Source organism: Meriones unguiculatus, chromosome 2, assembly GCF_030254825.1.
Source record: "Meriones unguiculatus strain TT.TT164.6M chromosome 2, Bangor_MerUng_6.1, whole genome shotgun sequence".
NCBI classification, from domain to species: Eukaryota; Metazoa; Chordata; class Mammalia; order Rodentia; family Muridae; genus Meriones; species Meriones unguiculatus.
This window is the reverse complement of record NC_083350.1, coordinates 42,489,553-42,633,731: the sequence shown is the minus strand read 5'-3', so window position 1 is coordinate 42,633,731 and position 144,179 is coordinate 42,489,553.

Sequence of the window (144,179 nt, the reverse complement as noted above, 5' to 3'; positions counted from 1 at the left end):
GCAACAGAACCAGAAACCAGAAACCTTCAACACAGGGAACTTCCCAGAGACTCATACTCCAACCAAGGACTATTCATGAAGATAACCTAGAACCCCTGCACAGAAGTAACACATGGCAGTTCCATGCCCAAGTGGGTTCCATAGTAATGGGGAGAGGGAGTGCCTCTAACATAATCTGATTGGCCTGCTCTTTGATCACCTCCCCCTGAGGAAGGAGCAGCCTTACCAGGCCACAGAAGATGACAATGCAGCCAATCCTGATGTGATCTGACAGACTAAGATCAGAAGGAAGGAGAAGAGGACCTCCCCTATCAGTGGACTTGGTGAGGGGCATGCGTGAAGAAGGGAGAGGGAGGGTGGGGCCGGGAGGGAAGGAGGGAGGGGCTTATGGGGGGATAAATATTGAATAAAGTGTAATTAATAACAAAAATAATTAAAAAAAGAAAACTAAATCTTCCTTTTGAGACCCTGAAGAGAAAGAATAACTAAGAGTTTCTTGAGAAGGTATCATAAAGGAACATCATTAAGGAAGTCTTTTTTAATGTTCTTATTTATACATTCATTTTTCATTTACAAGTTCATTTTTCTCTCTGTTCTTCAGCCCCTACCTTGAACTTACTTTTTTCTCTACTTTAACCCTTCTTACATAATTGGCTCTATTCTAAACTTTCATTATTTTCATAATTGTAGCCTCTTATTAACAAATAGACACCAAGTTTTTCTGTTGCATTTTTTTTCTCATGTAAAGTAGAGGAGGTCTTAGCTAAAAAGAAGCTGAGAGTGGAGGCAGAAAGTATCAATGGATGAGAAGAGAAGAAAGGGTGTATTTCCCACCAAGGAATGTCCTAGTCCTCTAAATAGATGTGACTAGCTCTAGTGAACTAAGTGTACTCTAGCACTTTCCTTACTGCTGAAACCAAATACCTACCAGAACAATATATTTTTTTCTTACAAGTATCTTTATTTATTTATATTTTTTTATTTATTATAATTTATTCACTTTATATACCAGCTGTAGCCCCACCTTTGTCCCCTCCCAATCCCACCCTTCCTGCCTCCCTCATTTTCTCCCCTGCCCCTTCCCCAGTCCACTGATAGTCCAGGACCAGCTCCCCTTTCATCTGATCCTAGCCTATCAGGTCTCATCAGGACTGTCTTACATAGTCTTCCTCTATGGCCTGGAAGGCTGCTTCCCCCCTCAGGGGGAGGTGATCAAAGAGGCAGCCACTGAGTTCAGACATGTCAGAGACAGCCCCTGCTCCCCTTGTTAGGGAGCCCATTTGGAGACTGAGCTGCCACAGGCTACCTCTGTTCATGGTGTCTAGATTATCTCTCTGAATGTTCCTTGGTTGGAGTATGAGTCTCAGAAAAGACCCCCAGGCCCAGATTATTTGGTTCTGTTGTTATCCTTGTGGAGCACCAGACCCTTCCAGGTCTTTCTATCTCCCCCTTCTTTTATAAGATTATCTGAACACTGCCCAAAATATGGCTATGAATCTCAGCCTCTGGTTTAATCGCTGGGTAGAGTCTTTCAGAGGCCCTCTGTGGTAGGCTCCTGTCTTTTTTCCTCATTTTTTCCCTCTTCCGATGTCTATCCCATTTGCCTTTCTGAATGAGGATTGATCATTTTACCCAGGGTCTTCCTTCTTGTTTAGATTCTTTAGGTGTACAGATTTTAGTATATTTATCCTATATTATATGTCTAATATCCACTTAAAAGTGAGTATATACCATGTGTGTGTTTGTACTTCTGGGATACCTTACTCAGGATGATCTTTTCTAGTTCCCACCATTTGCCTGCAAATTTAATGATTTCCTTGTTTTTAATTGCTGAGTAGTATTCCATTGTGTAAATGTACCACAATTTCTGTGTCCATATCTCAATTGAGGGACATCTGGGTTGTTTCCAGATTCTGGCTATTATGAATTAAGCTGCTGCGAATACGGTTGAGCAAATGTCCTTATTGTGTACTTGAGCCTCTTTTGGATATATGCCTAGGAGAATATTCAAAACAATGAGAGAACCCCATTTACAAATACAACATAATAAACACAAATATATTCTACTTTTATCTCCAACAGTATAAACTTTGTCTCAATGTTCTCTGAGATTAAACTAATATTGTTCATTTGAATGATACTAATTTTATAGTTTTTAAAATTAACTTTGTAATTAGTTTTACAGTGACTAAAATAGTATATATAGAGTTGATTTCTAGCTTTATGTTTGTGCACATTTAAGTAATAATATCCTAAAAAAAAAATCTAAATCTATCCTTGGAGTTTGGAGCTTTTCCTTTAGAGGGGTTCTTTGCATAACTCAAGATGAGAAACATTACCTTAGTGAGACTCAATAAGCAGGCCTGGTAGGGTTTAGGGCAATGAAGTCAGATTAAGTTTGCAGTTCTGGCTTCAATGCTTTCTGTACAATTCTCTATCTTTAGCTTTGTGAGTCTGTGTTTTCATCTGCCAAGAAAATTTAATTATAGTATTTCCCTCATACCATAGTGGTGAAATGAGATAAGACATGCACACTTAAAAATAATGCTTAGTTAATGGTAATTGTTTCAAAGATCATAGCAATTAAAATTAAGTAGTTCATGTCTAACAGCTTAAAATTAACAGACACTAAAGCAAAGCCCAGGGTAGCAGGGTATGGCAACAGTCTCGGGACTTGGAAGCTAAGGGAAAAGGATTATAAGTTTGAGGCCAGCCAGGGCTCCTTTACAAGATCTTCTCTCAACAAAACAAGACCACAAAGAAAATACAGAGATGGGTTGGGTTTGCTGGAAGGCCTTTGGTGCATGAGAAATCACTCAGGTGAATTAACATTGTCTGGGAGCCACAGCAGCTCTGTGTCAGCCTAGAGGTGACATGAAAGATAATGTGAACTAGGTATGATGGTACATGCTATCATCTCACCACTCCAGAGGCTGAGGAAGAAGGATTACAATTTTAAGAGCTCAAGGCAACCTAGCTATATAGTAAGGCCCCATTTAAAAAAGAAAAAGAAGAACACGCAAACAGCTGAAAGCAAAAGAGAATTGTCTAATAGTATCTGTGCAACATAAAAAATCTTTAGATGCTGAGACTCATAGCCAAACTTTGGGTAGAGTGCAGGGAATCTTATGAATGAAGGGGGAGATAAAAAGACCTGGAGAGGACAGGAGCTCCACAAGGAGAGCTACAGAACCAAAATATCTGGGCTCAGGGGTCTTTTCTGCAACTGACACTCTAACCAAGGACCATGCAAGGAGATAGCCTAGAACCCCTGCACAGATGTAGCCCATGGCATCTCAGTGTCCCAAAGGGTTTCCTAGTAGTAGGAACAGGGGCTGTCTCTGACATGAACTCAGGGGCTGGCTCTTTGATCACTTCCCCCTGAGGAAGGGGGCAGCCTTACCAGGCCACAGAGGAAGACAATGCAGCCACTCCTGATAGACTAGGGTCAGATGGAAGGAGAGGAGTTCCTCACCTATCAGTGGACTGGGGTAGGTGCATAGGAGAAGAAGAGAGAGGGAGGGTGGGATTGGGAGGAAACGAGGGATGGGGCTACAGCTGGGATACAAAGTGAATAAACTGTAAGTAATAAAAAATTAATTAAATTTTTTTAAAATCTTTAGATCAAAGTGGAATGACTTGATCAACTTCAAGGCTAGCCAAATCATTACATAGGCTTTAAGTACCAATTTCACAAAACATTCCCTTTCTCAAATGTTCTAAAGCCATATAGAATCCTTACTTCCCATCTGCTTTCGCAGTCTTTTCCATAGCTTTGTGGACTACCTTTACCTGGCCATTGATTTAGCACTGTGCTAGCTGAATGATGCTTACTACATTTTTTTTTTTATTTCATACATGTATATAATGGCTACTAGTCCTATCTACCCCTAACTCCTTTCTGATCACCTCCAACGCCTGACACATTTTCCCCAATCTAATATCCTCCTAAAAAGAATAGAACACAATTCAATTTACACTGCCCACGTGCATATGTACTTGTATGGAGTCACAACTGGGGCATAGGAAACCTACCAATGGCCCTTTCTCCACAGAAAAATAACCCCCTTTTCCAACATCCATCAACTGCAAACAGCTCCTCAGCTAGGAGTAAGATATCAGGAGCCCCTTCTTCTCTTCCTGTGCAGATCTTGTGCAAATAACTTCATCCACTTCAAGTTCATATGTTGAATAGCAGCATCATGTCTGGACAGTTCTACCTCCATTCTCCAGGTCTTACACTATTTCTGCCTGCTCTTCCATACTGTTTCCTGAGCCTTGTTCCAATGGGGTCGGGGGATAATATAGAGGTTCTGTCTACAGCTGAGCACTCACAGTCACTTATTCTCAGCACTGTGAGGAGCTGAGTCTCAGTATTAACAACGACCAACTGCAATAAGAAGCTTCTCTGACCAGGGGTGTAATCAGCACAAATCTATGAATACAGGCCTAAATGCTGAGAATGCAATTTGACAACATGACTATAAACATGTCAAATAAATCTTTAGGTCAAAATGAATGAGAAAGTGAAATTACTTGATCTTGCAACCAAAGTAAAACAGTATGTGATAAAAAGAGATAGTAGGACACATGTGATATGAAAGAGGGGTGAGAAGGGGAAACTAAGAACCAGAGGGATGGAGGCAAGAAAAATAAAGTATAAGGGGTGAGTTAGACCAAAATTGTTCTGTGAAGGCTTACAAAACCCCACTAGCTTGTAACTTAAAGTAAAGGCATTTGAATAGATGTATATACCACATGAGTGAACAATGCTGCTGTTTTTAGAAGATATGGTTATTAAATGAAAACATCAATGTCAGTAATGGATCAAAACTCGATGAATTTTTGGTCAAGGATACCCCAAAAGCATCCAAAACAATATAAGCTACTGCTGTTGGCTCTTGGTGGCTCACCTAACCCTAATATTAGACCCTATTTCTAAAGACACTTTAGGCACAGGACACAGAAGTCAATCTGGGATTGAGCAGGAAGCTCTCTCAATGCTGGCAGGTTTTCACAGTGCTGGAAGGTGTGTGGCAGGCTACTGGGGAGGAAAGGCAATGGTCCTGCCTAGTGCTGTACCACGCATGCCTTAATACTGACTTGACAGGAAAATTGTGCTCACTGGAACAACAGTTGTGGGGTTGCTTCTGGAGGCAATCAATCACTTTCTTGATTGGACTTTAGGCATATTTGGAAGGAGAGAATCCATTCCTAGTACTGTAAATGCAAGCCAAACCCATGGTTAGGGAAATGCATACTGTCTTTCAAATGAAAGTAAACAATGTCTCTTAGATCAGTAATTCCCAAAGGGTAATATATTAAACTTTTGATAGGCTTTTGATTTGTCTGAAAATGCAAGCCTCATTTTGTATTTTATGTGAGAGATAAAAACAGGCATGACAGGTGGGGAATCTGAATTATCCAAAGGACTAATGTTTAAAAAAAAAAAAAAAGAAGCCCTCATAGAATAACTGCTTTGATGCTAACAGGGACATAAAAGGGAAAATCTCTCTAGTCAGGGTCCTTTAGCAGTGTGGGTATTCCATGCTGAGGATCACCATACGGATATGCAATCTTTGGAAGCAAATTACTGTCACAACAGTATCTTCAACTTAAGAAATTTTAAAAAAACCTGCAGAGTTTTATAGAGATCCCTAAGGAGCTATATCATACAATGAATTTCCTGAATAAACAGCAGTGCTCCGGCAATGCAGCTAGACTAAGATTGGAAGCTTGAGTCTGCCAATGCCTACTTCACTGTGATTCAACCGTACAGGATGAGTCCAACAACATTATGTAAATCTCACAATAGAAGAAACACTTACAAAGTAAGAATGTTTTGGAAGTATAAGTCATTTACTCACTTGGTTTTTAAAATGAGGTTGAATAATGAAAAGTGAGAGGCATATGAAAAAAAAAATACCTGAGCATCCTAAAACATGAATATTCAATTTTAAGATGCAAATTAGCATCAATATATTATGTTTTTCTTGCATGTATACTGTATACTACTTATAATCACAGACTAATACTTTTGATAAGAACACTGAATGAGTCTTCATTGTAAACTATATTCCATTGTATGTATGATAGAGATACATCGAATTGTTTAAATATGAGTGTCTCCAGCTACCTTTCGGATCACACTTTTTCTCTGACTTTGGGCTTCTCTGAGATGCCTAACCTAACACTTTTCCCAATTACAAGCTTCTACACTACCAATCAGTAAGTGCACCCATAAAAAACAATGTCTATAGTGTGTGTGTGTGTGTGTGTGTGTGTGTACACACATGCATATTAGAAGCCAGAGGACAACCTTGGGTGTCATTCCTCTGGAGTTGTTCATCTTGTTTTGGGGACATGGTCTTTTCATTATCCCAGATTTCACATCAAGTAGGGCAGGCTGGATGGATTGCTGGAGAGCCCCAGGGATCCAATTGTTTCTACTTTCCCACTTCTGTTATACATTGTACTCTACACAATGGCCTTCATTATAGTCACAATTTTTTCCACCTTCAATGAAACAGCATTACACAGGCCGTAATATAACAAGAGGTAGGGACACCAGATGCCATCTTGGAACACCTCCCTACACTGGCTTTTACACCTCCATTCTTGAGCCTTGAAAGTTTTGATCTTGGGTTTCCTGACGGTTCTGAACCAGCAAACATATAATGAACAACACTCCTATGTTTTGTAGAATGTACTACCCATCCCATTTTTAAAGGGCAAAGAAAAGCATGATATAAAGAAAAACAACTATCAGTTACATTTGCATGTATGAGAAATCTTGGTTTTCTTAGGTGAAAAGTCATAATAAATTCATAAGAACATAAAGAGCTTTTAGCTACCACTTAACCTATATTAATATACTCCTGAAGGAGTTATCTATAAATATCAAATAATTATTTAAATGAGTGGATATTAAACAGCAAAATATATGTAACTCATATAAAATATTTTACAATTCAAAATTATAACAAAATCAAACAATGAGTTCAATAACCGAGATGCACGTTTTCATGCCACTCACAATAGCTTTTTTCAAAAGCCCATTTTTAGGAAGCCCAAAATAACAAGTGTACTGAACATCTGGTTCTTTCAGGCCATTGTGTGTGATAATTTATGGCAAATAATTCATATCCAACTTAGAAGTATGTACTCCACTTTGCTCCAAGAATGCTTCTGCACCAAAAATATACAAAAATAAATTGGTTTTGGAATCTACAACAACTTCGTGATTTGGGGTTTTGTTTCCAACAACTTATGAACAACAAGATGCCAGAATTTAGTTTTATTGCCTCAAAGGAAGACAAAATTTTATAATTAAGAGGAATGGTTCAACAAAAATGAGACAACTTTAAATGCCCGTAAGAACTAGAATAATTTTGGAATGAACAGACAGTTAGAAGTTAACCTGCCCATTTGTTGACTAAGGAACACATTTGCCAGAAAAAAATAGGAGAAAGGGAAGAGTGACGCTAACCATGCGAGACTTTATCTGCAGTACTGTGGACGTGGAGACATGACATGAGTCTTCTCTCTGGATCTGGAGGGTTTTCAGCATATCTCTACCTGGATATCATTCCTTTCTACGTTCGTTTGCTCTTGTTTCTTTTTAGTTTCGTTAGATAACTCTCCTCTGTCTCTGAAATGTTTCCAACCCAGTTTCTTCACTAGTTCCTTCAGGCTTGGCAGCAAGTGCCTGTACTCACTAAGCCATCTCGTTAGCCCAAGCAGGGAAGCCACTGTTTCCAAGCAGAACTTTTTAATCATCCTACACAGGATCCATCAGGAAACAGGTTGGTTAATTATCAAAACATCTTTAAAAATCAAAAATCAGCCAAATAAAAATAATTAAGGAACATCGTGTATTACAAAGAATCAATGTAATTTTTTTTCAATTTATTTAAATGTTTTCTATGAGAATAGTTAAGGTCTTTAACCAGAATGTACTCAAACAGAAACAACAAAATATAACTTACGTATATTGAGTGGAGCCGTCTAGCATTGTAGAATACTTACATAGTGAAAATTATTCTAAAGCAAATCATTATATTATGTTGGGTTTTGGGAACAGGAGGTTTCCATATGTGTAATAACTGAGTTACAGTCCTAGCCTGAAATTCTTGGTCATTTCCAAAGCTGACTTCCCACTTATATACATCAAGCATTGCTCTGGTATGTTTTTCATTGCTTTTGTTCTATTTGCCTTAAGAGGATTTCAGTATGTATCTCAAAATAACCTTAAACACATGGTCCTCTGATTTGACCTCACAAATAGATGATATTGCAAGTGCCAGGCAGCAAATGACTTAGGAAATTCTTGACAGTATAATTGGGTACCTTTTATGGTTATAAAACAAAGATGGCCATTACTCAACTAACATGAATTTTCTAAAATTCCTTGTAAGACAGGATCTTTTTAAATTTAAATGGTGTGTAATTGATATATTATACAGTTCAAAATTTTTCCAATATAATATTTTTGTTAATATTCAAACTAACCAACAGTGAATATTTTAGAATAAAACTTTGATAAGAGAAAGAAATTCCATGACTATTTTTATTATCCTGTGTTTTGGCCTTAGAGCCTTACACAAAAGAATTCTTCCTGTGTCTGTTATTTTGCATTTTCAATATGACATATAATGGAATCATTTAGCATACCTTCTTTTGCATATGGTGTCTTTCACTTAGCAAATTGTACTGAAAATCCATTCAGATTATAACATATTATTGAACTCATTCCTATTCATGCAACATAATATTCTGCTGAATGGATAAGCCACATTATGCAATTCACTACATAGTATATATCTCAATTTTTTCCAGAGTTTGACTCTTATGAATATTGCTATGATTAACCTCTACACTAGTGTGTAGATGTATGACACTATTTTGTCCTTCTATATAAATCTAGAACTTGAATTTCTAGGCCAGGTAACATCTATCTATTAAGATCAGGAGCTACATAGATAATGTGGAATAATAAAAATTTGGTAGAGTAGATAATTTCTCACAAAAATCCTAGAATCTTGTCAGTATAGCACACTTAGTGTGAAACTTGATTCTACTTTTTATAAAGCAGAGGCATTTTGTGCTAATATTATAGTATAAATAAAGAAACACAATGCTTAAAATGTTAATAAAATATAAATGGTGGAAAAATAACCTATTAGAAAATGAAAAGTCTACCCATTATAGGAAGAAAACATTAACATGAGGATTTCTATAAGGAAAGAAGAGAGAAACAAAGTAAAACAGAAAGCACAACTAAAAATGCGGGGAGATGAAAGACTTAAGATACTTCAGGAATAATCTATCCAAATGACTGATGGATTACAATAGAGTGCCTACAGAACCAAGCACAGCAAAAGCACAGCCCACTTGAAACTCTCAAATGTTGGGGAATATACAACAAGTCTAATCATTTTGGAAATCTGTTTGGCAGTGAGTTAAGTAGGTAAATATTCACAGACCCTATGACCTGTCAACTCAATTCCAAGCTGTGAATTAAGAATTATAAAGACACAGACAAGCAAGGATATTCTCTGGCAGTACTACCAGGGATGAAGTGAGAGAGGCACTGGAAAGGCTATTTAGGGAGGTGCCTTTTAGTAAGGAATGCCTTCAGACCCTCTGACAGAAAAGGCCAGCTTAAGTTACACCTCATCCATCAACCTTGACTCACTCTAGTTCCAAATTTGCTGCAGGAAGTAATGTTCTTTTAAATTATTATTAAATTTATTTATTCACTTTACTTTCCAGTCATAGGTCCCTTCCTCTTCTTCTCATAGTCCTCCCTCCCTCCCCTCCCCATATTTCTCAGAAAGGGAGAAATCCCCTACCCACCCACACCAGCTCACCAAGTCACATGAGGACTGAGAAAATCCTCTTCCCCTGTGGCCTGGTAAGGCAGTCCCATCAGTGGAAAGTGATCAAAAAGTTTGGCTGTGGGTCTCAGCATCTGTTTCAAACCATTGCTGCATAGAACCCCCTAGAGGACAACCGTAGAGGCTCCTGTCTGCAAGCATATCAAAGTATCTATAATAGCGTCAGAGGTTGGCTCTCTTCCATGGGATGGGTCTTGGGTTGAGCCAGGCATTGGTTGGACACTCCCTCAATCTCTGCTCTGTATGTTCTATCTTTTTCCTTGCAGGTCTTGTAGGCAGGCTAAGTTTTGTATTGAAATTTTTGTGGGTGGGTTGGTGTTCTCCCTCTGCTAGGAGTCTTGTCTTGTTAGAGGGTCCTCTTCAGTCTCCATGAACCCTGCTACTATGAATTTCAGCTAGAGTCCTCCTCAAATCCTCCCAGAGGCCTATTCTGACTTAGGTCTCTGGTTTATCACAGATATGTCCCTACCCAGTTTCTCTTTTCTCTGCACACCTTCTGTCCTCCTGCCCTCTATATCCCCAGATCTGATCTTCACTCTTATTTCTTTCTATGATCTCTCTCCTGCCTTGTTTCCTCTCCTCAACCACTGTCTCTGTCTATTCTATTTCCCCTTCTAACTAAGATTTAAGAATCCTTCTTTGGGTCTGTGGGTTGCAGTATGTTTATCCTGCGCTATATGGCTAAAATCTACCTATAAGTGGGTACATACCATGTGTCTTTCTGGGTTTCTGTTACCTCACTCAGGATGAACTCTTTTAGTTTCATCCATTTGCCTGCAAATTTCACGGTTTCTTTGTTTTTAGTGGTTCAGTAGTATTCCATTGTGTAAATGTACCACATTTTTTTCACACATTCTTTGGTTGAGGGACATCTAGGTTGTTTCAAGATTCTGGCTATTACAAATAAAGCTGCTATGAACATAGCTGAGCAAACAATCTTGTTGTATGGTGGATCATCTTTTGGGTATATACCCAGGAGTGTTATGGCTGGGTCTTGAGGTAAAGCTAGTCTCAGTTTTTTGAGAAAGCACCAGATTGACTTCCAAAGTGGTTGTACAAATTTACACTCCCACCAGCAATGGAGGAATGCTCCCCTTTCTCTACATCCTCACCAGCATGTGCTGACATTTGAGTTTTTGATCTTTGCCATTCTGACAGGTGTGAGACGGAATCTCAGCATCATTTTTATTTCATTTCATTGATGACTAAGGATGCTGAGAATTTCTTTAAGTGCTTCTAGTCCATTTGAAATTCCTCTGTTGAGTTTTCTCTGTTTAGCTCTATACCCCATTTTTAATTGGGTTATTTTGTTTGTTAATTATTTTGTTTAATTTTTTGAGTTCTTTATATATTTTTATATTAACACTTTGTCAGATGTAGGATCTGTGAACATCTTTTCCCAATCTGTAGACTGCTGTTTCATTCTATTGATAGTGTCCTTTTTTTTTTTTTTTTTTTTTTTGGCAGAAGCTTTTCAGGTTCTTGAGGTCCCATTTATTATATAAAATAGTTTGTGATTCTTTTATAAAAGTAAAAAGTAGAGAGAAATAACCAATTATAAGAGAGATGAACAGAGCCAGAGTTTCACAAAAGGTAATAATCACAAACATCTTCCTAGGAGGCTCTAGATGGCTGGAAAAATATTTATCTTGACTACAATGGCAGTTATAGGGGTATGTACACTTTTAAAATATCCACTATTACACACATGATAGCTTGATAATGACAATGAGGAAGTTAGATAGATCATAGATAGATGACAGAAGCAATAGACAGATAAATACAGAGAGCGATAATATGATAAATAGGATAGATGATAGATTGATATGATATAATAATATATGATAGATTGATAATAGATAAATGATAGATCCTTATGACTCAATTCTTACTGTGATTTATCTAAAAAGTTAATCATTGGAAAATGAACATAAATTACATTGATTTGTTAAACAAAAGGAAAGTGGGCCCCATGTAGCTAAGAATAACTGGTGTCTTCCTCTATATCTGTAATGCTTCATTCACTTTAAAAGTGAAACAAGTACAGAGAATTTGAAAAGAATTGGGGACTGTGTTACAGTACAGCTCTTCGTCTTTCTCTGTCCTTTCCTGTTCTGAATGTTTCACCATTTTAGAGACTACACATGAACAGTAAGGAGTTGGTGATAACTGAGTAAGAGGCAGTGTGGACCTATGTAATTACCAGCACTCTCTGAAAAATTCATAAAGTACTGCATTCAATAGTAGACATTTCATCCTGCTCCCTGCGCATGCAAAAACAAGAAAACCACACCAAATAAGAAATCTTGATTTTAGCAATCATTTAATATCACAAAATTCAAAACTGAAGATTCATAAAGAACACGCAGGCCTTCTGTATGTCCATCAAAAATTGATGTCCCCTGAAAACTGAACAAGTGGTTCCACTCACCTCTCACTGGTCTCAAATCATAGAGAATGAATAAGATTAATGTTACATTTGTGGGAATGCCTGGGTGACAGGCTGTCTGCTGGGGATATAAACCTAGAAAGGTTTATTTGTACCCTTTTCTTCTGTATGTTTTACTTTTTGAGGAATGACCAGAAATGCTGGCATATTTCACTATGCTCCAATGCTTTGCTCGTTTCCATTTCAGAAGTGGTTTCCTGCCACCTATTAGAGATTGACTCACTGAAAATTGCCCTCCAGCACTGTGCCATCACAGAATGGCAGCCCCCCCTCACGTCACTGTCAGGTCATAACAGAGGTAACTGAGGCACATCCAAATGAGCCCATGCATCTGCCTGTAGCCTGCGACAGGCTTCCTTAACCTCTACCTGACCCCTGACTCTAGCTCACTACCTGTCCTGGCGTTGGTTTAAAGGGAAAATTATCAGTGATGGACCCAAAGGGACATGTTAGCAGAACAACTTCTCAGAAAGGAAAAGATGTGCTGCAAATCTGTCTAAACAATTGTCGAGCTATATTTTAGGTAATTGGACTGGAGAATTCGATACTATGATGGAGCAGCTGAGAGTGGCCATTGTCACAGTAAATTCTACCAGAGTGGACTCAGGACTAGCCACAGGATTATCATCATGGATTGCTGCAACCATGAATCATCTGAAGGAATGGGCGGGCATGGGAGTGTTAGCAGGCCTTCTGATGTTGGTCTCCTTGGTTTGCCTGTGGTATATATGCAAGATTAGAGTCTCACAACAGCGTAATGCAGCCATGATCATTCAGGTCTTTACAGCCATTGAAGCAGGACAGTCTCCCCAAGCATGGTTGGCTACCATAAAAAGCTAAAATGTTATGCTCAGGATGCGAGGCTAAGCACTGCACTCAGGGTCAGCCGCTCTGGACCCAGAGAAGAGCATGTCTGGTTGCATGAGGGTTGATGCCCCAGGTCCCGCCTCTGAGAAAAAGGTATCAGACGGGTCTGATGCTCTTTGGGTGGATGACACCTAAATGAACATCGGTACAAAGTCCCAATTTATTTCTAATATCAGAGATCAGACCTCTACTCTTGCCTGATGCGTCTAAAACAAAAAGGGGGAACTGTAGAGAGCTGCGGAATGCTATGCCTTAAAGATGGAGCTGGTTTCCGCCTTCCACCTTCCCGATGGTGAGTGCTCTCTGTCACGAACAATTCCACATTTGGCTAAGGCCGAGGATCTGGCTTGCTTCCATGTATGTGGACCTATCTGCATTGCCCACGTGGCATGCCTGGGTTGGCTACCCAGAGGCTATTTAAGCTGTGGGCTGGCTTTCCCCAGGGTCCGAGGATTGTTCAAGGTTCCTGAATAAACTGCATTGAAAAAAAAAAAAAAGATGATACAAAAAAGCAGTGGGCTTGGTTCAGAAAATATTCTTTAGAATTTGGACTTGAGTGGGAGGACTATAAAAATTATTTTCACTTCTCTGAGTCAGCTTTTTGAAAAGTAAGGTACTGCTACCCTCTTTCCATATTTTTGTCTGTTTTCCATGCTGTGAAATATTGAGAATATCCTATGGCTAAAGGACATTAGATGAAAATATGTCTGCTACTGGCATTTCAAAGCATGAATTACTTTTCAAATCATCTTTGTCAGATTTCATTCTATTCTCTTTGTATTCATTATACTGGGTTAAATCTGCCACTTCTTTCCACAATTTGTTAACAAGTTGTTATCCTCATTAGTGCACATGATATTTGAGCTTTTGCATGTCCTATTTACTCTTTCTTCATGTATGCAAGGTGCTGCTCTTTGTTTGAAATGAATACTGTGCCATTTGCAAGTAGACCATTAGATGGCCTATAATAACAATAATAATAATAAAAAAGCACAGCCAATTTTTCTGAGTTACAATAAGGATGAAGTCCGTCCAAATGTGATCAGGAAAGGATGAGAGTTCAGATATAAGTGATTATGTACCACGAGTAAGGAACTTTTTCCTACCCCTAAGACCCACAGGTCTGCCCAGATCACACACCTTAGAACTTCACCACAGTAAAACTGAAAGGGACATTTCCATGTCCCTTTCCAGAAGAACACAGCACTGGCTGTGTTCCACCTAGTTTGGACAGGTAGAGCTGTAAAGGCACTTACTGGGTAAGCCTGACAACCTAGGTTTGATCCCTGGAACTCATGTAATGGTAGAAGTAGAGAACTGACTCCACCAATTGTTCTCTGTTACCCACCATGACACATGCCATGATACATACCCTATTTCATGCCATGCAAAGAACAAAACAATGAAAAAATTATAAATAACAAATAATAATAACAATGAAAAATAATAAAATAACAAAAAGTAATAATGAAAAGAATAAAGTAAATCATGTTGCAAAAGAAATATTTATTCTCTTTGCCTTATATTTCTGCTAGCTTTCAATTTGAGCTCCTTCTCCATTCCTTTTATTCTTTTTTTCCTCTTTTACTCAATTTTTACCAAGGGACATAAATCAATGATCCTGTTCTTCAGAGCGTCACAATATCCTGAGGCCGTGGCCACTGCTACGAATGTTCTTCTTCTTCTTCTTCTTCTTCTTCTTCTTCTTCTTCTTCTTCTTCTTCTTCTTCTTCTTCTTCTTCTTCTTCTTCTCCTCTTCCTCTTCTTTATAATGCAGAGCCATAGTTCTGACTAATGAAGCCAGATGAGCGACTAATTTTATACCCACAGTGTGGGCCTGACTGTGTTCAGTCCTCAGAGGAAGAAATACTGATGTAATTTAGCACCTTGTCTCCAAACCAGTTTTAGGAGACATCCTTGTCTTTGAGTGACTAGGTGTAAATGTATCTTTTACTTGCCTGTCAAATTTTTATCTCAAGGGCTTACTGCCTCCATCTGCTAACCTAGGCTTAGTCTTGGAAATGTCTAACCTCCATACAGTCTAAGCTAGGCCTAAAATGTTTTCAGCCTTTGAGACTTACTGGTGAATTACCTTTTTCAGTTCTTTCTGAACTTTGGCTGGCTGGTTCAAATCAGCTGTCTGGCTCAAAGTCCTCTCCAAACTGACCAATTCGGTCTGGCTTCTCTTAATTTTCTTACTGAATTGCTCTGCTTGGTTGCATATTATCTTTGGCAATATGTTCTAATCTTCCGGCTCACTCTGTCTTCACCTGTGTCTAGCTTGTTCTTTCTTCAACCTCTCTCTGTAAAACTCTCCTGGTAAAAACTGCCTCTGAGTGGAAATGGCTAAAGAGAGGAAACAAGACAGGAGCCTATCATAGCTGTCCTCTGAGAGGCTCTGCTTCCAGAAGGAGTCTTGTGAAAAAGTATGTGGGTGCGGGAGGATAGAAGGACCCGGAGGGGACAGGAGCTCCACAAGAAGACAAACAGAATTAACTAGCCAGGAACCAGGGGAGATTGCATAGACTGAAGCACCAACCAAAGTCCATGCATGGACTGGACCTAGGCCCCCTACCCACATGTAGCCAATGGCCAGCTTGGACTTCATGTGGGTTCTCTAGTAAGGGGAACAGGGGCTGTCTCTGTCATGGAATCTGTTGCCTGCTTTCTGATCACTACCCCCCTGGTGGGGCTGCCTTGACAGGCCACAGGAGAGGACATGTTCAGTCCTGATTCAACTTAAGGAGCTGGGGTGGGTGGGTGGGGCATGGGTCTCTCCTTATCTGAGGAATAGGGAAGGGAGAGGGGGAATGAGGGAGAGAAGGTGGGACCAGGAGAAGAGGAGGGAAGAGGCTATTATAGGGATGTAAAATTAATTAATTAAAAAAGGCGGAAGCAACACTGAAAAAAAAATTTAAAAAAAAAAAAAAAACCTGTCTCTGTATTCTACAAACTGAACTGCCACAAACCCAGCTCCACTGCAACTAACTCTCCAAACTGACTCTTTCATTCCGGCTTCTCTCAGTTTTCTTACTGAATTGCTCTGCTTGACCCAACCAAATTGACTGACAGAACTCAGAGATCTACATGTCTCTGTCTCCTAGGTGCTGGTATTAAAGGCATATACCATCACGCCTGGACCTAAGCTTTTCTTTACCTGAAGCTTGTCCTATATCAGGCTAGCCTTGAACATCTGTTTGCCTTTGTAAAAGCGTATCCATATTTCAACCAGATCATACAGTCCTAGAAGGTCTCTGACTATGATCTTTTGCCAGAACAGCCATGTTCTGAATTAAAAGTCCCTTACAACTGGACTTTTGTCGTCCACTTTTCTAGAAAATGTGTATATTTATCAAAAATACCATTGAAAGCAAAGAGGCTGTGTGGTGGGATTCTGCCTCCCTGAATCCCTAACAAACTTAACACTTTATAGCTAGAATTTAGCATCATAAACTTTAAGCTATGCCCTATACTTTTTAAAATTATTTTTATTAATTACAGTTTATTCACTTTGTATCCCCCCTGTAGCTCCCTCCTCCCCTCCTAATCCCACCTTCCCTCTTCCTCACCCCTGTCCCTCTCCAGACCACTGAAAAGGGAGGTCTTCCTCCCCTTCCCTCTGACCCTATCAGATCACATCAGGAGTGGCTGCATTGTCATCGTCTGTGGCCTGGTAAGGCTGCCCCCCCTCAGGGAGAGGTGATCAAAGAGCAGGCCAATCAGTTCATGTCAGAGACAGTCCCTGTCCCCATTACTATGGAGGCCACTTGGACACTGAACTGCCATAGGCTACCTCCATGCAGGGGTTCCAGGCCATCTCCATGAGTGGTCCTTGGCTGGAGTATCAGTGCTCAGACTTTTTGCATCTGTTGCTGTCCTTGTGGAGCTCCTGTCCTCTCCAGGTCTTACTTTTTTCATAAGATTCCCTGCATTCTGCCCAAAGTTTGGTTATGAGTCTCAGCATCTGCCTTGATACCCTGTAGGGTAGAGCCTTTCAGAGGCCCACTGTGGTAGGCTCCTGTCCTGTTCCCTGTTTTCTCACTCCTCCAATGTCCATCCTCTTTGCCTTTCTGAATGGGGATTGAGCATCTTATCCAGGGTCCTCCTTCTTGCTTAGCTTCTTTAGGTATACAGATTTTAGTATGTTTATCCTATATTATATGTCTAATATCCACTTATGAGTGAGTATATACCCTGTGTGTCTTTCTGCTTCTGGGATACCTCACTCAGGATGATCTTTTCCAGTTCCCACCATTTACCTGCAAATTTTATGATTTCCTTGCCCTATACTTCTTAAATAAAGAAGTCTCCTGTGCTGCCAGACCAACCCCACCTTGTCCTAAGGTCCTTTAATGCCAGAATGTGACTTCACCAAATTTAGCTGTCCTTGGGAAGAATACCCTGGCTTTCAGAAACATGAGGAAACACTCCTAATCTATGTGGCATGGGGCTAAATCATAAGCCTTCCTAGAAGCCGACAACATACTCTCCTGAGATACTGAAGCATAATGAGATTGCTACTAGTTTGGATCAGAGCCCAGACTTAACACACAGTACAATTTAGCATTAGTTTATAGTTGAGGGTCAAGAATCAGGCAAGAGTCTAGATCAACTCACTGGGGAGTAACATCTGCCTCCCTTACCTAATGGACATCTGTTCTAAATTCCCCATTCCCATATTCATTTCTGAGGCTGAAGATAGTATCCCAACATTATATATATATTTTTTCTTTTTCCTATATATACATACCTAATGATGAAGTTTACTTCACGAATTATACATACCAAGAGATTTTAAAATAATAATATAAAATAAAACTTACAAACTATTCTCTTCTAGAATTTTCCATTTCATGTTTTTGTACTATAGTTGACCATGATCTAAAAATGAAACTATGGAAAGTGAAATCACAGGAGACAAGCAGTTGCTGTACTCATATGACATATATGTACCTGTTAGTGAGAGGAGATATATCTTCTTTTACAAACAAGATTTATGAAATTCTGCAATACAAGAGGATGTCCAGTGGTTGGACTTAAAAAGAAGCAGTGAATGAATATAAACCAAGATCTGAGCAAATTTAGGCTATATATTCCCTTTCTTCCTTCTCTTTTCCTGCAGTTACTTGATGACTACAACCTGCAAGCTTTGTGTGAGCAAGTAACTGGTATCATTTCTGTTCCCTTGGGTATATGCTCTATTGAGTGAATCTAGCACCAATAAAATAGTCACACAAATGTGCTGAAGAATGGAGATTAACATGATCACTCATGACTATCAGTCACATCACATCCTGACACAGAGAGCACCAGACAAACATGACTTATGGCATACAGTTCGGTTCCCATTAGGCAAGAATTTATTAGGCCAGCCATAAAATTCCTGTAGACTCATTTTTTTCCAGGTATAAAATTGCTGATTACTTTTGATACCAATATATACTCTGAGGCAGCAGGCAGTGGGTTAGCTTAGAGACCAGGACCCTGCTGAGCTGGAGCTATACATACATTGCTTTTCCAACAAAACCCTTAGTAACCTGGAACACCCCCCACCATCAACACCAACCCGTATGCACTGCCTTCTTTAAACAAAGCAAATAGATCATTCTAATCTGTAGTTCCTTATATGTCCCCAGTAGCTCCCTTTTGTGAGCAAACTCATCCTGAAACGTATCCTGGAACAAAAGACAGTGGGTCAATCCAGTTTGGACTGGCTTTGGGTATATGTTAAGTGAGAAAACTATCCTGGGGTGAATGTTTAAGAAAAAATCCCCACAACAATAAAAAAAGAAACTTAGAATATACCACTTCTGTTTTATGCCTCTGCATAATTGGGTATGCATTTGATTAAAGTCGAATACATCATGGGAAAACACAAAATGCAAATTCTTGTTCTTGTTCCTTGTAAAAACCTGAGGACATAATGATGAATAGGAAGCAGCCTTTGCCCCCAGAGGACCGTGGCTGGAGATGAAAGCAGAGCATGTAACATGATCGGGGCATCCGAATAGCAATGCCTAAGTGCGTGGGGCCATAGAAGAGGCTACTTGCTTTGTGTTATTTGCAGAACTAAGTTTTACATTCTGAAGGAAGATGACTAGAGATGAAATTTCGACTTTCAGTCTTTCTTGATAGAAATACTTGGTGTTTTGTTGTTGTTGTTGTTGTTTTGAACACAGTACCCAAAGATCAAAACTCTGACTTGTTGTTGAGTCTATATTGCCTATGGTATTTCTTGTCTAAATCTGAGTATGGATTACAACATTAATAGTAAGAAAATGTAATTCTGATTAGCTTAATGAGTCGGGAAAATTCTCTACATATAGACATGGGTCACCGTGACCCTCTCTTTCTGTACCATACCTTGTGCACATTGCCTCCATTCCCAAAATCCTACGCAGCTGAAACATACTCATCCATTGCTCAGTGTAACTGGTGCTTCAGAGAAATGAAGAGTGGAGTAAGAACACCACTTGCCCCTGAATTTTCCTAGACACGATTTAGCAACCAGAGCCAAGCAAACAGTACTCAATCTGCTATCTTTGCTTTGAAATGAGAAAGCCATGCTGCCTCCCAAAGCTAGAGGAACCTGCTTTGTTTACTTGTTCAGGACTGATTGCCAGTTGGAAGCAGCATGAAGTCTAAAGCAAGGCCTCATCTGGCTGTAAAGGAAAAGTGATGTGCTAAAAGGTTCACTGAGGCAGAAACAGTAAAAATTCCAATGTGTAAGCTTCTTCCAAAAACAAACAGCAATCAAGGAGAAAGAAAGAAAGAAAGAAAGAAAGAAAGAAAGAAAGAAAGAAAGAAAGAAAGAAAGAAAGAAAGAAAGAAAAGATACTACTAATTTCCTAAGGACTGGGCTCATTTCCTCACTTTTCCAGCCTTTATCTCCTTGTCTTAGTACCTGAAAACTCTAGTTTGAAGAAATAAACTCAGGTTCTACCCAGAGAAATCTACATAGGGTAGCAGCAAACATCATTTAGACAAAGCACAGTGAATTCCTCATAGTTAAAGCAGCTTGGCTGTTTCTGTTCAATTTACTCAGCTCTTAGGAAAACAGTTATGTGTGGGAGCTAGACGATATTAGTTCTCCTCTGGAAAAGCCAGTACAACAAATTATGCCAAAGGAATTTATGTTTTTATACTCAATATTCATGAAGATTATGATAGTATAGTTAAATCATAATTATCAAAAATTATCAAATATACTCCATAAGATTCTCAACAGGGCCCATCCTTCCCTTCTGGGACCATAACCATAAGGTGCCCACTTCAAATATAAAATAGGACCCCAGAACAATTTTGCCTGTCTGCCTGCCTATCAGCCACACTCCCCACTCTACCACTAGGTACCATTGGGTGCCTAACCTTGAACTTCAGGTAGGCATGCTCCAAACCAGTCTACTACCCCACTTACCATGAGTTCCTGGGACCACATAGTATCCTATTCCTCTGGCTAAAGATAAGAAATCGCATCTAGAACCTACACCACCCACCTGCATCTGAGGACAATGAGGCATTCTACCTCCCACCTACACATAGCACTATCCTTGCCCGCTGTGACACCAGTTTCTACTATCCATGTTCTACATGTAGAACAGTGGCTGTCTACACACCTCTCAAGATCATCAGAGAACTTTTAAACCACAGAAAGTTTACTCCTGAGCTCAGAGGTCACACCTCTCCTTAGCAGAGCACTCTGATACTCATTCCCATACCAACACAGGGAGGCCCCAACACTGAACACCAAGCATCATTCAACTGTTCCATAGCTTGGCTAATTGGAGTAATAACAAACAGGAATCCAAACACCCATTCAAAAAAGGTGATACCATAAATCTACACCAGGGAACACTAACAGTGACCAACTCCAGATCTTTAGATCTCATCACAAAAATGCAAGCAACACAAATAACCAGGACACTACCTCTCCTGAAGAAATTAACACACACAACCCTTCACTGTTCTGTGACAAAAGCAACTAAGCTAACAAAAGATGAGGATTTCAAAACAACTATTATAAGTATGCATAAGAAAAGAATAAAAAGGTGAGTTGGTGGAGAGGATAGGAACTCCATAAGGAGAGCAACAGAACCAAAAAAATCTGAGCACAGGGGTCTTTCCTGAGACTGCTATTCCAACCAAGGACTATGCATGGAGATAACCTAAGACCCCTGCACAAATGTAGCCCATGGCAGTTCAGTATCCAAGTGGGTTCCACTGTAATAGGAACAGGGCCTGTCTCTGACATGAACTGATTGGCCTGTTCTTTAATTTCCTCCCCCTGAGGGGGAAGCAGGATTACCAGGCCACAGAAGAAGACAGTGCAGCCACTCCTGATGAGACCTAATTGATTAGGATCAGAGGGAAGGAAAAGAAGTCCTCCCCTATCAGTGGACTTGGGGAGGGGCACGCAGGCAGAGGATGGAGGAAGGGAGAGATTGGGATGGGAGGGAGGGAGGGAAAACCACAGGGGGGATACAAAGTGAGTAAAGTGTAATTAATAAAGAAAAATAAAAATAAAAAAATAAAGAATACTCACTGTTCTTTCTTTCCTTTTTTAGACACTTTTTTGTTTTTATTTTTTCTCTTCACAGTTTATTCATTATATATCCCATTTGAAACCTAATCCCTCAACTCCCTCATTCCCACTGCTCCTCCCTCTTCTCATCCCCTTCCCCTAGTCCACTCAAAGGGGAGTTCTCCATTATTTCCATCTTCCCACAGCTTGTTAAGTCTCATCAGGACTGCTTGGATCCTCTTCCTCTGTGGACTGACAAGGCTGCATCCTCAGGGGCAAGTGATCAGAGAGCAGTCCACTGAGTTCATGATGGAGGCAGTCCCTGCTCCCCTCACTCAGAGATCCACATGGAGAATGAGCTGCCAATAGGCCACATCTGAGCAGGAGGTCTAGGTCCTTGCCATGCATGGTCCTTGTTTGGTGCATCACTCTCTGCAAGATCCCCTGGGCTCAGATCTTTTAGTTATGTTGGTCTCCTTGTGGGGCTCCTGTCCCCTCCAAGTCCCTCAAATACCACCCCTCTCCTCCTCCATAAGACTCTCTTCGCTCTGCCCAAAGTCTGAAATTACATCTTACATTTATCAAAATGGATAAGACCAAAAACTCAAGTGACAACACATGCTGGAGAGGATGTGGAGAAAGGGGAACCCTCCTCCATTGATGGTGGGAGTGCAAACTTGTACAATACTTTGGAAACCAATCTGGCACTTTTTCAGAAAATTGGGAATAGCACTACCTCAAGATCCAACTATACCACTCCTAGACATATATCCAAAAGATGCTCCACCATTCAATAAGGACATTTGCTCAATTATGTTCATAGCAGCTTTATTTGTAATAGCCAGAACCTGGAAACAATCTAAATGTCCCTCAATGGAGGAATGGATACAGAAATAATGGTATATTTACACAATGGAATACTACTCAGCAATTAAATCAAGGAAACCATGAAATTTGTAGGCAAATGGATAGAGCCAGAAGAGATCATCCTGAGTGAGGTATCCCAGAAACAGAAAGACAGACATGGTATACACTCACTAATAAGCAGATATTAGCCATATGATATAGGACAGCCATCTACAGTCCTAAAGAGGCTAAACACTAAAAAGGATCCTAGGGAGGATGCTTAAATCTCATTCAGAATGGCAACTAGGATAGACAATGGAAGGAAGAGAGGACACAGGATGGGAGTCTACTATAGAGGGTCTCTGAAAGGATTCACCCAACAGGGATCAATGCTGAGACTCACCGCTCTTTCAGAGGACAGAGGTTCAGTTACCAGTACTCACATGGCAGCTTACAAGCATCTGTAACACCAGTTTCAAGGAACCCAGCATGTTTTATAAAAATCAATTTGCCCCAAATCCTTGGGCAGAGTTATCTGTGTTCAACTAACGCATTGTGTAAGACTGTTCTCTTCACACAATGAATAAGTAATTTTGGCTGTCTGATAGTTTTAGCATTGTACCAGATATTAAAATACTATAGCACATGGGAGAATAAGACACCCAAATCTGGACCTCATGGCCTCTAGATGGGGGACAGAAATGTCAGTTACATAATTAACACTTAAGGGAATATAGGACTGTGGATGCAGTTCAGAGATTGAAGGCTGGCTTAGCATTGCAAGACCCTCAGTTCAATCTCCATCCTTGCTCTAAATAATAAAATTACTACAATCAGGACACACATGAGCTATAATGATAAACAATAGATGCGATGAGTTTAGGATATAATGGAAGACTGGTTGCAATCTGATGGAAAATGAAGTAAGGGGGACAGGAGTCATTCAAACATAGGTCTTCCTACCCATTATAATTTTAGAAGTATCTATATTTCTAATTGTTATATTGTAGAAGTCTGACAGTGACAATATGAGCATTACAAAGCAAAAGTTTTAGAGCAATTTGAAAGATAAATTTTATAGATCCCAAATCTTATATAAGGCAAGACTATATTTTATGTCTCTTTTATTTCTTTTATGTTTGTAGTATTTCATTTTTTATTATACTAATAAAAATATCAGTCTGTGGTTGATCAGAAATTTAATAAACAACTGGCCTTTCTTCGCAGGTAGTCTGAGGAGATCTGTCCTAGTCAGAAGAATACTTTAAAAGGGCAAATGCTGGGAGAAAATAAACAGTCACCCAAATCAAGACAAAAGCAGAAATTATGTGAAGCATGTATCAGGGGTCTGAAGGCATCAACAGATAATTTACAATGACTAAGGTATGATTGGTGTTAGTCGTTGCCAGGAGAAATGAGGAATGGAACCAGGGGAAAAGACAGTTTAGGATCCTTGTCTGTAGGGGCTCCAGGTGATGGCTGACTGGAAACGATGAACCCACAAAAGAAATAATGAAACAGAACTAGAGAGTTTAGGTGTTGAGAGGAACAGTTAATTCCAAGAAGCCAGGCTGCCAAGTTTCAACGAGTGTTGGATGCAACTGCAAGAACAAGTTGACTAGAAAATGTCACTTAATAGGCTGGAATGTAGCTCAGCTGACAGAATACTTGCCTAGAATGCAGAAAGCCTAGGTTTCATCTCCAATACTGCATAAATCAGGTATGGTTGTACACCTCTGTAACCTCAGTGTTTGGTAGATAAAGGCAGATGTTCAAAACCATTCTCAGGACATACAGTTTAAGGCTATTCTGGGTTATAAAGAATCTCATCTCAAAAATATATCTGGATATAATGATACAGAGAACATCATTAGCTCTAGTATAAGCAGTATTACAGGGAAGTGAGAACAACCTGAAAACATTAAGAAGTGAAGAAGTTGAAGTAAGAAGACAGTAACAGTGAGAAAGAAAGGAAGCAGGAGCTAGGAGCTGTGGACAGATATGGCACAAATGTTTTGTAGTTGTAGCCAGCACAGTTTTGTTTTCATGAAAGTTGACTCCTGCTGACTATAGAATAAGGAGAATGTAATTGTTTCCTTTTCTTTTCCAAGAAAGTGGGTGAGTTTGACATAAGAAAAGGTCAGCTTAACCTCCAAGAGATGGTATTGTTGAAAGAGCCTGTAGACTCTAAGCTTCATCCTCAGACACATTAAAATAGAAAGTTCGATGAGAAGAAAGTAGATATGTCAGTGAACTGAGGTGACTGTGGAAAGTGGTTTCTATGGAAAAGGATACGGTGGTGAGCCAAGGAAAAGAGTACCATAAGTCTCAATATCTGCCTGGATACCCTGCAGGGTAGAGCCTTTCAGAGGCCCTCTGTGGTAGGCTCCTGTCCTGTTCCCTGTTTTCTCCCTCCTCCGATGTCCATCCTTTTTGCCTTTCTGAATGGGGATTGAGCATCTTAGCCAGAGTCCTCCTTCCTGATTTGCTTCCTTAGGAATACAGATTTTAGTATGTTTATCCTATATGTCTAATATCCACTTATGAGTGAGTATATACCCTGTGTGTCTTTCTGCTTCTGGGATACCTCACTCAGGATGATCTTTTCCAGTTCCCACCATTTACCTGCAAATTTCATGATTTCCTTGTTTTTATTGCTGAGTAATATTCCATTGTGTAGATGTACCACAATTTCTGTATCCATTCCTTACCTGAGGTATATCTGAGCAGGGTATCGAGGCAGATGTTGAGACTCATAGCCAAACTTTGGGCAGAGTGCAGGGAATCTTATGAAAGAAGTGGGAGATAGTAAGACCTGGAGAGGACAGGAGCTCTACAAGGACAGTAACAGATCCTAAAAGTCTGGGCACAGGGTCTTTTCTGAAACTGATACTCCAGCCAAGGACCACTCATGGAGATGGCCTGGAACCCCTGCACAAAGGTAGCCTGTGGCAGTTCAGTATCCAAGTAGCCTCCATAGTAATGGGAACAGGGACTGTCTCTGACATAAACTGATTGGCCTGCTCTTTGATCACCTCCCCCTGAGGGGGAAGCAGCATTACCAGACCACAGAGGAAGACAATGCAGCCACTCTTAATGAGAACTGATAGACTAGGATCAGAGGGAAGGGGAGGAAGACCTCCCTTTTCAGTGGACTGGGAAAGGGACACAGGTGGGGAAGAGGGAAGGTGAAGTTGGGAAGGGAGGAAGGAGGGAGCTACAGGGGGGATACAAAGTGAATAAACTGTAATTAATAAAAATAATTTTAAAAAGAGTACCATGGCCACAAGGGCGCTGTGGACATCATTTTTTAAAGAAAATATGCAATTCCCATATCTTTCCTGATATCTATCTGTTTTTTGCTAATTTTTTCGAGCTTTGCTTTGAGGAATATTTGTTACCTTGCCTTTCTTTGAGAAGCCTTCAAATTTTGGGTGCTTTCCCCCTGTAAGAGATGCACATCCTCTCCTTTGCTTTTATTCTTCTACTTCCGGGAGCCACACCACACCCTGTTGAACTGTTTGTTCCTGTTTGCTGTGCCTATGCAGATGCCATGCTGCTTCTCCTTACACCATTATCTCTACAGCAGCTTGCACAAACCAGCTTCGCTCAAGAACAGGTTTGGGAAGGAGAAGGAGCCAAAGCAGGCTCAGGTTCGTGTTGAGTTTGATTCCAACACTCACCTAAATTAGATGTACCATGAGCTATATTTCCAGCTCCTGGCCCCCAGCCTGCAATGCTGATTTTGCAGGTGTTGGGAGACTCCCAGTGGAGCTCTTGAAGTTCCAGAAACTCAACTAATGACGCTTGCTGTCTCCTGCCCTGCTCACTTCATGTGATCTCCTTCCCCACAAGTCTCATCATAAGCAGAACTGCTTCCCATGATGTATAGATGCATACCCAAGCCCTCTTGTTACACTGTGGAATTCACATCTGTAGGGACCCTTCTGTTCCCCTCCCACATATCATCAAGCCAAAGAATCATTAGATAGGCCTTTAAAGATTATGACACTTGCTTTTTGAGCTAGAATCATAGACTGGCAGCCCACAGATGGAATCCAGCTGGCAGATATAATCTTATTTGGCCCACACAATTTTTGAAAGATAAGAACACTTGACTTAAAATATTTCTTGCTTCCTTTTATAAAAAGTCAGATATCTGACAATTTTCAGTGGTAATTTTCTGCATAATGAAAACTAACTTGATTTGCTTTGTGGCTGTCCTCCTTAAATAGACTTGACCTTCCCTATTCCAACCTATGATGGATTGAAGAGCCCCACCAGAGTTTGACTGTTCCTAACTTTAGAATAACTGTGTGGTATTGAATTAATAATCTTTTACATCTCCTATTTATCACATCATTTTTAGGGGTTGTAGATACATCTTTTCCTATCTCCTCAAGGTAGCTCCTCTTCCATCTGTTTTTTTTTTAAATTTCAATTTTTTGAGTCACCTTTTCCATTTCAGGCATTTTTATTAATATGTTTAAAGGATGAAGGATACCATAGAAACATTTTATTTCATCATAAAAACTTGAAGCCTTCCTTACCTGACTTTTTTATACTTTCAAAGATGGGAAGTTATGAAAATAGCTTGTAAAATGATTGGATATCAGAAATAATGAAATCATTGGTACAATGTATTAAGCCTTAAAACATTGATACTATATTATCTCACGTAAAAAAAATAGCAGTGGGCAATACATTAGCAGAAGAAATCAAACTACACATGAGAAGGTTTTTAACAAGCTCATTTTTTTTTTCTGTGCTTCATTTTTAAAAAAGAAATATTCATGGCAGATACAGATATACAAAGAAAATGTAAATAGCTTTCTTTTTGAAAACATTTAAATACAGTTTCCCAGATGAAGAAATTACAGAGACTACTTATAACTGGGGGGGGGGGGAAGTAATCCACTAGAGGACTACAAGGTGTATTAGGATCTCCCCAGAATTTATATGGCTAGACATGTTAATTTGAGAAGCAAATTTAGTTGCTGTCTATTATATGTTCTTCTGACACTTGGCATCACTGGGAGACTTTTTTTACTCATCTACAATCATGGTACTTAAGGGATGGTCTGTCTAACACTCTAGCATTCTCTTTGCTAATCTAGGCCATAATTTCTTCAATGTTACATTCTCAAATGACCGGTAGAATGACTGAATTTATAGATGAAAAAAATAAGACTGAAGACAGTGGTCAAGGCAAATTCCCACAACTACTAAAATCAAGTTAGAATCTTCTTAATAACTATTTAGTTTACTAACATGAAAATCCTATAAAATAGTTAGAATGTAATTATAAAAGAAAGATGGGTAGCAAGAGCCAATTTTATTATGTCAATCTGTTAAGTTTATTTTATATGAATGCTTCTTTTATACACACACACACACTGCAAGGAATAGAGAGTTTTTTCATCACAAATGTAGTCTGATAGATTCCAAAGGCTGTCCACTGACTTAATTAAGTTTCATTAAATTTAATGGAAATTATCTAATCAACATAAGCCATTTAATTTTAGTATATTTATCATTACAACTGCATACAATTATTGTTAGCTATATTTATACCTAAAGGAAAAGCATATATATATATATATTACTCAGCATTCCACATGGTTCTTTTGACTCCTTGAATAAATTTCATAAAATAGCATTAAAAATGCCACCAAATTTAAATGTACATAATTTCTTCATTCTCCCAAGAAGTCAAATTGCTAGTGAGTTAAATTTTCCTTCTCAGATTCCAACAAATAGCCAATTAACTCCCAGGGTTGCTAACTGAGTAAATTACTCCTGAATGACTCCAGGGCCAAATGACTCTCTGTTAATCTTGATGTTATGACTCTTCCCTTTCACAAAAACTTACTATTGCATTCAAAACTGAAAGTTATTACTTAGTAGCTTATTCTTGGATCCTGAGGTGGAGGATACCAATGAAATTATTTTTAATAAGTTATCTCAGCAAAGTAAAAATCGGTCTCCTATCACAGCACCTACAGAGGATTCAGCTACTGAGAAAATCATTCATCCTCTGGGGTTATCAAACTCAGAAACAAGTGAAGACTGCATCCAGCTTGGGACAATATTCATCCCCATATGACACAGATTAAAGATTCAATGGTCTTTTACTTCATTTCTGAAGTAGCCATCTCATAACTAGGCAGGATTTCCGGTGGAGATAGGGAGATACCAACTCACAAAATCTTTGAGCCAAAATTCATTTTATGTACAAGAAATGCAGGTATAAAGGTGGAGCAGAGATTGAGGGAATGGCCAACCAATGACTGCCCCAACCTGAGACTCACTAAATAAGAGAGAGCCAGTCCCTGACACTACTAATGATACTCTGCTATGCTTGCAGACAGGAGCCTAGCACAGCTGTTCTCTGAGAGGTTCCACCCAGGAGTGGACTGAAACAAATACAGAGACCCACAGCCAATTAGGCAGAGCTCAGGGAGTCCTGTGGAAGAGTGGGGAAAGGATAGAAGGATCTGGAGGCGACAAGAACTCCACAAGAAGACCAACAGACTCAACTAACCTAGGCCCGTGGGTGCTTACAGAGACTTAAGCACCAACCAAAGAGCATACATGGGGTAGACGTAGGCCCCCAACACATCCGTAACTGATGGGCAACTTGGTCTTCATGTGGGTCCCCTAGCAAATAGAGGAGGGCTGCCTCTGACATGGACTCTGTTGCCTGCTTTTGGGTCAGTTTCCTCCTGGAGGGGCTGCATTGTCTGACCTCAGTGGAAGAGAATGAGATTAGTCCTGATGCAAATGTATGAACCATGAACCGGGGTGGGTAAGGGGTGGCTGCCACATTTTCTGAGGAGAATGGAAAGGGGGGAGGATGGGACCAAGTGGAGAGGAGAGAGGAGTGCATTCAGGATGTAAAGTGAATAAATAAATAACCCAACCAAGGAACATACATGGAGAAGGCCTAAACCCCAGCTCAGATGTAGCCCATAGACTCAGTCTCCAAGTGGGTTTCCTAATAAGGGGAGCAGGGGCTTTCTCTGGCATGAACTCAGTGACAGGCTCTCTGATTGCCTCCCTCTGGGGGGGGGGGGGTGCAGCCTTGCAAGGCCACAGAGGAAGACATTGCAGCCAGTCCTGATGAGACCTGATAGGCTAGGGTCAAATAGAAGGGGAGGAAGACCCCTTCTATCAGTGTATCAATGGACTAAGGGAGGGGCATAGGGGGAGAAGAGGAGGGAGGCTGGGATTGGGAGGAGACTCCACAGGAGAGCAACAGAACCAAAAAATTCTGAGCACAGGGGTCTTTTCTTTCTTTCTTTCTTTCTTTCTTTCTTTCTTTCTTTCTTTCTTTCTTTCTTTCTTATGTCTCAGAACCTCAGAGTCTCAATTCTCTTTCTTCTTTTCTGGCTAGTTTCAAAATGCATCATTTGAAAACAATCAAGAATAACAAAAAGAAATCTAAAACAATCACCTGCTAGCTTTCCTACCTGTTTCTTCAGCCCATCCAGTGTGGACGGGGCTGAAAGAATTTTCTTCCTTCTTCACATAGCCTTTTCAGCGCTGCAGGCTTGAGTCCCTGTGGCTTGTACCTGTGGCTGCTCAATCACTTTCCCTGCAGCCATAGAGAGAGGGGAAGGGAACGAGAAGGGGATACCTGATCAGATCATTTTCCTCTGGCTTGTAAAGTATCTGCCCTGGGAAGACAGAGGTTCAAGATCACATCACTTGAGGCAACAAGGAAGAAGAGAGGGTGTCTTGTATAGAAAAGAGATAATGGACTCAAAGGACAGAGAGTCAGTCTGCAGGTCCCCTGCAGGGATGTGCCTTAATGCGTGAAAACACTTAAACCAGTAGTGTGAATCCCATTTTGACCTGCTTGTCCCAGCACACCTCCTTAAACTAATACCCACAATTTCTCAATGTCACGGTTAATCTTTTGTTTGATATATATTACGTCTAGGAATTCTATATTAAAATCAGCCCAAATGTTAACTGGGACTTCACTCATTCTTAAACCTACGTTTGGATTAGCAGTGAGGCATCTCAAAGGAAGGTAGCATCTTTCTAAAGTCTTCAGGTAATTCTCAAAGAATCGATATCATTCTGGCCTTACCTGTCTTGTGTTCTGGTGGTTTGAATGTGAATGGCTGCCCTAGGCTCAAATATTTGAATGTTTGGTTCCCTATTGGTCATGAGGTTCCCTAGGGGTTATGAGGTGTGTGACCTTGTTGGAAAAGATGTCACTGATAGTGGGTGTTGGACCCAGTCTTACTTTATCTGACTCTTTTTTTTTAATTTTATTTTTTTCTTATCAGTTACATTTTATTAACTCTGTATCCCAGCCGTGTCCCGATCCCTCATTCCCTCCCAATCCCACCCTCCCTCCCTCATTTCCACCATGCCCCTTTCCAAGTCCACTGATGCGGGGGGACCTCCTCCCCATTCATCCAATCCTGTTTTATCAGATATCTTCAGGACTGGCTGCAAAGCCCTCCTCTGTGGCCTAACAGGACTGCTCCTCCCTTGGGGGGGTGGGGAGGTCAAAGAGCCAGTCATTGAGTTCCTGTTAGAAATAGTCCTTGTTCCCCTTACTATGGGAAACCAATTGGTTACTGAGCTACCACAGGCAACATATGAGCAGAGGTTCTAGGTTATATCCATACATGGTCCTTGGTTAAATGTCAGTCTCAGAAAAGACCCTGTGCCCAGATATATTTGGTCCTTGTGGAGCTCCTATCCTTTCCCCATCAGACTAACTCCCCTTCTTTCTTATGATTCCCTGTACTCTGCCAAAGGTTTGGTCATGAGTCTTTGCTTTGAAAACACTGCTAGGTAGAGTCTTTTAGATGTGCTCAGTACACTCCTGTCATACGTTCAATGCACCTCCCATCTGTCTTTCTAAACGAGGATTGATCATCTTACCCCATGTCCACTCTCTTGATTATCTTTTTTAGGTGTATAGATTTCATTATGTTTATCATATCTTATAGGTCTATATAAGTGAGTATATACCGTGTTTGTCTTTCTCCTTCTAGGATATTTCACTCAGAATGATCTTTTCTAGATCCCACCATTTGCCTGCAAATTTCATGATTTCCTCCTTTTTGATTGCTGAGTAGTATTCCATTGTGTAAAAATACCACAATTTCTATGCCCATTCCTCCAATGATTGACATCTGGGTTGTTTCCAGGTTCTGGCTATTACAAATAAAGCTGCTATAAACATGGTTGAGCAAGTATCCCTTTTGTGTACTTGAGCAAAGTTTGGGTATATACCTAGCAGTGGTATAGCTGGGTCTTGAGGAAGCACTATTCCTAATTGTCTGGAACAGCCTAGAACTCATTGGCACAGGAGACAACTTCCTGAACAGAACACCAACAGCACAGGCTCTAAGAGCAACAATCAATAAATGGGACCTCATGAAACTGAAAAGTTTCTGTAAAGCAAAAGACACTGTCATCAAAACAAAACGACAGCCTACAGATTGGGAAAGAATCTTCACCGACCCTTTATCTGACAAAGGACTAATATCCAGTATATACAAAGAACTAAAGAAGCTGAAAAGCAGCAAACCAAGTAATCCAATTAAAAAATGGGGAACAGAGCTAAACAGAATTCTCGACAGAGGAATATCAAATGGCAGAGAAACACTTAAAGAAATGCTCAACCTCATTAGCCATCAGGGACATGCAAATCAAAATGACCCTGATATTTCACCTTACACCCATCAGAATGGCCAAGATCAAAAACTCAAGTGACAACACATGCTGGAGAGGTTGTGGAGAAAGGGGAACCCTCCTCCACTGCTGGTGGGAATGTAAACTGGTACAACCACTCTGGAAAGCTATCTGGTGCTTTAGCTGACTCTTATTCATGGACCAAATGTTAGCACTCCTCCGCTACTGCACCAGTATCTTGCCTGCTTGCCTGCTTGCCTGCTTGCCTCCAGCCACACTCCACTATACATAAACCTTTGTTCAGTCTGGGCGTTCACCCTCTGAAACTATAAACAAGCCCCAATCAAATGAATTGTTTCGTAAGTTGCCTTCTTCATAGTGTCTCTTCACAGCAACAGACTAGTAACTGAGACACATACCCAATGTGATTCTCAGTTTCAATGGTTCATTTGAGAGTCCATTGATAATACATTCACCAACCACTCTGGGAGCAGTCAACTCTCACTTGAAGGTTTGAGTGGTCTTTTAGGAAGAGAATCTTCTAGCCCCTTTCTTTTTCTTCCCCTAAACCCCTCACTTTTGCTTTTAACATCAGTATAATTGCAGTCTATCTCTATTTTTCTTTCCCTCCTCCAAAAAGTGGTTCCCATTTGCTCAGCTGTGGTTTCTTTCTGAGTGTTCTGCATTGGCTGAGCACATGCTTATACACAGAGGTTTGTTTGTTTGTTTGTTTGTTTGTTTTGTATGAGTTTGTACTTTATTTTTCTCATTTATTTTTTTATTATACACAGAATTTTTGTCCAAGCATTATATCAATATATTTCATCCAAAGTCAAGGATTTTTCTAGAAAGAATTCAAGAATTCCATTTTGATAGCCAAATGTGAGAAATTAAACTACTGGGCTTGACGGGCTACTAATGGAAATTAAAATTACCAATGGGAAGGTCAAAGGAGTAGGAAGATGAGCTTCTATGGAAAGAGAGAGTCAACATACTGTGACCACCCAGACCAGGAAAGCTACAGCAGAGTCCTGAAAGAACTCTAGAGTCAGCTACAACAAAATCCCACCTACATCTGAGTTTTTCCATTAAATAGACACAGATGGCAACTTGGAATTTTCTTCAATAACATTTTGTCATTTTTGCATCCTTGCATTGTAGAAAATAAAACTACTACCCAGTATAAAACCAATATACCTAAAGATATCCTTTAGGTGTGTATGATTTTCCAAATTGCATCTCTTTAGTAAAGTCATAACACCACTTTCAACCTAGCCATTGCTTACCGAGACATCTGCAGGCGCCCATGACCCACAGCTATACTGAAGCTAATGTGTGCCCCAAATACATTCTGTCGCATGTCTCCCTGTCTTCTCTGGGATGACACTATCTGAACAACATTTTCCACCTACCCAGACTCTGAAACTGGTCTTTTCCTTTAGAAGGCTTCCTGGTACAATGTCCTCTGTGGTGCATTTGGCTCCTCTGACTGCCTAGACATAGTTCTCTAGCTTTGTAATTGCAGCATTGAAAACGTCTCCCTCCTCTGTAAGTGGATGAGGCTACTGAAAACATGGCTATCATTCATCTCCACTTGACCAACACCCATCACAGCTTCATCCACAGGAAGCACCTAATGAGGCATAGTGGCCCTAATAAACATATACCACATATCAAAGATAGCTTAGTTCACGGTCGTTACTTTAGTATGCAGCTTTATAGCCATTCCATAATCCATACCAGAAGTTTGCCTAATTAGCATAATCAATCTCAAAAAAATATACCCACTTATCTCTACTCTGGAAAGGGGAGGAACACAAAGACTTATGTGTTGGATAACTATTTTGAAGAAATTCTTTTTGCAAAAGTTATAAAAATCTAATTGAATTAAGAACCTTTTGCCCATTGGAGTTCTAAAGTTTGATCCTAAAGTCATTCAGTGTCCAGTGGTCAAACAAGTTTCCTTAACATTTCCAAACACAGCTGACCACTATCTGTAGAACACTCTTTAGTGATGGCTTCACTTATGGTGCTGGTCAAATATATAGTGGGATTTATACCCGGAACATTGCCAAATATGCAGCACACTATATGGAATATTTTGTAAGTAATCAAATGTTTCTATGTGTAGCAATTGGTGACATTTACTTATTTTTATAATATTACAGTTGTGTTGTCAATAACTTAACCCACCTCAAGTTTTGGAGCAACTATCATTGTCTGAATATATATATATGTCATATATATATATATATAATTTGTTGTATATATATATAATTTAATATATAATGTATATATATAATATATATATAATTTGTTGTATAAATGTGTCAAACTTAACAAGCCAATCATTAAGATATGTACTCATACTCCTCATAAGGGTTTACACTCTTACATGCCATGATCTACTCTATGCTAACTTTTGTGTGTGCTCTGAGACAAGGGTCCAACTTTATTCCCTTGCATGAGATTGTGTCTGGCTTGAGTCTGGGCAGATCTTGCACATGCTGCCAACGAGTTCTTCTGTGCATTTGCCCTGCTGTGTCTGGGAAATCTTTGTAGTTATGCACCACCCCTGGGTCTTACACAATGATCTCTGAGCCTTGAGAGGAGAGAATGTGCTGCAGGTGCCCCATTTTTGGCTAATCATTCCACAGTCTCCTTTTCTCTGCACATTGACCTATGGTGGAGCTCTGTGTTAACTGCTATCTACTGAAAACCATGTTTCTCTGATGAAGAATGAGAGGCACGTTTATCTATGGATATAAAGATAAAGCTTTAGGATTTGGATTAATGCTGTGTCCATTCAGCAGAGTCAAAGTAGCTTGTTCTCCCCTGAGACCACAGGTTCTTAGTCCTGATCTTAACATTAAAACTTTCAAACCATGATAATCTGTCTTTTCATTTCTTTTGATACTCATTAATTTTTTCCATATTTTGTGAATGTCAAAATTCACTTTTGTTAAACTTCGGTGAATTTTACTCTTTTGATGGTATTATAAATTGAACTATTATGCTAATTTTATGCTAATTTTACTTTGCATAGGAAAAGTATTTGATATTCAACCATTTATCTTATACCTTCTCAACTACCTGGTATTTTTATTAGTTCTAATAATTTTTAGTGCATTCCTTAAGCTTTATTATGTACATTTGTGTCATCTGAAGATCAGTATTTCTGCTTTCTTCACAATCTAACTACCTTAAGTTTCATATCCCTACCAATCTTGGTTGGTATATTATACTTTTGACATTTTTAATCATGAATTAATAGTTAAGTCTATTTTAGTATATTTCTTTTTCAGTCCATAGTGACTATGGACCCTCACAACTCAGTATAAAAGCAAATAATCTAAGTTCTTTAAACAGGCGAGATTCTAGATAGACTTTCTTTTCTCAAAAAAAAACAAAAAAAACAAAAAACAAAAACAAAAACTACAACAAAAAACAAATACAGAAATGGCAAAAGAAAATGTTCACATTATGATCCAGCAGGGAAATGCAAGGCAATGAATGCCAGTTCACACCCAGGAGTGCAGTGGTGCTGAGAATATTTTTGTGTAAAAGGAGTTATGATGGATAGGTGTAACTCCTTTATTAAATTCAAAGCATTGGGGACTCTGGTAGTTCCTTGAAATACTCGATATTTAAAGTCTTTAAACATAAATTACTTTTCAGAGTTTCCAAAATATCACCAATTCAACAAGTATTACATTGTGTTATAAAGGATTTCATAATTGCACAAATGTTTATTGCCGATAGTGTAACTTATGATGTGTTAAGCAATCAGTTTGGGCCAATTTTTTTCCTCCCCCCACCAGTAGACGTCAATAGAGTTGCAACTGTCTCAATGTGTTACTTGCTGCCATTTAGTGGTTTTGTTTACGTAGCTAGTTCCTCTATAATTGGCTTGAAGCTAACATAAACTGACAGTAGGTAATCAACTAAAATTCAAAAAACGCCAGTTTTGAAAAGCTTGACTCAAACCTGATTTAAAGGGTAGAAACTCACGGTTCTTTTAAGATGGTAGTCCACTGTCAACCACCCAAACGCAATACCAGTTACACTCACACACTTTGAAACCAAAATCAAACTACATGTGCCTTTCCACTGAAATTAAGCCATGCTTTCCATCATTGTGTCATAGCATTTTTTTATTATTATTATAGTCTCCCCATGGCTCTGTGACAACCCAGACCTACAGCATGTTCTTTTGTAGATTTCTAAATTTTTTTGTCATTTTCAGTGACTTTCTTACAATTTTAATTAAGGCAAGTCAACATTTTCTGTATTAGAAATTCTTACTGTTTATTTTATCATTCTTATACCTACAATTTCTCTCACATGTTTGAAAAGCAAACCAAAAGCCAAGCCTCACCCACATTTATGTATGCTACATGCTTTCACAACTATTGCTCTCTTACTTACTGCACCTTTATAGCTTATTCCTTCTGACTAAATTATGAGGTAGCCATTTCATTGTGGTAATGATACTTGCTTTTTTGCCCAATGTTGGAATGCTAGTAAATTTAGGTATGCCCTGGTTACTCGCATGCCTCACTGCGTGCCTGTGCCCGTTGATGCCCCTCACACTATGACTCTCTTCAGACAGAAAAGGGATCTTGGAACTACAGCCACCATTGTTACTACCATCTCATTGGCGGCTGTTGGAGCTACCACCGGGGCATTAGCCATGAGTCATACTGGGCAGACTGCTCAGACCCTGAACAATCATTTAGCCAATGTAGCTCATGCCTTAGTTGTACATAAAGGAATTAATGCTCAACTAAAAGGAAGCTTGATGGTGTTCAATCAGAGGATTGACCTCGTGCAGGAGCAAATTGATACCCTATGGCAAATCGCTCAACTTGGCTGTCAATGAAAATATGCTGGACTTTGAGTCACTAGCATATAACATGAGAATTTTTCCTGTGCTGCAAATCTGTCTAAACAATTGTCGAGCTATATTTTAGGTAATTGGACTGGAGAATTCGATACTACGATGGAGCAGCTGAGAGTGGCCATTGTCACAGTAAATTCTACCAGAGTGGACTCAGGACTAGCCACAGGATTATCATCATGGATTGCTGCAGCCATGAATCATCTGAAGGAATGGGCGGGCATGGGAGCGTTAGCAGGCCTTCTGGTGTTGGTCTCCTTGGTTTGCCTGTGGTATATATGCAAGATTAGAGTCTCACAACAGCGTAATGCAGCCATGATCATTCAGGTCTTTACAGCCATTGAAGCAGGACAGTCTCCCCAAGCATGGTTGGCTACCATAAAAAGCTAAAATGTTATGCTCAGGATGCGAGGCTAAGCACTGCACTCAGGGTCAGCCGCTTTGGACGCAGAGAAGAGCATGTCTGGTTGCATGAGGGTTGATGCCCCAGGTCCCGCCTCTGAGAAAAAGGTATCAGACGGGTCTGATGCTCTTTGGGTGGATGACACCTAAATGAACATCGGTACAAAGTCCCAATTTATTTCTAATATCAGAGATCAGACCTCTACTCTTGCCTGATGCGTCTAAAACAAAAAGGGGGAACTGTAGAAAGCTGCAGAATGCTATGCCTTAAAGATGGAGCTGGTTTCTGCCTTCCACCTTCCTGATGGTGAGATGGTGAGTGCTCTCTGTCACGAACAATTCCACATTTGGCTAAGGCTGAGGATCTGGCTTGCTTCCATGTATGTGGACCTATCTGCATTGCCCACGTGGCATGCCTGGGTTGGCTACCCAGAGGCTATTTAAGCTGTGGGCTGGCTTTCCCCAGGGTCCGAGGATTGTTCAAGGTTCCTGAATAAACTGCATTGAAAAAAAAAAAAAGAATTTCATACATGCTTATAAGGTGTTTTGCTCAAATCCATCCCAGGCTCCCCAACTCCTCCACTACCTTTTCTTCCCAACTTTTTGGGCTTTCTTTTTAAACCCGCTGAGCCCACTTAGTGCTATTACATGGGCAAGAATATACAGTCCTCTACTGAAGCACACAACAGCCTTTCCAGGAACACACTCCTGAAGAACACAGACTTACTGCGCCAACCATCACAACTGCTAGTAATTCCTCAGCAAGGGGTTAGACTTTATGAGAAAAACACACACACACACACACATCCACACAATCACATACACTTCCATGCTGAGATTTGGGTAGATTTGATCATCCACAGATCTTGAATGTGGATTCACAGATACTGTGAACTCATGTGAGCAATGGCCCTAACATGCCCAGCAAATACTGTTTCACTGCAGATGTCTATCATCTCTAGCTCTTGCAATGACTCAGAGAGATCATGATGAATATCTTGGTTTCTATTCCTGTTGCTGTGATAAAATATTCCTGCAAAGGCAACTTAAGGGAAGAAGAGTTTATTCTGGCTCAAAGTTCAGGGTAAAGACCACATGGGAGCCATGCCAACAAGACCTTGAAGCAGCTAGTCATACTGCATCATACTCAGAAGGCAAAGATAATGAACCCACAGTCTTTCTCAGCTCCTTTCCCCACTTACACAGTCCCAGATCACAGCCAGGAAATGCACCATTCACAGTGGCTATATCTTCCCATCTCAATTAATTCAATCAATATAATCCCCAGGGATATGCCAAGAAGTCATTTTACCTGGTTCTTCTGAATTCTGGTCAAGTTAGCAATTAACTCTATGCCATGAGAACTAAAAAAAATAAAAATAAAAAAATAAATCCTGGGTCAGATGATCAGTCCTCACTCAGACAGACAAATAGGAAAAAAATTAGAAGAGAGAGAAAACAGGGAACAGGACAGGAGCCTACCACAGAGGGCATCTGAAGAGTCTTACCCATCAGTGTATCAAAGCAGATGCTGAGGCTCATAACCAAACTTTGGGCAGAGTGCAGAGAATCTTATGAATCTTATGAAAGAAGGGGGAGATAGACCTAGAGGGGACAGAGCTCCACAAGGAGAGCAACAGACACAAAAAATCTGGGCACAGGGGTCATTTCTGAGACTCATACTCAACCAAGGGCCATGCATAGATATAACCTAGAACTCCTGCATAGATGTAGCCCATGGTAGCTCTAAGTGGGTTACCTAGTAATGGGAACAGGGGTTGTCTCTGACATGAACTCAGTGGCTGGTTCTTCGATCACCTCCCCCTGAGGGGTGAGCATCCTTACCAGGCCACAGAGGAAGACAATGCAGCCAGTCCTGATGAGACCTGATAGACTAGGATCAGATGGAAGAGGAAAAGGATCTCCCCTATCAGTGGACTTGGAGAGGGGCATGGGAGGAGATGAGGGAGGGAGGGTGGAATTAGGAGGGAATGAGGGAGGGGGCTACAGCTGGGATACAAAGTGAATAAACTGTAATTAATACAAAAAAATAAAAATTAAAATAAAAAAGTCAAAAATTCTAAAACAGTCAAATTCTGTGTAAGTTTATGCAAATAGCACCATAAACAATGAAAAATCACTTAACAGAAATAAGTATTCTCCTTGGTACATGAGGAATTCTTATGAAAGGAAAGCTATTAAAAATCCAGTAAAAAGCTAGGATAAGGATGTAGCAAAAAGGATATATGGGATTAGCTAACATACACATAAAAAATTTCAAGCTTAGAATTCCAAGAAACACAAATCAATGTTTTATTCTCAGAAAAACAATGAAATAATATTATTGATATATTTTTTCCAATTCACATTTTTTTTCTCACAAATAACCCCCCAAATCTGCTCACTGGTTCTAGAGATCTAGAAGTCTGAAAAATATATGGGAGAACACGCTTGTTCCTGTTTTGCAGTAATATCTGGAGCCTCAGACTCAAAACTCATTGTTCCCCAATGGCAGGGACAAGAAGCATAGAGAGATGGTCTCACTCTCACAACCAGTGTTACATACTTGCTGTGGGCTGGGATACTGTCTGGGGTAAGAGGCCATAAACTCTGCCATGCAGGACCTTTGTTACCTAGTGGCCCCGTCTTAGAGAACAACCTGGTTCCCAAGAAGCAGGTGGGACACATAACACAGGGATCCCACAAGTCACATAGCATCCAGTCAGCTGAAGTAACTCACAGACCTGCCCAGGTTCCCACACATCCCACCCACCAAAGAGAGGGATGCTAAAGTCACATTTATGGAGACAACGTGGAGTGGGAAATGCTGTTTTAGCCACCCTCACAAGATCCAATCTGCCACTGAGGCAAAATGAATATGCTCATAGACTGCCAAGTGGAAATTAGAATCGTTCTAAAAAGTGAATTGGCAATGTAAGCGAAAAGCACTAAAATATGCCCCAACCTTTATTTGTGACATGATTTCTCCCCAAACCATATTATGATTGAGGCCTGGATAAAAGATTTCATAGCTCAAATATATCAATTTATAATATATTATACATAAAGTATTAGGGCTTTTTCTCCTGTAATGAATGAATGCAAGATAACACTTCCATAGTTTTTCAACAAATAAGTACCACCCAACCAGAGGCTGACCAACCTAATCAATGACCTTGTTACTATCAGTTTAAATCTACTGGACAGGTAGTTATCACAGAAATAATTACATAATTTGCTTTAGAAATACTAAGAGACAAAAGGGCTGAGAGAGAAATTAGGGAAACTATACCTTTCACAATAGCCACTAATAACATAAAGTACTTTGGCATGACTCTAATCAAGCAAGGGAAAGACGTGTTTGAAAAACAAACAAACAAACAAACAAAAAACCCTTCAAGTCTCTGAAGAAAGAAATTGAAAAAGATATCAGGAGATGGAAAGAGCTCCCATGCTCATAGATTAACACAGAAAAAATGGCCATCCTGCCAAAAGCAATCTACAGATTCAATGTAATTCCCATTAAAATGTTAACACAATTCTTTACAGAACTTGAAAGAACAATTCTTAATTTCATACAAAACAACACAGAATTGTTAAAACAATCCTGTACAATAACATATTCTGGACGTATCTCCATTCCTGATCTCAAGCTGTACTACAGAGAATTAATAATATAAACTGCATGGTACTGGCATAGAAACAGAATGCTAGATCAATGGAATCAAATAGGAAACCCAGAAATAAACACAAACACATAGATACTTGATTTGTTTTTTACAAAAAAAAAAAAAAAGCCAAATCCATAAAATGGAAAAAAGACAGCATCTTCAACAAATGGTGCTGGTCTAACTGGATGTCTACATGTAGAAAAATGCAAATAGATCCATATTTATCACCCTGCACAAAACTAAAGTCCAAGTGGATCAAAGACCTCAACATAAAACCAGACACACTAAACCTGTTAGAAGAAAAACTGGGAAAGAAACTTGAACTCACTGGCACAGAAGACAACTTCTTGAACAGAACACCAACACACAGGCTCAAAGATCAACAATAAATAAATGGGACCTCATGAAACTGAAAATCTTCTGTAAATCAAAGCACACTGTCATCAGAACAAAACAACAGCATGCAGACTGGGAAAGGATCTTCACCAACCCTATATCTGACAGAGGGCTAGTATCCAGTATATATAAAGAATGCAAGAAGTTAAAAAGCAACAAATCAAGTAATCGAATTTAAAAATGGGGTACAGGGCTAACAGAGAATTCCCTATAGAGAAATATCCAATGGTAGAGAAACATTCAAAGAAATGCTCAACATCCTTAGTAATCAGGGAAATGCAAATCAAAACGACCATGAGATTTCACCTTACACCCATTAGAATGGCTAAGATCAAAAACTCAAGTACCAATACATGCTGGAGAGGATGTGGAGAAAGGAGAACCCTCCTCCATTACTGGTGGGAATGTAAAATTGTACAACCACTTTGGGAATCAATCTGGTGCTTTCTCAGACAATGACGAATAGTGTTACCATAAGATCCAGCTATACCACTCCTAGGCATATATCCAAAAGATGTTCAAGTATACATCAAGGACATTTGCTCAAACATGCTTGTAGCAGCTTGATTTGTAAAACCCAGAATCTGGAAAAAACCCAAATGTCCCTCAATGAAAGAACGGATACAGGAATTGTGATACATTTACACAATGGAATACTCCTCAGCAACTAAAAACAAGGAAATCATGTAATTTGCAGGCAATTGGTGGGAACTAAAAAAAAAAAAAAAAAAAAAAAATCCAGAAGCAGAAAGACACACATGGTATATACTCACTTATAAGTGAATATTAGACATATAATATAGGATAAACATACTAAAATCTATACACCTAAAGAAGCTAAGCAAGAAGGAAGACCCTGGGTAAGATGATCAATCTACATTCAGAAAGGCAAATGGGATGGACATTGGAAGAAGGAGAAAACAGGGAACAGGACAGGAGCATACCACAGAAGGGCTCTGAAAGACTCTACCCAGCAGTGTATCAAAGCAGATGCTGAGACTCATAGCCAAACTTTAGGCAGAGTGCAGGGAGTCCTATGAAAGAAGGAGGAGACAGAAAGACCTGGAGGGAGAGCAACAAAATAAAAAAGTCTGGTCCCAGGGGTCTTTTCTAAGACTGATACTCTAAGCAAGGACCATTTGTGGAGATAACCTAGAACCTCTGCACAGATGTAGACCATGGCAACTCAGAGTCCAAGTGGGTTCCCTCGTAGTAGGAACAGGGACTGTCTCTGACATGAACTCAGTGGCTGGCTCTTCGATCACCTCCCACTGAGGGGGAAGCAGCCTTACCAGGCCACAGAGGAAGACAATGCAACCAGTCCTAATGAGACCTGAGAGGCTATGGTCAGATGTAAGGGAAGGAGGACTCCCCTATCAGTGGAGGTATGGGAGGGGCATGGGAGGAGAAGAGGAAGAGAGGGTGGAATTGGAAGGGCATGAGAGATGGGGCTACAGCTGGGATACAATGTGAATTAGCTGTAATAAAAAAAAATAAATAAATTTAAAATAAGAAATATTAAGAAATACATTTAAAAGAATAATAAAACTTTGAGAGATTTCAGATTAAATTAACTTATATGAGGACTCAAAAAGTTGATACTTAAATCAAGAACTAATAAACGATCAAATGGTGCTGAGCATGGTAGCTCATTCCTCTTTACTGGGCAGTTTTGGGAAGGAAATGCTGAGGGCAGAATGGTTGGGGCAGAAGGGTTGCCTGTGAGTTTTAGACAAGCCTGGGAAAAAGAGTGAGTCAATCTCTGCCTCTCTTATTATACACACACACACACACACACACACACACACACACACACACACACATAGAGGCAGTGGAAAAATTCACTGGAAGGCCCTGAGTGTGATCCAGGTTGACGTATTAAGCAAGGAGGTGGCAGTGCTTGCAAGGTACAATGGTACAGCAAGTGAGGGAAACAGAGGAAACACTACAGATGAAAATTAACCCATACAGTCCAGGGGTGTATATCCCTATTAAAGACTTTACACTCTCGTGTGAGCACATTCTCAGACGTTCTTAGAGCCAGGGTGCCAGAGCATAACACGGTCTCATTCACTCTGACTCTACATTCTGACTTTACATTTCCCTGTGAGCACATGCTAAGAGGTTCTTAGAGCCAGGGTGCCAGAGTACAGCATGATCTCATTCATTCCGACTCTGCTCTTATGGAAAAGATAGTGTGAGTAAAAAGAGGGTAACTATGCATTCATTGCAATGCTCTACATGAAGGATAACCATAGTGAGCTGAGTGTGTCAGCAGCAGAAATGACTGAAGAGTCATATTTGGTGAAGAAATTAACTTTATCCAGTTTTTAAGTTCAAAACAAAAACTGTTGATATGCCACTGAGAGTCATGTAGATGGGTACATTTCTTTTTTTTTTTAGAAGACTTGGAATTATGCTAATCTTTTAATGTTTTGTTCCCTTTAAGCGTCAATTCCACTTTTAGGCATTTAGGAAAAAACAGTAAATATGTACAAAAAAGTAGAGAGGACATAAATATATGAGCTGATCAGGATGACATCAACAGACACGCCAAGTGGACAGGCACAAGAGACCTCAATGCTTAACAAAGAACTACAAGCAACTAAGGAATGTTCAGAGTGGGAGAAGTATTCTTCTCCAGGAAAGAGCATGCCAATTAGTTATCCAATACCAAATGGACATCCCTAAAAACAGACATGTAAGTAATATTTTAGCACTTGAACAGATTGTATTTATGTGTTTTGGAATGAATGTGTGCATAACAATGATTAAATAAGAGGAGTCCATACACTTGAGAGAGAGCAAAGGGGTACAAGAAAAAGTTTGGAGAGATGCAGGTAAGGGGAAAATGATGTAAGTATATTATACTCCCCAAAACCAAAAAATTAATTTTAAAAAAAGAAGAAAAAAAGTTAGTCTGGCAATAATGTTATACTTAAAATCATACACTGTATAAATAGTTCCCAGATGAAAATATAAATAAGATTTTTCAACAAAATGATGAGAGATCTTTGGCCGATTCTGGGTCTCAAACAGGGAAAATCCAGGATGAACCTGGAGCAACAACTATTCAATTCAAAAAAAAAAAATAAAAGGGCCAATGTTGGGGCATTCTAGCACACAGAGTAATAACACAGTATAAAATAAATATATACAAGTCCACAGTGACATAGCAGTACACGGGAGAAGCAACACAGAGAAGAGATAATGCAGTAAGTGCAGCTACAACTACTCAGAAGGCCACAGTAACGGCTGAACCAATAAGGAAGGACCATGATAACCAGGGTAACAATACGGCGTGATATGAATATATGGCTGAGACAATGAAGAGGAGATAAAGGCAAATGCTTCCTAAAAGAGAATTTCAAATAATACATTCCCCATATACCGTTAAGGGATACTCATTTCTAACCTTCTTCCTCATCATCACCTTCTCATCTTCACTGAGAATGGATTAGACTTAGTGAATTTGGATTTAGGTAAGGAAGTTACCTTTGCAGTGGAGAACATTGTGTGTTCTATTACAGCTGAGTTATCAAGGTTAATACCCAGTGAGAATGGTGAATACTGCACATTCCCACCATTGTATGAGAAAAGCTCTTCACTTCCTTTCTTAACAAAATCTGTAATTATAGTCTAACCATGGAAGAAAACAATCTGGAAAATTCAAATGGAGAGAGAGCCTATGAAACATCTGACCAGTACTTTTCAAAACATAACAGGTGACAAAAATCAAGGTCTGAGAAGATGGCCAGACATAGTGTGGGCACCAGGATATTGAATATTGGGCTACACAAAGCAATACTAGCGCACTTCTATCACACTGTTGAGGCTGTATGATAGTACTGTACAAATGTAGACTTCTAAATTTTCACAAATGCATTATAGTTTTGTAAACTATTAATGAATGAGGAAGTTAAGTGATGAGTATTTAGGGACTCACTGGATTACCTTTGTGGATTTTCTGTAAGATTATCCCCAAATTATAACTTTTCTTAGAGAACACAAACCTACAGTGTTGTCTGAAGAGCTAAAATAATACCCCTAAAACAACTAAAGAGCTTTTAGGAGTCAGAGCGGCACTCCCCTGTTGGTGATTTATTACCCATCCTGTGTTTTCTTTCTGAATCCCTATGCTGCTTGCATATTTATGTTTGCCTGGTGATTATAATTTTCTTCTAAGACACTGGAAAAATTCAATAAGTCAAATACAAACCTCAGAAAAGCTTTATAAATAGAATGTTATTATTTATGGGACAAACTATTATAACTTGAAAACACGATAGGGGAATTTATATGTTCAGCTCAAATATCACCTCTTTAGAGGTTTCAATACCTGACCAATAGAAATAGTGTTTGCTATATCTATTACTCTCCCTCAGTGTACTCTGATCACTTTATTATATGACTTATTGGTTGCCATGGCTACTTCCAGTGTGTTCCTAATAGAGCATACGCGCCATGAGAGTAAGGACACTGACACACACCATGCTTGGTATAGATCCTTTTACTAAATCAAAATCTTATATGAAGCTTCCAGCTATTTTTTTCATTGCCATAACCAAGCACCTGACCATAAGGAAGGAAGGGTTAACTTTGGCTTACATTTCCAGGGAGATAATATTCCATCATGGTAGGGAAGAGATGGCTTCGGGACCAGAAGGCCAACCGTTTCTGTTACTATGGCACCTAGGAAACAGAGGGTGACAGGTAGTGGGGATGGGCTGTAAAACCTCAAGATCTGTCCCAAATGATTCACCTTGGCCAGCAAATCTCCACCTCCTAAAGGCTTCACAACTTTCCAACACAGCCATCAACTGGAGACCAAGTGCTCAAATGGAAGAGCCCCTGGGGAACATTTCATGTTCAAACCATATCATCTGCCTGGATTGTGGTTGGACAAATAATCATGGTATCCTCAACAGAGAGATTTTGGCTAATGGGTGAAGCTCAGAGAACATGTTGACAACATCTGTGTGACAAGTATAGAAAACACAGGGTCAAAAACTGAGCCTTGGATTCACCCATCAATAAGCACAATGCCTAAGCAACAGATAAGGTTAAAAAAGAAAGACAGGATACATAAGGGCAAGGAAGTCCAAGATAACTTCGAAGGAACTAGATGTAAACCTTCAGAGACAAATATATTGCCAATGGCTGGATTTAAAGATAGAGACTAAGAAAAGATACAGGTTTTTGAAAACCCAACTCTGACCCCTCATGAGCAGAGTCTGCTTGTCTATAAAACAAAGCACTCAGAACTCTTCTCTGAAACCTGCCATCTATTGCCTTTCCTTGTAATAAAACTGTGGTCATACCTGGTGCATCTGAATGTCAAGTAGTTTTATTACTATGGCTGAATTACTACCCTGTCATTCTACTCTCAAGATAGTAACTTTATGAAGCTGCTTCAATGAGGAGACACCAACAAAGCTACGAAACTTTGTAACACAGTGTTACCCACGGGAAAATGGGGTTTTGGGTAAGTGTCTACCTCTAGCAAGCAAACATCTCTAGCCACAGAATGGCTAGATCAGTTCTTGTCACAAGACTTGAAAAGCGTAATACATGTTACTATGTGGCCTACAAAAATTTCAGAAATTATTGAGTCAGATGTGGTGGCTCATGCCTGTAATTCTACAAGTTGGGAGGGTGAGACAGAAGTATTTTCAGAGTTTCAGTCTACTGCAAGTTCTAATTTAGCCTCAACTACAAAATAAAAACCTGTCCCCAAACCCAAAAAAGAAAAGAAAGAATGTGTGGGAACTATCTCAGAATGTGAAATAACTATTTTTTGTTATTATATATATATGTATAAGAATATTCTATTTTACTTCCTTTATATCCTTTAAGCTTTCAAAAATGTATGCATATTACTTGCATTCATACTTCATATATTCAATATACTCATCCAATTGGTCAAACGACAGATGATGCAACACAAGCCATACTATATATATTTTCCTTAAATCCTGAATGTATTATCAAGCTTTCACATTAACTTATACAGCTGTGACCAAAACCCTGAAGGGTTGAGGTGGAGATTAGCTAGCAGCCTTCTCTCCTAGCATGTGCAAAGACCCTGGCATTGATCTCTAGCAATATATATATATATATATATATATATATATATATATATACTGGATATGGTGATGCCCATCTTTAATGCCAGCACTAGGTAAGTGGAGGGACACATAGCAAGTCTCAAACCAGAGTAAATGAGACTTGTCTCAGATAAAACATAAAATACCAGAGAAAACAACTTAAATGAGGAAAGAGCTACTGTGGGTCATTGTTCCCAAGCGTTCCATCTAAAGCATGGCCCCAATGTTCTTGAGCAGAATAACTTGGTTGAGAGCACACATAACATAGGGAGTTCTTGATCTCTGACAACAAACAGGGAGCAGATGGAAGGGTTCAGAGACCAAGACCAACCTTAGACGATAACAGCCCCAGTGACCCACTGCCTCCAGCTAGACCCTATCTCCTAAAGTTTCCAAATGCCAACACTAGGACCAGGAGCTGCAGGCGCAGTCAGCACATGAGCCTGTGGGCCACACGTAACATCTGGGCCCTAACACAATACTTACTTCTCAACACTAAGCAACAATGACGCTCACGTGAGTTATGAAACTTTGTGATCATTTAGAACAGCCTTCTCCCTCCAGACTTAGCACCACTGAATGCACCAGAGTCTAAATCTTTCCTTTTGCCAAATTAATTTAACCAGCCTAAGTTCTCCTCGGGATAAGCATTTGGAATGATTATTTCCATAGAGCTTCCAGGTGTTGGGTAAAGCAGCTTTCACCAAAATTCTCTTAGGCACACGGTAGAAGGAGATTAAATCTTGTAGATGATGCCATGAAAGGAAAAAAGCCCTTCTAGATTAAGAGATATTGATACCAAAAAGGTATCGTGGATCATGATTATTTTGAGCTGAGAATTAAAGTAGCAAGGCTTGAGAGAGAGGGATGGAAGGCAGACAATGTGTTAGTTCTGGGAGCTGCGTGGGAACATCCTGGTTACTTATCCTACTTCACTGCCAGCTTCTGTTTCCTGCCATGCCTCAGAAGACAGCAAATGCCAGCCCAGGCTCTGTGATGAGGGAGATCATCACCTCACTGCTTTGCAATGTTTTTAAATGATTGTTTCCAGGATCCAGGGGGTATTTCTATTCAATTTTTCAACTCTTTCAGAACTGAATTTTTATCAAAAAGAAAGGAAAAAGAGAAGGAAATCAAACAACGCACATATACTAGGAAGACAGTCCTGAAAACCCTAAATGATATAATATCCTTACAAATCGGGAAAGGGCCAAACTCTGTTTTGTTCCCTGCTCACTATTTCTCATCACTGTCCTTGTCTGCTATCTTAACTTCATTTGTATCAGGACATCCAGTGCCCTCCCCTCCTGATAGTACACTCTGACATTATGCCATCCACTTCGGCCATTGCTACTGACACTGGAAGGCTTAACTTGACCCTACAGGTCTCCTTTCTTTGAAGGGGTATCTCCTAAGCAAGAGAGCTGGTAATATTTCAGGTTGACATGGTGAATGCATTTAAACATGTATGAGTCTTGACACTAATGATCAAAATCTACCATCTTGCGTGATACCAGATCCGTTTGCTTGCACAGCACAAGTAAGTGTCACTAGAACACAGATTAAGGTTGTGTGCTTCAAAGCACAGAAGAAAAAGAAAGAAAGAAAGAAAGAAAGAAAGAAAGAAAGAAAGAAAGAAAGAAAGAAAGAAAGAAAGAAAGAAAGAAAAAGAAAAAAAACAAAACCTCCTAATTAAACATTCTAAGAAAATGCAGTAGTTATGTGCTGTGTGTGCACTGGTGTGTCCGTGTCTTTTTCATTGTGTAGAATCCAGAAGATAGAATATATGGGGTTGGATTCTGAATATACAAGGTCCTCTCTGCTTTACTTCTAGGATGCATCATGTTGAAGAAAGGCTAGACCAGGAAGGTTTCCAATCATCAGGCAGAGTAAGAATGTTAGAATTCCCTCTTCACAGATGTAATGGTGGCCAGCTTCAAGAGGAAACAGTAACTTCCTCACTCCTCCAAAGATTCCCCAGCTTTCATCATGGCACATGCTTCTTCCTGTACCCTGACTCTGAGATCCCCTCGTGGGATTCATTTTAGTTGGAGCTCAAGGAGTCACTTGAAAAACAGAAGCACAGAATGGCAGAAATCACTGATGGACAGCATCAAACTCATTTTTTAAATTGATTTATTTTTTTATTCATTAAAATTTATTCTTTATTTACATAGGTGCAGAAGGCATTCTGCCAAAGCCATGGAACCAGTACAGAGGCATTGTTTGATGAGCAGTGCTACCAAAAAAATAAAAAAGATTTATTTGTTATTAATTATAGTTTATTCACTTTGTATCCCAGCTGTAGCTCCCTCCTCCCTCCCAATTCCACCTTACCTCCCTCTTCTTCTCCTATGCCCCTCCCCCAGTCCAATGATAGGGGAGGTCCTCCTCCCCTTCTATCTGACCCTAGTCTATCAGGTCTCATCAGGACTGGCTTCTTTTTCTTTCCTATGTGGACTCCCTCAGGCGGAAGTGATCAAAGAGCCAGCCCATGAGATCATGTCAGAAATGGTCCCTGGTCCTATTATTGGGAAATCTTCTTGGATACTGAGCTGCCATGGGCTACTTCTGTGCAGGGGTTCTAAGTTATCTCAAGTAACTCTTATTCAATGCACACGGGTCTCACAGGATTCCCAGCAATAAAAAAACTCACTAAACATGCAAGACTGCTTCCTCTACATTCATTTCTTTCCTTCTATGCCTGTGGTTCTAGAGTGTGTTCCAGAGTCCTGGCAGCAGGATCAGTATCACTTGGGAACATTTTAGAAATGAACATCCTAGGCTCCACCCTGACTCCTAGCTCAGAAATTCTGAGAGCACAACTCTGTCACCCACAGTTTAATAATACTTCCAGGGGATTTTCATACATATAAAATTCTGTGAAGCAGTGCTCTATCTGTTTCCCATATCCTTTCTCAAGTCAGGATCTTTTGTTCTGCATTTTTGCTATATATCTGAGATAATAAAGCATCTACTTTTGATAGATCTTGGTATAGAACGGATTGTTAGTTCTTAAACTTTAATATGAGTCATATTTAATTCAGGAGTTCTAGAATAAGGCCTCAGACTCTGGCTTTCTGATACATTTTAGTGTAGTGCCAATGCTATTGGAATGGAGCATGCTTTGAGAAATGAAAGCATACAGTAAATCAACTGACTGGTTTTCAAACATATGAAAAGATTAAGAAGGGATAAAAATTACCATATTTGACTATATATGTCCGCATTCAATGTATCAATCCTAGTAAAAACTGTATCTTTCTTCTCAAAAGAGAAAATAATAATGCAATCTGTCTAACTGCTTATTACCACTAGGCAGTGGCAGAATTGAAGTGATGATTTGGGAACAAAATACAAGATTTATCAGAGAGAGAGTTTGTGGAAAAGAGCAGGCCAAAGGAGCAGCAGCCTGGATCCTTGGGAAAGTGGTCAAGAGGAGAAAGATACAAGGTACCAAAAGAGTCAGGGAGGGAGATGCCAAAAGTGAGAATGACTAGCTTCACAATATTAATAAATGCCAGCTCAGGAAAATTGTGTGGAAGAAAGACATTTAATTAACCAATTGGTACATAAAAGCAAACATGTGTCTCATACAAGGAGTAGGTCTTGGCTTTCATTATAAAACTACCATCTGTGTTGTAGTTACTGAAGATAGCAATCTTCTGACCTGTCTTCCTAAAAAAAAAAAAAAAGAAAGACAAACAGAAAAAAAGAAACCTCTTTTCTTATCCTTTCTTTCTTTATGTTGGAAACTTCCCTCAGAAAAACACTTTCTACACAATTGCTAATAAAAAGAAAATGACTCGAGTGTCTCACGTTGGAAAAGCTCTTGGTCTGTATGCAAAGCCTCAAGTGATTGCCATGGGGTGACTGGGTGTGTACTGTGGTAAAGCAGCCAGCACCAACACAGCAAATGCATAAAAGACGACGCTGCTGTGTCAGTGCCCGCTGCAGTAGGAAAGCAGCTTGTCCCCTCAGGTCACAGGCCTGTTCTCTACCATCAGTTAATTCTGATAATTCCCGCTGATAGGGGGACCTGCTATGTTATTGGCAGCTGTGTAGTCCACAGTTTAAACGATGGTTCAAGGAGCACTTATGAAGGAGAATGAGACAACAAACCTCTGGCTCATATCCCAGCACAAATGTAGCACCAGACACACTGTGACCATGCAGAGAAGATTCGGTGTTCCTCAGGTTCACTTGCCATTGCTATCCTGGCAATACGATAGATCTAAAGAGAATAATATCCCAGGGCATATGACCAAACACTGACTCCATCTTCTAACAGAATCAAACTTAAAGCTCCACTGATTAGAGTTAGAATGAAGAAAAATGTTTGCCTTATTCTCAAAGTGACTTTGGTAACATGGAGTTTGTGAACAAACTGTAAACTTGCTAAAGTTGAATTATTCCTTACGATATACAAATGACAAGACCAGAATGTCCTTTCCTTGTCCTGTGTATTTTACATGGTAACTTGACTTCATGTCTTATGAACATAGAAACCCAAGCCCATGTGTCTCAATGGTATTCAGCATCTGAAATCTATGTCAACACTCCTCCAGGCTAACAGATTCTCTGTCTTTCCAGATACCCTGCCCAAGCTCCAGAGAATTCTGGAGGATATGGAAGTTTCAGGAAGTGGATTAAGGCTGCCAGGAATCTTCAACCAGGTTAATCATCTCTGTATACTCTAAGAGAGAGAAACAGGCTGGCTGGCTGACTAATGCGGATAAGCAGATGGCTCGGGCACAAGTTAAATGAACTGAGTGTAGGCTTCCAAATTCTCCTGCCTCTAAAGTCATCAAACACCATGATGCTGCTGCAGATTTCATTATCGACTTGATGAGCATTTGCCATGATGGGTAAGAAGGGTACAATAAATCCAATGCCTCATTACCCTTTAAATGTGAAACTCTCTTTGATGACATGTATCAAAAATGATGAAGAGAATAAAATGTTAAAGATATTCAAATATTTACTAAAGTTTTAAGATAATTTCATATATATTTTATCTGAGGATGATAAGGATATCAAATCGATCTTTAAAACTAAAGAACAATTATTTGATACAGATGGCCCTCAAGTTTATATAAAATGTTTCATTCATATGTTTAGGAAAATCAAAAAGTCACACCTTGCTTAGAGAGATGAACTTAGAAAATGAAAGGTGACATGCTTCTAGCATTGATAAGACTCTCTAGTTCTGCTCAGAGTCACGCAATTTTAAGTTATCTCAAATTCATAGCAACAAATAAGCCACCACCTTCCAACAGAATAGAATTCATAGTTCCAGACTGCCATGGATATACTGAAGAAGACAGAAAAATATCTGCATCATTACAGAGTGACTAGGATAAGCCTGTTGGCAAACTAACTTTCCTTACTTGATGACCCGAAAGCAAGTTTGTATCCATTATTGGAGAGTTAAAATACAAATCTGTGATCAGTTATATACTAGTTCAAAATCAATAATGACAACTTATTATTCCAGAAAAAACAGATATCTATTAAAATTGAAAAAAAAATCACCTTGAGAACAAGTTGAAAGGTTTTTTGTTTTTTTTGTTTTGTTTTGTTTTGTTTTTGTTTTGTTTTTTGCTTGGTCTTCATATTCATTGTCCCTTATGCTTAAACACAGAAGACAGCCAAGGACTAGACCCAGAAGTGCAAGATCAGCACTTGGAAACACTTGGAGATGGGCTGTCATCTGGAGGTCCTAACAGATCATCATTTTCAGTACTAGAGAAATTCTTATGCTAGCTGAAGGTTTCACCATTATTTAGAAATTTTATGATGGCCAGGAAAAAGAGGGTTTCTGCTTTGTTTTATTTTTAAGTAAAAATACAGCAATTATAAGGAGAATGTTGCAAGGTCTAGATAACCCACACATCCAGTAAAAAGTCAGCATGACTTTATGAACTATGTTCTGTCAAAATAAATTTCTACTAAAAACCAAATGAATCACAGGGAAGCAAGCAATTCATTACACTGATGTAGCTTTGTTAGGCATCTGCTATCTAAAAAAATGCTGTCTTGGGTACTAGTGATGTAAACATTGAACTGGCATGCTAGTTTATAAAGGCAAAATCAACATTCCTCCTTCAGAGAACAGCACTCCCTCTTTCTAAAGAGAAGAGACTCACTTGCATCCTAACCACCTACAAAGGTGGGGCCCCACTCATTCCCCCAAACACAGGAACAAAATTTGGCCTACAAAAGGCCAATGAGTGCCCTTGAAGGCAATAACTTCCTTGAGGTGAGCATATGACTCACATCAGGCCAATCAGAGCCTTGATGCTAAATAGATTCAATCCTGAGCTGCCATTTGCCATGACCATGGCCATGGAATGTATCTGAGAGAACCAAAATGTCAGTCAGAAGAAAAGACAGAGATTTCTGACTATCATCCAGTGATTTCAACTCTTCAAATACTGGGAGATACCTTCAGTGGCCTTCAAACATGTTCCATCTGCTTTGTACTTAGTTTTTATTGAGTATTTGTCTAGAAACCAGCAAACTGTTTTCTCCAGGCATCACAATCTAGTGGGAAGTAGCACCAATCGTATAAGTAAAATAGATATTTTCAAGCTGGGATAGACAGATGGTCCCTGACTGATGACGGTTTAACTTTAAAACTAAGCAAAAGCAGTATGTATTCAACAAGAAGGACACTTTACATTCTGATCTTTTCCCAAGCCAGGAAGAAGAGGACAATGCTGCCAAGTTGCTGAGTGTGGTCAGGCCCAGAGTGTCTCAATTGCACAAGTCAATGAAGACTTCTACAGTTCTTCTGATTTTCACTTTTAGTACTATAGTCATTGACAAATATGATATACTCAATGATTTATTATAAATGGGGATTTTATTAAATGCTTTTGCCTAACTGTAGGCCAATGTGTTTTAAGAACATTTAAGGCAGGATAGGCTGAGTGCTAATATTTGGTAGGTTACATAAAATGTGATTTTGGCTTATACTCCTTCCAATTTGAAGTGGGTTTGTGAGGATGTGTACCCACCATAACTCAATAATCAACAGGGCAGCAAAGAATGTGACAGAGACTAACACTGCACCTTGTAGGGACACTGGAAGCCTACTTGGTGCTGAGACATATGCAACCTTTGTAAGGTTTCTTTTTGCCAGTATGCTCTGGCAAATGTGTTCAGAGAGGACTGGACTCTATCTGATGGCATGGAAAGCCCACGGTTGAAACCACCTGAAACCTCACCAACCTTAGCAACCCTAAACATGAGAAAAACACACATGGTATGTATGACATATGCTACTATACAAAATGAAGCACAGAGTCCTGGTTTTGAGATACTATTGCCAAAATTGGCGAGCCAGAGTCCTATCAAGCTTGTAGGATCTTCAATTTATGAAAAGAGCATAGTAGAAAAACAAATTAAATCAGTAACCCACAAATCCAGAGGGTAACTTCCACAAGAACTAACTTGGCTTATGCTACAAGTCACCTACAGAAGGTAAGAAAGAAAGAAACAAGCAAAGAAAAAAGAATAAAGAAAAAAGGGAAAGGGAACTGGAAGGGACTTCTGAAAACTGAAATACAAAAGAGAGTAAGTAATAGCCAAATTACTATAAACTTGGTTGTTCTGATTAAACTAACAATGAAATTATCCTTAGTGATAATTGAACAAATCTGTGAGGTAGAAATCATGTGGTACTAAGCAATTGTTACTTATAACAAGATAATAGTTGTGTGGCAATTCATTTTTGTTAGAGATGGGTACTGATATACACAGAAGTAAAATGACATAATGTGTGAAGTTTAGATATGTACTGCAAATGGGTAAAATTTTGGCAAATACTAAAATTAAGCAAAGGGTCAGTGAAATTTTACTATACTGATGTATTTTATGCACATTTGAAGTTCGTATTTATTTTAATTTTTCACAGAGAACGGGGATCTTTGCATATTGCTAAGAATCACTTTGAGACAAAACACATAAGCAACTCAATGGTCAATTGAGAATGAAAACAAAAGACACTGGCTTTCAAAAATATTCTAGTCAGTAACAAAATATGTTTAACAATAGAATACCACAAGATAATGCACTCACCAATAAGTATTTAAGTTCTTAAAATTTTAGCAAGGATGGTTTGGCTATAAATATATAATTAAAGAATTGTTTTAAATGGAAGTTGTATTTTTCTCATATTAAAAAATTGGGGTTCTTTACAGAAACTTTAACTTTACATAGTATTCTTCTAAAAGTTGTTTAAGATGTATATGGAATCACAAAAAGATCATGGATAGGCAAAGCAATACTAAGGATTAAGAACCCAGATGAAGTATTCACAATACCCAATCTCAAATTCTGCTATGGAGCTACAGTAACATAGATATCCTAGATATAGCATAAAAACAAACAGATCAATGAAACAGAACAGAGAATCTGGATATAAATTTAGAAAACTAGAACTATCCCAGATTTCAGAAAAAAAAAAAAAAAAAAGAACTATCCCAGTTGTAACAAACATAGCAAAAACATGCAGTAGGGAAAAAAAAAGACAGCCTATTCAATAAATGGTTCTGCCAAAACTGGGTATATATCTGCAGAGGAATAAAAGCAGATCTGTGTCTTTCAAATTGTGCAAAAATCAACTCAAAGTGGATAAAAGAAATTAATCTAAAAACCTTAAAAAAATGAAACTTCTAGAGGAAAACCACAGAGTGATCTCTTCAGCCCTAATAAACACTATTTAACAAAAATTTAAAGTAAAACATAGTTACTAATGTATTCTTTATTTTGGTTAATTGAGATAGGGTTTCTCTGTGTAGTCCTTACTGTCCTGATACTTGCTTTATAGACAAGCTGGACTCAAACTCAGAGATCTGCCTTCCTATCTCCTGTCTGCTGGGGTTAAAGGTGTGTTGCCACACCCCAGCTTTTGATTTAAAAGGTTTAAAATTTTAATTCTCTGTGTGAGTGTGTGTGACAGAGTGTGTGTGCCCACACGTGTATTCAGTGTTTGTGGAGATAACAGCAACATTTTGGGGAACTGATTCTCTATTTTTAATCCTAGGATCCAGAGTTCAAACTCAGGTCATCACACTTGTAGCACCAGTGTCTTGGCTGCTGAGCCCTCTCCCTCATCCACATTGGCCTTTATAGACAATTTTGTTTACCATTTCTTCGACCAATTAATATGGATCTAAATGTTTGTTTGCAATGTTGTGAAAAGAATCTTCAAATACAGAATTTAATAGATATGTGTTATTCATTAATAGCAATACTTCACTTAGAATGCTGAACAACAAAGACAGATACTTAAGATATGCTGACAACGGGAAAGCATACCAATAAAATGCTTTCAGACAAAAACAAACCAGAACAATTTGAAAAAACGACCAAAGTCTCCTCATGCCAAAAAGAAAAAAAAGAAAATGAAGCTTGCAATATGAGAACTGAAGAATAGAAAAGAACTTGAGATAAATATGACCAAAAGTGTTGTCGTTCCAACAGCAAATAAGGGATATTTCTTTAGCCCGATGGAAGTCTGTGCCTTGTGATATTATGTAGAATGGAAATTCACAATTAAAGCACCATGTTACTCTCTTCAAAGAAAAGATGCAAGGCTATCAGCTACCTGACCAAGGGTGGCTGTAAATTCTCTGGATGTTGATTGCAGTTTTGTAACCCCTACTTATTGCCAACCAGTATTACATACACATAAAAGACACAAAGAAGGGGAAAAGTAAGTTTCTTCTTCCCTGATCTCAAGCTGTAATACCGAGCAATAGTAATAAAAACTGCATGGTACTGGCATACAAACAGAATGCTAGATCAATGGAATTGAATAGAAGACCCAGAAATAAACCCACACACTTATGGACACCTGATTTTTGACAAAGAAGCCAAAACCATACAATGGAAAACAGACAGCATCTTCAACAAATGGTGCTGGTCTAACTGAATGTCTACATGTAGAAAATGGAAAATGATCCATATTTATCACCCTGCACAAAACTAAAGTTCAAGTGGATCAAATAACTCAACATAAAACCAGACACACTAAATCTGTTAGAAGAAATAGTAGGAAAGAGCCTTGAACTCATTGGCACAGGAGACAACCTCCTGAACAGAACACCAACACAGACTCTAAGATCAACAATCAATAAATGAGACATCATGAAACTAAAAAACTTCTGTAAAGCAAAGGACACTGTCATCAGAACAAAACAACAGCCTACAGACTGGGAAAGGATCTTCACCAACCCTATATCTGACAGAGGGCTAGTATCCAGAATATATAAAGAATGCAAGAAGTTAAAAAGCAAGAAATCAAGTAATTCAATTTAAAAATGAGGTACAGAGCTAAACAGATAATTTTCAATAGAGGAATAACGAATGGCAGAGAAACACTTAAAGAAATGCTCAACATCCTTAGTCATCAGGGAAATGCAAATCAAAATGACCCTGAGATTTTTACCTTACACCCATCAGAATGGCTAAGATAAAAAACTCAAGTGCCAATACATGCTGGAGAAGATGTGGAGAAAGGAGAACCCTCCTCCATTACTGGTGGGGATGTAAATTTGTACAACCACTTTGGAAGTCAATCTGGTGCTTTCTCAGACAATTAGGAATAGTGCTACCTCAAGATCCAGCTATAGAACTCCAAGGCATATATCCAAAAGATGCTCAAGTATACAGCAAGGACATTTTCTCACACATTTGTAGCAGCTTAATTTGTAAAACCCAGAATCTGGAAAGAACACAGATGTCCCTCAATGAAAGAGTGGATACAGGAATTGTGGTATATTTACACAATGGAATGCCGCTCAGCAATTAAAAACAAGGAAATCATGAAATTTGCAGGCAAGTGGTGGGAACTAGAAAAGATCATCCTGGGTGAGTTATCTCAGAAGCAGAAAGACACACATGATATATACTCACTTAAAAATATGTATTAGACATATAATATAGGATCAACATCCTAAAATCTGTACATCTAAAGAAGCTAATCAATCAATAAAGAGGACTCTGGGTAAGATGATCAATCTACATTCAGAAAAGCAAATGGAATGGACATTGGAAGAGGGAGAAAACAGGGAACAGGACAGGAGTCTACCACACAAGGACTCTGAGAGGGTCCAGCAGGGTATCAAAGCAGATACTGAGAACTTATAGCCAAATTTTGGGCAGAGTTCAGGGAATCTTATGAAAGAAGGGGGAGATATAAAGACCTGGAGAAGACAGGAGCTCCATAACAAGAGCAACAGAAACAAAAAATCTGGGCACAGGGGTCTTTTCTGAAGCTGATACTCCAATCAAGGACCATACATGGAGATAACCTAGAACCCCTGCACAGATGTAGCCCATGGCAGCTCAGTCTCCAAGTGGGTTCCCTTGTAATGGGAACAGGGACTGTCTCTAACATGAACTCAGTGGCTGGCTCTTTGATCACCTCCCCCTGGGCATGTAGCAGCCTTACCAGGCCATAGAGGAAGACAATGCAACCAGCCCTGATGAGACCTGATAGGAGAGGTCCTTCCAACTGACTCTAGCCTATCAGTGGACTTGGGGAGGGGCATGTGGGGAAACAAGGGAGGGGATGAGGGAGGGGGCTACAGTTCAGATACAAAGTGAATAAACTGTAATTAATAAAATAAATAAAATTTAAAAAATAAATTCTTTCTTATTTGTAAAACAAAAGAAAAAGGATAAATAGACAACAGGAATTCAAATATTCCATTATCTGACACTAAAATTCACTAGAAACAAATCTTTGCATAATCTCATCACTATTAAAAAAGAAAAGAGAAATTATGTTGAAAGCAGCAGACATTTGAGGAAAATGAAAACGCTGCTACCATTTGGTCCTGAAATGTTCTCCTCTTCCAGGAGATGTGGTTTCAGTTTGGTACCAACTGTGAGATAATGAAGATGACAAATTACCCACAAGCCTAATGGTTGCAATGTTTATTTCAAAAAAAATATCATGTTTCTCTCAGAAAAATCATTATTCATAAAGTAAAAAAATAAATCAATTATCTATTGAAGGTAAGCACTGGATTTAAAATTTGTCATATTGTCCCCTGCTTTCTCTAATTCAAGCTATTAGAAATGACAGACTTTCTTGCAGAGGGCTTTATCATGTGCCTTAATAGTTTTTATTACTTCCAGGTGTGAAAATCTCTTGCCTCTTTCTCGTCTTCATCCTTCATTTGTTCAACTCAATGGAAAGAGAGACATGAACCTAACTTCTAAGACTGTGACCAGGGTCACCACTATAGAATGCCAGCTACTTGTGACTATGGTAGCTAGCTGCTCTGTGCTATATTCAGGATAAAGCATGCCCCAAAGCTGCCTAGAGTCGTGTTCTTGTAACACAGCTCACTGCCTCTCTTCTTTACTCCTTCCAACTATGCTTCTACATACTGGCCCTGAGAGTTCACAAAAAAAAAAAAAAAAATCATATTCTCCATTCTTACCAAACCCCATGATTATTTCTTTAAATTTATTTGCTCATATCTCATGCTTTCCTTAGCACTATTGCTCTTGTAGTCCATGGTACTGGCTCTTGTCCTATCCTACTAGCCGTTCTCATCCATACCTCTGAACTGGTCCCTTCCTCTAGGTTCCATTACAACAAGCCACACAATCAGCACATCATTCTCATCAGCATCTTCTTCCTTCTCTCTTTGTCTCTAACATTCCTGTTCTGACTACAAAACCTAATGTGTGTGGAGGGGGGTGTCAAGTCCCTGTTTCTCTGTGTCGCCTTAGCTGTCCCGGACTCACTTTATAGACAAGGCTGGCCTCGAACTCACAGAAATCTACTTGCCTCTTCAGTCCTGAGTGCTGGGATTAAAGATGTATGCTACCTACCATGCCCAGACCTAAATTTTACTTCATTATCTTACTGATAAATGGGCCACTTGGACCACCTACTGTCTGTAGGTTAGAGAAAGCAATAAAGATAGTATCACGGTATATGGACAAGTTCTCAGAATGACAGAAAGCCACAGCAATCACTAGACTTGCCTCATTTTAATTTCTTCTATAGGGCATTAAATTTCTTTGAAGACAATGCCTACTCACCTCTTCGGAAAAAAAAAAAAAAGTCTCCTTAAAGATAACACAATAGTGCTGAAAACCTTCTGTGTTTCTCTAACTCATCTTCTATGTTTCCAGGCTTGTTTGCTGTCAGCTGTCACAGCTGTCCCATCATTGTACAAGATGATTTTCCAATATAACCATACTCAGTTATTTGGAAGTATGAGATTCTGTACTCCAGTCAGATGGAGTGATCTTACAATGTTTAATAACTATGTATCATAATTCCTGGGTGATATTATAAATGATCAAAAAAATACAATGAACCAACAGGTTCATTCTTGGATAAAGAATGACCAGGAATAAATCTACATTTACTTGAGCATTCAGAATGTGGTAAAGAGAGCATTACAAAACAAAACAAAACAAAACAAAAAACATGCAGTCTTCATGAGAAAATTTTATCAGGAATTTAAGGAACAAAATACCAACTCTAAACACATTAAAGCAAAGTAAGATATTTCTTTGATGTCACCAACTATGATACCAAAAATAAACTCTAAAAATATTAAAAATAAAATAAAACTGAAGACCAAACATTCCTCATAAACTTAAATGCAAAAATAATTATTTTAATAAATCAAAACCAAAAGCATATATTAAAGAACAATAACACACTAAGTAAGCTATGTTGTAAAAATAGAAGTCTATATATAAATTAAAATCAGTAAAACTTGTTACATTAACACACTTACAAAAATGTGAGTCCCCTATAATTTCAATCAGTCCCACCCAAAGTTATACCAGAGGGTAGGAAAGCTTGGTGAAATGGCCCTGTACCACTGGGAAGGCTACATACACATTGCAAGACCCATCCAGAATTGTAGAGAAACATCAGCTGGGTCAGTCACCCAGACCTCTGCTAAGGAGCATCTGGAGTTTCACCCAAGTGTGACACAACCAGGTGTGTTCTGCAGAAGCCAGACACAGATCTCATCTCAGCCACGTGTGTGCCAGCCAGGTGAGTTAACCTGACCATCTCCCATGTCATTCTTCCAAGTTCAAGCCCAGCTAGGACTCACACTCACGTAGTCTATCAGTGAGTCTTCTCCACAACCTACACCACCTCTCTATGCTCTGATGCAGCTGGGAGTCATCTTTGCATGCTTTGGGCTTGCTATTGAATTAGAATCAGCCCAGTCTCTCCAAAAAAAAAAATCAACACAAAACATCTGAAGGACTGGTCAATTAACTGTGTCTGATCTGAAATCAACCCAGTTTGGGCAACAGCAAAAAATTGTACTCAACAGAAGCAGTACAGAATTTCATATCAGACACACAGGCAGCTAGCAAAGTCACATGCTCAGATCACATCACAAACACACACACACACACACACACACACACACACACACACACAAAATGCAAAGAAAATGTGTACCCTTTCAACTCCCCAGGAACTTCCTTTCCTTATGTGGCCAAATGGGTCTGTTCTTTTTCATTCCAAAATACCACACAACCCTTTGGAGACTTGCCTCATATACCAAGCAGGGCTGTTCCTCTCTATCCCATTGACCTACCTGCTTCACTGGGTAGGCCCTGAGTCTAACCACCCCAAAAGTTTCCAGCTCGTTTGGGATCTCCCTCCTCTAACAGTCAGTTAGTCTGTGCTCCTTTTCACCCTTGAGTCAGTCTATCTCCATGGTAACAATCTTTCTTTCTAAGCTACATACCCTTTTGCCACCAAGTGTTGCCAGACTACCTGGTTTCTCCTATCCCCACCCCTCTGACTAGGTCCACTCTTTCCCACCTTAAGAGTTGCTCACTCCCTTCCAAATGCTCCTCTGAGGTCAGCCCTGTCCCTCCTGCCTCCATATGGTCCTCACTACACATTCAACTTTCCAAGATCCCCTGCCCTCAACTAGCAGTTGAGGAGTGTTTACTCAAGCAAAATAATCAGAGATGGAGAGCATGGTGGTTTGAGGGAATGTCGCCAATAGACTCATGTGTTTGAATGCTTAGACCATAGGGAATGGCGCTATTAGAAGCTGTGGCCTTGTTAGAGGAAGTATGTCTCTGGGGATGGGCTTTGAGGTTTCAGATGCTCAAGTCAGGCCCAGACTCACTTTCTCTTCCTGCTTCCTGCAGATCCAGAACTCTCAGCTACCTCTTAGCACCTTGTACCTGCAAGCTACCATGTTTCCTGCTGGACTAAATTTCTGGAACTTTAAATCTATAATCTTTTAAATTATTTTATCCTTTATAAAGTTTCTGTGGTGTCCCTTCACAATAATAAAAACCCTAATGAATACATAAGTTAGTACAGGAGACTGGGGGATTGCTGTGATAGGCCTGCCCATGCTTTTGTTTTGGAGGAATGTAGATTTGGGGATTTTGGATTATGAAAGCAGTGGAACGCTTTAAGTAGGGCTTAATGTGCTAGTAGGAACAGAGAAGACAATGGTGCTGAGGATAATTTGAACTATGAGGGCCAAGGACGAAAAGGTTTCAGAGAAGAAAGTTTGTATGTGGCCTAGAGACCTGTCCTGTGCTATTTAGCTAAGAATGTGGTAGCATTTTGCCTTTGTCCTAAAAAGTCTGCCCGAGGGTAAAGTAATGAGCTTTGGATTAATTCCATTGACAGAGGAAATCTCACAACATCCTGGTATTGAGTCTGTTGTGTGGTTATTAGTAACTAGTCTTATACATATATATGTACACAAATATATATATATACACACACACATATATATATAATGAAAAGGAGCAAACAGAGCAAGGAAAAATAAAAAAATATACAGTTTAAGGAGAAAATGGGCTCTAGGAAGTGGAATGGAGCTAAACCATCTGTTCAAGGAGAAAAACACATTCAAGAAAACCCTGATGATAAATGGAATAAAGAAAGTGGTGACCTCAGGACAAGACTCTACCCAAGTAAGCTTCCATATGTAAAAAGGAATTAAAGAACAGTTTAGGAACCTCCCCTATCAGTGGACTTGGGGAGGGGCATGCATGAAGAGGATGGAGGAAAGGAGGGATTGGGATGGGAGGAGGGAGAGAACCACAGGGGGGATACAAAGTGAATAAAGTGTAATTAATAAAGAATTTTTTTTAAAAAAAAGAACAGTTTAGGTATAGGCATGATGGTACACACCTTTAATAACAGCACTCAGGAAAGACAGGCAATCAAATCTCCGAGTTTAAGGCCAGCCTGGTCTACAGAGCATGTCAAGGACAGTCAAGCTTAGACAGTGAAGGAAACCATGGAAAATATAAAGCTAGCGAAGATGTAATTGGACATGGGGTCCATGTTTCAGCCTCAGCAAGAAGCAGAATTTGGCAGCTTTGGCCACATGGTTCCAGCTTTAGAATCAAGGACAGAAGAAAGGGGTTATAGAATCTCCCTCCACTATGGCCAGGTGTGTGGCAGGGATGTTTCTGCATGGAAGCCTAGAGAGGCTGTTGTGTTAAGGTGTGAAGATGAAACATGAATTGCCTTGGAGACCCCAAGATGTTGGAGATGCCAAAGTTCTAAAGTACATGCCAAGGAGAGATACCAACAGGAAGATGATTCAGACGAAGAGAGACAACTGTGTTGCTGTCAACAAAGATGAAAGGAGATGGAGATTTGAAGAGCACTTTAATATTAGACATGGAGATGCAGAGTTTAGAGTTTGCCCAGCTGGTTTTCAGTCTTGCTTTGGCCCAGTATTTCCTCATTATGCTCCCTTTTGAGTTGGACTTCTGAAGTTGGAATGAATGCATTTCTACATTATGGTATGGCTACAAGGCTATCAGTACCAACCAGGGAGTGGAACTTGGTGGTTTGAAAAGGACTGATCTCCACAGACTCATGTGTTTGGATGCTTGGCCCATAGGGATTGGTACTATTAGGAGGTGTGACCTTGTTGGAGTAGAGATGGTCTTGTTGTAGGAAGTGTGTCATTGCAGGAGTAGGCTCTGACATTTGATATTCTCAAACTATGCCAAGTGTAGCTCACAGTTCCTCCCTCCTGCCTTTACATCAAGATGTAGATCTCTCAGCTCCTTCTTTAGCACTATGTCTGCCTGCTTGCCACCAAGTTTCCTGCCATGATGATAATGGACTAAACCTCCGAAACTTTAAGCCAGCCCCAATTAAAAGTTCTCCTTTATAATTGCTGCTCCTCAGAGCAATAAAAACCCTAACTAAGACCAAGAGCCGCACCAGAAGGGAAAAGAGAGTGGAGGGGTATGTCTGTTAGTACAGACAGTGTTGGACCCTCAGAAGAAATTAGAACCTGCAGTCCTCAATAAGATCCACTTAAGAATACTGTCTCAACATTCTCATACTGTAATCCTCTCCTGAACATTGTACACACATATGAAAGAACAAAGGTGATTTCAGCAAAAACAGACACAAATAACAAAGTAATTCAGCAGTGCAAGTCCTAGCGCAGAAACAAAAGTAACTTGAAAAATCAAGATAAGATCCCTCTACCCAAAAACTAATTACTGACCACATAGTGTTAAATACCATTGAGAACAGCCTGAAAGATATTCCAGAAAGAAAAATAAAGACTACAAAAATAATTATTGTAACTGTATTGAAACTCAGAAGATATGATGTAACTCAAGAACACAAACATAAAAACCTGAATGTTACGCAGAAGTCAATCCAAGACATGAAAATAGAATTCAATAAAGAAAATTTCTACAGAGAAGTTGTTAGTCAACTATGAACTGCCCACATTCTAGAATCAGCTTTCTCCCTTCCTTCAATGACTCAGTGTCAATGTCCCCATCATCAACAGCCAATGTGACACATTTTCACTGGTTTTCCTGTGTGCATGCTCCATAACCTCTATAAAAGCCACCATTATGGCCTGGTCTCTCTCTTTTTTCCACCCCTGCTCAGGGGCAGCCTGTTGTGTCCCCTACTTCTCAATAAATCTCTTGTGCGAGGTCTGTTGCATTGTGTGACTCTGCGGCATTCCTTGGCCCTGCAATCACTAAGATACCTTCACTGCAAAAACACTTTCACAATTAAACTAAAATAATGATAGAAATGGAAAATGCAGTATTCCAAATAAAACTTCAATGGAAAGCCTCCCTCACCAACTGAATGGGTCATATGGAAAAGAGAGACTCAAGACTGAATAATTGAACTATGAAGAGAATATGTGAAAGCTTTGGGACATCATTAGAAGACCTAACATTGGAATCATGAACATAGGTTAATAATACCTTAAAAAAACATACAGATAATATAGAGATATTTTCCATAACAACATCCATAGAAGAACATTTTCATAGAATATTCCACAAACCTGGAGGAAGAGATGTCCAGGTGTAAGAGGTCTACAATACAACAACAACAAAAAAGCAATACCAGAAAATAAACTCTTTGTGACATATTATAGTTAAAACCTTTAATACATGGCATAAATGATACTGAAAGCTACAAGAGGGAAAAGTCACTCTAAAGCCACAAAGGCCTAGAAAGAGATGTATTCCAAGTTCTGAAATATCACAACTATCAATCCAGACTATTCTACCTAGAAAAACTATTAAAATAAAGAAGGTAAAAACATTCTATAATCAAAACAAAAGAATTTATGACCCAAGGAAGTAGAAGTTTAAAATGGGTGCACTTATTTCTCCCTTGACTCTTTCCCCATTTAACAATACTACGAGAATATATAGCAATTCATAGTAAGAGTGGCAGGTCATCAAAAACTGACCCTGGTAGAATATTTAAAGCAGAAGTGGGGAGGGAAGAAACTGGGGAGCCTCTGGAGACCTTGCTGTAGACACACCAAGTCAACATCTCTTCAAGCAGCAAATTAACTCCATGGGAACTGAGGAAACAAAGTAAAAGACCTACAAAAAGAAAAACACACAGAATACAGAAAGAGATATCCTTGGAATCCTTCCCACAACTCCAAACTGCGTGAAGAGAAATGGCACCTCCTGGAGGAAGAATAAAATTTCAGCTTTCAGCATGAATCACAGTGCAGGAAAAAGCCCTACAGACCCTGTTCCCTGTCCAACATCCATGCACTGAGCTGTTGGAGAACTGTGTTAAACTGGATGACTGACTGCCTACACCAGAACTGTCAAGTTTTGGCCACAGGCAAGGCATGAAATCTAGCCTTCGACTTCATCTTAGTGCTTGGAGCCAGGCCTATAAAAGTAAAACTCTATATCGTGTAGAAGGACACAGGCCAAGACTCACATGATGGACCTCTGTACCTGAGCATGCATCATACAGGAAATCCTGCCCACTGGTGAGACAGAGTTTCAGCCAACATTATTGCTGGCCTTGGAATAGGCTGGGGTTAGACTTCAACAACCCCTGAGACTGTGCTGGTCACTGCAACCATGAGACTTAGAGAAGGGGGTCAGGGTGAAATTACACCATAACAATTATCTGGATACTGTCGGAAATAAGACAGGGACTTGGAAAAGCAAAATGGAAGAGTACTGAACAGAGATGCCAGGCTTGCCTGTCCAGCCTTGGTTGCTTCATTTGTAAATAAGGGGGCGTGAAGCAAGTAAAGGGTCAGAATCTTTTCTTGTTCTGTGCACTTACGCAAACTTCTGCCGACTTCTGTTATGAGGGTCTCATGCCAGATACAATCTGAACACACAATCACCATAAACTCTCATGTCATGGAACAGTGTCAATATGACATACCTGAAAGTGGGTATTTCTTGTTTTCTCCAACTGTTTTTTGGTTAGATGCCCACCGTGCTTGATAACTGGGGAGGGTGGGGAAGACAATGAGGGTTGATTGAGAACTTTGCAAGGGAGCATCATAGTCTCTATAAGTATCACACAGCATCCTGGTGTTTCTGCTCCCCCTGATTCTGTGCTGCACAGACCATTGCTGAGAGCAGAAACCAATGCAGTACAGACTTCAGACTCATTGAACTGATCATTAGCCCCCTTCTCATATACTCTGTGTGCCATGAGGATCCATTTTTATGACATCCAAAGGCAAATTGTACAGCCATCACTCTCCATAGCTAAAAACCCAAGTCTTCCATCCAGTGACTACTTCTTCACAAAGTTTGCAATGGAAAGTCAATTCCGTTAAACCTTTGCCTGTTAGAGAGGTGCACTGGTTTGTGTGAGGTGCCCCTACACAACCTGTGTGACAGTATGCCACAGGGCAAGACCCTGAAGAAGGTGCCAAGCTGCCTTTAGGCATTGCCAAGCACCTCAAAAGAGTCTGGCTCATTGTGTAGACTTGGGCTGTGGCTCCAAAATAAAAAAATAATTAAGCCATGTACTGGGGAGCCAGGAACTTCCCGATGTGCCAGACTCCTTGACTTAAAAAGCAAGTAAGAAAAAACTAAATAAAAAGAAGTCCCAAACCTGCTTTTCGTTTCTTCATCCATTTTTTAAAATATTCATAAAAGCCTGAGAAATGCAAAGTAGAGCAGCACGGGTAATATTAAACAGCTGCTCACAAATCACCCAGAGGAATTTTGAATAAGAAAAATAAAATGTCTTTAAAGGAGGAGAACTGAGAGAGAGAGAGAGAGAGAGAGAGAGAGAGAGAGAGAGAGAGAGAGAGAGAGAAGAGGAGGAGGAGGAAATATCCAACCAACACCATTGCAGACCCTGATCAGGGGGCACTGAAGAGGACTTTTCTGCCATAAATTAGAATGCTCCAATACCCCTGTGTCAAATGTCTTTTTTTTTTTAACTGAGATTAAGTTCCTTACCATTTTTTATGGCTAACCATTCATTCTATGGCATTTTGGGGCATGTTGTAATTCAAGAGGACACATCTGATCTTAAAAACGAGAAGGACAGTGGAAACATAGGATCCTGAAGAAAAGCTGAAAATGAAATGGTTAGAAAAGGAGAGTGCTGTGGACTCACCAGTCCGGGGACAAGCATGACAGCTATCATATGAATATCCACAGGAACTTACAGCCAGGAAGCAGAAGGAACACACTTGTTTTCATTACTACAGATCCACACTGGGAAAGTTAGCAGGAATTTGGTATGAGGCAGGAAGCATCTCTGTACTGCATAAATTCACAAATGGCGAGGTCAGAGGGATAAGCTGAGCCTGCCCAGAGCTCTGGTCATCAATGTTGCATCCACACACTGGCCCATGCTTCCTGAAGAAACAGCAAGGTGAACTATGCAGACATTCCACAGAAAAGGAAGAATATCACTATGCAACAGAATGGAAGTATTTTTCTGAAATCAGAGCCTATGGAGGATGGTAACAAATTCCAAGAGAATCACATCATAACAAAGCTGACTCCAACTGAGAGAGAAACACAAAGGTGAAACATGCAAGCTGCAAAGGGTTGGAAATAAACAGAACTGTTAGATACACCATTGGATGAGACAGTGAGAGCAATAAGAAACAGAATTTACATTGTTGAAAAGACAGTCAGGGTGTGATGTTGAAGATGATTTTCAGAATACTGACAATACGACAAAACTGAAAAGGCCAAGTTCTGTGTGAAGAGCTTCCCAAACGCTGTGCTTCCTGAAGGTATGCAGAAGGACGTGCCTTTTCTAATTTCCAGTTATCTGCTTTGACCTCCTTCCTTTCCTGCATGTGTAGTCCCCTTTTCCCACCTGGGCTAATGGGATCCAGCACCCCAGAATCACATCCCCGAGCCACAGGTTCTTCGACCAGCTAGACAGCCTCTCCATGTTCAAAGGAAACATCCCTTCCTCCACAGCATCAGAAAGAAGCCGATTAATGCACATACTGAGCTCTCCTCTCAGAAATCTCCTAGGCACCACCTAAAATGCAGACAGCATGGCAGTGTAGAGAGGAGCGTTCTCGGTCTCTCATTGATTGGTTCTCATTGATTGGTTGATTGGTTGGTTATTTAACAATGCACTCTCCTGGAGCAGTAATGCAAGCATCTCCAATGTGTCAGCTCTAAACCAGAAGACAGTATGTAAAAGGTAAGATAACCAGGAGACGAAGAGATGGCTCGGTGGCTAAGCGCGCTTGTTGCTCTTACAGAGCACCCAGTTTTGGTTTCCATCACCCACATGGTGGCTCACAATCATCTGTAACCCCAGTTGTAAGGGATCTGACACCCACTTCAGACCACTGTAGGCAGTGGACACGTGATGCACATGCATACATTCTTGCAAAACACTCAGACACATAAGTAAATCCTATTAAGAAGTGAAAATAAATAGATAAACAAACAAATAGGCCCTGGCAATGTCTGAATGGATCTTTGATTTTCTTTTGCATTTCCAGTATAAGATGAGATGGAAGGGGGGAAAAAAACGAAAAAAAAATTGTAAGGATATTATTGCTTGAAACATTTAAAACATTTGAGATATTCCTCCCAATTGTCCAACAATTTGGAATGCTTCTCTGGTCCTATGTGGTATCATTTGTTCCTGTTAACCACATGTACTATCTAAATGTCAAATATCAAGAAAAACACAGAAAAGTTGTGCAGTGGAAAACATTTACTTAGCATCTTCTGATATACAATTGATGACAAAAGACAAAAGAGGCAAGGCAAGCAGATTCTCTGAGTAGGTAAGCAATTAAAAATTAAGTACTCAAAACAGTACATAATACATACTCAACACACACATGCACAAATACATTCAAAACTACTCTAATTAATGTAATCCTATTTCATTAGATTAGAAAATTTAGAAAACATAATACAGAATTATAATACTACTTTTAAAAGAGCACTAAACAGAACTACTTACTATTCTGTACTTAAAATAGTAAATAATATATACAAAGTAACTGCTCAAAGTTGCCTAGAATAAAATAATTCAGAAACAATAACCTGATCCTAAAAGTAGAGCTTACAAGAAAAGAGGGGAGGGGTTAGGAGTTGCCTCAACCTACAGGATGAAAAAATAGTTTCACAATTTTAATTGCTAATATTCTCTTCTTACTATTTTAAAAGTGAGGCATTTTATTTTACTGTATTTTAAAATAAAAATGTGGATACTTAGAAAGAGCCACCACTTCTAAGTCACTAGAAAAATGACAACAAAAATTTTAAAGGAGCATGTAGCAGACCCATTACTATTCTTGAAAATAAATGTAATACTTTACACCAATGTTAGGATAGAAATATTGTCATATTTGACCTCTCCTCCCCCCCCCCAAGGGAGGCACAGTCTTGTTAGGCCACAGAGGAGGACATTGCAGCCACTCATGATGAGACCTGATAAGCTAGGGTCAGATGGAAGGGGAAGAGGACCTCCTCTATCAATGAACTTAGAGAGGGGCAGGGAGGAGATGAGAGAGGGAGGGTGGGATTGGGAAGGAATGAGGGAGGGGGCAACAGCTGGGATACAAAGTAAATAAACTGTAACTAATAAAAATAAAAGTTTCATTAAAAAAGAAATATTGTCATAATCAGTTTAAAAATAAATTTTAATTCCATTTGGTTTCTAGAAGCCATAGGTAAAGTATAAAAGTTTAAAACAGTACTACACAATAAACACTGAATAAATGTTTGATTAAGTAACAGTGAGGATCTCTCAGACCAGTAAAGATACAGTGAGTTCCGCCACTTGGCATATAAGGGACACAGGATTCAGAAAAGAGAGTTTTAAATACATGGTTTTATTTAATTATCCCAATGAGGAAGCTACTGTTTCCCAAATTTTATAGACAAAAATGTGACAGAAACATCACATTTCCCACATCAGGTAACAATGATGGCAAGGCTTAACTCCACCCTTTATTTTTCAGGGATAGAATTAATTGTAGAACCCCACCCTCCAGATACTATTTATAGGGAAACTATGTAACTACCACAGATTTCCCCAGAAAGGCCATCTGTATCCAACAGAACAAAAACATATTAAATAAAAACAATTCCAATGTGAACAGCTAAATGTTTTGTTAACCCATTGCTACTTCTAGGATAAATATAAGAAGTCAGGCTTAAGAATTTGAAACTAATGAGAGTAATTAATTTTAACCACAGTTTTGCTTTACTGTTAGACTGGCCCAACTATCTTAAAATGTGTAGCTCTGGCTTTGGTTCAGAACTCTCAAACTATCTGTGCCAGTATCTTCTTGCAATTCCACGGCAAAGTTCCTTGTTGGTAAAGTTGTTGTTGCCGGTGTTTTGATTCTCATTCCAAACATCTTATATTGGACTGGTGAGATGGCTCATTGGGTAAAGGTACCTGCCATGAAAGCTGACGAACAGAGTTTGATACCTCGGACTCACATGTTAGAAAGAAAATCAACTTCTGCTAGTTATTCTCTGACATCCTCTACACATACCTATACACCTATACACCCACTTACCTAAAACAAATAAATAATTGTAACAAGCTGAGATTTTTTGTGTCACTATCCAGAGTGAAAGACATTCAGGTTTTAGAATTCTTCCCATTGTCATGATCTAAATCACTACAAGGAACACAAATATGTTCCATCCAGGGATGTTGACATTCTAATAGGACGTAACTATTCCCACACTAATTTTTCATTTTCTCATGACACTATAAATCCCAGCTTGCACACTAGTCTAAGTTATCATTTGGCTGGCAAACAGTCTTTGGCCTAAGGCATCAATGAATGCTTCAGGGTGTTCTGTTTTCCATACAGGAATAATGTTTTTTACAAGTGTGTAGCTTGTAGCTCATCAAGGGCAAAGCTCAAATGATGTTCAAACCAGCATCGTTATAAAAAATAAAAGTAAAATACTACCCCCAAACCCCAAAGGACAACAAAAACAAAAATCCAAAATAACAAAACAAACAAACAAAAAAACAAAATCTTTGCCAGTCATGGTAACGTAGGCCTTTAATCCCAGCACTCAAGAGAAAGAGGCAGGCAGATCTCTGTGAGTTTGCATTTGAGGCCTGCCTGTTCTACAAAGTGAGTCCAGGACAGTCAGGGCTACACAGAGAAACCCTGTGTTGAAAAAAAATGACGAAAGGAAGGAAGGAAGGAAGGAAGGGAGGGAGGGAGGGAGGGAGGGAGGGAGGGAGGGAGGGAGGGAAGAAGGAAGAGGAAGGAAAAGGAAGGAAGGGAGGGAGGAAGGGAGGAAGGAAGAGGAAGGAAGGAAGAGGAAGGAAGGAAGAGGAAGGAAGGGAGGAAAGGAGGAAGGGAGGAAGGAAAATACCTAGTAATTTAGTAATATGGTAAATTCTTAATTTTTTTTCTCATTCAGTTATATTCATATGAATAAATGTATGTGCTCTTCACAAGGATCACTATATATTTAGCCCTGAATTCCTCTTTATATTTATAAATTTTAAAAATACATCTTTAAATGAGTATTAAACAAAATAGAAGCAAGTTTCTACATCTCTTATGCCATCTAGAAAGATGGTTCAATAGACCTTTTCAAAATATCAATGTTTGGTATTAGTTAGCTTCAAATATAGATTAAGTATCATAAAACAACCTACTTCAGGGGCCCTAGAGATGTGTCAGTCAAAATGAACATTATGTTTCAAGTCCAGGCAAAGTTGTTCCCCCTGAATAGGTAAGGGTTCCCCTCCACCCGTCTTCTCTGCCAGCAGACAGTGTTACCCAGCGCTGTATTCCAATCTCAACTACTGTCTCCCTCCATCCCTTTTAGGTTCAGGTGAGGATCTCCAGTCTCAACTACCAGTTTCATTCAAATGACACTCCTTGAGTCTGGGTGTGTAAGTCTGGCCCCTCACTCTACTCAGTCCCGACACTTCCAAGCGAGTGATGCTCGTTTTCACAACTGTTCAAATTTCACCATTTTGAAGTGACTCCTACCCCTGCTCTCTCTCTCTCTCTCTCGTCTCTCTAAAAGAGGTATTCCATTTACACTCACTGAGGTCTGCCAGTGACACAATTTTTACACGCAAGTGTACTAAAAAGCTAATGACAGTGGACAGTGCCCACTCAAATCTGGTAAGGTACTGAAGCATGAACTACTCATATTTATTCGAATCTGTAGGACACATGAAGCAATGTGGCCATTTTCTCAATGTAAATCTACCCAATCTATGAGCATGACAGTTACTTTCATCTTCTAATATCTTTGACGTATTTTTTCAGTGGTTTATAATTTTTAACTTAGAGCTCATCTACATTTTTGTTTATTTCAGTTTTTGAAGTTTTATTTATACAATGTATTATGATCATATTTTCCCGTCACCTAACTTCTCCCAGATCCCTCCACACCCTCTTCCCCTCCTTACCCCCACCCAATTTTATCTCTCTCTCTCTCTGTGACTTAATGTTTTTTGAAGAAGGATGGATACTATGAAACAGACTGTTTTTCTCATTTCTCATGTAATTTCGTAGATTTTTATAGACATGGTATTGAAAGAGATGAGAGAGAGCATGTGTTATATATTTTGTTGTGTGCCTGTGTGTGTGGAGACCAGAGGTCACTGTCAAGTGTTTCTCCCCATCCTAAAATTTCCTTAGTTCCTTTTATGACTTTTTAATTTTTATTTTATGTGCATGCCTTGTCTGCTAGTATTTGTGCTGGTGTTTACAGCAGCTACTAGAGAGTGTTGGCTCCACTAAAAATGAAGTTAAGATGATTGTGAGCCACTATTTGGGTTCAGAGAACTGAACCCAGGTCCAATGAAATAATAGTCAGTGGTTTTAACTGGTGAGCCCTCCTTCCAGCTCTTTTTTATAAACTTTGTAGCCTGCTATTTTGCTGAAAATGTTTATAAAATCTATGTCTTCTGGTAGAGTTTGGAGATATTTTAATTATCATTTGCAAATAAAAATAATTTTGTTTTTTCTTTTCCTGTATCTATTTTATTTTTCTTTTGTCTTATCATTCTAGATAAGATGCAAGCATAATTCTGAATGAGAGAAATGACAGAGAAAATCTATTTCATTTCTGATTGTAGAGAAAATGCTTTCAGTTTTTCCCTTTCCAGTATAATGTTGGCTATAGTTTTATCATATGTTGTCTTCATTATTTAGCAGTATGCGCCTTTTAGTCTTTGTTTCATTAAGGACTTTATTGTGAGATGATGTTTAGTTTGTTTCTAGATATATTCAGATGATTTTGTGGTTTTTTTGTACTTGATTCTATTTATATGCTATATTAGATTTTATGATTTGCATCTATTCAACCAACCCTTGTATCCCTGAAACAAGACCAGCTTAATTGTGGCGTATGGTCTTTTTAATATATTGAAAATTTGCAAGTATTTTAGTAAGCATTTTGACATTTACATTCATCAAGAATATTGGCCTATAGCTTTCCTTTGTGTTGATATTATGTCTAGCTATGAGCTAATAGGAATTGATAGAATAAGCTTTTTATTTTGTGGAATAGCTTGAGGATCACTGACATTAATTACTTTTCAAAAGAAGGTCTAGTAGAATTCTATGGTGACTTCCACCACCTGAACCTAAGATTTTCTTTTTTGGGAAACTTTTGATTGCTGCCTAAATCTCATTTCTTATTATCTAATTATTTAAGTTTTTAAATAACAAATTCAATTTGAGCAAATAATATGTTCATAAATGTAAATACATCGTCTAAGCTTTGTAATTGATTGGCATACAAACCTTCCAAACATTCCTGCCATTCATTATGACATCTTCTTTCCAGTCTTAATTTACTCATTTGAGTCTTCCATCTTTCCTTTTGGTTGGTATGGGTAAAGATATTTCAGTCATGTTGATCCTCTCCAAGAATCAACTCTACTTCCTTAATCCTATGTAATGGCTTTTTAAATATCCGTTTTATTTAGCACTGATCTTTGTTATTTCATTCCTGTGGTAATTTGAGAATTGACCCAGCGACTCATGTGTTGATAAAGAGAAATTTGCTGTGAGGATATAACAATTGTAAATATATGCATAACCAAGTAAGTGCTGGCATGCCAGGTCTCATAAAACAAATGATATTAGACGTAAGGACTCAGACTCTATTTCAATAGTAGTGAGTGACTTCAGTACACCATCTTCATGGGTAAAGAAGTTAACCAGATCTACCCCCTGAAAATTAAAAACATGAGAATTAAATAATACAACAGATCAAATGAACCTTAAGTTAATATTCTATTTGATATCTGCTGAATATACTCTTTTCAGCAACCAATGAGTTTTTTCTCCAGAGCAGATAGTTTAGGATTTAAAACAAGTTTTGACAAATATAAAATTATTAATACAACTTCATGTTTCATTCATAATGGGATAAAACTAGAAATCAATAGCAAAAGAATGCCTCCCCCTAAAAATTATTCAAGTACAAGAAAATTGAGCACTTTAAAATAATTAGTGGGTCTTCAAAAAAGTCAGACATAGGAGAAGTTTTAAAATCTGTATAATCAAATTAAAATGAAAACATAACATAACAGAATCTATTGTGTATAATGAAAGTCCTAGAGCTAGAAGCCCGGAACACAACATGGAGGATTTACTGTCCCTATTTTTCTACTTACTGTTAGTCTAGAACTAAAAATTCTTGAATTCTGTGCTGTTGAAGAAATGGGTTTTATGTAATTTTGTTTTTATTTTTTAGCAAATTATGAGAAGGTAAATTTATACTAGGTAATTTTGGGTAGATACGGACCAAAAAAAATAAAGCATTGATACAATGATGAATTTTATCATTAAAAGTATCTGATGAGAGCACTGTTAAAAAAAAAGTATTTGCTAAAGACGAGTATGTTTTATTTTTATATTTTTATTAGTTCTTTGAGAATTCCATTCAGCGTGTTTTGATCATGCACCCTTCATCCCCCAACTCCCCAAGGTCCATCCTCTTACTTCTCCATCAAGGCTAGTTTGTGCTGCCCAAATATTTTTGGATGCATGGTCTTCCACTGTACTGTGACCAACTACGGTGCCTACAGTGTAGGTACTGTACTGTGCCTACACTCAGAAAAAAAAAAAATGGACCCTTCCTTCCCCAGAGGCTAAGAACCTCACGTCCAGCTCTCTTCTCCTTGCTGGGATTGGTCTAGCTTGCACAGGTCTTGCAACTACTATGAATTCATATGTATAGCTGCTGCGCTGTATCCAGAAAATGTTTCCTTGTAGTTATTAACCCCTCTGGCTCTTTCTGCCTTCTCTTCCGCAATGACCCCTGAGCCCTGGGAGGAGGCGCCATATGTATGTTCCACTTACAACTAAACGTTCTTTAATATCTTACCCTCTGCACCTAGGCCAAGAAGAGTAGCTTTAAAGAGAGACTTCTGGGTAGAATATGGAAGTTTTAAAAGCTGGAGTAGTAAATAAAAGGAAATGAAAGTCTTAACAGATATAATTTAAGACATTGTTACATAATTAAAGATGCTGCCTACCTATGTCACTAGATCAATATAATGTAACAATACCGGATATGCACAGGAAGTGTTTATAACCTTCAGAATCATCTTTATTTTACAGCACAGGCAGAAAACTAAATTTATCAACAGAATTCACAAACAGATACAAACTGCCACATTCAAGACAGATAGCTTACTTTATTTTCATGGGAAATTATACCATTTCATCATGTTATGTTACGATAGAATATCCTGAACCACCTCCTCGCTGTGAAAAATTGAACATCTGCTCATATCAGACGCTGTTTAATGGTGTGTGCCAAACTGGATGCGGCTTCCACCTGACACTCCATCGCTTCTGCTTAAAGCACCTCTTCTTCTACACCAGCATTCAGGGGTGCTACAGTGTTGTTCTCATCAACTGAACACTGCAAAAACTTAACTCACTCAGTAAACATTCTCATATGTTCTCTATTCTACAGTATACACGAGGAAGTAAATTAGAAGTCCATAGCTCCTACTTCTTGCATAAATCAAGGTATTAGAAAATTGCTTCTATTTGACTACAAACTTCTTCTTTGCTTCTTCCCTTCACAGATCAAATATTATTAAGAAAGGAAAATGATCTGCCTGAGGATTGCTTAATGATAGCCTAGTGTTGATCCATTATATTTTTCCTCAAAAACTTGAGCAAAGCAGAAAATATGGCAAGACAGTGAAAGAATCCATGCTAACTCTCACAATTCTCATTATGATTGAAATGTTCTGTCAGCTTCTTGGTCTATAGAAGTGTATGCATCTGTGCATGCATGTATGTGTGTGGGCTTGGAGGTCAAAGAGCAAACTCTTGGCAGTGTTCTCCTTACACTATGTGGGCCTAAGAAACTGAACTCAAGCAATCAGGGATGGCAGCATGCATCATCATGCTAGTTCACAATTAAAAAGCAAACAAACAGAAAAGCATTAGAAAAAGCTTCCTCTGTGACAGATATGCAAGCCGTCAACAATAGAGGGCTTCCTTCCAAGTAGGAAGAGTCATGCTAGGAATGTCAGTGAAATCATCATGTTAGGCACAGGCCTCGCTGGCCATATAGAAAGTTCAAGGTTACCTCTATCACTCTAGACAATCACCTTTCTAAGATGCGGAGGGAAAGTCATAATGGTCTGACAGGTGACAGCATGATGTCCACTCAGAGCTGCATAGTTCTTGTGATAAACCTACTTGACGTAGTTTCTTGCTACTTGTGCTCATAGACCTCACAAGGAACACTTGGGACTACAGCATCCAACTGTCAAGGCTTCAACCACCCCCAACGCGTAACTCAGCAACAACGTGTGTAGGCTTAGATTTTTCACCAAATCTACTTTATTTAGGGTGCTTAAGTACCTTTACCTCCCTTCCAAGCCTCTTCAACCTTAGGTAGGAGATTAGAAGAGAAAAAGGGCTGTAGTTCCCTTTTATCTACTTCTTGCTAATCAGGGTTGATGGGTCATTAGGGGATTACCAGACTCAGTCATCAGGATACCAGCATTCCAGTCCAAAGGCCAACATCAAGCAGCAAAAACCAAAAGACTCAGTTGGATTGCCCAGAGAAGCTCTCTGGAATGTTTCTCTCTGCAAAGCCAAGCATTGAAGCACGAATCAACACAGTGATACCAATCCAAAAAGGGATGTCTCACTCTGCTTGGGCCTCTATGTATGTCCTCTCTTCAAAGTTCACCCACAGATGTTCTCAGCTGGCCAAAGTCACACACCTCTTGCATGTTGAGAGCTCCCAACAAAACATCACGTGACCAGCTTGCAGCAAAACATCACGTGCCCAAACTGAGTCCAGAAACTTCCACTTCAAACATGCCCTTTACTGTGTTTCTTAATGAGTTTACAATATGATCAGTGTGTATCATGTATGCTTGGCATCCATGACTTTAATTTTGCTGGGGAGTTTGTCCTGCTTGTTTTTGTTGAAGGGCAGATGCCAACCCATTTTTCTACAGTTTGCATCGCAGTGTTCTGGCTTCGTTTGGCTCTCAATGCTTCCTGAAGAGCCTAGAGCTTGGTTCCTTTATTTGAACCCTGGAAATATTGTCCAGAATTGGGGAGTTTAACCTACTCACATTTACCAAACACTCCCTTTCTACTTTCCATGTATCTTGTTTCTTTTCTCTCTTGCCTCCTGTTTAGTTTGAACTCAGTTCAGACCCTCTGGGATCAAGCATCTTACTGGCATATCAGTTTGTACTTCTTTTTTCTATAAATATAGAACTAGTTAATAGCAACTGATCTTACTGAAAAAAAATTCACCTCACATTTTCTTTAATTTTGTTTTCAATTCTGCATTAAAGTAATACAGACTTTTTACTGCTAATAAGCAACTATTTAGACATAACTGCAATTATTTATTTGTGTATTTGTTCTGACTCCCTAATTTCTTGTATCTTTTTCTTTGGGCTTACTTTGTATTTTTCTGGAATGAGTGCTATTTTTATTTTTTCACTGAGATTTCAGGCAATAGAATTTATATATGTATAATTTATAATATATAATATATTAATATGTTATATTGTATATTATATTAATATACTATTACATAATGTATAATTGATATGTTATATAATATTTATATAATTTACACAGTTTTTCATATATATATATGAAAAACTTTTTATTTAAACATTTTTATTCTCATAAATTAATCAGTTTGGCTAAACACAGCTGTATAGGTTCAAAACTTCTGCATTCCTGTATCTAATGTTGCCTTGGGGAAGCCTAATATCAGTCCAGTTCTGTTTACTCTGTGTTTGTTTTCTGCAGTTAGGGGTATCTGTTTCCACTTGATGATCTGGGAAGCACCCTTGGTATGTTATATCTAGGAGAGGGGTCTTTTAGGCCCTGTCCTCAGTGAGGCTTCAATCTACCTAGCAACCCAGCTCCGAAGCTCTAATTTGTGGAGAAGTATTGTTGGGAATTCCTTGGCATCCTTTTTCTTTTAGATTTTCTTCTTTGGTAGATTGCCAAACTGGGGGAGAAGGGCAGTGCAGATCTTTGTGTCTACCTTTGCCATGCCCATTACTTCAATGTCTTCTTGTGCTTGTCTTGGAAAAATGTCTCCTGCTTAATACTTTTATCATTTTGATGCATGCATTCTATATATTTTACAGTTCAGAGTGGGGGTTGGGGTTGAATTTATGTTTAAATAATCTTATTTCTATTCCCAAGCTCTCTAATGTTTGTTTTGTTTTGTTTTTTACATCAACTGACTATGCTAGTTACATGAGTTTAAATATGGTCTCCTCCAAGTTCATAGTACTGGAAAGCTAAAATCTAATTCTTAAAGTTCTTCTAACCTTGAGTATTAGGCCTTCTGTGGAGTTGGTGATTTTTGTTCTTCAAAGTAGGTTTGTCAGCTGGTGCCTAGAGTATTTCAGGTGGACTGTCTTCAGTCACTGGGGTTTCCTCCAGTATGTGGTATCCTAATAGCTAACCATCTGGCAAAGGTGAGACATGAAAGGAGACAGAGAATGAAGCTAGGAAGGCCTTATGTATTGCCTTAAAAATTATCTTACAAGAAAACCAGTTTGGCAAAGATGAAAGCTCCCAGAGTAACCTGTGACTCATGGTAACACTCAAGCACATACCCCTGGTAGGAGATTTAAAGTATTAATGAGACATGTACCCCATGAGGCACCCATGAAGGCATAAGTAGAGTTACATGTAGCAGAATGAGAAAAGCCCACACCATGCACACAAGGAGAGAGGCCCATGCTGAGGTAGAGCCTTACTCTTCAACAGGGTTATTAGCTGCTAAACTCTTTTCTTATTCAACCTTTTCGCCCTCCCAACTATGGAATGTGCTGTCTCAATGAGCTGTCTCTGTCACTTCCAGCCATGTTTGCTTCATTCTTTGTTCAAGGACATGAGAACATGGAATAATTACTAGCAGGTGCCCTTGAGTCCCAATATCAGTTCCTTACTCTTCCCATTGGCCAGGGTAACAAGCAGAGGTTTTTCCAGCATCTGAGAAAAAAAGCAGTCCTCCCAAAGTATTTAGGAAACCACTCCTGGACCTGACAACAGAACTGACCTCAGGAACTCCCAATTCTGTTGGCACAAGCATCAGCCTCCTTTGTGCCTTTTCTAAGATACTTAACTGTCAGCTTAATTTCACCTGTCTTCTTTCTTTCCATAAATCTGCAGATCCTACCCCACTGATGGTAAGATTTTCCCCTCTTGTTCCCTCTCCTTCCTCCCTTCCTCCTCCCCTCTCCTCCTTCCTTCCTCCTGATATTGGTTCATACTTATTCATCTTCTCTTAAATGCGTGATCCATCATATGGCTTATAAACAATGGAAAAATGCTTTGCCCAGAAAAACATACCTGCAGAGTGGAGATTTAGAGCCCCTGAGTCCCCAGACTCTAGGGAGAGTGAACTCAGGTAACATCCCTGAGTGAGATCTTTTTGTTCTGTTCAGCCCAGATTTTCCAAGAAAATACAATTTCAAACACTATCTCACAGTTTCTCCCTGATCTCTCACATTCAGGAGTCACACTAAATTTCTCGCAGTTATCTTTCCTCGTCTGATTAAGTTGCCAAGCCCTCTGCTTGACTGTGTTTGTGAACATGAATGTGCCTTGTGTTGGCTTTCCTCCTACAGCTCCATACTGAAGACCATGAAAACACTTTGGAAGGAAAAGAATAAAAAGGAGATAGAGCTGTCATGATATAACTGAGAACAGAATAGCCAAGCTGGGGGGAGTGCCCTCAGGCCAACAGCCTCAGCTGGGAACAATCATAGGCAGTGATGAACACTGTGACATAGGGTCATCATTACCCTCAGAGATGGGGACAGCACAAAATGATAATGAGTAGGCCGGGGAAATAATAATACAACTTCATCTGGTATAGATGTGTGGTATTAGCATTTAGGCTGCTGGATAGGAGAGTGTGTTGACATTATTTATAGCTACAATGCAGAGCTATGACATAGATCCATTGTAAACAGGGCCTTCCAAGGCAGCTGCTTTCCATTAAAAACATATAACACAGAAGCATTTGTAAAGGGTGGCTTGGGTTGGCAGCATTAAAAAGGGATGTCATCTTTGCTAAATCTGGGACTCATTTTCAGTCCTATTTTTATTTCCATTTACATTTTTCATATCTAAGCAAGCTTTCTAATTTTTTTAAGCAGAAAATTAGGAAGGGGAAAAAAAGTGTGGCTCTATTTAGAGTTCTCATTACTTGAAAATGGGCCAAGTAACATATTTCTCCAAATACAGGGGAATCTTGTATAAGGGAGTATCTGTAAAACCCCATAAAATATTTCTCTGTATTAAAAGCTTTAATGGCTGATTCTAATAAAGGATTGTCATCCTCAGAGGAGAAGTTTCACTTTGTGAGAAAATAGGTTAAAAGGTCATTAGGAATAATAAAAAAAATCTGATTATAAGTGAAAAGAAGCTACTAATATCCTGAGGGTAGAATACATTAATCATGAAACATGACCTAGATAAGTCTCCATATATCTAATGCCAAACTCCACTTGTAAAACCACAGAATCTTGACATCAGAGGAAATGAGAGCCCCTGAAGTGAATAATATTGAAAAGTTTTCCTCATGATAGGAGTGTGGGACTTCTCAACCTTTCACGAGATTAACTTCAAAAGCCAGAGAATTAGATTTTCATAACAAAATATGTATAAAGCTCTTGAATTCCTTCTCCCATGTTCCCATCTCTTTTCCTAGTGGATAAGTCCTATCTGTGGTGATTTAGCTAGCCCTGCTGGTAGATCAGTTCTATTGATGGTGATTAAGCCAGCACTGTAGCTGGAAGCTCACAGTGAGGCCTCCTGCCTCACTGATCTACTAAGTATCCACAGCCTCCCTGGAAAGGAACAGCCTTTCATTGTTTCTATACCTCAAGACTAAGCAACCTGTCTCTTAAAACTAATCAGGTACCTACCTTTGTGCTAGTCTTTTGATCTATATTTCTCATCTTTTCTCTATTATCACAATAATTTATATCCACGGTTCATCTTGTCATCTTCTTGGCACGGGACACGAAATGAGGTAAAAATAGCCCCAGGATCATTAATGTGGTCTAGTCTCTATTAGTCGCCCACTCATGTGAATTTTAATTCCCACTCTTACCCAACCAAAAGCCTAGGCTTGAACTACCTGCCACTTCTCTTTTATGACATCTCCTCTTCCACTGCAAGTCCATCCACAGGGCTCATGGGTGTTCCCCTGGGCTCTGGAACCAGGCAGCTCTAGGCAAGTGTTCCTTAAGTAGGGATTCCAAATGCAAGGTCAGAATAATGAGAAGTAAAGCCACAGGCAGTTTGGGTTCTGTTGCCTAACTGAGTGGCTTATCCAAATCATTTGTTTCCTTTGAGCATCAGTGTCTCCATGAATAGAGGTAATCATATTTCTTACTTTATAGAGTTTTTATAAGAAAAAAAATCAGTCAATACAAATAGTATCACTATATGACAATATTCCAACCAATATTAGGATGCTTTTGTCCCTAAATGATTCTTCTTTGTACTAACTGACATTAAAACACAAAGAGAGGGAAACCGTTTGTCCCTATGAAACAAGACCTAACAAAACCAATTCAATAATTATTTAACTCTTATTAGAGAATAATTTTTTACCTCTCTTCTTCTCAGGGAACACTTACTGTACAAAGGACAGTCATTCTCTTGTTCTCCACATGGGCTTTTGGTTCCCAATGGTGAGCCATTGGTAATTATGTCCATTAACAGTTCTCCCGTACTGTTAGGTACTGTTGCAGCCTCAATGTCTCATGGGACTCATCATAGAGAAACAGATTTCAATTTGTGTCCAAGCTACATCCTCAGAACACTCTCCAAAGAATTCTCAATCGGACAAACAGTAGCCAGCATAGCTTCTCTATTGCCATTATCCCAGTCCCTTCTGGAGCCATGCCAGCTACAAACAATACATCATCATCTACCCTCTTGCAGAACAATTTGTCTGTGTTATAGCACACAAACTACTACATCTAAGCCTTAGGTTTTCAACCCTGTGTTGGTTTTGCATGTCTTCCTAGATTATTTTGATGGAAGTTTAAGGTAAAATATATGTCACTTAAATGTATTACTCATGTCATTTTCACTCCTTACAGTACAATCTGACCAGGCTCCACCAGGGGTCTAGTTATTCACTGGGCAAGTAGCTCTTCAGGCAGACATGGGGCTATGGTTAGGGACATGATAACTCCAGGTCAAGCTCAGACAAGGTCGCTGTGAAACAAGGAATTGCCTGCTATGGTCTGGTGAGTGTTCAAGCCTCCACTTTGGGCAAGCAGGCTCTTTTACAGATTCCAGGGCTAGGTAGACACATTATTGCTCCAAACACTTCAGCTTCTTTCAGTTCCTCTAATCATTCAGCCTGAATTTCTCAATAAATGTCATTCTGAACAGAAAGTCACATATTCACCATTCCAGAAGAGCCAAACTCATGCCAGGACAACCCAAGTTGGTCTGCTCACAAAGAGTCTGCTCTTTATTGTTTGGTCAATAAGAATTAAGAGACCAGTGAACAAAAAACTACTAGCCAACTAACAAAGACACTGTTAACCCTAAGTGGGAGGCAGCATTTAGGCTAGTGTGGAAGAACTGGTGGATGAGTCTAATCTTACGAAAGGGTGTAGGTGGGAACTTCCAAGTATAGAAACAATTGATAGTAACAAATGTGTATCACTCATTAGAATCTTGGGAGAAAGTGTTCAGAGAAAGTAATTCACGATGCCTGTTCCTTACTGGTATATTTATGAATCAGGGATGGGTAAACCATGAAGGTTAAATACTCAGAAGGACCGAGAGGAAAGGGAAAACACAAGAAACCCTGAAAGTCATGTTAAGGAGTTTGAAGGGCCATTAATCTGGACTTAGTCAGGAAAGTTAAAATAATGAAGTAAGAAAAACTTGAGCTGGTGTAAAAGTTACGTAAGGAATGAGAAGAGTCTGAAATGAAGCAACAAGAGAGGCAGGGCTTTGTAGAATATCACTAGTCTCACCCATGCTCACTATAATTTACCATCATACTCATTAGAAACATTAGGTACAGCGTCAGCCGCTTTCTAAAAGAGGGTACAGGTAATCATCCGTAATATTAAGTAGTGTTCAAGACATGCTCATCAATGAAATCAGTGGCGAGAAAGAAAGAAAAAATTAAGCTGGGAAATGTTGTTCATGCATGGTCCTTGGTTGATTCATCAGTCTCTGCAGACCCCCCTAAGGCGCAGATTTTTTTGATCTGTTGGTCTTCTTGCGGGGCTCCTGTCCCCTCTAGGTCTTTCTATCTCCTCCTTCTTCCTTAAGATTCCCTGCACTCTGTCCAAAGTTTGGCTATGAGCCTTAGAATCAATAAAGAAAACACAAACAGAGGAAAGCCTGGAGTTGGAGAACTTAAAAAGAATAGTCTTTAATGAGTGATAAGGGCCATACTTACCTTGGGAATAAGGATGTGTATTTAGCAGGCAGTCCCTATTGCATGCATGGAGAGGACCTAGACCCCCCTACTCAGATGTAGCCCTAGGGCAGCTCAGTCTCCATGAGGATTCCCTTGAAAGGAGAGCAGGGTCAGTCACAGGCATGAACTTAGTTCCCTGCTCTTTGGTCAACTTCCCCTGGTGAGGTAGTCTTACTAGGCCACAGAATGAGAGGATCCAGACAGTCCTAATGAGACCTGATAGGCTAGGGTAAGATAATAGTGGAGGAGGACCTCCCCTATCAGGGAGGGTTATAAAAGTGGGGGGGAGAGGGCAGGTGGGACCAAGAGGAGATGAGGTAGGGGGCTACAGCCAGGATACAAAGTGAATAAATTGTTAATAATAACAGCAATAATAAAAGTGCAAAAATGAAATATCCATCTCAAAAATAAAAATAAAAGAAGATTCTTTTTGCAGTAGGCAGAGGCTAATAGAGAGGCCCACAACTGGTCAAATACAGAGGACTGATGATAATAGGTGCCAAGCTCCAAATGGGTCATTGATAGCACAACTGCTGTGCCTAAGCTCAGGGAACATCTTAAAAAGAGGAAGCAGACATATTGGAAGAGCCCAAGAACTAGAGACACCTATTATGATCTAGTGTCTCCTGGATAGGATAGGGACTGCATCCATGAACCCACAACAATATGGCTGCCTTCAGATGATTTGCAAAGATCACCCCAGCCAGCATGCTACATTGATAGGGAACAGGTTCACAGAGCCCCACCCCTACCTATAGGCAGTTAATAGCTGCTGAGAGATAGAGAACCCCAATCTTAAGTGGTCAACTTCAAACACATAAAAATAAGGGCTCCTAAGGAGCATGATAGTTTCCCCACTGCCCTGGATTATGCTATTCTCTTAACATCATTGATCTGAAATTCCTTATTATATACTAACTTTCATTTCCTTTTTCTTTCTGTTTCTTCTTGAGTCACCAGTACTAATCATTTGATTTGTTATATGTTATATTATTAACTGGTATTGCCAAGTTCTCTTTCAGTATTTTTTTTAAAGTCGAGATTTTTTTCTTCTCCAATTCCTCTCATGTCTCCACTCTGAAATTCATAATATTCTATAATTATATATACATACACACATGTTTACATACACATATAGCCACCTACTGAGTCAGATATATGTAAGTATGTATATACATATAGATAACGTATTATACTAAAGTGCAGTAAACTCACAAACTTCTTGACCAACTGTGTTATATAGAGGGAAATGGATGCTCTTTTTAGGGCACTCAGCCAGGTCTTACTATCCAGCTGCTTCTAAGTGACACCTACTTCAGATTTACCTTGATGGTCTTATTATGGTTTAAATCTGCTTCTAATACTGAGAACCATGAGTCTGAATTCAACCTTTTTTTTCCCATGTTCTGTATCTCACTCAAGTTGGGGTGGGTAGGGATCAAAAGCAATGGAGTTAAGTGCTTTTAGAGAGGGACAGTGACTTGCCTAACTCTCGGAACACCTAGCTGGTATCTGTGCTGTGGGGTGGTCTGAGCCTCAAATCCTGCTCTTGTGTTGCAGGCTTCAGCATTCCTCCCCACTGGACTTTGGCCTGTTGTTCTGCCCTTCCTTTCCGTCCTGCACTGACATCATCTCCTCACCTCTATGGAAAAGACCAGTTTCACTGATTCAGACATGTTCTTCTCCTCCCAGGCCTCTTCAGGAAGCACTCTAAAGTAGCTAAATTCAATGAATGTGGAATTCTTTTCATTTATTTTTTTTTTTTTTCAAATAAGGTCTCACTCTGTATTCTACACTGGCCTCAACAATGCAGGACTCCTGACTTAGCCTCCGAAGTGCTGGGATTATCGGCCTTTGCCAATACTCAAGGCTGAAAACGCTAATTTTTTTTTTCAAAAATAAACTTCAGAACACTAAACACTTTTGCAGCATTTTTGTAATCACAACAAATAAATTAAAAACTAGAAATATCAGCTTAAGAGCAAGAACAGTAGGTGTAGGCCCAAGATTTGAAGTATGAATCTTCAAAACCTGCTAAAGTGTGACTGACCAATTTTATCATACAAAACTGCACATATACAATAAAACTAGAAGGGGATAGCTACACATGAGTCTAACAGTTTTTGTCATCAAGTAGAACCATGGGTAAGTTCATTCCTACTAATTCCTAATATTCATAAACATACATATATTCTAATTTAAATATCTAACCATTGTAAGCAACTCAAAGCTGCAAGAGAGAATTAAAGCAGTCAATAGTCTAGTCCACTACTTCAGAAAAGTTTTAGGACATACCCTCTTTCTCCTTGTGGCATTTACATAAATCTCACGTGTGATGTTTTGAAACTGATTTTTCTCATTCAGTCTTAAGCATGAAGCTTTCCATTTCACTTAAAGTTGTAAAAAGAACTTTTATTCGCCTGTTTCACTGGTTGTCTCAGAGGCTTACCGCCTCTGTCTGCTAACCTAGGCCTAGTCCCAGAAGCTTCTAGCCTCCATACAATCTAACCTAGGCCTAGAATGTTTTTAGCCTCTGAGACTTACTGCTTAATATGCTTATCATTTCTTGTTCTTTCTGAGCTCTGAGCTAGCTGGTTCAACTCAGCTGTTCAAGCTCAAACCGCTCTCTCAGCTGACTTATTCAATCTGGTTTCTCTCTTTCTGCCCCTGAATTGGTCTGCTTGGCCTCCAAATAACTCCAGGAATCAGCTCTAATCTTCTGGCTCTTTCTCATTCTCTGGCTCATGCTGCCTTCACCTGAGTTCTCTCTCTGCAACCTATCTCTCTATTACTGTCCCAGTAAATACTGCCTCCTCTTTCTCTGTATTGCCCCTTAAGTAGCTTCCCTTTCCTCTCTCTTCCCAAGAGGGTTGGGAGTATCCTATTCTGTCAAGTCTTTCTCTGATTCCTCAGATTTTCCGCCACTCAATTAGACATCACTTTCAAACATGGGTGCTTCCTTCTACAAACTAACTTTACCTCAAAGTTTGGGACTAAAGGCATGTACCACCATGCCTTGAACTAAGCTTTCCTTTACCTGAAGCTTGCTCTATACCAGGCTAGCCTTGAACTCATATCTGCTTGCCTCCATCTGCTGGATTCAGACCTAGATTTTAGGATATGATCTCTTGCCAGCTGAATCACACAGACCTAGGAGGTCTTTGGACGTGATCTCTTGCCAAAACAGCCATATTCTGAATTAACATTCCTCTACATAAAAGTCTTCAAGAATATCTCACAAGCTAGATGATGACCCAAAGAGGAGGGACATCATAATTGCATTGTATGTTTCATATTGTTGAACATTTATAAATCAGAATGCACATAAAGTTATCGCTGTAATGACAGAAATAGTATCCTGACTACTTACCAGGGGCAAGTAGAATTACTATGTCAAATAAATACACTTTCATACCAGGATATACATTCTAAAATTGGCTTTAGTTATTTTATTTTTCAGTATTAATCATGTAAAATCCACACCTTCACAATTTTTATTTTCACAGGGCTCACAGGAAAGTCAGATTCTATGCATTAAATCATTGAAGACCATCAGATGAGAGTTTCAACCAACTGGTTCACTGAGTCATACCTCAAAATTATACATATTATCTTTTCTCAACTATTGTATGAAACCTGAGAGCAAAGCTATATCAGAGAACTCATGTTTGAAAATCACATCATCAGGGCTGGAAAGGTGGCTCAGCGGTTAAGAGTACCCTCTGCTGTTGTAGACAATTCAGGTTCAGTTTTCAGCCCCCACATAAAGTCTCAGAACTGTCTGTACTCCCAGTTCTTGGGAATCTGATGTGCTCTTCTGACCACCACAGGTATTAGGTATGCATGTGGTGCACATACAGACGCGCACACTAAATACTCATACATGTAAAATAAAAATAAACGCTTTATAGATTTTTAAAAGAAAATAATCTCCGCAACACCCTCAAGTTACCTAATTTAAGAACTCATTTAACCTGAGGTTCTCAGACCATAAAGCTCACAAGAGCCGCCTTTAGATTGTTAAAACACCTATCCAGGTTACATCCCAGGAGCATCCAGTTCAGCAAGTCAGACTGAGGACTAGAAAACCCACTCCTAACAAGGCTGGTATTGCTAATTGGGAATGGTATGCTGGGAACCACTACCCTAAAGGGTTATATTGGATCCTTATTAGGTCAAATTTAGCGGATGAAAGAAAATAAATCAGATCATGGTTCCTGCTATCAGAGTGTGTTCTAGTAGGAGAAGACAGGTATCAAATGGTTGGCAGGTAACCATATGAGCAGTTCATGGGGGTTGAAGTAAATGTTCATTAAGGCTCAGAAGTTTTCTAAGGTGTTTGATAAGGAGAAGTTACAAGAATGGCATGCTCCGTGTGTGGCTCTTCTTGCTTGTGCAGGTTGGGACCAGCGAGAAAGCAGACTAGCAATTAGGTTTTGGTAACATCCCAGTTAAACCAAGGAAAGAAGGCTGGTAAGCAGGGCACCCAGAAGCTAGTGAGTGAGAGGAAAGCACTAGCAAGCAAGGGCTGGACTGCTTAGAGGCAGGGAAATAAGCCCTTTTGCATCAGAATACTAAAAATGCTCACTAGCCCTACACAAGGACCAACTAAACATGAGGAGAATGTGCTGGTCAGTAAAAGGAAACTACATATCTATGTTCTATAAACAAATCTTCTGACTTAGCAGAATCTGTGGTGATGGAACGAATGACTCCTGCTGAAGCTGCTTCAAACAAACGGAAATAAAGTGCTCAAATGTAATTAACACTGTGGCCTAGTTCACAGGTATAAGGTGTCCTGTATTTGCTATCGGGTATTAGAGGACCCCGTCTCTGCGGGCCTCATATAACACTGCAGGCTTATTATACAGATCTTCCCTGGGGGAAGTCAAGTACCCTGTTCTGTGTCTATGAGCAGCTTTTGAGTAAGGCCTAGTAAGTGGTTTTTGCTATAAAACACTATAAACAAGCTTTTAAGCATCCCTTTGCTATTTGCTGCAGGGTCCAAAGCAGTTCATTTCCACAATTTTTTTTCAACTCCAAAGCCAGCTTTCCAACATAGTTTAACCATGATTCAGAGTAAAGTGTCCAATTTACATGGTGAACTCAACATAGCCAAATTCATCCTTATCTAAAACAAAACTCCAAATAATACTCTCACTACTCAAGCAGCACACCAGATAGTCCTATTTCTTTCACTTTTATGACATCATGATACCATACATTTCAAAAGTAGCCTACAAAGTTGCAATCCAGTTTAATAATCTACTGCAAGATACATATAAGATCCTGCACATAGGTCTCACACAAAGCCGCATCTCAAAACAAAGTGATAACAACAACAGCAAAAGAAACTTACCACTTCATTTCCAAAGCAGCGAAACAGCTCTCGAGTGCTCACCTGCTTCTGCAGCTCAAGAGCAATAAATTGGTATCAGGACAGGCCTGTCAGGGCCTAACCTAGTCCACCTGATTTAATTTCCAAAGCTGCAGGTCTTCTTCGTACTAGAAGAGAAGTCATGGCCAACTTCATGATTCAGATCTGTTCCAACCAACAGCAGTTTCTGGGATGATGCGTTGTCCAGTAAAACAGCACCTCGCTCCAGCACAGTATGAATAGTGTGGCCAAGGAACTGGAAAGTTTACCATGTTGGGAGAAGCAGATCCATAATCTCTAAAGCATTTGCTAATTCCACACTGAAGATTTCATCTAAACTAAAATATAAAACTTCTCATTCTGAACTTGCTAGCTAAAACATTACTTACTGGGCCAGGATGCAAATTCACAAGCTTTGGGACTAATGAAGCAAACTGGGATTGCACAGGTTTCTTCAGACCAGAGAAAAAGCAGAGCCACCATCCCTGCTTTACCATCACTGAGACGCAGTGCACTGGGATGGACTTGACTCTCCCTCTGGCACCTGGTGTCAATCTCAGCACTCACACCGGCAAAGCACTATGGGACAATCTTTATATCTTCCACCTGCGTTCTTCCTTCCTGAAGTATACTTAGAAAACTGCACTATCAACACATGCACGCACACACACACTCACACACATACTAGTCCTGGGAAGATTGGTCCAGTGGTTATTGTTCACCCTGCTCACTCCTTTTAATAATTTAATGAACAGCACATATTTGAACCACAAAAAGATATCATCAAAAAGTAACATCCTATCCTCCACATTTCTTCAAGGAAAATTTCCCTTTGTTCTCTCTCTCTCTCTCTCTCTCTCTCTCTCTCTATCTATCTAAGATTTTGTTTATTTTATGTATATGAGTACTCTATCTGCATGTACACCAGCCTGCCAGACGAGGGCATCAGATCCCAGTGTAGATGGTTATAAGCCACCATATGGTTTCTGGGAATTGAACTCAGGACCTCTTGGAAGAGCAGACAGTGCTCTTAACTGCTGAGTCATCTCTCCAGCCTTCCCTTTGCTTTAATCGGTGACAAATAATGCCCTGGCTTCTATAGATGGCACAGACAACTCTAGCCTTTGACTCAAGGTAACCAGATAAGGAGTCCCCTAGCTTAACTCCCTAATCGTTACCACAGCATTACATGTGCCCTGTGAAATTTATTGTAAAACCCAGACATGTTGCATCTCTGCCGAATACCCCAGTCTCTTTCCTCTAGGTTTGGGTGGAACTGGTAATCTAAGAGAAATAACCAACGTACAGTTTAGATTTCTTCTCAAACAAACTACATTTGTTGACCAAGGCTAGCTAATGAAAGATCGTTAAGCAAATGAAGCTCATCTTGCAGTATATTCATCTCCTCTGCTAGTGATCTATGCCCATTAAATGTCCATCACCACGTACCTAGCTGCATCCTACCAAGCAAAGTCTCATTCTAAGACACATTAGCCAGACATAACACCCTACCTTAAATTTATGTTTCACCATTTAGAAACTCCTCACAGTCTCCTGTTACCAAAATGTATCCCTTAAGTGCAATTTATAGAACCTTGCTAATAAAAACTGCATTTCTGAGATTTGAAACAAAGCATTCATTCAGGCATAATGGCACTACGAAAATTAGGCCTTAACTTATTTTATGCTACAAACTCTATACCTTATATCAAGTTTCAGAAAATCTCTTTTGACTTGGAGATGTTTTTGAGATCTTTAATCATATAGACAGAGACTTCCTCTGCCTCCGGCGACAGTGTTACCCATAATACATCATAATTAGTTGCCTCAAAAATCCACATAATTGATATATTCCCTCTATGGACTAAATAATGACTCTTCTGGCTGAGTATGCAAGAATTTTTCCAGGCTTCTAAAGTAGTTAAACTGATCTAATCCAAGTAAGAAATGTGCTTGTGGGGTTCTACTTCATTCTCTCTTGTACTGTCTGCATCCACAGATAGGCTCACTCCAGCAGGCAAAAATCGTTGCAAGCATGCCCTTTGCAAAGTTCTTTCAGCAGATCCAAAGGTGGAAAGAAGTGTATCGATAAAGCCATATTCATCATAAGACTCTGCCCAATGATCTTATCAACCTAGGCAATACAAATATAACTTACCATATTAGTCATGAGGCTTACAGAGAAACAAAACTTATAGAATATACCTATACGGACAGGAAAAATAAGAGATTTATTAGAATGGCTTACAGGCTGTGGCCCAGCTAGTCCAACAATGGCTGTCTATCAATGGAAGATTCAAGAATCTAGTAGTTGTCCATTTCACAAGGCTGGATGTCTTATCTGGTCTTCAGTATATGCCCAAATCCCAAAGAAGTGAGTTCTAATGCCAGTGAAGAAACGGACTTGGTAATGAGAGAGCAAGCAAAGAGAGCAAGCTTAGCAGAAGGTGTGGAGCCGATTAAAGGCAGATCTTCTCACCTCAAAGGATCCATGTTAAAAGCTGGTCCACCCACTCCAAATGATCACACTGAGAAAAACTCCCTCACAGGTGTACCCATGTGTTGGGTTTTGGTTAATTCCAAATTTCACCAAGCCAAAACCCAAGACTACCCATTACACTCACCATGAATCTTTAGACAATGAAATCAAAAGGTTCATAAAATTTCAGAACAGTTGCTGGTCCCATTGGGGAAAGAAGTCTATGACATTGGCATTTCTTTCCAAGAGCTGTGAGTCCCAGGCATTTCCAACCAAAAGAAATTTTCTCCAGTGACACCATCCCTCCCCTCCATAAAGTTATCATTCCAGAACTTGTGAGCAATACCACTGATATGAATTTGTTTCACCGCACATCAACTCTGAGAAATTCTAATACACCTTTTCCTTCTGCTGATTCATTTCAATTAGGAGAGTATTATCCAAGCTCAATGAATCTTGGGCACATATGAGCACACACCAGCATTTACATGTGTGCAATTGGAAAATTAGCACACTCAACCCCGAGTCCCCAGTGTCACACCCCACAAATGCTTTCTACCTTTTCTGTACTTTCAGTACAGAATCGGTGATTCCAATCTTTCAAACGCTCAGGCTACAAGTACAGAAATCATCCAGGTCTCTTCTCTTCACCCAATACCAAGCCACGAGCCCAACCATTTGACTCCTCCTCCAACCTAAAGCAAGATGTACCCTCTTACAGTTGCACTCCACTTCCACTCCTCCACCTGCCACAGCTTACCAAGTCCACCTGCCTCCCCCTTGACCTTTTTTTTTTTCAATGCAGCATCCACATGATCCTCTTGAAATGCAAACCCAATAACCTTCAAGCCTCTCATATGCTTTTCATGCCTCTTAGGATAAATACTCACTCTAATCTACTCACCAAACAGACCCTGTGTGGACTTCTTTGACCTCATCCTCTATTGTCCTGGCCCTGCTTTGCTTCCAAATTTGAAATGGTCCCTTTGTCCTTCCTTAAACAGAGCCCTCTGGCTGGGAGTCCTCTGACCACCTCGTCTTTAGATTTGGTTGCCCTTACATCCCCTCTTGCATAAAACTCATCTTTTACCTCTTTCATTTGGAATGTCACCCACATTCTTTTTTTTTTTTTCAATGCAGTTTATTCAGGAACCTTGAACAATCGTCGGACCCCGGGGAAAGCCAGCCCACAGCTTAAATAGTCTCTGGGTAGCCAACCCCAGCGTGCCACGTGGGCAATGCAGATAGGTCCACATACATGGAAGCAAGCCAGATCCTCAGCCTTAGCCAAATGTGGAGTTGTTTGTGACAGAGAGCACTCACCATCGGGAAGGTGGAAGGCGGAAACCAGCTCCATCTTTAAGGCACGGCATTACGCAGCTCTCTACAGTTCCCCCTTTTTGTTTTAGACGCATCAGGCAAGAGTAGAGGTCTGATCTCTGATATTAGAAATAAATTGGGACTTTGTACCGATGTTCATTTAGGTGTCATCCACCCAAAGAGCATCAGACCCGTCAGATACCTTTTTCTCAGAGGTGGGACCTGGGGCATCAACCCGCATGCAATCAGACTTGCTCTTCTCTGGGTCGAAAGCAGCTGACCCTGAGTGCAGTGATTAGCCTCGCATCCTGAGCATAACATTTTAGCTTTTTATGGTAGCCAACCATGCTTGGGGAGACTGTCCTGCTTCAATGGCTGTAAAGACCTGAATGATCATGGCTGCATTACGCTGTTGTGAGACTCTAATCTTGCATATACACCACAGGCAAACCAAGGAGACCAACACCAGAAGGCCTGCTAACGCTCCCATGCCCGCCCATTCCTTCAGATGATTCATGGCTGCAGCAATCCATGGTGATAATCCTGTGGCTAGTCCTGCGTCCACTCTGGTAGAATTTACTGTGATAATGGCCACTCTCAGCTGCTCCATCGTAGTATCGAATTCTCCAGTCCAATTACCTAAAATATAGCTAGACAATTGTTTAGACAGATTTGCAGCACAGGAAAAATTCTCATGTTGTATGCTAGTGACACAAAGTCCAGCATACTTTCATTGACAGCCAGGTTGAGCCATTTGCCATAGGGTATCAATTTGTTCCTGCACGAGGTCAATCCTCTGATTGAACACCATCAAGCCTCCTTTTAGTTGAGCATTAATTCCTTTTTGTACATCTAAGGCATGAGCTACATTGGCTAAAAGATTATTCAGGGTCTGAGCAGTCTGCACAGTATGACTCATGGCTAATGCCACGGTGGTAGCTCCAACAGCCGCCAATGAGAAGGCAGTAACAGTGGCGGCTGTAGTTCCAAGATCCCTTTTCTGTCTGAAGAGAGTCATAGCGTGAGGGGCATCAATGGGCACAGGCACCCAGCGAGGCATGTGAGTAACCAGGCCATACCTAAATTCACTAGCATTCCAGCATTGGGCAAAAAAAGCAAGTATTGGGCAGAGTGAATGGAATTTTATGTAAGAACTGGGTAATAGTAAGAGCTGGAGAGGACAGGGTCTCCACAAGGAGAGCAACAGAACAAGAAAATTTGAACACAGGGAACTTCCCAGAGACTCATACTCCAACCAAGGACTATTCATGGAGATAACCCAGAACCCCTGCACAGATGTAGCCCAGGGCAGTTCAGAGTCCAAGTGGGTTACATAGTAATGTGAAGAGGGACTGCCTCTGACATAATCTGATTGGCCTGCTCTTTGATCACCTCCCCCTGGGGGGGAGCAGCCTTACCAGGCCATAGTAGAGGACAATGCAGCCACTTTTGATGTGAACTAATGGACTAAGATCAGAAAGTAGAGGAGAACCTCCCCTATCAGTGGACTTGGGGAGTGGCATGCATGCAGAGGGAGGAGGGAGGGTGGGATTGGGAGGGGAGGAGGGAGGGGCTTATAGGGGGATGCAGAATGAATAAAGTGTAATTGAGGAAAAAATTTTAAAAAAGGGGAAAATAATTTAAGAACCTTAAATGACTTTCAAAAGTGGAGCAAAACATGGAGTTAGTCAATTTACATGGAGCATGTCTCGCCCCTGGGGGCAATGGTCTCCTGAACCTACTCAGACCTCGGACACCACCACTGCTAGTTCTAGAACTGATGCAAGATGTTCCAAGGAGGGGGTTAAGGCTTCTCATAATATTTCCTATAAGCCCACACCTGTTTGTTTATATCCCCCATTTTTATTCATTATTAGCCAGATAGAGCCAAGTAATTGTGATGATGATACTTGCTTTTTTTGTCACCCACATTCTTAATGAAGACATCCTGCACACACTTCTTCTCCCCTCTCCTGGCACATCTGCAGAATTTATCAGTACCTCTCATACCATTTATTTCATCTTACTTGTCTTATTTGTGGTATTTCCTCTCTGGTTATGCTCTGAAGATACAAGTATTTCTACCTGTATTTTCGCTTTCTAACTCTGCATCTCATAATAGGTGGTTAGTAAGTATATGTGACATTGAAAAGCATCAACACGTTAGCTGTTTAGGAGCTTCTAGCTCCATCATATGGTCTTTTATGACTTTGTCTTCTGGTTTAAGGCTTTCCTTCCATCCTACTCCAGAATTTCAACAAACATTCTTGACACTGCCTTCACCCTATCCCCTGATCTGATTCAGAACCTCCTTTGTAAAATAATTGGACCCATGCCACTGCCCACTTCAGGGTTTGTGGATACCTCTGTTCTCAAGCCCTCCCCCTACAATGATGTATTGTCCACACTGTTTCTAGTCACTACCGCAGTCACCACTGCACAGACGTTAAGACTTCAGGCATCCTTCACAAGATTTCCCCATATCCATTGGGAAATTTTCTTTACTATAATAATCATGGAAAATATATTCACTTCTTTACTCATCACTATTCTCAGCTGTGTAATTTAAACAATGCATCTCATCAATCTACTGTAACTTTGGAGCTTATATATTCAATGCAAAGAGCAGTACTGGCTGGAGAAGCACTGGTTAAATACTACTATCATCAGAATCATCCTTAGAACAACTCTTTTGGAAACCACTGGCCCGGACCAGTTACCTCAGGGTGCTATGACAGGGGACGCAGTGGATCAGCCTGGTGAAGTATGCCAGTTTGTATCCGGGCATTTAGGAATCTGAGTCCCCAAAGACAGGTCCATGGAAAAACAGCAATGACCCTCTTCAAGATTTCATGTTTAACTCCCTTCCTAGGCTCTAGCTGAACCCCAATTGAATACTAGTGTAAATATTTACTCTCCTGGGGCACAGACCAATGCCCAAACCATACCATAGTGTTATTTAACCAGAATTCATTAAGCAAAATCAAATAGTTGGGCATGTTTCTTGAATTCTCTGTGCTGATTTTGTCATCAGTTATAAAAACAAATAAAACTATATCTTCCTCTTAAGGTTGTAGTGTGGGTTTCATGAATTAATATATATTATATGCTAAGAACAGTACCTAACAGAGCAAAAACTCTTATGGATTAGTTAAATCAATTTACATTAATATTTTCATTCTTGAATTACTATAGAGGGTTCAAGTCTCAATGTGTATTTATTGAATAAGTAGTTGAACAAATAAATTCATCTGATTTTTTTTCTTATTCAGAATCTGAAAAGTTCAGATTATGATGACACCCACAAATAAGAACGAATAATAGGAACCAAGAGAGAATGGAGTGTCTCAAATATCAGGTGTTTCCTTGAAGAAGTGGCAAAATATTGGTCTAATGATGAGCCAGGGCCCCCGGGAGGCATCCATCACTTCCAATCCTGGGCTCCATGAGAGGAAATGAAGCCCACATGCATAAATTAGCAACAGAAACAGGCCTGATGATCCTGATTTGTGTTGTCTTGTAATTTCCTCTTCTACACAGCTGCTTGTGTAGATTGAAGAAAATGTTGCTGATGGGCCAGGAACAACGTGAAATACAGAAATTGACTGAAATAAAGCTTCCTCCTGGATTTGGCCAACCTCTAGTTAGCCACGTCCCTCCAAGAAAAGAGCTAAGGAGAGTAGTTGCCATTTTAATTCTGAGGCTTAATGTATACTGCAAAAGCCACCTTGAAAGTGGTAGAGGCAGATGGATCACGATCACAAAGCTAGAGGGGAGAAAGCAGAGTAGGAAGAAGAGTAGTAAGTTGTGTTTCGATACACTGACCTAATATCCCAGGGTGATGATGCTGTGAGAAGCTACAGCTCTGGCAGCAGAGAACCCCATCCCCCAGAAGCAGCCTTGACATCAGGGCATCAGTAAACACAAGGTTTGGCTTTGACCTCAGGCATTTTACCCTAGAGACTTAAACTCCCTTCTCTGATCTTTGCCTTGCATAAAGACAGGTTTTCCTGCTTAAAACATATTTAAGGCACAGAAAACACATATATAAAATTTACTTCAGACTTCAACAACTTACTGGAAATGAAGGGAGAGAATGAACAAAGTAAACTTCTAGCCTATAAGGAGAACAGTTGTCAGTCCCGGGACCCACCTGAAAACCCTCAGTTAACACTTTTTCAGAGAAGGACAGATGCCATAGATGTAATGGGTATGCTCTTCAAAGCCCATCTGTGTAACTGAATACTATGTGCTACCGTTAAGAGAAGCCTCTAGCAAAGTGACTGTCATTAGCTCTCCAGCTTTAGGAACCTGATCAGTACACTGAATAGGAGGCTGAAGGAAAACCACTCACCTCTCTGCCATGTCAAGATCAGCAATGAAGTGCTTTGCTGAAAGCAAAGACACAGTCTTCCTGAAACCCTAAAACTGCCTCTGCTCTGGTTCTGCCCTAAATTTCCCAGCCTCCAGAACTATGTTAAATAAATTTCTACTATTTGCTTACAATTTACATATTATTCAGCTACAGTAGGAACACCCTAACTTCGGAGGACCATAACATCTCAACGACGTGGGCCGCCGTCATCCACTCCGCTGTGTCTACTGGGAACTACAGTGAACTGACTCACAAAACTGCAAAACAAAAAGAGCTAAGAAGGGAGACACTTCAGAGAACATGAAATTGAAGTGACTGAGTAGAACTCAAACTAAAACTAATATACAAGTAAGGTGGGAGTGTAGCGGCAACTTTGCTTGTAAAGCCTGGAGTGACTAACTGGAATGATGAAAACTGACTTGAAGTTTGTGTCAGGTCTTTGACTTGCTTGGTTAGAGTTCCCCAAAGACACTATATTATTTGTGGCTATTGTGAAAACTGTCCTTTCCTTAATTTTTTTCTCAGCTCGTTTTTCATTTGTATACAAGAGGGCTACTGATTTTTTTAAATTAATCTTACATCCAGCCACTTTGCTGAAGAGCTGATAAACACTTTGTTTATCAGCTGTAGTTCTTTGGTGGAATTTTGGGTGTATGTAGGTGTTACCTGTGAATAACAATACTTTGACTTCTTCCCCTTGATCTCCTTTTGTTGTCTTATTGTTCTAGCTAGAACTTCAAGTACTAACTAGACAAGTCTCCTGGTAGAGGAAGGGGAACACCAACCCACCCACAAAAACATCGACTCAAAATTCACCTTGCCTACAAGATGTACAAGGATAAAGATAGAATAGATATAGCAGAGACTGAGGGAAGGTACAACCAATGCCTGGCCCAACCCAAGATCCACTCCATGGGAAAGAACCAACCCCTGTCACTATTAACAATACTCTGCTATGCTTACAGACAGGAGTCAAGCAGAGTTGTCCTCTGAGAGGCTCTACCTAGAAGCACCAGGAAACAGATGCTGAGACTCACAGCCAAATTTTGGGCTAAGTGTAGGAAGCCTCGTAGAAAAGTGTGGGGAAGGAAAAAAGGACTTGGAGGTGACAGAGGCTTCACAAGAAGACCACCAGAGACAACTAACCAGGGCCAAGAGTGTTCTTCTGAGACTGAAGCACCAACCAAGGACCTTGCATGGACGGGACCTAGGGCCCCTACAATAATGTAACTGATGGGCAGCTCAGGCTTCAGGTGGATCTCCTATTAAGGGGAGCCCACACTCTCTGACATGGACTCTCTTGTCAGCTTTTTAATTACTTCCCTCTGACAGGACTGCCTGCCCAGGCCACAGGGGAAGAGAGCACACTCGGCCCTGATAGGACTTGCTGAGCTGGAGTGGATGGCGAAGGGGGCTCCCCTTTTCTGAGGATTATTGGAAAGGGAGGGGAGAGGGAGGGAGGATGGAACCGGGCGGTAAGGAGAAATGAGGCTAGTAAATGAGGATGTAAAGTGAATCAATTAATTAATTAATGTTTAAAAACTGCAAAACAAAATCCTAGAAAGAAAAACATGCGAGCGTGTTAACTCTTCAAAACAAAGGTTAAGTATAGGAAGTTCACATACCAAAAGTAGCCCAAAAAAAAAATCCCTGTCAGAAGATAACCATGTGTTCAAGAAACCAAACATTTATCTATTTGAGTAAATGAATGTGCTTTAGTAGGTTGAAATGTACTGACTCTAGAGCACAATTTGAGTATTATTTACCATATTCATAGGATTTAACTTTGTGCAAGTGTTTTACAATAAGGCTTGCATTTTTCTTCTAAACTTCCCCCAGACTGACTCACACTTCCTCTCACTGTTTGTGAAAACCGGTGTTTACACTAGGGAAAAAACACAGACTCAGGAAGATCTGCTTTCCTTGAGCTGGCCCAACTTTGAAGGGGAAGATTGAGAAACCAAATCTTTCCAAGTCTAATCATTACAAATCATGCTGAGACTCTACCTGTGCCACTCTAGCATCTTGGTTCTGTGGAGTCCAAGGACTAGGGACCACGGGGAGGTGAGCTGCTCACCCCTTTGCTTCTTCCTCAGCAAGCATGTGTTTCACAGGCTTGAATCAGAGAATCCCAGGGTTCCTGAAAGCTTGCTATGAAGAGTCAGGATTTGGGGAGTGGTCTGCGCTCCACACATCCCACTGGCACCTTTGTAAGGCTGGTGCCTGTGTTCACCACTTTACTAGAGTCTTTTAATCTTAACAACCCAGTGAGAGGCATGGCATTATCATTCTTAAAGATAAAAAGAAAGAATTTGCTCAACCCACAGTCATCCAACTTGCTTTAACATAATAGAGCCCAGATTTGGATCCAGCTGGACTAAGCCTAGAGGCCACTGTGTTCTCACATCTTAACTTTGTCTTACTCCAAATGCCTTGAAGATGGTTGTGAGGAGGCTGAAGCTACACTGCACAGCCAGTGCATTTGAAATTTCTCTCTCTCTTTATGCTAAAAATGAAAGCATCAATTCTAAGAGCCCTGACTTCAACAAACACTGTTTTCACAACTAATCGGCAGGGTTTCTGTCCTAGAATATACCCTAGTAATACAGAGTCACTTAAAAGCTGATGGCAGAGTTCTTATTTCTCGAGAAAGGTGCCCTCCTGCCTCAGACTTTTTAGAATCTTCTGCCATAGTGCGTGAAGGGGTACCCCAACCCTGTAATTAACTTTGGTGCCTGCCTCCTTCATTTGCCGAATGCTTTGAGGAAATGAATCACCCTGGGAGGTGCACCCACGTATTTTCACAGCATGTGTACACTTAGTTCAGAAAGAACACATTTGCAGAAATAACAGGACTGTGTTCACTAACTGAGGGAAAAAGAAGTGTAACTCTAGCTTATTAAAAAAAAAAAAAGCCTCCCTTTCCCTTTCTTGGTAACATTGCAGCTCAGCTCAGCCTTTGAGCTGTAGAGATCGGAATGATTGCTTTCCTTTAATTTATTATTTGTGTTGCTGCAGTCTCTGGAAAGCTTTGATGTTCTGGGGCTGAGGAAGGCACAGAAGCCCTAGGGAGGTAGGAGGTTACTTTGGCTCTATGGCCTCCCTCCTTCACCTGGCTTCCCTTGAGCCTCCCCACTTATCTGTGTGCTGTAAGATGCAAGAGCCATAAAGGACAATAAATTTTAACTCCGGGACAAAGGGATGAAACTGCTGGAAAAACTATCCCTGAGCCTTAAACTATCAGAGCTTAGGATAGTCTGCACCCGTCAATCACCCCAGAGTGACTGGTCACCTGATAACCACGAGGCTCCACAACTGAGCTGTTTCCTCAGTGAGGGAAGCACAAGACCCCTTTGCTACCACATTCTGGTCATTAAGGCATTCAGATAGGTATAAACCTGGAGGCTTTGGGGATGAGGCCGTGACTTGTTGATTCTGTGGACTGTATACCCACTGCCATTCCTTCCACTTGTTGCTTAGATAAAATAAACTGTAAAGTATTCAACCCTCAGGGAAGGCAAACCCACTTCAGCTGATTATTCTGAGTCACATTATCAGTAAAGTGAGGTAGATGCCTGATATCTAGGTAATTAACTGTTTTGTGAATTTAAAAATTGCCATGAACATGTCATTATTTACATAGTGTCTTGAGATAACTTCCTGCCACAATAGCATGAGTAAACAGTTCCCTCAGAGAATATGTGGCTTGCAAACCACAATGTTTGCCATCTGCCTCTCTGTAGAGAGTTTGCTGGCCTCTGACCTAAGTCAGTTGCTTTAAAAGTGGACATGAGGTCTGCTATTGATAAATGCCGTTGAAGAAGTTCACCAAAGGCAATTGGAAGAAAAGATTTATTCCCTCCCCTCCACACACACACAGCCCACCAGGTTGTGATTGCTAGAATAGGTTCAGCCATCTTTATTCATAAGGTAACCTGGTGTGAGGATGTCTTGGGTATGGCAGGGTGAAATACAGAGATAACCTGAATCCTTCGTGACAGCTTTGGACAGCTTAAAAGAGACAAACTTGGAGCTTCTAATGGCTTTCCATAATATCAAATAGGTTAATTTTCTCTGCTTGATGACTGGTTCCATCATCTTTAAGGGATGATTCTTAGAATGTTGATCTTTACCAAACAACCCTCTTATAATAATATTCTTTGCTTTCAAATCTAGTATTGCTCATCTGATATATAAATATAGTCATTTGATTTGTGCTAGCATGAAAGTCTTTTTGTTTTAATTCATTTAAATTTTTATATTTCCAATGTGTTTCTAGTTGGCAGGTACACTGGCTCTACATTTCCAGCATTGGAGTTACAAGAGAGGACCACCTGGCTATTTTTAGATGAGTTCTGAGGACCAAACTTGGCCCCTCATACACACAAGGCAATCCTATATTCACTGAGCCATTTCCCCAGTAACCTTGCTATTTGAATTTTCAGTCATTCCATTTGTACTCTTCCTAGTTTATGGTTTAATTTTCATGATTCTATACTAGTTTCTTACTTGGGTTGATTTTACTGATCGCCTTAAGGTTTACAGAATATGCTTTCAAGTTATGCTACTTGGCGTTCGGGATATAAACCTTACGTCACTATGTTTAGCCCCAGCCAATGTCTGTGCTGTTTATTTCATATGAAGTTTTGTTGGTTTTGTTTGTTTGTTAGGATTTACTTTTTACTTTATGTAATTGTCTTGTCTCTGTGTGTCTCTATCTCTCTCAATCTTTCTCTCTTTATTTGTGTGTGTGTGTGTGTGTACATGTTTTTTATGTGAATACCTGGATGCCTAAATGACCAGAAAAATCAGCTGAAGTTACAGGTGAATACAAGCTGCCTAAAGTAGATTTTAGGAATTAAACTTAAGTTCTCTGCAAGAACAGCAAGAGTTCTTTACTGCTGAGCCATCTCTCCAACCCCTATTTGCATTATGTTAATGCCAACTTTAAACAGTTTCCAACCATTTATAAAGATCAGATGGTTTAATATTAAAGACTTACTATTTGGGGCTCTTTCTCTCTAAGTGTAAAACTATATTTCCCAATGGTATTATTGTCCTTCTCCCTTAAGCGATTTTTTAAAAAACTTTTCTTGAAGTATGGGTTTGTATAAGTAACTGTAATAATCTTTTATGTGGTTTAACATCTCTTTATTCAGCTTTCAGTTTGGGAAGATAGTTTCTCTAAATACAGAATTCTTTTTGATAGCCCTTTCACTCCATTACTGGAATAGAGTTGCTTTTCAAAAAGTACTTTTTCAGGTACTTGCATTCTCTTTCTAAAATAGTGCCCTTCGCTTTCTCAGACAGTTAGGAATAGTGCTTCCTCAAGATCCAGCTATACCACTCCTAGGCATATATCCAAAACATGTACAAGTATACAACAAGGACATTTGCTCGGCCATGTTTGTAGCAGCTTGATTCATAATAGCCAGAACCTGGAAACAACCCAGATGTCCCTCAGTTGAGGAATGGATACAGAAATTGTGGTACTTTTACACAATGGAATATTACTCAGCAGTTAAAAACAAGGAAATCATGAAATTTGCAGGCAAATGATGGGACCTAGAAAAGATCGTCCTGAGTGAGGTATCCCAAAAGCAGAAAGACACACATGGTATATACCCACTTATATAGACCTATAAGATAGGATAAATATACTGAAATCTATCCACCTAAAGAAGATAAACAAGAAAGAGGACTCAGGGTAAGATGATCAATCCTCACTTAGAAAGACAAATGGGATGGACATTGGATGTAGGAGCAAACAAGTAACAGGACAGGAGCCTACTACAGAGGGCCTCTGAAAGACTACCTAGCAGTGTATCAAAGCAGATATTAAGACTCATAACCAAACCTCCGGCAGAAAGCAGGGAATCAAAAAAAAGGGGGGTGGGAGGTTAATATGACCTGGAAAGGACAGGAGTTCCACAAGGACCAAATATATCTGGGCACAGGAGTCTTTTATGAGACTGTTTCTCCAAACAAGAACCATGTATGGATGCAACCTAGAGCCCCTGCTCAAATGTAGCCCTTGGTAGCTCAGTATCCAAGTGGGTACCCTAACAAGGGGAACAGGGACTATTACTGACATGAACTCAATGGCAGGCTCTTTGACCTCCCCTCCCCTCCAGGGAGGAGCAGCTTTGCTAGGCCACAGAAGAGGACTTTGCAGCCAGTCCTGAAGACACCTGATAAACCAGTATCAGATGTAAGGGGAGGAGGTTCTCCCTTATCAGTGGACTTGGAAAGGGGCAGGGAGGAGATGAGGGTGGGAGGGTAGGATTGGGAGGGAAAGAGGGAGTGGGATCCAGCAGGGATACAAGTTAACTGTAACTAATATTAAAAAAATAAAAATTAAAAAAGCAGAAAAAAATTTTGCTACTGTTATGAATCAAAATATTAAATAAACAAACAAACAAATAAATAAATAAAATAGTGCCCTTGTTTTCCATATGTAATAAAGCCTTTATGACTGCTTTTGAATAACTTGAATATGTGATTCCCAGTATTTTCTTCCTGTTTTTTGGCTTCAGTTTCATTGGCAATTGTGAGTCTATGAGTTTATAGATACAATCAGACTTTGATGAGCAAGTGAAAAGATAGAAGAACAAGAACATGACTGTTACAAAACAGTGTCTTCTGGATATGGCAGGACTTTGTATTAATAAACTCAAAGCAGCTTGGTGACCCATACATGATCAGCCAGACAACATTCCAGCTTGGAAGTAGGAGGAGCTCATGAATCCTCCACTCAGCTGAAAGCTATTGGCAGTTGGTAGCTATTGGATGAAGGAAGGTCAGTTTCCTTCAGGAGTAAGGCCCCAGATTGACCATACTCTAATGGATGGCCCTATAGTCATGCACATATAGGAGGCACTGGCTGGATTCAGTAGGTCATAAAGACTCACTAAATGAAAAAAAAAAAAGAAAAAAAAAGAATAAAGAATAATAAAGAGGATATGAAATTGGGAAGAGCCATGGAGAAGTCTAGCAGAAGTTGTGGAAAGTGGGGATGGACATGATCAAAATGCATTGTAAAAAGATGTGATGTTCTCTAAGAATAAATAAAAAGGTTCCACATCCAGCATGGACATTCTATCCCCCTATGCTTTAAGCAAATTTACACTGTCTCTGGCCACTGTGCTGCTCAAAATCTCTACTCTAGCTGAACTTTCTAGAACTCTCAGTTTCTCTTATTACTCTCTCTGCTGGAATGTCCTTCCTCTGTGTCACTGCTGTCAAAATCCTGTCAGATGGGAAGGGGTATGAGCTCATGCCGTGACCTGTATTTAGAGGTCAGAGCACAACCTGTGGAACTTGGTTCTCTCCTCTCACAATGCGTGTGTTTGGGATCAAACTTAAACTGTCAGACTTAGCAGCAAGCTCCTTTGCTTGCTGAGACATTTCATCAACCCATATGGGTATTCTGAATGAACATTTACTTCAAACAATCTACCAGTGAAGCAACAATCAGCAAACAGTACAGTTATATTTTATCCTGTGAAAAAAATGAGAATTTGCATTAAATCTTCACTAAGAGGATGTTCATAATCATCAATAGTGGGGAAATGCAATATTTAATAATTAAACACACTGTCATTAAATATTTTAGAGTTATATTCATTAATAAAAATATAGACTGCCTGAATGTTTAATAAAAGACAGTAATAGAATATATGTGATGCAATCCCAATTTTATTTCTAATGTCCAATTAACAGTTGATAACGTCTAATAATGAGATAGAATAAAGAAATAACCAAAAGTGGTTATTTCTGCACAGCCAGATTTTTCTTCCATTTGGAAAACAAACCAACAGCAATTGTTTATTATCAATCACTATGTACCATACAAGCTTATGTGTGTACGTTCCTTTATGTTATTCTCAGTTCAGGAGGTTAGTTTGTACCAGCATTTTCAGGTATGTCTGAGTGATGCACCATGCTATAACTTTCAGATGGCAACAACACTAGGCAATGAAAGTTTTTTGACTCCATGATACTGAGTGGCAATGTGGTCTGCCAACAGACAAAATGTCATCATGATTGTATGTAAAGAACAACTCTCCCACATGCTACTTTCTGGACACGCGTAGTGATACACTACAACAGTGTGTGATTTCTGTTACCTGAGATTAGATGCTATCGTTACCTATGTGAGTGTGTGTTTAGTCTACAAAAACGCTCAGCTAATTGGCACCAATGAGAATGCCCCAAAGGATCTTGCACCCTTCAACCCCTCACATAGCTGGATGCTAACTTATCACTAAAGAATTAAAAAGTAGCAGTGAAAGAAGCATAGGCTGCAGATAAGAAATAATGACTAATGGGCTTAGAAGTGATTTTAACACATTCCTGCTTTAAATCCTGCTTTTTTTCATTCCTCAAAAGAAATTTACACACTTATTTCACAAGCCAAATGTAGGAAAGTGCGATGCCTGACATTTTAGCACTCTATTTCAAACAAAAACAAAATGTGGAACTTTTAAGGATTGTTTGTTACAATCTGGAAAACTACATACTGATAAATAATAATATATTCTTAGTTGATAACCACATCAATTTCCTCTTAGAACATTGTTTCCACTTCTTTGAAAACACTGACAGTCCTACTGTGTGACAAACAGCAGGGCTATAAAAGTGCTGACTCGGCCTGGTAGACTTTCCATGGGAGAATGATTACTAACTAACAAAAAAGCCTGCAGGAGAAACAATGAGGGTAGAAACCATTATCTAATCTCAGGAGGAGCAGAATTAAGTTCGTTATTTCTGTTCTTGAAGGGATCCAGGACCCACACATTCCAAGAAGCATCCAAACTCTAATCATAATCCAAACTCATGCATCTTGAAGTTTCCTTCCTAAAATACCAGCAAGCCAAACTTTGCTTTTCCCACAAATTTGAAAATGTGACTAACCTGTCCTATTTTCTTCTGGCACAGATTGACTTTGTTCTGTGCCACATCTCAAAAATAACACATAACACTGGCTTTCAACGTCAGGTGGGCAAAGTATACTTTTGGAAAACAATGTTTATAATGAAGAAATATGTTTCTTCTCTGTTTAGAATTCCCCTAGCATGACCAAGTAAGTTCCGAAGCCAAGGGTCTCAAATTTTAGTGAAAATTAGACTTTCTTAGAATGATGTAGTATTTAATGGCCTAGGCCTAGAGTAAACCATAGTTCTGTGACTTAAAATTCAAAATTTCAAAGGGTGTTTGTGTGGCAGTTTTACCACAAAGTCTCTTGGAAAACTGTATTCAGACATTGATTGGGCTGCCATTCCTTTGAAGACTAGAGTGGAAACATACGGTATACTTCCAAGGTGAACATTCATGGAGCTGGCCATCTTCTCTGTGGTCTATACCTGTGGTTCTCAGCCTCCTGATACTGCAACCCTTTAATACAGTTCCTCTAGATGTGGTGATCCCCAACCATAAAATCATTTTCATTGCTACATCATAACTGCAATTTTGTTACTGTTATGAATTATAATGTAAACATCTGTGTCTACCAATGGTCTTAGGCAAGCCCTTTGAAAGGGTCATTAAATCCCCAAAGGCAGAGCAGCCCACAGGCTGAGATTCACTGGTGCAGTCCATTGATAGTGCTATAGAGCACTGGCGAAGCATACTGATTAGATTCCTTTATAGAAAGCATTGGGAGAGCTAGCAGATGATCTGATGGCTTTTGTACTCTGCCTTTGGAAGTTACCCGCTGCTACCCTTGCTCTATTTTCTTTTTTTTTATTTTATTTTATTAATTACACTTTATTCATTTTGTATCCCCCCACAAGCCCCTCCCTCTTCCCTTCCCAATCCCACCCTCCCTCCCCTTTCTGCATGCATGCCACTCCCCAAGTCCACTGATAGGGGAGGTTCTCCTCTCCTTTCTGATCTTAGTCTATCAGTTCACATCAAAAGTGGCTGCATTGTCCTCTACTGTGGCCTGGTAAGGCTGCTCCCCCCTCAGGGGGAGGTGATCAAAGAGCAGGCCAATCAGATTATGTCAGAGACAGTCCCTCTTCCCATTACTATGTAACCCACTTGGACACTGAACTGCCATGGGCTACATCCGTGCAGGGGTTCTAGATTATCTCCATGAATAGTCCTTGGTTGGTGTATGAGTATCTGGGAAGTTCCCTGTGTTCAAATTTTCTTGTTCTGTTGCTCTCCTTGTGGAGACCCTGTCCTCTCCAGCTCTTACTATTTCCCACTTCCTACATAAAATTCCATTCACTCTGCCCAACAGTTGACCATCAGGCTCAGCATCTGCTTTGATAGTCTGTAGGGCAGAGGCATTCAGAGGCCCTCTGTGGTAGGTTCCTAGTTTGTTTCCTGTTTTCTTCTTCTGGCTTTCAGAAGCCCTCTGTAGAAGGTTCCTAGGTTGTTTCCTGTTTTCTTCTTCTGATGTCCATCCTCTTTGCCTTTCAGGATGGGGATTGACCTTTTTAGTTAGGGTCCTCTCTCTTGCTTAGTTTCTTTTTATTTTTTTCAATGCAGTTTATTCAGGAACCTTGAACAATCCTCGGACCCTGGGGAAAGCCAGCCCACAGCTTAAATAGCCTCTGGGTAGCCATCCCCAGCGTGCCACGTGGGCAATGCAGATAGGTCCACATACATGGAAACAAGCCAGATCCTCAGCCTTAGCCAAATGTGGAGTTGTTTGTGACAGAGAGCACTCACCATCAGGAAGGTGGAAGGCGGAAACCAGCCCCATCTTTAAGGCGCGGCATTACGCAGCTCTCTGCAGTTCCCCCTTTTTGTTTTAGACGCATCAGGCAAGAGTAGAGGTCTGATCTCTGATATTAGAAATAAATTGGGACTTTGTACTGATGTTCATTTAGGTGTCATCCACCCAAAGAGCATCAGACCCGTCTGATACCTTTTTCTCAGAGGCGGGACCTGGGCTTAGTTTCTTTAGATGCACAAATTTTAGTGGGTTTGTCCTATGTTATATGTCTATATGAGTGAGTATATACCGTTTGTGTCTTTTTGCTTCTGGGACAACTCACTCAGGATGATCCTTTCCAGGTCCCACCATTTACCTGCAAATTTCATGATTTCCTTATTTTCTTGGTCATAGAAGTCAGCCCTGATCCAATATGTGAAACTCCTCAAGGGCATAACTGCCAGAAAGCAGGGTTTGTGGTGAAAGAGTCTCAGAGGCTGGCTGCCGGTGTCTGTGAATGAGATAATATTTATTATTGTTAGAAGGAGATAACACTACGCTATTAGAATCAGACAATAGTCAAGGGTCCAGTGAGCCAGAATGAAGGTGCTTTACATGTGGAAGGAGTGTGAACTTGAGACTAAGAAATGGCTAAATCAGTGTATCTCCCAAACATAGACATACCTGTATATTTATTCTACCCAACATGCCCTTACTTGAAAGACATTCTTTCCATGCAGAAGCAATGTTTTATACATTTGGATTGGGGTGGGGTTGGGAGAGTACCCCAACGAATAGACTGTGATAGAAATGGTGTTACTTATAGACTTCTGAGGCTATAACATAATAACCATTATAGCTTCTGTCTCAGAACAACTGTCCTGAAATACCACAACCACCCAGAGGACACCCAGGCCACATAAAAAGGTCCTGCTTGGGTGTTTTCGACGACAGTCCTCCAACAGGCTCTCAGATGACAACCAGCATCAATTTTCACTAAAGATGGAAAGAAACTGCCACAATTACTTTTCTATTCTTTAAGAATACTACGACAGGGGGCTGGAGAGATGGCTCAGTGGTTAAGAGTGCTTTTTGCTCTTCCAAAGGAGCCGGGTTCAATTCCCAGCACCCACATGGCAGTTCATAACTGTCTGTAACAGATCTGATACCTTTACCCTAATGCACATAAAATAAAAATTAAATAAGTTATTTTTAAAAAAAGAATACTACCACAAATGGGTCTAAACAAAACCCTATGACCAATGCAACTTTACTTGGACTTACAATTTAAGGGCGTTGGAATCTGTAATGGTGGGGGCAAAAGAACAGCTAAGAACTCACATCTTGTTTTACTCCCACAAGGCAATGAGAGACAGGCTGGGAATGATGTGAGTCTTTTGAAACCTGAAAACCCTGATCTCTCCAGGACTTTAAACATAAATGAATGTTGGATCAAAACCCTACTCCAGTGGCATACAGCTTCGAGTCTTTCCCTAGCAGATCCACCAGCTGGGGACCAAGTGGTCATACATATGAACTTAGGCACATTCTCATTCAAACTGCTGTATTTCAGTATCTGGCCCCATAGGCTTATAGTCACATCCTAATAAAAAAGGCATATAGTCCAACATCAGATATCCCCATGGGCTTTCACAGTCTTAACACTGTTTGAAAATCCAAAGTCTCTTCTGAAACTGAAGGCAATCTCTTGTATTCAGTAACCATTTGTGCTAAAAGCCAAACATTTTCACACCACTGACATTATCATGTAGATAACTAATAAAAACAATACTACAACAAATGGGTCTAAAGAAAGGAGAAGCTAGAAATTTTGAACATATTCCTTCTTAAAGTTTTTACTTATAGTTTGATTTTTAAAATACAAGAATAAATCACCAAACTATTGTTTCATAGGCAGAAATGAAAGGAATAATGTATTAAAGTTCCAGTTTATAAGCTTAAGGAATTTTTATTGGTATGCTAACATGGAAAGATTTTGAGTTTTGTTTTGTTTTTCAGCACTGGGGGTTGTATCCAAGGCACTCATATACATTAAGTAAGCACTGTGATACTAGGTCATAGCCCAGCTCCAAAGGAAAGCTTTTAACGGGAAATGTATCTATAAGGACACATGATCCAGTACAAATTTTGTTTTTCATATCATTGGTGCTTCTCAATATTAAAAATCTTGTTCTAAGTGAAAAACAAGGATAGATCACAAGTATACAGTAAATGAAGATGAAAGGGAAGCTTGCCTTGACAAAAAAAAAATTAGAATGGCTGACATTTGGAATTGGTACCTGTACACAAGGGAAGTTACATCACATGCATTGGAGGATGTAAAGAAATGAGTATTTCTGGCAGTTTCCATGTTTCTAGCTTCATATTTGAGTCTTTAGTCCACGCAGAGGTAGTTTCCTATGCAAGGTGAAAGCTGCATGTTTAATTAGACTTTCCTACATGTGGATATCCAGTTTTCCCAGCACCATTTACTAAAGACATCTTTTCTCCAGTATGTGTTTTTGATACCTTTGTTCAATATTAAATGGGTGAAGTTATGTATGCTTATGTTTGGGATTTTTAATTTTCTCCCATGTTTGCTTTTTGTGCCACCGCTATATTTTTTTATGGCTGTGGCTCTGTAATATATCTTAAGATCTAGAATGCTAATAGTATCTCAAAAGACACAGGTACAGGAAAGGACTTTCTGAATAGAATTCTGTTTGGCTAAAATGAAGGCCAACAACCGACAAGTTGTTTATAAAACTAAAAAGCTTCTGAATATCTAAAGAAACAACCAATCAGCTGAAGATGAAGCCCACAGAGTAAGAGAGAATCTTTTCCACTCACATATCTGATAGAGGGTTAATATCCAGAATACTTTAAGAACTCAGAAGAAATAGAAATCAACATAACAAACAACCCATTCAGGAAATGGGCTTGAGTCTAAATAGATCATTCTCAAAAGGAGAATTAAAAATGGATAGAAAAAAAAATCTCGTAAAATGACCATCATCCCTACCAATTAGGGAAATGCAAATGAAAACAACTATCAGATTTCATCCTACTCTGGTCAGAGTGGCAAAGAGCAACAAAAGAAAGGACCATAAGTGCGGAAGCAAATGTGTCAGGGTTTGGGGTAGGGCTCATTCACTGATGGTAGAATTGCAAACCAGTCCAGATACTCTGGAAACCAGTAAGTAGACTCTTGAAAAGCTAAATAAGAAATCTACAATATAACCTTTGTAAATGGTTTTTCTTAACCCCTCAACATGAGGCATTTTATAAAGTGCAGTACAAATAGCAAGCATGGTCATTATCGCCACTGTTTTAACACCTCCACAGCCCCTTTCCCCGTGGCTCTGAATCCATGTATGCCACAGGTGACATACCCACCTACCCACTCCACAACACGAGCCTTGCAATCAAGCCTGGCGGTTGCACACTTCACCCTGATGGACTCTCTGGAAACACTACCAGACAGCGTAAGTTTCAGCAGTCTTCTACAAGGTCAAGCTCTGTGTGGTCCCTAATGAATTCCGTACTCAGGCATGGTGTGATTAGACAATCATACACTTACCAGCGGCTCAACAGAATCACTAGAGACATTACTCACAAGAAATCACAACAGCATCATTGATTTAATGAGTTCCCCAAATGAGTTCTGCACAATGTTTAGCCTCCCGTAAGCATGAGCTCATTTAACAATCTCCAAAATCCAACAACATGGGCTTTTGTTATTATATCTACCCTACAAATGGAGAAGCTAAGATTTAGGGATCACAATATCACCACACACCCACGATCATAGAAGTAGTAGGTACCCAAACGAAGTATGAAATACACTTAGTCACTGGTCACGTGACCACTGAAATCCCACGATTAACAAATTTTCTGACATCAGTCCTAATCCTCTACAGAACACTTTCGCAGTTCCTGCTGGCAAGCAACTGGCAGATGAAGTATGGAGACCTGGCCCAGGGAAGCTTGCGCAGAAAACTATGTGAAACTGAAAGCCATCGTCAGCCATGACGCACTGAGAAACGTTTACGTGAAGCTCTGGGGGATGCTCTCCAACTCCAACTGCCCGATCATCTCCAGGGAGTCAAAGCCAACCTTCAGAGTCACTGTCTATTGAAAATAACCTTCCCCACTTTTCTCTAAGAGGCCCTCCAAACAGCCATGCTTGGCTTCTAACCAGAACACAGAACAAAGCTTTGAATTCTTCCCCAGTGCTATTTGAAGCTTTTGTGAGAGCCCTTAAGGTTGCCAAGCTAGTTTCTAAATCTCTCTGCAGGCTGACCAAGGAAACTGAGGCATCTGACACCAACACTGCAAAATACTGGTGTGCTCTCTTAAGTCTCAACTGGGACTCTGGCTGGATCTCCTCAGGAACTTTCATGCCCTCAAGACCCTGCGACTCTCTAACACCCAGATGGAATCTGGGGTGAGTTGCTCTTCTTCAATGTCCTTTCCATTAAGTCTTCTATGCTTGCAATCTGACTCTCAAGAAGCATTGCCCAGACCCTGCTTCATCCTCAAATTTCTAATCTCAACCCTTTAATGGCAATCCTGACTTCCAACTTGGCCTGAATTGAGAAGCTATTCCTCCTGTTTCAATGTGCTGTCTGTGGAGCATTGACAAGGCACTGTGGAATAAAACACACATGGATAGCAGTTGCAGGATGGACAGTGACTCAGCCATGTATGGAGTTCTGTGTCCAGATGTCTGTCCCTCTACCACGAGCTATCTCCACTACTATAGCCTATGCATCTCTGGCAATGTTTTTCACTCTGAATTTTTGTGACATTTAAAGTTACAAACAGCTTTACTTCCTAATTATACCCCTTCTGTCATCCACACAGTGGCTGTCACCTCCAGTTTATCTTAAGCTTGGAAATATCTTTGATTTATTGTTTTGTTTTGCCTTCACAACTTGCCCAACAAAGCCAAGTTCTTTTGAACGGCAGCCCTGAAACTTATCTCTCTATATATGAACTTTGCTTTCCATGCTAATTTAGCCCTCTTGCCTGTTTTTTCCCCACCTACTGAATTATCAATATGTCGTGGAGAAGCAACATTGAAATCCTTCAAGTGTTATTTGATGTTTTCTCTTATCATGAAAGACTCCAGATGCCTCCTGAAACAATTTTATACTCTCAGTAAAGTATTTTCAACCCATCTTCTTAGCATATGAATCTCAGGTTACTTATGAATATATGTCATTTTAAGTTTGTCGTAAGAACACAATGATAATAAGTTGCCCTTGTAATAATGGCTGCTATTTCTTTTCAGGTCACCTATATTTAGAGAGGGTCATAGAAAGTTCCTTGCTGCTTATTAATGTCTAATAGCTTGTTATTCCCATAAGTAGAAACAAAAAAAAATAGCAATTGCAATTTGACAGTGACATCAACACCTGTCTGGCTAATGAATTCCTTGGCAAATACATGTTCCAAGAGAGAGAGCAATGTCACCTTTAACACAAGTGGCTTTTCTTAGACTGCTGTAGTTGTGCCACAGGAAAGTAAAATCTGTGAATACCAAATGAAGAATGGCTGTAACTGTGCCTCGAGAGCACTGAGTGGGAAGTCCCCTGCCGTCTCTGCTTACCATACTGTGTTTCTTACCTTTTTCATGAATCGTCATGGTTCCAACAAACCATGGATCCAAAGCAAACTAACTTTTCTTATTACATTAGAAGCAAGACGGCCTAAGGACTACACAAGGACATCTTCAAACTAAAATCACCAAGCTCTGAAGTCACCAAACTGAACACAGAGGAAGCAGACTTGACAGAGCCAAAGTTGAGACTCTTCACAGCACATCACACAATAAGCTTCAAGAACACTTTTAAAATACAATATTTCATGAAAGAACCACTCTGTGAACTGGAACTCTTACATTAAGCCACAGTATCATTGGGGTTTTTTTCCAGCTTAATTAATATATGATTGACAAATAATAAAGTATACAATGTGATATTTTGATATACTTTTTAAAATAATCACTGCTTTCAGGATAATTAACATATCCATTATTTCCCACAATTATTATTTTATGGTTGATGGTGAGAATATTTGAGATCTAATCTCCTGGTAAAGTTTAATTGCATAATGTATCATGAGCTATAGACATAAATATGCAAGAGCATATATATATGTATATATATATATCATAAATATAGTATGTGAATGCAATAGAATACCAATATAATAATACATCCTGTGAACACTTCTTTTGATTTCATATCTAAGTTGTAAGAAGTGCCACAAAAAAACAGGGGAATGAAGATATGTCCTGAGACACTGTCATACTCTTTGAAAATACATTAAGAAGGAAACTTCTGGGTCCTGCAGTGGTTCTAGAGAAACTTCCACATCGGTTTCCACAGTGATGACCCTCATTCACATTCTCCCTAACAATGGTTCACTGCTTGTCTTCCTCCTCTTAATAATAGCTATTTTAATGGGCTTGAGCATGAAACATTCCCTATAGGTATACGTATTTGATAACTTAAACCTAAGATGATTTGGTGCTGTTCTAGAAGGTTGTAAAACTTTTGGAATATAGAATTTAGCGAGATGATGGGGGACATTAACAGTGAATTATGGAGGCTATCGCCTGACCGTACTTCCTGCCTAAACTCTTTCTATTCCCTGGCCCACCAAGGTACGGAGAGTCCCAGACACAAGCTCTGCTATCATTTACTTTCCACTCTTCTGGACTTTAACTCATGAGCAAGAATAAACTCTTCTTTCATTAAGCTGTTCCTGACAGGTAGTTAGTCATGACAATAGCAAAAGTAACTAACAAAATGATGGCACACTGACATTTTGATTTTTATTGTTTTATGATTCATGATAGCATTTCTTCACATACATTTTGGTGTGTCTTCTTTCTGAAATGACTATTCAAATACTTTGTATATTTATAAATCAAGTCATCTGATTTCCTTGCTATTGAATTGTCTTTGTCCTTGACATAAGTGTTGCTTAGGGTTTTTGTTCTTGTTGTTGTTGTGTTTTTGTAACCTGACAAAAGATAAGGTCTTTGAGAAAAGGGAACCTCAATTTAAAAAAAAATGTCACTATCAGATTGGCTTTGACAAGTCTGTGTGGCATTTTCTTGCTTAATGATTGATATGGAAGGGCCCAGCCACTGTGAGTGATGCCACAGCTGGGCAGGTGGTCTTGAGGCCTCCAGGTCTCTCACCCACCTTGAGTTCTTGCCCTGACTTTCCTATATGATGAAGTATAACGTACAGCTTGAAATGAAACTTTTCCTTCCCAAATTGCTTTTGGTCACAGTCTTTGTCTCAGCCATGGAAATCAAACTAAGAAAATGTATTTTTTTATAGTAATCCCTCATAAGCTACGTGGCTTACAAATATCACCTCTCATATTACACGTTTCCTCTGTGCTTTGTATCGTGTCCTTCTCTGGGTTGAAGCTATTCACTTTGATGCAACAACCTGCGGAGCATGTGTGCTCCAGCCAAGAACTACTGAACTAGAACAGTGAATGACAGCACTTTCATGCTTGCGAAAGGCCAAAGGCCAACTTGTAAATGGAGCCGAGCAGCCTCTGCCTTTGTCCTAGCTCCATTGCTGAGAGAACTGAAAACAAGGGCAGGGAGTTCTAACGTGGGACATGCTTCTGCTCTCCATCTTTACTCTTTACCACCTTCATTATTAGTTAGCTTTTCATTACTGATGACACAAGATACCTGATATAATTAGCTTCATGGGATAAAGGTTAATCTGGGCTCGCAGTGTGAGATGTTACAGCTCATGATTAGCCACCTCCATTCTTACGAAGCCACAGTGAGTCAGACCATCATATTGGAATGATGTGGAGAAGCAAACTGCTTACTTTCATGCCCAGGACGCATGAAGGAGACAGAAAAGAGAAGAAGATTGGACTTGCCCTTCAGCATCATGATCCTGGTGGAGTCTTATTTTAACCATCTTACAAAATAATCTCTCTAGGGACCAAGCCTTCTCCACTTCAAGCCTGTGGGGGACATTCTGCTGCTCAGTTCCACTCCCAGCCCCAAGAGTCAGAGATTTAACTTCTGTCAATCAGCCACAGTCTATGTGGCATGTGTAAGCAAACAGCTTCATATATACATGTATGTTTGAAGGAAAGGACATGGGTAACCTGTAACAGCAACATATGTAGATGCATATATTAATGCACACGCACACACATTCACACATCCCCTTTTACGGAGAAATATCTAAAATAATACCATCCAAATAGTTTTCCCTCTAGAATAAGTTTTAAAACAATGTTCTACAAATGCGAGGTACCTAACCAGCCTCTAGATCACTGCAGTTCGAAGAGCTGCTCTTTTCACAAACATCTTTCAACATAAATAGACCCGCCATTGGAATTTTGTGGCATATTTATACAAACATAATTGATGCTAATCTCTGGAGAAGATTTCAGTTTCTCTTCATTTTATGGAAATGTTATGACCCAACCACAAACGCTCCTCTGCTCAATAAGCAACATGTCACCTTCAGAATCCCTGTGAGTGTGTATTAAATTCAAAGAACAGAATCACTTCACTGAGCAATTTCACTAATCATCCAGCTAATTACAAAGAGAAGTATCCCACTAAACACTGTGCCTTGAATATCATGCAAAGACTAACTTAGCAACTTAACAGAACCCTGCATTCTTGGCAGGAGAATAGCATGCTACCTTTGGTCCAGGGAATTCCTCAGGGATTGTTATAATCATCCTAAGTTCAATATTACTTATAAGTCATGTTAGGTATTGGCAGAAAGTCCCAAAGAATATACATGCTGTTCAAGTACTCATGTGGTTATCACTCAGGGAGTTGATCTAAGGGTGACTGTTACTTTCACATGTAAGATGCAGTTAAGAAACTTATGTGCAGGGATAAAAACAGAGCAGAGATTGAGGGAATGTCCAACTAATGCCTGGCCACACCATGGGAGAGAGCCAACCCCTAACACTATTAAGAATACTCCGCTATGCTTGCAGACAGGAGACTAGCATAGCTATTTTTTGAGACGCTATCTACTCAGCAGCAGATCAAAACAGATGCTGAGACTCACAGCCAAACATTGGGAGCCTTTTGGAAGAGTGGGAGTAAGGATAGAAGGATCTGAAGGTAATACAATCCCCACAAGAAGACTAACAGAGCCAATCAACCTGGGCCGGGGGGTGGGGTTGTGGAGACTGAAACACCAACCAAGGACCATGAATGGACTGGACTAGGCCCCCTACACATATGTGCATGACTGAAAGCTTGGTCTTCATGTGGGTACCCTCATAAAGGGAGTCAGAGCTATCTCTGAAAAGGGCTCTCTTGTATGCTTTTTGATCACTTACCCCTGGCAGGACTGATTTGCCAGGCCACTGTGGTAGAGGGTGCACTCAGTCCTGATGTGACTTGGTGTGCTGGGATGGGTGGGTGCTGGGGCCCTTCTGAGGAGAAAGGAAGGGGGGATAGAAGGAAGAGGGAAGGAGGGTGGAACTGAGAGGATAAGAGGAAAGGGGATACAATTGGGATAAAGTGAATTAATGAATATATAAATAAATCCCAAAAACTTCTTAAACAATATTCACTTGTCCACTGGGTCTGGATTCCCTGTTACCACCTGAAAAATCCTTTTATTTCCGTCACCTATGTGCCACACTCCCTCCTGCCCCATCTCTTCCCCAAATATAACAGTCTTTGAATATTGTATGCACTGATTCTGCCTCCTCAAAACAACAGTACTTGTAAAAACCCCATCCTACCAGTTGGAGAATATGTCACTAAAGCTTGAAGTTAAAAAGTCCCTTTTGAACCCACCAATTATGTTATATGTAATTGTGGCTGTAAAACATATCCTCCTGCTAGTAAATATAAGAAAATGGCCAAAGTTAGAACAAGTAGAGCTTGGTCTTGGAGCCAATATGTTCAAAATACAAAAATTCACTTTTAGAGAGGACGCTTACTCATGAAATAATGAACGGGGCCATATTATCTCCCAAGTCTTGGTCTCTATCTTTTCAGTCCTCGTTAATGTCATACCTTAAAAATCTCCATCCTTGTGACTCAGACAACCCCAATTCCTGACATTGTCACTAAATTGTCAGGGCTAACCTGGAAGGCTTTGAATTGTAACTAGCAGCCTCCCAATATGGCCAAGTTGGTTCAATCTGACATTGTACCACAACCCTTCCTCTGCCCCATGAATAATAGGCCAAAGCCAAGGCACTACACAGCTCTAAGCTCAAATTTCTGCAGGCTACAGGCCTCCTTTGTTCAGCCAGCTGTGCTGTCTGGTACTTGAGTCCAACTCAGAAAACAGCCTGCATATCTGGGTCTGGATGTTCTGCCTCTATGTTGTCTTCCAGAATCTTCTTTTAGAATGATGGCAGAATGATCCTTCTGTCTGAGAATAGCTGCCACAGCCAGGTTGGTCCTGGTTTCCAGCCATTCCCTGGCACCCTCACTGCCAAACCCATTCCCTATAGAATGTCTTGTGTTAACAGCTTCCAGATTCTTAAGTAGACCTACCGCTGTAAACACACCCAGGTTCTAAGCTGTCAACGACCCAACATGCCTTGTCCCCAAGGTAGGACACGGGGCTAATCCTATCAATTTACTTTGCCAAACTGCAGAGCCAGAGAGCAGCGGAATAAGCACATGTTTTCAAATGGTAATGAGGGGATGTTTGAAAAGAAAGTGTATGGGAACAGTTGGCAGGATACTCCTTTCCATGAGGGTACACTGTTGTCCTGATGCCTGATTTTACTTTCTAATCCACTGCGCTTTCTGTACTGCATGTACTAGGGCCTAATGATTTCTTTTCAAGTTTCCCTAAGCAAATGGCACTGTGAGCCACTTAAGTCAGAGGTGATGAATACAAACCCCTGAGAACCCTTACTCAGAACACTGGATAAAAAGTCATGGCAACGTCTAACCTCTAAAGAGATGTTCTAACATCCTGACGTATGCTACAGTCCCATAATTGGATAACATAACCTCGTGCTATGGATTCTCTCTGCAGCTTCCTTATATTCTGCCTGGAATTTTTCTTTCCTCTCTTAATACCCAGTGAGCAGGTTATAAGTGGTCTACTGCATAGAGGGAGAAACATACTTGTTTCACAGCCTTCCTCCCTAATTATCGAATTTGTTTAATTCCTATACTTTGGACATGTTTGTAAAGAAAATACCACCCATTTCTTCCTTGTTCCAAAGGCCGTTTGGTCTCACCATGCTTTGTCCACAGCCACTCCAGAACCATCAGATTACCGAATCAATGAGTAATCAATAAAGTTATTTTTTACAGTCAAGGGAAAAGTAGCTTTATCCATGTTCAAATTATGCCACTCTACTTCACACGACACTTTATCACCACAAGTACATCGGCAATTATTGGGTCACCTTGCTCTACAGTGCCCTCATGACTTGATCAGGTCAGAACAGTGCCATTGCCTTAATAGAGGGAGAAACCGAGCCCCAGAGGAGTTGGTTTGTTCATTTTCACACATGAGTGACAGAGGCAAGTCTAGAAATCAAGTCTCCACTAAAAGAGGTGAAAAGACAGCTCAGAAGAGAAACGTGAAACAGGCAACTGAGGACCAGTTAGTTGGTCATAGGTGTTTGAGACAGTACTCAGCAGGGCTGCTGGGTAACATGGAGTGAAATCTAGGCCACTTTTCTATCTGAATGGTAGTGATTTGTCTGATTAACATGAGCATAAATCTGAGACCTGCATGAAAGTAACTCAAGTAAATCGAGTCTCCACTTCTCACCGTATCACACCACACACTTTATGATTAGCCTTGACCACACAAGCTCCCCCTGTGTTGTTTCCATTAAGAAATAAATAGTAGCTTATGGACTGTGCCCTCTTTCAAAGGAAAGCCAATTTGGGCCTGTCCCTCCCAGCAAAAGAGGAAGGATATGATTTACTTTAACCATTTGCTTCACGTCTCGAGGAGGGCAGGCATGTGGGGAACCGTGGGCCCTGTACAGACACTTGGAGTTCAGGCAGGCTCATCAATCACAGAGCTGCCCAGCCAGGATGCTCCCTCACTGAGACATGTGACTTGGCACAGCTGGACCCTCTGAAACTGGCCAGGCATTGCTGGGCCTGGGCCTGAGCCCGGAGACGCCCGCGCCCCTGCAGGTTCCTGGCCAGCCCTTGCAACTGTTTCATTTACCGTGTGGGACAATTCTCCACAGGGCTCAGGAAAGCACATGCTGCTGACACACTCAGGTACACTTCCCCTTCCAAGCCCTAATGAGGTGAGATAATGGATGCAGGAAAGTCTGTAAATGTGAATAAATATGGAACATATGCTCCGGGTCCCTCCATAACCTCTGAGCCAGGATGATAGCAAAGATGCTTTGGAAGAATTCTACACAGAGCCCCTGCCTCCACTCTAAAGAATAAATAAAACAACAAAACACAAAACACCTCTGGAAAGTTGAAGCTCCCTGGCCCCTCTGTAGCCCTAACCCAGGGGGCCAGATGCCAATTTTGATGGCTTTCGGGAATGGTTGTTTATCCTATTTGTCTTTATATCACAACACATTCAATCATCAACAAAGAGTGAGAAGAAAAACAGCATAAACTGTTATATTTTACATCTGCAAACATCTCAGTAGCCCCTGTAGTGTGAAGAAACACGCTCTAAGGAGGAGAGGTGGCCACAAGCCTCTGGACATCCCCAACCAGGCTCCTGGCTCCTGTGTTTGGCTTAAGCAACCCAGGCTAAGGGCCAGGCAGAGCTGGGCCTTCCTCCAGAGCCATTGCGTCAGTGGGCTCAGCAGGCTGTGCCAGGGAGGTCTTTGCTTTCCGGAGACCAGGGGATGGAGAGTTGGCAGGGCGCCCTCTCTACTAGCCAAATAGCTGCAGAGGGAACTTTTGGAAGGTCCCTTCAAAGCTCACATGACTCTGGACAAGAAACAGAAAGGAACCGAGGATTCATCTGGATAGCTTGTTCTGTGTCTGTCCTCACTGTTAGCCCAACTTGCACACAAGACATGGGGGATTCTAGGTGGTAAAGTAAATAATGGAGATAGTGTAAGTCCGGGGCTCGCAGTCTCTAAATCCTGTGAATCCACCATACGATAAATTATTTCAGTTATCTCATGTAGCCTGGTCATGTCCAGGCCCTTTGTCAACCTAGCACGCTCTCACCCAAGTTCAGCAGGGAGCACAGGCAATCCTATTCCTTGCAAATCTCCATTCTCCCTGCTCACAAGTCTCAAGTCTTTTGAGAAGTGATCTCAGCTTCTTCCATCCATTCAGTCCTTAGAGAAGATGGAAATGGCATTGTCAAGCCTGACCTTTCCAGTGTCAATGCCTTTCAATGCATAGCAAACTCCTCTTCATTCAGAGTTTTCAGCAAAGGATCCAGAGCTGCTTGATGGTGCAATCCATTTAGTAAATTGCCTCCAAGCTTTCACCACTTGTGTGACTGGGCCAGCAAACTCACCTTGGAAAGCTGGTAAGTCTCGAAGCCTTGGCCCCATGTTCCTGCACTAGATGGCTTTCAGAAAGAGTGAACCGAATAGGATTAGAGCCTAGAAGCAAATTGTCCAAGCTCATGTCTCCAGTCCATGACCTCCCAGATATACACTTTAGCATGTCCCCTAAGTACTCCATGCCCTGGTTCCCTCAGCTGTAAAAGATAATTAATCATGCTTATGCTTATGGTATAAGGTTTATATGATGATTATCTGCACTAGTATGTTAAAGTACTTAGAACATCATTGGCTCAGAACAGTGATGTATATATTTAAGTTTCAGTGAGTAAATGCTTAAAAGTGCTTAGTGATACCTCAGAAGCACAATGGCAGCCCTACTTGTGAGTAAATTGCAGGGATTTAGAAGGCTCTGTCTCTAACTCCCAACAGCAGCTACTGTTCTGACTATTAATTGGGCCATCTGCTTTTAGGAGGGTGAGTCAGTAGGCATGTCTCCAATATATGGTATGCACCCAGCATCCTGACTGAGGAGCGCCGCTTTCCTGGGATACTCCCCTGCATCAGAGACTGATTTAGCAGGGTTTGCCTCCCTATATGCTTTTATGGAGGTGAGTCAGAGGCTAGACTCTGGCATAGCCTCTCTTTGGAGTGAGGGCTAGAAGCAATTGCAGCAAGAGTAGCATGTGGTCACGCTGGATACTACTGAAAGGATGTCCACTCTGGGCCCACTGGCTTTGAGCACAGTCCATAGGCTCTGCTCAATGCCCAGCTGATTCCCCAACAGGGAGATGCTAATTGACCCCCTTGATTACTTTAATGACTCATAAATTTTTTTTAATGTTATGCCTAGACACAGCATGTTTATTTTGCTAAGAGTTCACAAGGTAAAACTAGGTTATGATCCCTTAATTTCAGTTTCCAGATAAGAAGTGATTGGGTACAGAGACCGTGGTTTATCCTTAGTATTGCAGTGTTAAAGGTTAGCCAGAATGTCTGTCAACAGTTTGGAGCAGACTTTACCTTAACATTGTAGAATTCCAGACAAGGGTACAAATGGAGTCCCACTGTCAGATGAATATGTTCTATCTTCTCACTCTGACAACAATGAGGCAATAAATGGAGAAGGTTAATTTTATACTTAGAACCCAGGCTCCTCAGTGTTTTGGAGGAATAAGACAGTGTGACGCTAGCCAGTTCATGAGCCTTGACTTCATCTATGACATGAGGGAATGTGACATGTTTGAGTGTAGACCCTCCAGACGATGTGTCGGAGCTCTGTCCTCATGTCCTTCAAACAGCCAACCTTTAACAGCCATCTCTCACACTCAGAAGTCACACAATGGTGTCCCATCTACTCTCAGGAGAACAAATCTAGACTGTATACAGAATGGAGGTTGTTTCAGTAGAGAAATCTGGCATCCTCTACCTCTAGTGCAGCATAGAAGTGGACAGAAGTCCCAACAACCCTCTACTGTGTACAGAGGAAAGATGGCTAGTGTGGTTAGAACAGGAGCCTATGATGTGCAGGACCCCCTATCCCAGATCTATAGGAAACTCTAGATCACTGTCTCTTAAGATGACTATGACCCTCAGCAAATGATATACTGTTTGTGCACATCAACAATGCTGACTTGAAGCCTACACCACCCTCCTTTCTGCCATTTCCTCAAACATTTAGTTTTGTGTTCCTCTTCTTAGCACTCACCAACAATTAATTCCTCATGACTTCAGTTCAGCATCATTCATCCTGAAGTTTTACATTTACATTGGTTAGCCCAGGCTGTGATGTGGCCTTTTCAAGCATCCAACCCCCAGCCCTAGCACTCATATTTTCAGCGCACCATGCCAAAGACTTCATTCCTTCCCTATTTCCATAGTCACCTAGGCTGAAAGTCAGGATTCTGACTCCTGAAGCCAGTTTAGCTACTAACCAGCTCTAACGAGCAGAAGCTACCAGTTTTTCTGCAGCTACCTCTCCACTTCTAGTTGCTGTTTTCTTTTTACTGTTCCAAAAAGATGAATTCTTGATACCCATCTGAAGATCTGAAAGTTTAGAATCCTAAGGCACAAAAGGTTGTTCTTCGAAGTTGCACCAAGATATGCATTATTCAAGCTTCGAGTTTCACAGACAACAGCTGCATTGACAGGTCATGAGAACACCCAAAAGAAACATTTCTAAGAAAGACTCATTGGGTTTGTTGAAGAGTACTTTCTTCTGGAGAGAAAAAAAAAAAAAAGCAGTATCACTTTTAGTAATATTTTGATAACTTATTCAGTCATTTTAATGCCCGGCCTCTTTATCTCAATATTTTTCTCAGAACAATGAGATAATGGGCTGGTGCAATGATATTTAACCCTTTGTTTGATCACAGAACCCTTCTTACTCTCTTCAACATTATTATTTTTAGGAATATTTTTTATTATTATCATTGATTACAGTTTATTCAATTTGTATCTTGGCTGTGGCCCCCTCCCTCAACACCTCCCAATCCCACCCTCCCTCCCTCTTCTTCCCCTATGCCCCTCCTCTAGTCCACTGGTAGGGGAGTCCTCATCCCCTTCTATCTGACCCTAGCCTATCAGGTCTCAGCAGGACTATCTGCATTGTCTTCCTCTGTGGCCTGGCAAGGCTATACCCCACAGGAGGAGATTTCTCTTCAACATTATTAAAGATCCCAAATCCTTTTTGTGTATGTGGGCAGCATCCATCAAAATTTAATGAGGACACCATGATTTCCAAGATTATAACCTTGCTTGAAAGTTCGACTTTGGCCATTAACAACCAGTATTTTTTCAGGGTTTTTTTTTTATTATTGTTTCTGTTTTCGTGTGTGAGTTTTTATTTGTTGTTTGCTATTTTATTTCATTTATTTTTGTTAGTAGGCTTATTTTTACTTTTTAGGAAATGCCTTTCTGCTTCTCAAATCTCTTTGGTCATTCCATCATGCACAAAAGTTGCTAGTTCTGCTCATAACTCAAATGACCACAGAGATACTTTTCTTCTTAGTCCACATTATGCAACAGGTACTGAATATGCACCCAAAGGCACAACTTCTATAAGGGCATTCTAAAGTAAAACTACCTTTTCAAATCCTGTAAGCACCTAGTCACTATGGTGATTTGAATAAGAATGGGCCCCCCCCACGGGCTCATATATTTAAATGCTTAGTCATCCAGGAGTGGCACTACTAAGAAGGATTAAGAGGTGTGGCCGTATAGGAGAAAGTGTGTCCCTGGGGTGTGGGCTTTGAGGTTTCCAAATATCAAGCCAGGCCCAGTGTTTCTTTCTTGCTCCTGCCTACTTCTCCAGCACCATGCCTGCCTGCATGCTGCCATGCTCCCCACGATAATGATAATGGACTCTAAATGTATAATCAAGCCCCAATTAAATGCTTTCTTTTATAAGAGCTACCTTAGTCATGGTGTCTATTCACAGCAGTAGAACAATGACTAAGACAGCCAAGAAAAATAGTCAGTGGCTCCTAGTTTACTTTAGTGTCAACTACTAAAGCACCATGCAATCGTTTGTCCTCCATTTTCATGTGTGTGTGTGTGTGTGTGTGTGTGCATATGTGTGTGTGTGAGAGACAGACTGATTAATGCAAGGAAAAGGAAAATATATAGTAGAAGAGTGCCTGAGGAGTCCTTGGGGACTTCCAGGAACTTATAGAAAACACTGAGAATTTCTGGACTAGTTGCAATATTCCTATTTGTACTCTTGGGCAATTGTTTACTATTAAGTATAGCTCAGGATTCTGATAATACTGTGGGTCTGAGTGTTTCCTGTATATTCTTCCTCATACTTAACTTGTAAGAATCTTTCTCAGGTTTCCTTTGAGGTACCTGATTCCTCATTTCTCTTTACACTTGTTATCTTACCTAAAAAAATTGCTCTGCAGAGTGGCTTCCATAATCATCTGCTGTGTTCAATTACTGTTCCTCTCTCAAAAACTCTTAGTGAAAACTACTGTGTGCCTGGCACTGTTTCAATCAGTGGGACATAGTGATGGGGCATGAAACACCTCTTTGGAGGAGTCCTCCTTTCTCAGCAGAATCACCCTTGTAAACAGATTACAAAGGAAAATTTTAAGAAACATGCCAAGAAACAAGTGCCACTAGAGTGGTATCATAAAAGCAACTGGAGGGTGAAAGGCCGTATTTCATGACACTAAATTTCATGAGACTCTACAAGAACCCTGACTGCCAATCGAATGTTCTACTGTGCATCATCTTTTTTTCCAAATGCATATAGACTTTATTTATTTATCATAAACTACATGCAGCAAGAACAATTATGAAATAATCAGTGAAAGCCATATGTAAAAGTTCCGTTCAATATGTTTAGCTCATTTGTATTTGGTAACCTTGAAGAAAATACTATCTATCCTATCTTAAGTAAGTCTAAGCCTGAAGTTTTGTACCTAAATCATTTTCTATCATATCTTGTATTAGTCAAGAATTAAAAAAATTCTTTCTAGACCTTAAAACATTTTCCTAAATCCTAAACAACTTAAGCCTAACTGTGGAACTATAACTATCTAGTCTTCTTCAACCCCATCAGCTCTTTGAGAAAGAATAAAATTATTACTTAAGGAGCAAGCGCAAGCAAGCAGCTTCCAAAAATAATGACAGAGACAATTTATTACCTGGTCAGTCACCCGTCCTCTCTCTATAATGTTGGAGCGTTATCTTCACTCTTCTGGCACAGTCCATCTGGCAGATATATCTGTGAAGTGGGAATACGAAGGAGTTGCTAACCCTGTCATGACAGAGCTTGGCAGTCAACTCAACCTACATCCAAGTCTTGTTCTTTTTGGACATCACAGTGTATGTAGAGAGAGTGGGGGCATTTTTGCCTAATGGCTAGCTTGCCATTAATGATGCTATCTCCAAAATGAGATTTTATGATGTTCATCATCCTTATTGAGGTAGGCTGGAGGTGTTGTCAGAAGCTGACATGTCTCAAGTATAAAAAGGCCTTAAATAAATTTAAAAAAAAATCTTTAAATGCCATATTCTGTAGGTCTCTGAAGTTTCTGAGGACCATCTATCTATCTATTTACATAGTGCATGATTATATCTATCTATCATCTGTCTATCTATCATCTATAGTAATTCTGAATAGGTGAACATTGCTTGTTTCTAGGTATTTACTATCTGTTCAACCTAGCATGTATATTTTTATGATAAACTAGAGGAGTATCTGACAAAACAATGAGTCTGACTGATTGATCATTAACTTGTATAAGTTAATTATCATAAACAGTTTGTAATAGCAGCTTTTAAAAGGACTAGAAGTAAACTTTACGTTTATAAATGAGTTGTATAGGTCTAATGCCTCATACCAGAGTAGAAATAAACATACATGTGTATATCAAAAATAACCTTAAATTTGAATCTTTACACAACAAAATACAACAACATTACAGGGTTTGGGTTTTTTGTTTGTTTGGTTGGTTTTTGTTTTATGTTGTTGTTGTTGTTCTGGGTTGTTTTTTGTTTTTTTGTTTTTTTGCCAAGAATTTCAGCCAGAAGAGGAAAAGGGATCCTCAATAACTAGCACCAGAATCAACAATAATTTTGCTGATGTATTAGAATCACACACTGTACTTTTAAAAAATACTGTGCTTAAATGTTCTGAACATCTTCCCACGATTCAGATTAAATGGGCCCAAGGTGGAATCCAGGCACCTGTCTACTTTCAGAGCTTTCATGAGGCCTCTAACATGTAGTTGGAATTGAGAACCACTTCTCTACAATGAGATTTATAGAAAAGTTTATTTGTCAAAGAAACGCCAGCCCGCCCGTGTTACAAATACACTGAAGCATTTTATAACGGCATGGAAGATCCTCTTGAGTAGACAGGAGTTCTCTTTCCAGAGTACTGGAGTGTTGGCTCCTTGCAAAGTATGGTTTCATTCTGTTTCATATATGACTTCCAAGGTTAGCAAGGGAAGAAAAGCAAATAGTGATAGTTCATGGGAGGTCTTTATGGACACATATGTGGGTACCACCTGTTCTTTTTACATCCTACTGGCCAAAGGCCACATCAAACTTCAGAGAAGGTGAAAAAAACCAATGCAATTGTGTGCCTAGGTAACAGATTTGGGGATGTCTACCCATCTGCTACTGAGAGGTGCTTCCATCCTTTATTTATTTATTTATTTATTTATTTTTCATACAGATTCATGGAAGAAAATAAACAGAAAGGACAGGAAGAACCTTCAAATTTTAAGACATGGAAACCAGTCATAATGAGTTATTAAAAATCAGGTTTATTTTTTTAAAGAAAGAACAAGCAACATTTATGAGACTATTAGAAGGCAGAATGATTGCTAGATACTTGATAGATAGATCTTGAAATATTTGAAGATAAAAATAATACAACATATTGGATTGTTTCAAAAGTAGGGAAATAAGGGATACAGAGGAAATAAAATTGGCCATATATTTTTGAAACTGAGTTATGAGTACACTAGTGTCTATTTTTAGGAATGATTAAAATTTTTAACAATGTATCTTTCTCTTTTACAAAATCAGTTATGGGTTCTAATTATCATCTTCAGTTTTTTGTTTGTTTGTTTTGTTTTGTTTTGTTTGTTTTGTTCTGTATAGCATTCCAGAACCTTGAGGGGCCAGTCTCTCTCCCAGTCTGTCCACAGCCTCCTTAGACAAATGGCAATCTCTCCTGGGAAATGCTTTAGTGTTCCCAAGTCTTCATTACTGAGTCTCAGATTTGGCATTTACTTGCCCAGCACACATCACGGATGCTCTGGAGGCTGTTAACTCAACACTGTCTGGAGATGCTCTGCCTGAGGCCAGGGTCCTGTTGCTCCTGCTGCACCTCTGAGCCCTCTGGGCCTGTGTTAAGTGGACACACAAGCATCCATTTGGGGGCTGTTTACCAAAATCCCTTTTTGGTTCAAAGAATCATTTTCCTGCCTGAGAAAAAAAGAAAAAAAGCCAAACACACATCATTCTTTTCCTTGTATTATGCTTAAAAGCTTGAAACAAAGGCTGTATACACTGACTTATGAGTAAAACTGGGGAGAGAAATATAATAAGGCTTCTGAGTATAGGGATGATATCTGCACACTGACTGTCACTATCCATGTCTCTCCTTTCCTTCTTACCAACCATCATATTAATTGTCTGTATATTCTTCAGCACCAGATTCCCCCAGTTTTCATGGTTCTCAGAATATGCCTCAAACAGCTTTTCACACAGACTGCTTTCCCCAGAGGTCTTCCACTGCCAGGGGATAGTTACTGCTGCCCTCTCTCCCCCTCCTCCTGTGTATACTTGGTCTCAAAATCAGAACCCATGCTTAGCTGTTCTCAGCCGCTCATCCTTTATAGCCAGAGTTTCATGATCCTGGCTCTCTTCTCTGTCCTCATATCACCCTCTGTCCCATGTCTCCACAGCCACATCCTTTTGCTTCCAACTATTTATTGTTTCTATTGCAAGAACCTTCTGTTTAACTCCCTAAGGATTCAGACTTTGAATAATAAATTTGCTTTATTGCCTTTGTATGACCAACACACTAAACAGGATCCTCTGACTCCTTCGACCTAAGCTTGTCTTCTCTATTAGTTTCCAGCAGGGACATATTCAACTCTGTTTTTTCGGGTTGGCAACCCACAGGCTCGTGGGCCCTCTGACATGAGGCAGCTGGTAAACTGGGTCTACAGGTTTCACATAGCAAGCCAAGCTATTTTAGAAGATAAAAAGCTACGTTATGCAGTGTTTGTGGCGGGTCTTCCTGTGGTTATCCTCCTATTGTGATTTATGTCCAATCTTCCAACTCACCTCAAGGCACTGAGTATTACCAGTGTGCTCTTTCAGATCAGTGTTAAAGGGGAAACACTGCCACCTAGAGACAGTGGCAGAAGTAATTCACTAAGGATTGAGAGGATGACAAGTCTCAGGAGATAAAAAGTTAGGGTTCTAATGAGTCTTTCTGCCTTCTTCATTACCAAAACCCCAGCATCTACAATGGCAGTTACCATCCTCTTCCAAACTTCTTAAACAAGGAAGAGAGCATCCATTGTGGGCTGTGGTAGATGACACAGAACATACAAGAAAAACAGCCAACTTGGTGGTGAAGCTGAGGGACGCATTTCCAGTGCTACCTCTGTCTTGAAGGGTTAGGGAGAGCCGGAATGGTGGCTTCCAGGTTCTTTTTCAGTTTATCTCAGTTGACTTCTGAGTGATTGTGTGTTGCTATGTAGATGTACGCATACTTTTCCAAATCAAAAAAAAAAAAAAAGGAAATCTTTCTCGTTCTCTAGCTGTCGTGAACTCCATGCCCCTTCCTGTCCTCCTCATTCCTTCTTCCCCAATCCTTGGAATATGTGCAGTAACATCCATTAACATCAGACTCCAAAGATACCAAGATTATCCTGTGCTTACAGGTTAAGAAATTCAGTAAGCTTTTAAAACTAAACGTTCAATGCAGATAAAAACTAACTTGTTGCAATGTTGTCTTCTGAACTGTTTAATGTGAGATTAGAAGCTACTGGGGGTTCAAATATTAACTTAGCCACTATATCAGTATAACCTTGGACAAGTACCCAGAGTCTCCTAATACCTCTGAGTCCTGTTTGTAACACGAGAAAGTAGAAGACTGTGTGCTGTGGTTGTTGTGAGGATTAAATGAGGTCTATCTGCACAGTTCCTACAGCAGTGATTGACACACAGTGAGAACTGTGAATCTCACCATCACGGCAATGGGAAAGAAAATGCCATGGTTGACATTTACAATACCGTTCTTTGACTTTGTCACAACTTTCTCCAGTGTCTGAACAGACACACACCTTTCTAAAGGAGGTTGACCTCTTCAAGAAACTAATTGTGTATTCAGCAAGGAACAGTCTATATGCAATAAAACATACATTTTAGTAACTAATTGATTTCTTCCTACTTTTCAAGAGAAAGTAACTACAGATAAGGTTTCTCAAAATAGGTAGTCTCATATTTTTTTTCCTTAAAATACATACATATTAACATTGACTCAACTCCCCCTTTTCTCTCTCTTCATTAAATGCCAAAACCCTTAAGGCCAGATACAGGCTGTAATTTCTTCTTTCTCCTCATCCTCCAATACTCCAGCAATATCAATCAATCCACCTTCCAGCTGATATCCAAATTCTGTCCACCTTTTCACACCTCACTTAATGCTCCAAGAGCCTCTGACTGGCCTTCGGATTCTCTCCAAGTCACCTAACACAGCAAAAGCCACCAGAAGATAAAAACCAAATTGCCATCTACAATTTGCTGAGGGTCTAACAGGCCTGGCCTTTTACTAGTACTGGTTCCATACTATAACTCTGCTCTGTTTCACTTGTGTTTGTCCAACTCCTTTCTTCTCTCAAGAAGCTTGTCAGCTTGTGTGTGCCCAGGAATGGGAAAGGTCAGAGCAATGGATTAGTCACTTAGTTTGTTAATAAAGTTTGCTTCCTTTGCAAGGGCTATTGGATAGACATCAGAGACCTAGCAGCAGGAAACCAGGCAGAAAATGGCTGCATTTCCTTTTCCCAAGCATCTCAAACCTGAGTTCCTAGCAGGGTGCCCAGCACCACAGTTTTTCCATAAGCATGAGCTGGATTCATGCATGAACTAATGAGTGATTGAAGAAGTGAGTGACTGAACGAAGCCCCCCCACTGACTGTCCTACTTAGAGGCAGAGGATATATCACACAGCTCAGCTCTTTCAGACTGTGGATCTTCATTAGTAATCAACACACACACACACACACACACACACGCCCCAGAAAATAAAGTGCCAGAGACATTAAACATCCCCAAGTAAACTGAAACAGTTTGTCAGTTTCAAGTTTTCCAGCAGTATCACCAATGACTAATGTCTTTTTCGAACTCTGTAGCCCCTGTACAGAGCTGTCTCTCTATGGCTCAGTCTCTCTAACGTCTCACCAAGGCTGTGTGTGCTGCCACTGCTTGCCTCAAAATAAGAAGCAGCCCATCCTTATAGGACTAGAACCCAGTTGTTATAGGGAGCTAGACTGGCCTGAGAAGAGACTTAGCATACAATAACTTACTTCATACAGAGTAATTAATAGTCTCGAAGCAGTGTACACATGGCAAGGTGCCCATCTCAAAGGGAGAAGAGCATATGGTAACATTAAACACATTCATAACAAAGAAGCAGAGAATAGCTAAACAGAAGGCTTTGGTTCTCAAAGCCTATGCATTTGGACTGTCCCCTATGTTAATCTAATTTTAAATCGGGACAGGTTTTGTAAGATGGGCTCATATCTGAGCAAGGTCAAGTGCTGCCAATGGCTATTGTTAGAATACAAGTTCTCTCTCCTCTTCCATGAATCCTTTCCTTACTTATTCTCTCCCTCCCTCCTTGTCGAAAGTATGTCAAATAAGTTCAATTTTCCTACGACTAATATAAAGCATCACTTTAAAAATAGAACAAATGGCAAATAAATTTCTAGAAAGGATGTTGCCTTACCAGTTACTAAAGAAATGTAAAGTAAAAGCAACAGTACAATTTTGTAACTTTTAAGACTGCAAACAAAACTCAGTAATGAAAAAACTGGATTTTTTACATCAAAGGTGAAAAATGGCACCCATATTGTAGAATATATTTGCTCTACAAAGTATCTCAAAAACTGAAAATACGAGTAGCCTTTGACCCAATACTCTCATTCCTGGGGATGTCTCTTGAATAAAGACTGCAGACATAAGGAAAAAAAAACATTACATACATGAAGGGATATTTTAAAATATTTAGATGCAAGGAACTATTAAAACCAGCCTGACAGGTTCCCCTTAAAGGACTATGAATGGTCATTTATTCAAACTGTTCAAATGTAATTGGAACAGAAAAGAAGAAACAGTTAGTAGCCAGAAAAAAACAAAAACAAAAACTGTAGTTGTTTAAGAACCACTTCATTCAGGCATCAACACATCAGGCTGCGATCACACTGGACACCTGGGAATAGATGTTCCATGGGGGTCGGGAGTTGACACTTACCTCAATAGTTCAAGCTGCAATAGTTCTCAGACATAAGAGAGGATGGGTTTAAGAACAATTAGGGTGGTTAGGACACCAAACTTCTCGATGACAGTAGCATCTATTTTTGTTTTTGTTTTGTGAAAGAGCATTGCAGAGAAATGACCAAAATTAGATGGAGAACAAAGATTTGCATGGGAAAGCAATTTAAATAAAATTATATTCAAAGACAACCTCAAATTCTTCCCAAAACAGCAGACTGCAAAGGAAGGAACATTTGTTCCTCCTCTTCTTCCCTATTGGGATGAAAAGAGTGCAGCTAAGAACTGAATGGAATATTTCAAGAAACAAGAGAGGGGTGGGCACGTGGAAGGGTCATATCACAGCTGCCTCAAGACTCCCTCAAACTATTTTCCCACTCCAAGCTCTATGTGGCTTGCTCCCTGACAAATGATGCCTCTTCAGCATCCAAGCAAGTAATGCTCTTTTATAGATCTGTAAATAACCCCCTCCCCAGATTTACTAAATTGTTCATCAAATTAAATCACAAAAGCTGCTAAGAGGCTCTTTGCACAGCTTACTTCATCGAAGTAATTAAAAACACATCTTTGCCTTCTCTCTCTTTTTTTTTCCATTTCACTGAATGCATCCCTTTCCCTCAAGTTTTCTGTGAAAGAAATAAATGGCAAATCAGCACAGACAATTATCTGTGGAGGTGTAGGGAAACAACATGCTTCCTCCTTTCCCAGGATGGTTTTCATGCATCAAATGCTTGTTTCTGCAAATTAAATCAAGCATGTTGCAGCTTAAAAGGTGATTCCTCACCTCTGCTTTTGGAGCCTTTGATCAATTAATTATTTTTTGAGGAGATTTTCTGTTGTGTTGCCAGGATCACACACCTTCTACCCACAGAAGACCTCCAGTAAGAGGAGAGAATCGACAAAAACACGCTTAGGACTGTGACAGTCAATTTCCCTTGTACCAAAGGGGAGAAAGATCAGAGACTGCGCAACTAGTGGAGAGTCAGAACTGGTCCAAGTATCAAGGATATCTAACTCACTCTACAAAAGCCAGGAACATCACAGTGTGCAGGTAAAGTAAAGCCCACTGTGTAAGGTATCACTGTGCAATTGTCATACTTGATTTCACTTTCCCCTCATCAAAGTTATTCACAACAAATTGTAGAATCTACATTTTTTTCTTTACAATAAAAATAAATTGGCAACAGATGGACTAATGGGTACAATCCTTTGTGCTTTTTTTTAAGACAGAGTTTCTTGGTGTAGCTTTTGCTGTCTAGCTTTGTAGACTAAGCTGGCCCCAAACTCTCAGGGATTTGCCTGCCTCTGCCTCCCCAAGTGCTGGGATCACAGGCATGCACCATGGTGCCAGGCTCCTTTGTGCTTTCTTAATAAATTTAGTGCTTTGGTAAAAACTGTAAGCTTACAAAGCCATGTTGGAATGTCCAAGGTTGTGAGGGTCACAAACCCTCTCATATATATATCAGACTCCTTGTAGTAAGTACGGTAGCATCTTCTTCTCTTTTTTTCTTTTTTCTTTTTATTATTATTATTATTATTATTATTAATTACACATTATTCATTTTGTATCCCCCCCAAAGCCCCTCCCTCCTCCCCTCCCGATCCCACCCTTCCTCCCTTTACTGCATGCATGCCCTTCCCCAAGTCCACTGATAGGGGAGGTCCTCCTCTCCTTCCTTCTGATCTTAGTCTATCAGATCACATCAGGAATGGCTACATTGTCATCTTCTGTGTCCTGGTAAGGCTGCTCCCCCCCTCAGGGGGAGGTGATCAAAGAGCAGGCCAATCAGATTGTGTCAGAGGCAGTCCTTCTTCCCATTACTATGTAACCCACTTGGACTCTGAACTGCCCTGGGCTACATCTGTGCAGGGGTTCTGGGTTATCTCCAAGAATAGACCTTGGTTGGAGTATGAGTCTCTGGGGAGTTCCCTGTGTTCAAATTTTCTTGTTCTGTTGCTCTCCTTGTGGAGTTCCTGTCCTCTCCAGCTCTTGCTATTTCGCACTTCTTACATAAAATTCCATTCACTCTGCCTGACAGTTGGCCATCAGGCTCAGCGTCTGCTTTGATAGTCTGCAGGGCAGAGGCTTTCAGAGGCCCTCTATGGCAGGTTCCTAGGTTGTTTCCTGTTTTCTTCTTCTGGCTTTCAGAGGCCCTTTGTAGAAGGTTCCTAGGTTGTTTCCTGTTTTCTTCTTCTTCTGATGTCCATCCTCTTTGCCTTTCAGGATGGGGATTGAGCATTTTAGTTAGGGTCCTCTCTTTTGCTTAGTTTCTTTAGATGTACCAATTTTAGTGGGTTTATCCTATGTTGTATGTTTATATGCGTGAGTATATACCGTGTGTGTCTTTTTGCTTCTGGGACAACTCACTCAGGATGATCCTTTCCAGGTCCCATCATTTACCTGCAAATTTCATGATTTCCTTATTTTTCATTGCTGAGTAATACTCCATTGTATAGATGTACCAAAATTTCTGCATCCATTCTTCAGTTGAGGGGCATCTGGGCTGTTTCCAGCTTCTGGCTATTGCAAATAAAGCTGCTACAAATATGGTTGAGCAAATGTCCTTTTTGTGTACTTGAGCCTCTTTTGGATATATGCCTAGGAGTGGTATGGCTGGATCTTGAGGAAGCGCTATTCCTAGTTGTCTGAGAAAGCGCCAGATTGATTTCCAGAGTGGTTGTACAAGTTTACATTCCCACCAGCAGTGGAGAAGGGTTCCTCTTTCTCCACAACCTCTCCAGCATGTGTTGTCACTTGAGTTTTTGATCTTGGCCATTCTCATGGGTGTAAGGTGAAATCTCAGGGTTGTTTTGATTTGCATTTCCCTAATGGCTAATGAGGTTGAGCATTTCTTTAAGTGCTTCTCTGCCATTCGATATTCCTCTACGGAGAGTTCTCTGTTTAGCTCTGTTCCCCATTTTTTAAGTGGATTACTTGGTTTGCTGCTTTTCAGCTTCTTTAGTTCTTTATATATACTGGATATGAGTCCTCTGTCAGATAAAGGGTTGGTGAAGATTCTTTCCCAATCTGTAGGCAGTCGCTTTGTTTTGATGACAGTATCCTTTGCTTTACAGAAGCTTTTCAGTTTCAGGAGGTCCCATTTATTGATTGTTGCTCTCAGAGCCTGTGCTGTTGGTGTTCTGTTCAGGAAGTTCTCTCCTGTACCAATGAGTTCTAGGGTATTCCCCACTTTTTTCCTAGCCAATGGTAGCATCTTCTTGATGGAGATATTCCTTAAGATCCCCAGTGAATGTGTGGAACCAGTAACATACATAATTTTTATATATTGTTTGCTTCTAGGTTACAGAGACCTACAATAAAGTTTAATCCACAAGTTAGAATTAACAACAATAACAAACAAATAGTCCAATGTAACCATACACTGTAATGATTTGTTTCAAACATGAATTGCTCATTGGAGATATTGTCCATGCACTGTTTTCAGATGGTTGCAATGACTTAATTGCAACCATGTAAAGCAAAACTGTAGGTGGGTGAGGGGAGCATATCTCAGAGCAGAGCTCTGTTAGCGGTGATTTTTGCAAACAAGCATCAACATAACCAACTTCTGGGGCTGTAACCCTGACTTTGTGTAATCAATGTCCTGCAGGTAAGGCACAAGAATCTGAGTGTAAGGAGCAATCTGGCATGTACCAGGGTTGAAGGGGCACTACCAAACCCAGCGTTCTTATCTCTAGCCCCATCTACTCTCTAGTAATACAACCTAGGGTTTGTTCTGAGTATCACACATTCTATCCTTTTTAACTGAGCTCACCCTGTACCTGTTAATGGAAATAGCCAGATTTTGCCCAAACCAAGGGGGTGAAGTGCCCAGTATTAGCATAGTCAAAAGAGCTGAGAATTAGCTCAGTGGTAGATTGCTTGTCTTGCATGCATGAGGTCCTAGGTTTGACCCCTGGTACCACCAAAACAAAACAAACAAACAAAGTCAAAGAAATCTCACAGATTCTCACAGAGGAATACCTTACTCTCTATCACTTACTTCCTTACTTTTTTTTTAAGAAAGTAGAATGTCCAGGCATCAAACTGAGCAGCAACTATAATTATCCAAAATAAGATCCTGAGAGGTCTTTTCTAGTTTCCACCATTTGCCTGCAAATTTCATGATTTCCTTGTTTTTAATTGCTGAGTAGTATTCCATTGTGTAATTATACCACAATTTCTGTGTCCATTCCTCAACTGAGGGCATCTGGGTTCTTTCCAGCTCCTGGCTATTACAAATAAGGCTGCTACAAACATGGTTGAGCAAATGTCCTTGTTGTATACTTGAGCATCTTTTGGATATATGCCTAGGAATGGTATCCTGAGTGAGGTATCCTAGAAGCAGAAAGACACACATGGTATATACACACTTATAAGTGTATCTTAGACATATCGGATAAACATACTAAAACCTGTACACCTAAAGAAGCTAATCAAGAAGGAGGATCCTGGGTAAGATGCTCAATCCTCATTCAGAAAGGCAAATGGGATGGACATCAGAAGAGCAAGAAAACAGGTAATAGGACAGGAGCCTACCACAGAAGGACACTGAAAGACTCTACCCTGCAGGTTATCAAAGCAGAGGCTGAGACTCATAGCCAAACTTTGGGCAGAGTGCAGGGAATCTTATTAAAGAAGAGAGATACAGAAAAATCTGGAGGGGACAGGAGCTCCACAAAGAGAACAAATAAATAAATAAATAAATATGGGCACAGGAATCCTTTCTGAGATTGATACTCCAATCAAGGACCATTCATGGAGATAACCTAGAACCCCTGCACAGTTGTAGCCTTTGGTAGCTCTATCTCCAAGTGGGTTTCCTAGTAATGGGAACAGAGACTGTCTCTGACATGAACTCAGTGGCTGGCTCTTTGATCACCTCCCACTGAGGGGGGTGAAACCTTACCAGGCCACAGAAGAAGATAATGCAGCCAGTCCTGATGAGAACTGATAGACTAGGATCAGAGGGAAGAGAAGGAGGACCTCCCCTATCAGTGGACTTTGGGAGGAGTATAAGAGAGATGAGGGAGGAAGGATGGAATTAGGAGGGCTCTAGGGAGGGGCTACAGCTCAGATACAAACTGAATAAACTGTAATTAATAAAATAATAAATATTTTTAAAAATATCCTGAGAGGTGAGAGGTCCAAGACAGCAGAGAGCAAGTGGTCACCACAGCTCTAGCCTGAGGCAACCTTTGACTTTATCACCCCACTCAAAGGCCATTAGGATTATCCCAGCTTCCCTGAACCCCTCACTCCTTCTCTCAGAATCAGCAAGTTGGGCTTCATGATCCCAAATTCTGGGGCAAGTGTCACTTTCTGTGTCTCAAGTTCTTCCCAAGGAGAACAGCAAACAGTTGATGTTCTCGGATGGAGTTTGGGCACCATGGCGATCAGACCTGAGTCTGCTCATCCTATACCACCTACCAGCCTAGGAACTTGAAGAAATCATTGTTTCTCTTGGCATTCTGAATTCACCTATATACAGAAGTAATGTGCTTTCTTGATGGGGCTGCTAGACAAATGGAAGGACGTCATCTGTTATCTTCCTAGATTGGGTCTGGTACCCAGTGGCTAAACAATCAATGTGACCTTCCAGCAAATAACAGCTTTCTACTTTTTTATGGTGTGTAAAATAGTGTTATATAAAAGGTGAAATAAGTCCTCTCAATAATAAGATGAGCCAATGACCTGCAAGGCTTGCCCTATCATCTCCCTTGATCAGAGAGACAATTTAGTAGCTTTTTAATTTGACACCATAATTGAGACCTACGTTTGCACTTGTCTTCCCATCTGCGTGCATTGTAATTAAATAGACTGCAAGTAACAGCAGGTGAAATTACCTTCACACAGTTTAATAGAACCAAAACAGACATCGATTAATTGTTGTAAATTTTTACCAGTTTGGGTCTAATGTTCAGGTGCTACCACTTAAAACAATAATGTTACCTTTTTAATTTTAGAAACAACTGGGAACCCTGGGCCAGTCTCCCAAGAAAAGGGTGGTAAAAATTCTTGTTCTGTTTCCAAACAAAAGGTTCTAGTTGATTCCTAAAAGACTGGGGGTCTGCACAGCAACCGCATAAAAATTCCATAAATAACTGTGGGGGTTCTTTAGTTCTTTACATTTACATTTGCCATGATTTCTGATAACACACGTGGGAAGAGGGCTCCCCCTCTTTGAGGGCAGTGTACCAGTGCTGTGCTTTGAACCTACAGAAAGGAAGAAATGAAGGCACTGTTCTATTCTAAAACCAACAAAAACAGAAAGCAGCTGCTGGAACCGAAATCTGAATTCGATGCGCTATCAGGTGTTAAAGGCTCCAACTTCTAAAATATATCTAAAGGTAGCTGTTAGAATAGCCAGCTGCCCTGGCTTACTTGGGACTGCTGAAGTTAGCCCTGTAACTCCTCCCTTACAGGGCACTGCTCAGTCCTAAAAGACAAGGGAGAAAGAGCTGGTCACCACCAAAGCACAACCAACTTGGCCCTGAATAAAAATTCAGAACAACCCAAGCATCGTGGTGGCTCTCCCACATCTCCTTCTCACTTGGGAAATATAAGAACAATAAGGGCACATCAAACCATCCAGGAATCAGACACACCAGAAAGGGAGCTAGCACACAACACACAACGTGAGCTTGGAGGAAAGCATTGTACTGCCTGAGCAGGAGAGCGCCGGGAGGCCTGTAATACTCTCTAGACTCAGTGCCTGCAGCTTGCAAGTTCCCCAGGAAGGAGATAAACCAATATTCCCACAGACAATTGTTCAAGGACTTCTTATTAAGTTCATGTGAGAAGCAAAAGAAAATACTCATTTTCTTCAAAAATTAATTCATTTCTAATTATAAGTACCATGCAACAGTACAAAAAGATTAGGATGCTGGGTTTGAGGGGAGGGTGCTTTTTTATTTTAGGAACAAAGGTACACTTGTTAACTCTGAAACTGTGGGCCCCGTCAGTCCTTTTGTTAATTCTTGGATAATATAGTGCCTTGGGCTTTTTCATAGTTTTGACAATGTCTCTTCAAGGTTACTTTTCACTTATAAAATCAGATCTTAGAGTGGTCTCAAAGACTCAGTCCCCCTCCCTGACCCCATGCATGTACTGTAAGGCACATTCTATATTATCATTTATTTTCAATAGACCATCATTTAATGAGCAACTCTGGCCCTAAGAGGTTACTGGTTAGAGTCTCCCAGCTAGCCTTTAGAAATAAGCTAGAATGTAGGTTTAGATGGTCAAGGGTTTGCTCTTTTCCAGTGCCTTCCTTGATTTAATTCTATCAGACATCTCACTAAGTTGTGTCTTAAAGATTATCCTAGCAAATTATTTAGGGTTATTGAGCCAGCCCCGCCCACATTTCTTCCAGGTGAAGAGCCACAGCCTAATGGTCACTGTCAATCCCCCTTAGCCCCTCTTCACGTTCTGAAGTAAAAGAACCATCTTCTGCCTGCACTTAGTCTTGAAGGACTGTAGCCATGAACAAAAGAAGAGAAGACACATGATTCACCATCCTGAGCATGTGTGCAGGGCTTTTAGACAGCCAGAGTTGCAGCCCTGAGAACACCCTTTACACAGGTGACCCTCAGTCTTCCCAGTATAAAGCGTCAGACCCTAAGAAGGACCATGAAATAAAACAAAAGGTGGAGGCTTAGCAAACTATATAAAAGAGGGAAAGAGGGAAGGGATGAGGATGAATAGATGAAACTGTCCTGAAAACTGTTAAGTCAATATGAATTCATTCCAAGAAAAAAAAAAAAATGGGGGTTGGATGGTCTGTCGGGGATGAGGGACAGTATAGGTTCCTCTAAACCTAAAGTTTCTGTGTCACAGGTTGGGAAGCTCAGGACCAGAGGGTGGAAACAGCAGAATCTGGGAATGGAGGGGAAGAAAGGAGAGGGGAAGGGGGAAGGAAGCAGGGAAAGGCTTACCCAGGAACTTACAGATTCTCTCTTCTGGGAGGAGAGCTCAGTGCTGCCTCCCAGCCACTGTGCCTTCCAAAGACAGGCTCATGTGCTGTCCACTGGAAACTTGATATATGGAGGATCCCAAGCAACAGCCAACACACATAACTGAGCCTCAAGAATGACTCCTATGCAATGATAGTCATTTGCACTGAGAGGACTGGGGGTTATACCAAAAGGTTACCTTTGAAATGTAAGCTTTAAAAAGCCATCGGTGTTTATTTATCCTCCAAGAGAGAAATAGGAATGACAGGAAGGAGGAAAGGGAACAAGTCCTAAATCCTAAATCATTTCATCCAACATGCTTTCAGCTACGTAGAGAGAGAGAGCTAGCGATCAAACTGTAAGGGATCCTGTAACACAGAAGTGACACTTCAGCTCAGAGCATGAGGAAGAGGAGGACAAACATTTAGAAGAAGAATTATAGAGGAAATTTACAAGACCAGTCAAGCAAAGGGAAAACATGGTCCTTGATAGTTTTATATACTGTTGAAATGAAAAACATGTTGTATTATTGCAGTTTGGGATTCTCGTCAAACGTTATCTATGTCAATCAGTTTTGACCTTTGACTTTTTTTCCCTGACACAGCTAGAATTAATCTCTCCCTCCTTCTGTCCTTCTCTGCTTTATCTGCAACTCTGACAGATAGCCTCACATTGGGCTGCTGCCCAAGAAGTCCTTAGTTAATTGCATGTAATTGGGCTGCATCCTACTTGCAAATGCGACACCAGTTTCTTGTATCCCTGTAATACAATATGACTAAAGGCTCCAATTGTTGTTGCGTTGTGCACATGGCTTCCTTCCCTCATAATGTTTTCAATACTCAAGTCCTCTGCTAAGTGGTGGTGATCTTTAACTATAATGCAGGACACTGAGCTGAATTAGTAATAGCAACTACTGATCCTGCTCCCCTACCCCCGGCCCTCGTCAGCTCTTTGCCAAAGGACTAAATTGCCAAACCAGTGATGTTCCTCATTCAAACATAAAGTATAAACAATCACGCCTAAGGATAGTAGCTGGCACAGGTACCCTCTTCGCACCCTGTCTACAATATATGAAGACTTTGGTTTATAATACCAACTTTGAGGTCATAGACTTTTTTGCACTGCTTAGTAATAATCTCACCTAATAAGAGGTACCCCTTCCTTCCAGTAGGCTGGAAAAGCTTGAGCTCATTGCAACCTCACATGGGTGAAATGGAACACTTGCATACACCCTGTTAAAAGTTCATCACAGTGAGAAAGGAACTGTTTAGATATTTGTAAGAATTTTAATTTGTCTCTTTTACAGGAAAACCATGAAATTTCATTTATCCTTGAACATATACATTGATATTTAAATCCTAGCAAAATATTAAAACCCCACACCATTCTGGCAAGCAGCTTATGGAATCCATGGCTCTAAAGAAATGCTTTACGTTACGCTGGCCACATCTCACCAGTTTATTGCTGAGGTCTCATTTGGCTATTCAACCATAAAGTACTTTTTTGTTTGTTTGTTTGTTTGTTTTTATCCTTAGCAGAGTTGGGAAACCTGCAATTAGAGAGCACTACCAATAGGTGGAATTTGCCAGTGCTTCATAATGTGTGGTCCCTAGACTTCAGAACCACCCAGGGAAAATTTGGACACAACGGGATACCCAGGTCTTCATGCCTGCTTAGTCAGTTTCTGGGGAAGAAAATAGTAATCTGCATTGCAGTGTAGTCTGGGTGAATTTGTTTCTTTGGTTGTTGTTTTGTTTTTCCATCACTACAAAGTTTATGAATGACTTATACCACCAGTTCTGTTATTGAAAAGATTAACTGAGGCACATACTGCTTTCCTTTCATTCTTGGTTATCTTCATAAATATTTAAACTACAGTCAAAGATCAGAAATCTAAAATAGTCCTAGGGAAGGTCAGATATAAGAAACAAATTCCCCTGGACTTGCTCTCACCTTTTGCATTCATGCAGTGCAGCCTATAGCCCCATTTCCTAAGGAAACAGCTCTTCTTCAGTGGGGCCAGCCACATGGGCAGAGGCGGTTCAGGAGG